Below are 144179 nucleotides of genomic sequence, written 5' to 3' on the forward strand. Positions count from 1 at the left end.
TCGGCGTCCTTAAAAGCGCCCGCTAAGGGAGAGAGCTTAATTCCGCAATTTGAATACAACCACATTCTACAAGCGTATCTAAACGTGAATACTAAAGCTAATATTAATAAAATAAGCATGAACCCAGTCAGTGCCGACGCCAATAATGGCAAGTTGTGAGAGACGAAGAACGCGCTTATCATCGACGAATCACTTATTTCACTGCAAACTGTCACATTTAAATTCAATGGCTTCTTTGCCGGGTTCATGTTCTCGTTCACACACCACAGGCTGTGAACGTCAATGATTTTCTCAACGTTCTGCGACACATACGTTAAAAAACCTTGCAAGTATTTACAATCACAGGACCAGTTGTTACTTCCGATATACAATGTTTGTAACTTTTTGTTATTGTCTAAATGCCACAGACCATAATTCACGAGTCTGTTTCCGTCCAGGCGCAAAACTTCTAGAGCTCCCAAAAGAGAAAAAGTTTCATTTGAAATGTACTCAATTAAATTACTTTGAAGATACAGTTCTTTTAAGTTGCTTAGCTTTGAAAACTCGAGACCCCGTAATTGTTTCAGTTTGTTGTTGTCTAAGTGTAGTATCCGTAGATCTCTGAGTCGACTGAAAGTATTGTTATTTATATTTATAATATTACTTGAATTGAGATACATAACTATAGCTTTGCGCATAGAATCGAAAACAGATTCGTTAAGTTCGCTATAAACATTACCATCTAAGTATATATGAGTCGCATCGACAGGAAAGTTATGAGGTATTGATTTCAATTGTTTAACAGAACAATCGACGACGCTCGTGCTTTTGGCCGAGTCGTGATAACATGAACAATTAATTGGGCACAGTGTTTTGCAGTCACAGTTATTGAAATCGCAACAATGACAACCGTCAGGGCAGTAGCTGTCGTATTTACACAAAAAGTCTTTGATATGAAGGGAACTGACCGGGAGATACTTCACGCCGCGTACGTAGGATTCCTTGCAGATTACATTCTCCAAGTCCATTACGCGCGGGTATTCTCGACTTGTAATGGAATTAATGAGCAAAAGCCATTTCATTGTGCAATCACAATGAAAGGGATTACCGCTAATGTAAAACTCGGGCAACGCACGTTCATCAACCACTCTTGAAACACGCAAACTATTTATATCTAAACTTTCGATTTCATTGGCATACATATCAACGCGAGTTAAATTTCTCTTTTCTAGGAATGTATCTGTCTCGATGCTCGAAATAAAATTATTGTTTATAAACAAGAGCTCCACGCTATTCGGAATAGACATCGGTGATAGAGTTACTAAACGATTATGACTCGCGTCTAATGTTTTGACATGTAGCTCGTTTTGGATTTTATAGTAATTACCAAGAATCTCTATGAAGTTTGCGTGAATGTCCAACCATTTCAAACTTCCCGGAACGAAGGCATAATCAAACCAAACTAAATGGTTCTCGGATAAATTTAGCCATAACAGTTTTGTCAATGCCACAAACACCCCGTTTATATCAGAAATGTAGTTACCATCCAAGCGCACGGCTTCCAATTGGGTATTCTTTTGAAAGGTTTCGGTCTCAATCGACTGTATTTTATTTTTCGCCAAATTGAGCACTTGCAGGCTCGGCAAGCCCCAGAACATGCCCGCAGTAAGGTTTCCTATTTGATTGTCAATTAAACGTAACCCGGTCAGCTGCAATAGATTTTGGAAAGAGTTGTTTGTGATCTCTGTCAATAAATTTTCTCCTAAGTCCAGCGATTTCAAGAACGGTAATTGCAAAATTGCCTCAGGGACTTTAGTCATCTTATTAGAACTTAAGTCTAACTCTTTTAAGTCGGAACAGTTTCTAAATGCATTCTCACTGATATACGATAACATGTTATTATTTAAATTTATTTTATTTAATATAAACAATCCATTGAACACGTGGTCTTCGATAGCTTGTAACTTGTTTTGACCTAAGTTCAACGTGTGCAGATTGAAAAGCGGTGAAAACGCATTGTCCTCTATAAACGCAACGGAGTTATTGTACAGATTCAAAATTTGTAAAAAGAACAAGTCTTTAAACATGTTGCGTGTGATCCGTGCGACCGCGTTATGGGACAGGTCGAGCACGATTAATCTTATTAGACCACCGAACGTTTCATCTTCTATGTGGTCGCTCCTCAATTTATTCGCCGAAAGATCTAAAACGAGCAATTGTTCCAACCGATTAAATATTCTCTTCGGCAAAGTTTCCAGTTCATTATTTTGGATATAAATTTCACGAATTTCTCTAGTATTATAAAACAATCCTTCTGGTAAATAACTTATGGCGTTATCGGAAAGGTTCACAACTTTCAAAGACAGTAAATCACTAAAAACTTCGCCCGGCAGTTCATTTATTTTATTATTCTGAAGGAATAACTGTGTCAGTCGTCGCAAATGCAAAATTTCTGAGTCGGCTGGCAACGACATGATGTCATTATGACTTAAATCTATAGTCTGCAATGTAGACCCACATTTGTGACCAAAACCGAGCTCGTCGACAAACTTGATTTTGTTGTGCGTTAAATTGAGTGCAATTATATTTTCCAATGCGCAAAACAGGTCTGACGGTATCTTTCTTATGTTGTTGTGGGCTAAGTCTAACGTGTGCAGCTCCCTCAGCCCATTGAAAGCTCCTAGTGATAGTTCCAGTTCTTTATTATTGCCCCACTCGTTGTTCATAGAGCGAATCTTCAAAGTTTTCAAACCTCGTAGACCTTCGAAGACGTTGCCCGGCAGCCGTAGTATTTTGCAGTTGGTTATGGATATCTCTGCCAAACCTTGCATTTTGCCGAAGTGATGATCTCGCAGTGAGCTCTCGAGCAGAGCCTGGTTGCAGCGGATCGCAAGCCGCTCCGCACCATCCGAGTGCATCGAACCGGCGACGTCCCTGTCCGACGACAGTGTTCGTACATTGCACTCCACCAATTCATTCTCACCGGACACACGGAAACATACATCTGCATCGTCAGGCGCTTCCGTAAGCGCCGCGCCCATCACTAAACAAAAGAATATCGCGTTAATTATCATTTTAAACGGCACTGTGTCCATATCATTTTTGTCACTTGTCAAAATAGAGTTTTTATGAATGAAACTCGAGTTCGTATGTCGCGCACGGTCATGTTCAGCTGTTGCGAACGCGTGTAGTACACGGAAACGATTCGATAACGAGTACGATTATGAAGCGTGTAGTAAATAGAGCAGAGTGTGTGGCGCGCAGCATGGCAACGCAGGCACGCGATCCCCCCGCGGTGGCGAGGCCGCGACTGCCGTACAATCAAATGCCATGAATGCGCGCCGCTTGGAGGGAACGGACCGCACCAGCATTTCTATTGCCGCATAATAAGTAACCCTCGTAGTTTTGACTTTTGTACAAAACGGAAACCGTTACGTGACATTTATATTTTTCGGAAACAAACCCTTTTAAAACAAAAAATACCTTTTTTGTTGTATTATTTTCAGTTTGAACCTATTCTTTTACTCTTATTACCATATCAAATTAAATTAACTACCAACGCATGTATTAAGTTACCCTGCCCACAACTTCTTAAAATTGAATAAAGAGGGGCTTTAATAAAGTAGAGTCAGTAGAGCCAGTTCAGATGGACGTGGAGAACTATGCCGAAAGTGTCTAAAACATTTTTTTTAGTCTTAACAGACTTTCGTACCGATATTCCTTATTTAAATAAAAAATGCTTGCTGATTTAGTAGAACCTTAATGCGTTTCCATATAAACGTACTTAATGAACTAAATAGATAAATACCAGTCAGTAAAAATCTTATGAACTTTTGCTATTATAACATAATTAGGTTTATCAAAGATATTAATTTTCTTTCTAGATTTTCACAATCATCATTTTTTTATGTCTAGACTAGCACAACAATATAAAATAAGAAACATATAGCGAAGACAGCATACCAATAGCAACTATTGCATTAAAGTTGTTCTCGAAGTTCGTTCAAGAGCAAGGCTGAGAGCTCACTGCCACAGGTTAAAAGCGAAAGAAGTTCACCGACATCCTTTTGGCACTCACTCAACGTTACACAGAGGACCAACACTAAAGTTAGCCCCTAACATATCGCCTCCTGGATTTTGGATATGGCATTACGTTCTATATGCAAACACTCGTACAATAGACACACCGCTGCGTATAAGATATCTTTTGCGAATTGATTAATGAATTTATTTCGTGTGGACACAAATCACATTACAGTTTATTTAAATGGTTACCCTCGTATTCATAAAAATATATGAAGTTATGAAAGGCTTATAAAGTGTTTTGTTTCTTTCACTCCTTAGCGAAATGAAAAAGAGAAAACATATAATAGTAGCTTTTTAACTAAAGTAGGTTTATAGTGTGTTTATGAATCGACCCTACATAATTTCGTATTGATTCTAAGTAAGTAAAATTGAATTAACTTCCCGTGGTATAGGAGTTACGTACAGTATAATACGTGCTCTCCAACTATCTCGATCTGTCGATTGATGGTCGACCGATCGTACATTGATATCGGTCCCTTTGGTAGAAAAAGAAAGACAAACACATAGTTACAGATATTTGTAATATCAGTCGTAAAAACTTATAAATTCGCTAATAAAATATGTGTTAAATGTAGAAGGTAAACCCTACTAACAATCCTATCCAACTTTTTCGGTGATTAGAATCCACGGCTACTTCTCAGACGTTCCTTACCTTCTTTAGTCTAAGTTTGAAGTAGAGTTTTCGTAAAGTGGACAGTAGATACACTACTCGTAGACTAAGTTGTCTCGCGGACAAGTCACTCTACCTAACAAAATTGTCGCACTCCTCGCTACAAAAAGCTTGTTGGAGTAAAAGAAAGGAAAGATATTATTTGCTTGTCGAGTTAAATATTTGAATGAAAAATTTTCGCAGTAATTCGACAACGTTTTTACGAAATAAAATACATACTTAATAAGTCTAATTCTTAAATAGTTATTACTGTGTATTACCGCAGTGGGACAGTAATCTATACTAATATTATAAAGCTGAAGAGTTTGTTTGTTTGTTTGTTTGTTTGTTTGTTTGTTTGAACGCGCTAATCTCAGGAACTACTGGTCCGATTTGAAAAATTATTTCAGTGTTAGATAGCCCATTTATCGAGGAAGGCTATAGGCTATATAACATCACGCTACGGTCATAAGGAGCGGAGTAGCAACGAAAAATGTTACAAAAACGGGGAAAATTATGATTCTCTTATGTGACGCAAGCGAAGTTGCGCGGGTCAGCTAGTGGCCTGATATTAATCTTATTAATTGTATTTAAATCAATGGTGAACATTCACAATTAACTGGAAAATAGAAGAGATTATGATGCAACATCCAATTATTTTTTTATCCCCAAATTTTCGCACGACCGGGATTTGCCTAGATCAAACGCGTTTTTAAAAAGAAAGTCCACGCAAACGTAGTTGCGGGCGTCAGCTAGTGCTTAATAATAAAATTCGACATCAACAATAGTCATATGTTTACACCTATGAAATTAACAAACGACAATTATGCATGTGGCCACAAAATTACGTACAAAATAGTTTAAGCTCTTTTAATTATATTGCATGTGTTGCGTATGATAATTGGCTTTTTGTATACATATAGTTAACCTATAGTTAATCGTGAAATTTTAGTATATTATCAGAAACGTATAGGTACGATTTGTGATTGTTTTGTTTACATTCAAGAATAGTTAAGTTTAGGAAGAAACTCAAAGAATGTTAAGAAAAAGTACTCTTAAAATGTAAAATTTAGATAAAATCAACATTATGTGAAGTTTCGTAAGTATAGAGTAATACTTAGGTTCTATGTAAGTGTAAAGTTGGTAAGCCAAATAAATGCACCTCGATGGAGATGACCTGGGTCCCTTCAAAAGATTTGAAAAACATATGGATCAACGCGTTACTCCTACTAACATTATCATAATAAAAAGCCAATAATAATTATTTGTAACGCCATAATAATATGTTGAAAATTTTAAAATATGGACAGAAGTAATAATTATACGTTTGCACCCTCATATTTTTGCCACAGACTCACCCCTGATGCAATCCCCTAGCCATCACCCTACCGGTAGTGACCACTTAAGAGTCGTACGAAACAGAACCGAGTAATTATCACGCTCACTAACAAGGGTAGAATAAGAAGAATAAACAGAAGACTAAATTTAATAAGAATAACGAAAGTGGCGAAAATCGTAAAATGCATGGTAGGTATTAGTTATAGGTACTTTTATTTATACATACGTGTCCGCCGATTTACCTGAACCGATTTGCGTGTGGCGGTAGTGGATAAACCACAGGAACTCCATGTCTCACTATATGGTCAACGGGACTAGTGGGATAGACCCTATGATTCTTATGTCCCACGATAATCAAGTAGTAACTAAAAACAATGTAGTAACTATTTCTCGTAAGTTTTACTTATTTAAGAAGAATTCGAGGAAAATAAAAAATTGCAAGTCCAACGACCAGTATTAATAACCTATCGTCCGGGAGGGATAGTAAGGGCTAGTGGCGAATAAAAATTTGAATGCATTTATTTGGTCTGCACAATAGCAGTTACACTGCACAATAGGATGCGTAGCGAGAGATGTGTTTGTAATAGAATACTATAGTTCAACAACTTGGTGGAGAGTCTTTATGCACTGGTCACGTCTGTGAACATCAACATAGAACATCAGTTACCCACAGGCTTATGAAGCTAACGCTAGTTGGTTTGGAAGTACATATATTTTTAAATATAATTTAGATAAATCGTGCCTGCCAAGGCTCTCTAGTGTTAGGTTGCCGGGCTATAACAACCTAGCCTAGTCCAGTGTGGCCTCTGCGGAAACGGCTTATTGAAGCGTTGTTTTTTTCATAACAATAATTTCTTGCATTTCATGAGCACAAGGGATGAATGCTAGAAAAGTCATTAGCTGGTGCTTCTGAAAAAATAGAGACTGTCTCGCAATCACTCGTGTAAATGCCGCCCGACTTTAAAGTTTTTATTAATTGATGTTTTTTGGCCTTCTAGACCGTTGTCGATGCTTAGCTAAAATACCAATTAGCGGTCACCAATTCATGTACGCACTAGAGATTTTATGATTACATTGATGATATTACATTGATCGGTTTCTGACCTCAACTGGCTATAAGCGCCTTTATTATTATAAATTAATTGTATTCTACAGGATCTGAATAAATTCAATGAAACCACAGTGAATTTTCTGTTATTTTATTCTATAGTAATCTAAATTTAATTACTATTTACAAAGTAACGGCGGAAATGACAAAAGGATCGTAGTCACATTTCTAGCCGAAACACATTACACTAATGACACAACATACTGAATATAGTCAAAGTTTTAAGTAAGGAGAAGACATTATACTTCGTACTTATTTTGCGAATAACTTCATCAGTTATAAATAAATAGCTATTACAATACACTGTTCTTATACGAAACTTCAATAATGCCTTCTCCTTTACTTTTCCAATTACTTTCTGCCGCTGTTTCTCAACCTATAGCTCGCGACCCCCTGAGTGGCAATTACAGAGACGTTTCAAGCCCTGCGAATATTTATGGGGTCCCACAAGGAAACAAAATGAGATTGCATAGGATATTTGCAAAATATGCTTCCCAGAGGTTCGTCGAAAAGCTTGAGAAACCATGTTTACGACATACTTAGCATAAATAGTACAATTTTTGAAGGTTAAAACACCTTATGTAGATTCAGAAACTACTTCTTACTGTGAGTCATAATCAAAAACATGAGTAAAAGCGATCACAAAGCAATCATACAACACCAAAATATATTTCAAAACTAAATAATGAGAAACAAATTCATAGTCACAATGATAAATATGTACACAATTGCTCCTAAATAACATATTTCTCTAAATAAATAAATCGAGTAGTGCTGTCACTGCATATTTGTCTAAGTATCGCAATCGCTGGGTAAATAATATTAAACCTACATTCGTCAAGCATAGCCACGTTTACACTATACAGTATCACAAATGATTAAATTACACAACTCTCTTAACGCTAAAAACATCGCCGGCAGCTGCCGACGACAATAACTATAATTGAACTAATTAATAACTGTCTGCGCTGTTATGTTCCGGAAATTCAGTCTTACAAAGTACGCTCTCAATAACAACTTTTAAAATGCTGTTCATGCCACCTACAGCACAGTTTAAATAACATTTCATTATTATTCATAACTTTGGCAAATGTAATACAAAACGCGATTGTTAATGATCTCGTTTGATGTATCTATGTATAAACTTCCCTATCTAGTTCAATAGCTTCAATAGACATTGTTGCAGTGATTAATATTGATATGAATTCAGTTTATAACAAGTTTTAGCTCAATAAAGTCATTATCTATGTCCTACACTGAGTAATAAAGCCCTTTTATAGTTACTATTTGTTAAGAGTTTAAAGTTTGTTCTTGTTTTATAGTTGATATTCACGAGTATTGAACAAGTTATGTGAAATTCTTGAAACTAACACATCATAGCTGTATCTATTTGCAACACAACTATTTCAAACATTTACATACATTATTCTAATTATTGCAGATATTTGTAAGAGCTACCAAGGCCACGATAACAGCTACTTGTATACATATTATTGCTTAAAAAATATAGATATCTGTCTCTTTGAACGTCAATATAAAATAACCAAAAATCCATCTGTAAGCATACAACTAGATAACTTTAAGCCGCAATTCTACTGAAGGAAGATATTGAGAAACCTGTTCATACATTTCAGTTCCAATTTACGAGTGCCCGGTTTTAATATTCCTCAAATCGTAAGTTTAACGATGTCAGGTAGTGGTCTACAGTATATCAAAGATATAAGCGCTGTATACAGGAAATCGTATCAATCCGTACAGGAAATTACGAAATCAGACGACCAATCAAATTATATCACATACGAAATTTGATCGGACATCTAACGAGCGTGCTATTACTTCTGATCAATGCTTATAAAGTACAATATCGTAAGTACATTTAATTGATCAGATGAACACCGGCTGACAATCGAGAACTAAACAGAGCTTCGAGCTTAATACATATAATATCACACGCAGTCCTCATTCTGCTTCGTAGTCACTGAAACATTTATCTCTAGATGATAAACTCGCTAAAACGTTATAGTTTACACTTTCACTGTCACTTAGCACCATCGGCGTCTTTTAGCTTTTCGCTGCATGTCACCGCCGGTGTAGAGCCGCGTCTATTTGTCGATCGCCTGTATGTGGTCGGGACGGTCGCCCCGCGCGTACTTCGACCACATCTTGTTGTACAACATTTCTAAGCCGGTGGCGTACGCTTTGCAGTCGAAGAGAGGACTCTCTGTTCGAGCCGTCCATACCTTCGCACGGATGGCTTTTAAACTGCAAAAAATTTGATCATTAGAGTTACGAGTGGGTCGCTATTAGATTGAAAACATATTATATGCCTTCATTAACAAAGCTGACTTCAATTCATTAGGTCCACCAGCTTTAAGCAATGTTATCATTATTCTACATAAATCTCAAATGTACTTACTATTCCCTATCAGTTCCTAGTCTTACAGCTATATCTTGATATTCCTGCCTCGTCCTCGCAATTAACTCAGGACAGCCGAGCGTGTTTAGCTGAGACGCCGCAACTCTATAACGAAACAATGAACAACATTAAAAATCAAGTAAATATAGGTTTACGGCCATGATTAGACCAAGTTAGTGAACAAAGAGTCTGTTCATCTCATACATAAAACAATGACGTCCCGTGAATATAAATAGTGCTAATATAAGCGAACCTTATTGCACTGGAAATATTCGTAGCTACATCTAATAATGAACTCTGTGTATAATTATACACATTCTAACATTTACATTACTTACACGCGATTCTATCCACATCCCAGACGATTCTATCCACTGTGTAAAGGCATATCTGTGGCACACGCCATACAATTACGATGACCTTCTAATTTACCAAATATTTCGTTTCTCTTGTTTCCATTTAATTAGTGGAAACGACGTCATTTATAATTTATCTTTAGGGCTCGGGGGTCGACTTATACTCAAAAAACCCTCACAGCTCAAATAACTCCTACTTTTATACCCAACTGTAAAATCTTCAATTGATCACACAATTTCAAGAAGGGGACTTACATTACTAACAAATACATGTGCTTTTTTCGAAGTTGTATAATGATTTATAATAATTACCTTGAAGCTAGCGTCTCTCCAGGCAGCGTGACAACAGGCGTGCCTGTCCACAGGATGTCCATACTGGTGGTGTGTCCGTTACAAAGAGGAGTGTCAAGGCACACGTCCGCTAACTGACCACGTCGAACGTGCTCTTCCTTAGCCGCCACGTTAGAGAAGATTATACGGCCAGGGGGAAGACCTGAGGACATTAAAGTAAATGTATGAAAACACTCGTCAACGAAAAATAATAAGAATGTTTACATTCAGTATCAATTGTTATAGCAGCAATTCTTAGGATAGCTTATAACTGATTCACCTATGTCGTTGATCCGACAGTTAGAAAAGCGAAAAAATGCAACGTAGTTTCTAATATTGTAAGTGATAAATGCGCTTTTTCATTTTATTTATGAATCAACACGCACTGAAGATTAATCTTAAAGTAAAACTCGCTAACGACGAATGAATTTTTTTTTATTGCCTTTGAGTCACAGCTTTATTTGTCAAAAGACATATTGCCTGTATTTACAGTAAGACATGATTATTATCTGTTTTATTTACCTAATTGTTGCGCCGTACTCTGTAGATTGGGTTCACCAACAGCCGGGAATCTCAGTAGCCACAGCACACTGTTTGGCACGTGCTTGAGAATGTACACCCACATGTGCAACGTCAGCGGGTCGATCTTGTACAACTGGTTGAAGTTACAGTACACCACCGCTTCGTCAGGTAAACCGTATTGCTGTCTCGTAGTGATCACGATGGACTGAGGAACCTCCTCGCCGGTAGCTGCTTTGTTGTTCGTCTGTGTTGTCGCCAGGCCGTTTTGCAGGATTACGCCGTTTACTGATGTCTGTAATTAGATAATAGTTATTAGCGAATACTTAACAATTTTATACTGTCCGTCAAATGATAATTATCATAGAAACTGTATAAGTACCTGTACTTGTCCGGAAGCAATCATTGTTTCAATGGGTGTAGTGGTCGGTAGTTCAGCAACTTTCAAAGAAATCTCTACTGGCCTCGCGGCTCTCACAACCTCTTTGATTTCTTTGATGTCCGTATTTTCAACGAGCGGTGACAAGTCAGTAGCATTGATGACCGCTACGTTATCCGCCACACTGCCCAAGTTATTATGAGATTTCACCTTGTCACTGAGAATCAGTCGCTCTTGCAAATGTGGGAACATTTGCTTGTGATCTCCAACGAAGTATGTATGCGGCATGTAAGCCAATTTCTCGCTGTACTGACTCGCCAATTCCACAGGCGATGTAACCGCATCAGTTACCAAATAATCCATATAACTAGCCCCGCTAGTGCCCGGGTATCCGAGCCACATAACCTGTACAGGAGCCGGTCGCAAAGCGAATATCTCATTCCTCGCGCCTTTGGTGTAACCGTTCATATTGACGAGAATGTGAATACCGTCACCGTAGATTTTATCGGCTGCTTTGCCGTTGCACGGCATCTGTGATAAGTCGATGAAATGTTCCGCCTCCCTGGCGATTTTAGAACGGAATGTTGTGCCGTCATCCGGGCTCAACGCATAACAGAATATTTCTACTTTAGTGCGATCATGCAGTCCCGGTACCGACTGCATCAAATGTGATGTTGGATGATTACCGAAGTCGCTGCTCACGTATCCGATACGGAGGCGACCCGACAAGTCTCGCGGGAATTTGTACGGAGGTTTATGTAGGACTTGAACCTTTTCGAGACATAAATTAGCATGTCGGGCTGCGATTGCCTTTCTAAAATCATGTGTAAGCGGATATAACATCGAGTGATGCGGGTGGACAGAGGGAAGCCTATTCTTCTCTAGTTGCTCGGCCACAATGCTGACGAGTTTCTTCATGCGCGCCTCGTAATCGGTCCAATCACACACGATTTGCAGGCAATGAGCCAAATTGCAGTACGCATCAGGGAAGTCCGGTTTCAATTTCAAAGCCGTTCTATACGACTGGATAGCTTCGGGAATATTTCCAGAATCCTTGTGGATGCTAGCAAGATTGCTGTGAGCGTCGGCAAACGCAGGATTAATCTGTATCGCTCGAGTGTAACATTGCAGTGCGCCCGCTACGTCCTGCATCTCTTTGAGGGTATTACCCATGTTACTGTACGCATCAGCGAAAGTTGGTTGAATTCGTATCGCCTCTTTGTAATGCATGAGAGCTTCATTTAGCTTGCCCTGTTGTTGTAGCACAGAAGCTAAATTGCTATGAGCCGCAGCAAATTCAGGGAACACTTCCAAAGCTTTCAAATACAAACGAGTAGCTTCCTCGATGTAGCCTTGTTCGCGCTTGATGTTCGCCAAGTTGTTGAGGGAGTCCGCGTGTGATGGACATAATCGTAAAGCCGTATTGTAGCATTCTTCGGCGTCCGCGACTTGTCCTTTCTCTTTAAGGGCGTTTGCTAAATTGCAATATGCGTCGGGGAAGTTCGGTTGCAATTCGATTGCCCGTCTATATGTGTCGATTGCCAAATCAATCAATCCTTGCTCATAGTAAACACACGCCAAGTTTCCATGAACAACGGCGTTGTTCGGTGATAAATTTAACGCGCGCAGATACGCTGCCACAGCCCTATTGGGAAGAAGAAATTATAATTTATTACTTCGGTTTATAATAATAGATACCATTTATTAAATCTTTTCAAACCAAAAATGTACAAAATGTATTATAATTCACTGACCTGTCAAAAATTCTCGCTTCTTTGAGTACATTTCCCAAATTAATGTAGGCGTCCAGGAAATTCGGATCTAGCGCGACCGCCTTCTCAAAGTGGTGAATAGCCAACCAGATTTCACTCTGTGCGTTAAACACGCATCCCAAGTTACTCCACGCGACCGCAAAGTCCGGCCTTGTTTCTATTGCCTTCAAGTAACATGCCTACACACACGAAAAGAACACATGATAAACACTGAATAAGATTGTGTTGCAGTATAATGATGTTCTGAAATGTCCGTTACGCCAATGTTCATAATTACACCTGAGCCACGAGCGATGCGGGGGGTTCGGTCACGTTCGGTGCAACCGCGATCTACGACCACGAACGTCCCACATCGATCGCAAACAATAAAAACGACGTTACGCAAATTGCTCCCTAGAGACACGACGCTACGCCGAATGCCACACACATCAGTAGGAAATGCAAACGAAAAACAAATGCAATCGTAGTGCATCTGCACCTCCAACGAAACCCAAAACAAGAGAAACCAAGCATAAGTGAAACGCTTCCACTTCCTAGCCGATGAGAGAGGATGACACGACAATGGTAAGTCAATTAGCACGAGTTGTATCCGATATTCCTGTTCATAGTTTATTTCTTGCAAACCTTTTCCACTTTACCTGCAGCAGGTTTGGTGTCATCGCGGCGGGAATGTGAGTTGCGTACCAACCGTAACCCAGCTAGATACAGCAGCGGTCACACCTACACTTGCCTTACCAGACAATACCTTGTGAAAATATAATAGAAATTAGTTGATTTTGAGTCATTTTTTTTCACCCGATCATCTTCTTAAACAATTTTATTGCAAATCAAATATTTATGATTGAGGATCATTGTCTCACGCTGTCATCGAGCAGAGTATTGCGACAGGCATGATGCGGATGACCAAATCATATAATACAAAAACATAACTCACTACGTCATTGCTAAATGATAACACTACTGACTCCTCAGATCCTCCATTGTAAAAGTATTCACTACAAGCACAAGGATTATAATGTAATCTAGATAACGTGAAGAAAACAGGATTTAGTTTATGCATAAATGTTTTAGTAGTACGACGTGAATTAGTATACTCTCGTATGCTGTTCAATACGCCACACAACATTAGGTAGTAAAGCGACGCCACAAGTTAACACAATCATACATTCAAAAGTTATGCCAGTAACAAATGTTGTGTGGAGAATTGATGTTCCTTACGCATAAGTGCTGTCACAAAATATTACACTAGTGGTCTCTAGCCCTGAAACTTTTACGTATACATTTGCGAATATCTACAAAATGTTGTTGAGTGTGCACTCCTGTTATGTCATAGACATTTCGTGGGTTAATATGATAAAAATATACAATGTTCGTGTATGCTACGTAAAAATATCTTCGCAGTTAGTAGTCATCAATCTAAAAAAGTGAAACAAACATAATCAAACAAAAAATCTCATTACAGTAGTCATATGAATAAAATATAATATTTTGTGACCGTGTTGAGACGTGGAAACAAGATTGAAATCGAAGGTTAATAGAAAAAACAAAGAGTTCGACGTCCAATCTCATTCTCACAAAGGTGTTAATGGTTCCAACGAAGTGTAACTTTTATGTTCGTTTACTTTAAAAATATAAATAAGAACAATTTGTTGAAACCATTACATGGAGTGTAATACGCAAACTGCAATTATGGAGGGGTATATACGCAATAGCAGAGTACGCTTGCAGAGCAGAGAGTACGCTAATTTGGTACGGCACAAAGGGAGCTTGTACAGAATCCTGTTAACTTCGAGCAAACCAGAAAGTAGAGGCGGAAATTATATTTACCTTTGCCTCGTCTAGCCGTCCAAGCGCTTTGAGCAAATTGCCCAAGTCACTCCTAACGCAGTAAAGGTCCTGAAACAAAAGGCTAGATTTAGAATTTATATTAACAAGAAAATTACTCAAAGGCCCAGCCTAGAGAGCTTTTCAGTTGAACATAGATCTATCTTATTTACTGGGGACAATATTGAAGAAAATTCTCTTTTGAAGTCTTGAGCCAAGGTTTCGGCCTGTCATCGTAATACTTATAGTCCAGTTTCTAGCGAAACAGAAATCTTAGTTACAAGCGAAAAACAAAGACCGATGGATTCAGTATTGTAAAACAAACATTAACATTTTACAGTTGTTATTGTGTACATTGTAAAGTATTAATGGATAACAAGAACGCGGAATTAAAACCAGCGTAACTCAATTATTTTTCCAGCTTATAATGATGTCATTGGTTCGCCGGTAGAAACCCTTTGTTGACGATAATTAATCGGGTCATTACAATGTCAATCAATGTAATCTCTATGTAGATTGTATGATACGATAATTTGATTAAATGAAGATAATTCTAAGTAATTGTCCACTTCAATCCATTAATACAATATACTGTTGTAGTTATAAGAGACTTAACTACGATAAAGGCAGACATTTGTGCAGACTCAATAAAACAAAGACGGAATTTGCAAAAGTTGAGAAAATTGGTACTTCCAAATCCCATAAATCTATGACGACAAACTTAACATTCCTAAAGCATTTGTTACCTAGACTATTTTAGAGCTAGAACCAGGGAGAATATTAAAATATAAATGCCCTCAAAAGCTCTACTGTAATGACTACACGTGGTTTATTGGCAGCCACCAAGTACCTACAATTTTATCCTCATAGCAATATAAAAGATATAAAATGTGAAACATTCGAGTTCTTTTTCCGTTTTCAACGAGTCTCAATTAGCATAACAGTCATGTCCACCGTATTTGTCACACACCCAAGACACGCTTTGTAAATTCAAATTGTGCAGTCCAAAAATGGACGCCATTTAAAACTTGCTACAGACTTACGCAAATATATTGTTATCTTGAGACGTGTACGTTAAATATAAGACAAACATTGACTCATTACGAGATATCTACGATAAGTTTTGAATCATAAAAAAATCATAATTTACATGAAGGTTTTACGTAACTAATAAGATTTCGAGACTGAACAAACTACTGCTAAAATAGTAAAAGGAAGCCGGCAAAAGAACTATTTAGAGTTATGGCTCGTTCATGCACCTAATTCCACGCCAAAATTGTGTGATTTTACTATCACTGTAACACATTTATTGTATGAAATATAGATATTTGAATCATGTTATGAACCTTTAGTAAATACACGATTGCGCTGTAATGTTAATTACGCATACCACCTACTTATTCATTAAACCACAATTACAGCACAGTATTTATTATAAAACATAACATGATATAACGAACAGTATGCTGAAAATTTACTATTATTATTTTCTACACATATTTTATACAATTTTCTATCAATTTCACTACTTGTCAAACGTCAATGCTTCAGGCAGTTATTAATAGAAAAACAAAGCACCTACATCAAACCGTTACATAAATCATAGGAAAGAAAATGAGTTTCACAGATTTCCTCGTACAAATCGTTTATTCTATTTGTGGTACATTTTCCGACGGTACGATTTTCAGTAGCAAGGTCGCAATGACCATGAACGATACAATAAGATATCACGTAATAAATGATATAAGATTACGTTGTGCTGAAGATTTATTGACTTGTCCGTGCAATCATTATTCATATTGAATCCAAAATACGTGACTATGTGAATTGATTCCCAAAAGTGACTCGACGCTTCGTTTCGTAAGGAATGAGAAACGCGTAAGCGCAAATAATTCGAGCTGGCCGCAATAAAAATTACTTCCTTGTATTTACTCTGGCATCTGCATCAATATACCTTTGTTGCGATTAGTTGCGTCTGATTGGCTTCCAGAAAAAATACAAAGAATTTAATAAAAACTCTGTTAATATGTGAAAACACACCGGTTAATTTGGTACAATAAATGCATTGAAGTATGACACAAGTGTGAAAGTCATAAAACATTTATTCAAAACATCCTTGTCTTGAAAATAGTGAGATCATCTTTCAAAGTATAACAAGCGACAATTCTACCGTTTGCAAAGGAAAACACATCATGGAATGTTACCGCCCCAGTATGTACCTATATCTCCATACATAAACGTAACAATAGATAATTGCTAACAACGAGGATATTAATCTTACTATATGATAATTCACGTCGAAGGCTATAAAAGTTTTATCTTTATCATTCGGTGCAAACATCGACGTTTATTTTCAGCTATAAACTCTAAACATTGGAGCAAGATTTTAATGATTGATACGTTCAATGTTTACTAACTCGAAATATCCTGTAACACGACATCGATGGCGACGATAAAACATTTAGAAATAGCTACCAGCATGTCGTACTACTCTATTGTTACCGATGAAACAAGTCTTTGAAACGGTAATAAGGTTTTATAACGTCTTTGCGAGAAGCAATATCGCTGTGCTCTTATTGAATTATTCTACTTAACTAATTTCAGTTCAAGGGAACGAAGTCAATGCTGGTATCAAAAAAATAACCCTTCACGGAGTATTTATAATAATGGCGTGTGAAAAAATACATTTTATCTTTACTTAGTAACAGAGTCTTAAAATGCGATTACAGAATATAATCCCACGTATTTAAATCAACTCGAGACAGCTAACAAGCCGACTCCTGCCGTCTTATTTGTGGCGCAAGCAGCTGCTAACGAAATCGTTATAAAAACGTACCCAGCTGCCCCTAACAAAATCTACCTGCGAAATTAAACTTGTTATGAATACCCAGTAAAAGTACATTTCTATATACCTGTCTTATTTTGTAAACCATTGTTAACCAACCGTAACGTAACGTTCGTATTGCGATACCATAACAAATGTAGCAGAATAAAATTATTACTTCTTCGCTTTCAAGTTTTTATGTTTCCTACATTAACGTGTGTGGTAACAAAATAACACGCCATTAATAACTCTAGGGCAATATTACCGTCGACTATGTTAAATATTTCAGCAGTAGACACGTGCAACGGCCAATAGTTATGAGTTAGCGATGGGAATTCATGATTGCGTGGTAGTGGTAATTAAAAACAAACTCACAACCCCGAAAAACTTACTATTTGTGAAACATTAAACGAATCGTACCACCCGGAGAGGTATAAAACAACCATGACCTTACATATTTCATTATAATAGTTTTAACTGACACCATATTTATTTGTTATTTCATAGTATATACAAAATATCAAGCGTTTTTCCCATAGAAATAGACTAAAGAACGCCACTTGATACAAGCCTAGGATAAGTATTTTATTCTATTCTGTTTTAAAATAAAGGAATATTTATTCTAAGTGTCTTAAACGTGTAATCAACCCGTTTCTCGTACAATCTATCTGTAAACTTCACTATCATTGCCACACCCAAATGCCCTTATAACCGTACCGAGGACGAACGTAAAAAGGTCAAATAAATTGCGGCGGGCCTCGGAGTTTGTAATTGTATCGCAACAACTTTGAAGAAGAACTCGACTTTAATACACTTCAATAAATTATGACAAACTTATTCGCAAGTCATGAACAATTATATATTATACCATAATGCAAATTACTGTGAATTATTTTCCTGTACTGCGATTAGACAATATACATAGATCGCTAGAACAAACAGCCGCAGTGTGGTATAAAACATGTGTAAACAATGCCACGGATCAATCAATAGCTTTTAACATGATTAAAATAAGACTTCAAAGCTCCTGCATGAGTAGTTTTTTTCCATTTAATAAAAATAGTGCTATAGCCCACATATGTGCCTGCAAACTTCTATCGGAAAATGCCCATGGTCTGAAGTTCAATATTATAATGTTGAATCAGCTGTTGTTTTTCTAATAGAATAATAGTGTTATGAGCGTGCTATAGCGGTATAAATGTAAACATGTTCCAATAGCATAGCCCTTATTGTTTATTCAGTGAAATATCGGAAAAATCCATTGGTTATTCGCCTATAAAAGCGCTCGGGGGACGTTTTATTTATATCCACATAACTTGTCATTCCCTTCCAGCAGGAATATATTTGCAGATTATTCATGAAGAGAAAAAACGAGGGCATTTTCTGCAATAAAGATTCATAAGGAGATCCATATAAATTAGACTTAAATCTGTATCTGACCTAGTTCAAACAAGCACCTACGCTATGGTTTATAGAAAAGAGATAAAGACAAGAGTAGGAATTTTCCAGATCAGATTTATTTACCCAATTAAATACAGGAAAAAGAACAAATGTAACAGTGTTTGCTCAATCGGTGTAAGTTTTTGACTATTAACTGTCATGTCATGGAATTCGTTCTTAATATTCGCAATGATTAAATAGTGATAGTACCTACATTTGTCGTGAACTGCAAGTATATGATTACGTATCCAGATATTGCGCACCTAAATTACGGGCAAACAAACACAAGCATTCGTTTTTGCTCCCTCAGGAAATTGCGCTGCTCAACACGTGTAACGTATTATCATTAGTTTGACAAACAAGTATGCCATAACACGATACCAACATGTACCCGTATTTGGGTGATTACTGGCAATAATCAATGCCAGTATCATGCAGTTAAATACGGAACAAAATTTATTGACTGTCGAATCTGCCAGGTTGCAAATTGAAAGTGCCAATAAACCTATTTAACTAATCACTTTTTGTTCTGTTTTGACACATGACAAAAAATGATTTAAGTGCTATGTTTAATAAATCAATGTCGTATAATATTATATTATGCACGAACGAACATGATGAGAATACATTTATGAGTAAGCACATATTGTATGGCTTGTTTTTGTTCGTAATAATTTACTGGTATTGCAATATATCATTATCTAATCGCCGTGGGGAGGACCTTATACTTAAGTCGTAATATTCTCCGGTTTGCCCAACTAACTACAGTTAATCGGACCAGAACGCCTATTTTTTAATAAAAGGAATTATCTGGTGAAACTTCTGCAACACAATGCATTGGAAATTCTGCGCTGTACCTTATTTTTACAGATAGTGACATTAAGAAGGATATAAGACGCGTAATGAAAAAAAATCTTTTTTTATCTGACACTATTCAGCTTGATATCCTGAAAACCGAACAGAGAATGTAGATCTGATTATAAAATATGGAGAAGAAGTGGAAACTTACAGGATTATATTGTAGAGCAGTGACATAAGCCTGCACCGCCTGCTCCATGTCACCGGCAGCTACCAAAGCGGCCGCCAGGTTGATGTACCCGTCGATGAAGTCAGGCTTTAGTCTCACAGCATGCCTGTAGTTCTCCAACGCCTCCTGAAGCTGCCCACGTTCCTTATACACGTTCCCCAGGTTGCTGTTGAAAATTCGTCTGTATAACATGATGTCCGCGAGAAAACAGAGTTCACTTTGCTGTGAAGTTGAAACAGAGCTGCGTATGCTACTGATAAAATATGATAAAATTAGTTTTGAGGTTATGTTCAAGTTATCATTGTGTTTGTGAGTAGTGTGATGGGCCTGGGTCTTCAAAGGTCAAGGCCTATCAATGGATTGTTAATAAAAAATAAGTGATAAAAGCTTTTTAATTTTTGTTTGTTGACTTCATATTACGAATGTGGCTTAAGAAGACAAAAAATGCAGTATAAGAATGTTTTAAAACCTAAAATACTTGTCATAACAGTGTAGTTAAAAATAAACAAAATGAGGTTACTACACTCGACAACTTCAAAATGGCCTAAATTTTAATGGGCTGTTGGTGCCAAAATGTTGTGTCAGTGCCACATCAAAATATTTTATTGGGTACATATTTATACACCAAAATAACCAGTGCTAATGCCTTTCTGAACATAAATAAAACATTCAATGTCAGTACGGTATTTCAGGAAGCATTCCTTTGATTTGCATTTGTTGTTCCTAAATATTTTTTTCACCTAGGAAACTGAAACTTCAGCTTTACTTGGGGCAAAAATCTTATATTTCTCTGTTAAGGACCAGCATAAAGGGTACTTTAATTCAAAAATGTAGTTCCCAAGTTTACAATAGCCTGTTTATAATGACCTAGCCCTTGAGTTTCAATGAGATAGCATTGAAACAAGTGAAGTTGTGTGTGTGCTAGTTCTGTATTTACAACCAGTTCCTGCCACATTCTTCATGAGTGTGAGAACAAGGTAAATGATATTTGAGCCATTTCAATGAATAGAACAAAGAAATATCTCAGGGTAAAACAAACAAAACAAAATTATCACAATAGAATAGACAGTTGAATATTGCAACAGTGGTTTATAAATTACACAGCTATATTTTATAAACATAATTTCGATTCTTTTTCCTGTAGACAAAACATGTTTGGAAATGTTAAGTTTACTGTGGTGAACCTAAACTCCACCTAAACTCCTTCTACTCTATGGTAGATGCCATATATTAATCATATAACGATTTGGCATTCTCTGTCAATAAATATATCAAACACGTAATGCTCGTATTTTATTAATACATAATATTGGCGACGAGGAAAAACTGAACCTAAATGGAAAAGCTACGTAAAAAACGGAGCACCCTACGTGGGATGCTCACCAGACTCGATACCTACATCGAGCAGAGGGCGACGATGTCTGACGAGGACATCACCGCTCGCTCCGCAGCCTTGAAGGACACCATAACAGCACTGCGAGAGTTACAAGAGAAGATAGAAAACAAAACCATAGATGATAACGATGAAACAGCGTATTTACACGAACAAAATTACGGCTACGAATTCGAAGAACTTCACACTATTTTAGTATCAAAACTTTTAACAAAAAAAACCATTATTCAAGGTCAGCGACAGGAAGACCAACATAGAATATACCAATACCATAAGATTATACCAAAAATACAATTTAATCCTTTACATGAATCAGAAACGTTCAATAACTTTAAAAAACGTCTGGAAGTGTACTTTAGACTTAATGAAATTACTGAGCCCCACATGAAGACAAATATTCTTCTGTCTACATTATCACCAGAACTCCATGAAAAATTATGTGATTTAATAGCACCAGACGAACCATTGAATAAGACATTTAACGAAATTACTGAAACACTTGACGACTACTTAGACCCAAAACCTAGCAAATGGGTTCTACAACATAAATTTATATCGAGAACTCAAAAATCGGATGAAACAGTAGCGCAATACGCCGCAGATTTAAAAAAGCTCACTACCAACTGCGAATTTAAATGTCAACACTGCCAGAAAAACATTTCAGAAAGCTTTTTATCTCTTCAACTCATAAGAGGATTGAAAGATAGCGACGCACGTACAAAAATTTTACAAGACCGAACAGTATGTACATTTAAACACCTGACACAGATTGCAACATCTATTGAAATGAGTAAAGCAGAAAATACATCAATGCTTCCGAATGAACGAAAGAACAACAAGTGACAATATCAATAAAATTTCCACTGATTCCTACAATAATTCAAAAAAATCTCCTTTTAGAGGAATCACACCAAGAGATTTAAAAGGGAAATGTTTCCGCTGTGGTTTAAATCACGAAACCAAGAAATGTAGCGCTATAAACATAACATGCTATAAATGCAAGAAGGTCGGACACTTAGCTAGTGTGTGTCTACAACGGCGCTCAGATGCGAAGCCCAGTAAGACTACACCGGATATAAATCAATTAAACGACTCAGCGATAAGCGATGATGATGAATGGAATGATATTAATGTTATATCTGGTGAAACATCCGAAAAATACATGATAACGGTACACATTGAACATGCTAAGATAAAAATGGAATTTGACACTGGAGCCACACTTACTTCTATGTCATTACGAGACTACAGAAAATTGAAAATCGGCAAAAGAATCTTTAAAACTAATATAAAACACAAAACATATACCGGCGAAGTAATCGAACCTGCAGGTGTTGCATACGTTCAATGCAGATGCCAAGGAAAAGAATTCCACGGTAAATTATACCTCATCAACAACAACGTTGACCCCGTTTTTGGCCGGAGTTGGATGAAAGAACTCGAAACTCTAAATTTAGCAGATATAAAAACTTTACAGCAATCAGAAAATCTAGAATTAGACCAGCTTTTGGAACTTTACAAGACATCAGTATTTCGATCCGACTTAGGCGAAATACCCAATTACAGAGGACACCTAAATCTACAAGAAAACACAAGACCAATTTTTATCAAACCACGTAGAATACCGTACGCTTTAAAAACCAAAGTGGATGAAGAGATCGAGCGACTATGCAAACAGGGTGTCATCACGAAAGTCGACCACTCTGATTGGGGTACTCCAGTGGTACCAGTTGTCAAACCGAATGGGAGTATCCGATTGTGCGCTGATTATAAAGTTACACTAAATAAAGTCATACAAGATGAACAATATCCAATACCTATGATAGAAGATATATTTGCAGAGATGAACGGAGGTAAACTATTCTGTACACTCGACATCACCCAGGCATATCTCAACATGACAATGGATGAAGAAAGCGCAATGCTACAAACACTAAGTACGCATCGAGGCACTTTTAAGGTGAACCGCCTAATGTTCGGCGTTAAGGTCGCGCCGAGCCTTTGGCAGAAATTTATGGATAAACTCCTTCAAGATCTCGAAGGTGTAAAATGTTTCTTTGATGACATCATCATTCAAGGCATCAACAAAGAACAATTACTACAGAGACTTAAGCTCGTGTTAGACAAACTAAAAGAAAGTAACCTACGAGTAAACAAAAATAAGTGCCACTTTTTCAAAACAAGCATCGACTATTTGGGACACACTATCGACAAAGAAGGTCTACACAAAAACAGAGAAAAGATTAACGCAATAATTAAAACAGAACGCCCAGTCAACACCGCAGAATTGAGGACATTTCTTGGAATGGCAAATTTTTACAACAAATTTATACCCAACCTATCATCGATCACGAATCCACTGAACAACTTACTCAAGAAAGAATCTAGTTTTCGATGGTCTACAGAATGCGAACAGAGCTTTATACACATTAAAAAAGAAATTCTAAGCGAAAGAGTACTTATACATTTTGATCCCAAGAGGCCCTTGGTTCTTGCAACAGACGCATCTCCACTGGGAATCGGAGCAGTACTGTCACATAGACTCCCAGATGGATCAGAAAGACCGATAGCATTCGCTTCCAGAACACTATCGGATAGCGAGAAGAAGTACAGCCAAATTGACAAAGAAGCTACTGCCATATACTGGGGATTGAAGAAGTTCTTTTATTATTGTTACGGTAGAAAATTTATCCTAGTGACAGACCATAAACCACTGACAATAATTTTCCACCCACATCAAACGTTACCAGCAATGAGTACAATGCGATTATTCCACTACGCTCATTTCTTATCTGGATTTGACTACAACATTGAATACAGAACTTCGCCTAACAACTCAAATGCAGATTACCTATCCAGGTTCCCAGTAGAAAACACAAAGGCAAACAAAATGGACCAGAATTACAGCTTTCAACTTCAACAAATACATACCATTGATGTCAACCCAAATATCATAGCGAAAGAGACAAGTATTGATTCCGATTATACACCATTAGTACTCGCATTACAAACTGGCCGATCACTTAAAACGCTCGGTTACAATGATAATGAATTTACTTTACAAGATGGATGTATACTAAGAGGAACGCGAGTCTTAATCCCAAAAACATTACGCGAACGAGTGCTGGACGAACTACACCTCGGTCACCCGGGCATTGTGAAAATGAAGCTACTGGCCCGCAGTTTTGTATACTGGAAAGGAATTGACAATGATATCGAAACAAAAGTTAAGTCCTGTAGAACATGTAGATTACAACAAAATGAACCAGAGAAAGCACCACTACACCACTGGGAACACCCAAAGGGCCCCTGGCAAAGGCTTCATATTGATTTTGCCGGACCTGTTTACGGATACTATCTTTTAATAGTTGTAGACGCATTTTCGAAATGGACAGAGATTATACCTACTAAATCAACGACAAGCTCTTGGTGCATCCAAAAATTGAAAGAACTATTTTGCACCTATGGAACACCTCTACTCCTTGTCTCAGACTATGGCCGACAATTCGTATCGGGAGAGTTCGAAAAATTTCTAAAAGACTGTATGATTTCGCACAAAACCTCTGCTCCATACCACCCTGCAACCAATGGACAAGCTGAACGATACGTACAAACAGTCAAGAGAATCTTACGAAGCTTAGAGGGAGAAAGGGGTAATCTTCAAGAGAAACTTGTTATGGTAAAAACTCGCCTCAGACGGACACCAAACTTGAATGGTCAGACACCTTATCAGTTAATGTTTGGAAGAGAAGTTCGAACAGCATTACACTGCATGTTTCTAAACACCCATAAGGAAACTACATCAAAACATCAAGAGATCAAGGTCAGACAGTTGGAAGTCGGCGAACGTGTACAGGCCCGTGACTACACGAGTGCTTCGCACCGTTGGCAGTTTGGTACTATCACAAGACGTCTAGGCCGACTTCATTACGAGATCCGCACCGACAACGGCGATGTCTGGCGCCGACACCTCAACCAGGTGTTGGCTGCATCTTATATTCAGAACAGCTAAGAGGTTAGGAGGGGAGAAATGTGGTGAACCTAAACTCCACCTAAACTCCTTCTACTCTATGGTAGATGCCATATATTAATCATATAACGATTTGGCATTCTCTGTCAATAAATATATCAAACACGTAATGCTCGTATTTTATTAATACATAATATTTACCTTAAAAAAAAACAGTGTTAATTTCACAATTCTAGAGATAACATTACTTGAGAACAGACCTTTATCATACCCTGCCCATACACAAATAAAAAATCTAAATGATTCATTATTGTCTATGTGTGTAGTTAGAGAAATTATGACAAAAGTTGAATCAATATTATAAATAGCAATCTATACTTGGTACTAATTATATTCAGGAATTGTCTAATAGATAAAGAGCTATCAAGATAACTTTATATCACTATAGTTATCAGTCAGAAGCATATTATTTAAATATTTATGTGAAGTGTTGATAGTAAGGCCCACAGTTGAATACCCAGGTGTTCTTTTAATGTTTACCTGTACTTTTTTGTAATACATGGCATTTGTGTGTGATACTGGCTATGCTTAAACATGTCAATATAATGAGTAATGAAATGTGAATGTATAGGAACTTCTTGTTTTCTTCATAAAGAAAATAGTGTGAGAAATTATTGTTCAGGGAATATAAATATAGTGACTATAGACTGTCATTTCTATCAATTATAATATAATATTTATGGGTCATAAATGTTGGTTGTGTTAAAACTAATTGGCAAATATTTTGTTGATAATAATCCTTGAACTTATCAATTACAATAAATTAAGTGATATACCTAATCAATGATTAACTAATACCAATTAGCAGTATTCATGGACAATACAATACATGACAACTAGGTATATTATATTTTTTTCAATATTATCGTAAGTTTATCATTACCGATTATAGTTATGTATATTTCTTATAAATGCACACTTTACTGGCAGAAAACATGAACAGACTTTCGGGAACATCTATAGCTCTTACAAGGAGCTATAAATTTAACCCATTACTGTCCCACTGCTGGGCAAGGGTCTCCTCCCGTAATGAGGGAGGGGTTAGGCCTTAAGTCCACCACGCTGGCCAAAGGGTTGGGGACAAGGAGCTATACAGTTTTTTTTCTTTTTTAAACTTCAGAGAAGGTTCGTCTAGGTTGGTTAGATAAACCACCCATATTAATCTTGTTAGTAAGCTAAAAGATCTTACCTGTAAGCCTCAGCCAACAATGGATTCTGTTTGATAGCCAATGTTGAGAAGTGTGCAGACTTGTCCAACCTCCTACATTGAAAGTGAATGGAGGACAGAAGGAGGAGCACACCAGTGTTTGTGCCATCTTGTCTCCATAACTGCATGCAGTGAAGTTCTGCACTCTCATAGTCACCAGCTTGGTACTCTCTGTGTGCCAACTCCAGAAGCCCTAAGAAAATACATGAGAAATTGTTATTTATAGGCATATCCAGAACCAACATTTTGTAAAAATGAATTAATCAATAATGGGTGTCTTCAGTAGAATGCTAGAATTTTATGAATCATGTATTGCACTAAATCCTAATCTGTTTAAAATTAGTTTTGATGGCATGTTACATAGAATCTATTTTAACTACTTCATTTTATGAAGTCTTTGTCTATTGGAGAACTAGTAGTTTAGATTAGATTATGAGTAATAAAAACATATTTTTATCTGTGTCAGATTAGATCATATGGTATGCAAATGCATCTAAACAGAATGTGAGTAGAATCATTTAGATATAAGCAATACGATAACATGCTAATCCGAGCAGAAATGCATTCATAACAAAATGTTTGCACTACTACGGCTGCATAACCTATCAAACTATTAATCAATCGTACTCGTAATTATATCGCTAATTATGTAAACAATAATATGAATTGAATAAACCACTGATTATTTTAATACGGCAGTGGTTAGAACTGGAATAATGCAGCTGTATTTTATGACGGATGATCCACATGAACGCAATCCTAACAAAGCTCTTGCAAGTCTATTGATATTCTTAGGAAAATTCCCAAGTCTACGGAAACTTTTGCTATAACATAAAACGTGTAATACATAAATGACAATAAAATACTCACCGACAGTAGATATTTGCTGAATATCAGTCATTTTCAGTATCACTGCATTAGCAGGAACACCAACACCAACAATTTGCTGAGCCTGTGGTTGTGTCGTGACAGATTGTGGCACGGCGACGTTTGCTTGCGATTGCATTTTAGTTATCATTGTTCAAAATATACACAAATTCTTGCACAGCACACTAGAGCACAGTTTTCCATTAAAATAATATAAGTCTTTATTCAGTAATTGCCATGAGGAAGAAATCACTGCGACGCCAAAAGCAATCTGCAATCCGCAAAGCAGTCAAAGCGCGACGCGAGGGATTGGGATAACGGAAACAAGTCAATTTTTTTAACAAACTCTTCTAACACCATAATAGATATTACATTGACTGTTTTTTTTTACCCGATTTTAATCTCTATTTGTAGTAAGCGAACGACGATAATAGCACCCATTTTAGACGGATGCATGCAGTAAGACATCATGCCAACGTAATTGTTTGTCTCTGGATTTTCATTACTCTAAAAATTATAAATAATTTTTGATGAAAGATATAACATAGATTGGTGTAATTTTTATATAATTAAATGCGTCTTTTAAAGCGCATAATATATTATAATACCGAGATAGCTTTAGTAAAACTGTTTTCTTTGTAAGAATTATTATTGAACCAACGACGTTTCCGGTAAGAGTGTGATGGCGGCAAATTTAAAATGGTAAGTTAGCATACCGAAACGAATAGAAATTAGATCTTATTCTACAACTGTGCATTTGCATTAAATGTATTAAATCAGTGTGATTTTATTATAGAAAGACATCATCATTGGCCTGTGTCCATCTATTGCAGATGATTCAGGTGGCGTCAGATAGAGGAATATTTGTTACAAAGTAACATCTTCTTTCGTGGCTAAGATCTATGCGGGAGTGACAGCCGTTACCGCAGTTTTGGCAGATGAAAGAGCCTGGGGTCGATGGAAAATATAGAAAGTAGGTTTTCTATAATAGTTTTAGTATGGTCTTTGGGCATCACTTTATAACGAGATTTTTATTCTTTTCGCCTACTATATACGGCCTATATTGTCAGATATAGGTCGTCAGGATTTATAATGCCTCCAAATCTGTGTGCATATGAAAACCTATGTAAGAGCTGAAGAGTTTGTTAATTTGAATGCGCTGACTTAAAGAAATACTGTTGACCAATCCATTTATGAAAGTAAGCTTTACGCTATCGCGTACCTACCAACCTAATATCCTAATATAAAATCGCGCTGTGAGTAATAGGAGTGGAGGACAAACTAAAGACACAGACCAAATCATGTTGAAGTTGGCACACATAAATAAGTTGATTTACAAATGTCACAAAGAAAACAATTAATAAATAAACACTTTTATTGGACGGAATAAATGCGTAATACAAATTGTATAAAGATGTCCTTAAATATAAAATCATAATCTTATGTTTTCTATTCTAAATAAGAGAGCAAATACGCCACTTCCGTTAGATCTTGAGGCACGGATTCATGATAGCACAAATATAATTCTCTGGGTTCTGGCTCGCTGAACACGCGCCTGTAAAAATAAAATAGTAAATGGTTATATTTCTGATTGAATATGTTCTTACTGTAATGTTTATGAAATCGAACGGTGTTAAAATGCTTAATACATAAGGGTTTTGTCTTGTTCACTCGTTAGCAAACCGAATGGGAGGAAACATACTTCAACAACATTTACAGCGCGTTCGTCCCAAAGGAAATGAGGATAGAGTCAATCCTATATAATATGAATGCGATACTTACCCAACAACCCAGAATTGATAAGGTTCCGTATTCTTCTTACTGACGCCGCATTGAGCCAAAATATCTAAAGGCACTTGAAACAACATTCCGTGTTCTTTAACTGCGACTAAAATCTTGTTTAATGGATTAGACGGTGCATGGTTTTTCTTAAATCTGTAACATATTTGTTCAAATGAATGAGAATTTATTCGCTAAACTTAGTGCATAATTAATGTTAATATGGCTAGTAACTAGCAAAGCAATTTACCTAATACTGTGTTGCAATAATTCGTGTATTTGTTTACAAGCCAATCTGAACGTTTTGATAATGTATGAGTAGAGAACATTATTAGCTTGCACCTCGATGTTTTTGACCGGCGCTATAAGTATTCCCTTTTCAGATTCCAATTGTACGAAATGGAACAAAACATTTTCGTCTCCCGCAGTTATCCTGAAAATGATAACGATTTTTCAACACATTTTATCATTAAAGTATCAAAAACATAAGGTGATTTCGTGCATGTATTGATTTAATCAGAGTTTTAAATATCAATTGTAACGTTTGCTAGATACAAGAACAAATCTCATTTGCAGTAGAATTTAACTCACCTTTGAACAGACACATGATTGATTTCGTTCAATAAAGATTTCCTGATGTCAGACATGTCAATACTCCCACTTGCTCTACTACCGTCCTGAAAACAAATGAGCATATTTGTAGTTTCTTTAACTATAAAGAGTATGCATTAAATTATATATTTCCTTGTTTCAGTAGGTACATGTATATTTGTATATGTATATTTTGATCGCCATCAGTCTCATGCATCGATTTGTCCAATATCATGGCCTGTCTTTGTAAGTTTGTTGTACATTTGAAACCATTAGAGCCTAGAAGTAAAATTTTAAAAAATATGGTTTCATTACTCGACTATCTATGCTTAAGTTTGTTCTTACCAGTTTGTCCCAATCAGAATCAGAGCCGGATGAATCTCGGCGGTTCCTTTGTTCTCTATCCGCTCGTCTTCCTTGAACACGGTCTTCACTTATTTCACTGTGAACATTTAACAAAATATCAAAAATTTAGGTATCTCTATCTATCTATCTATTGATAAAAAACTGGCTCTGAGATATTGAAACCTAATCTTGACTTTCCACTTTTAGGTTCCATTGACGGGAAAGAGATTTGTCCTCGTTCAAATTGAAAAGTATTTCTAAAATAACTTTGAATGCATTATTAAGTAAGCAACTTCAGAATAAGTGACTTCGTACTTTAGAATAAGTAAGTTTTATTTAGCATCTGTACTTTGTGCTTTGCCCTTTTTAGTGTTGTAAAGCATATATAACTTCCACTTCATATTTAATCACCTGTTACTCTTCAAGCTATTAGAGTCCTCTGAATAGCTAACATCTAAACTGGAATGTCTGTACTGTTTCGTCGAATTATAAGACTGTGTGTACAAGCTATGATGGCTGCCGTAGTTAGTTAGAGAGTTCATGTCACTCGTGCTGGACCCCACGTTGATCTGTTCTGACGAATTGTGACGACGCTTGTCAGTTTGCAGCTTCGATAACTTTAGTGTTGATGATTTGAGTGTTGCATCGGGTTTTAGCGCTGCAAAAATGAGGAAAATAATTAATTTGTCTTCGTCGAAGTTGATACATATTCTTCATTCCGATATTCTTGTAGTCTTTCAGTCCAGTAGGAAAGAAGGAGGAACTATCGCTTTGCCAAGTCTCATTTAAATGGGCTTATCAGGTTATTAAGTAACAATGTGGCTTACAAACTGACAGGATACTTGATTTCATATTAAAATAAGTAGACCGACATTTTCTAGCTACTAAAATTGTTAAGATAAATCATGAAAGAAGAAAAGAAAATTAAAGCTCACTTACAATTGATATCTCTTATTTTCCTTCCATACTTTGTGAGATATTCAGGTGAAGTTTCGACTTGTGGTTGGGTGTTAGAACAGAACCATGATGCCAAGTATTTGTTTAGTCCAACATCATACAGTAACTCTAGGCAGCTCTCGCACTCTTCCACGTAGAATGGCGACGGAGGAGTTATGCCAACAGCCTGAAGCGATATAAATATAATTTGAAATTCCCGAGTGTACATTAATATTTTCTAAAATAATTTAGCAAGATCAATAATTTATCTATTAGGTAATATAACAAATGTACAATTCATAACGTTTCGTACATAACACTGTTTTGAGTAGGACTCAGCTTTGGCAGATTGCATACAGATTATAATTGCAAAACTTACATCCTCGGTGCAGCCACCAGCTTCCATTAATGTTGACAATATAAAATGTCCTTTGCCAATCGTGAGCAAAAACCATCGACCATCTGGAATTCTATAAACAATCATATATACTATCTTTCTTAAGTAAAAAGAAATTCGTCGAAATAAAAACAAATTAAAGAACTTACTTGTACTCATTCCCGTCATTTTTATTCTGTTTCCTATGTTCATGAATAAAAACTTCTCTCCACATAACAAGCTTCTCTAATTCTTTTTCAGCACTCAGTTTGAGTACGCCATTAAGCCGCAAGTATGCATTTATTTCTTTTAAGTCTTCGTCTTGCAAATGAGAACTCAGCAGGTGGCCAGAATAATATAAGCACGAACCAATGACGGTGTACAATCTTTGGAAGTTTTCTACATCATCGGTCTGGAAAAAATATAGAAATATGTTTTTAAAATAAGCCTGACCACTAACTCATCCCTCGAAATAATCTTGGTGTCAATTATGTCTCAACAGGTGGTCAAAATAAGCCCCGTCACACATGCGATTCCGACGCAGCATGGAAGCGCAGGTTTATAGTGTTTGTTACAACTTGCGCAAGTGTATGCACTCGCAACTGGATTGAAAAATAATTACGTCTTTAATGGTATATATTATACTACGAAATTATCTTTATATTCCTCACCCATTCTCTATAATCAGCGGCTTCCAACTCCGTAATAGCGTCATCTACTTGCACCTTCACTTCCAAAGGCAATGTTACAGTGTGAGCAGCCAGCATGTCTTCAAAGTAAACCCCCACATTTCTGCTACTATCATCCGTTTTCACTTTATTAAACATCAGCATCACAAAAATACGAGAAAACAAACCATCCAACTTATCAACATTGTTTGGCTTCGTAAAACAAGTTTTTAAGGTTCCATACAAGAATTCCAGTAATCTTACAATATCAGTGATCACTTTTTTAGCAGCAAATAAATCCACCTCCTTATTTGGGAATGCTATTAAAAGCAAGTCATTATAATGTGATGTATATGTGACATTTATAAGGGTATTATTATGTAATACAGTGGAATTTGTTGGTTCACTTGTTCCTAAAGACTTAGGAGCGAGATGGTTCAATGTGACATATGCTCCTCTGGTGTTGTACAAAAAATTTTGATTATAAGGCCTGGGGAAACAGTACAGAACTCCTTTATCATCATTGCTGTTGTATTCTATGTCATTGCAACAGATGTATAAAACAGAGCACATGGAATCCTTTATTAACTGTGTTAAAGAGTTTTCTGGAGCCTTCTTAGCTTTCAACAGTCTTTCTACATCAATATTATGTTCCTCAGTTGGCACTTCAAATGTTAATCTCGGATTATTATGGTCCTCAACAACTCTTTGTAAAATACTGTTAATGTTATATGAGCTTACTTCTACACCATTAATTTTCTTTAAATAATATCCTTTCTTAACTTTATGTGAGTAAATAGGTCTGGCTTCAGTCAAAAACTCTGCCACCAGTAACGTTTTGCCATCTGCATGTGTTTCTAAACTGATGCCAAATAGTTTTTCTATAGGGCAGTTCTTTTCACTGGTGAAAATCATGTTTTTGCTGACCTGAAAATTTTAAGGGTCTCTGTGAGATACATTAAATAAAATATTAATAAAACATGCATATAAACATCCAGATTTGAAAAAACTGTATGTCCAAACAAGTTGAGGCTTCAAAGTATCAGGCTTATGACCATAGAGTTGCATTGAATTTTGTAACAGTCAAAAGGCACATGAGGAATAGCCAAAAAAATATTTTGAATAGATCTCCCATGCTCTAATCCTGCTTGCGTTGCTGAAACAGAACTTGGTTCTTATTCTCTGAGGAGAATTGTATCCAATAGTAAATATTGAATTTAAGTTCTAAGTACCTGCACAATAATATGTTTGTCATCAGAAGACATATGTCTGTTTGAGTGTAAGGCTTGTGATAACAGCCCATCACATTCTTTCTTGGTACCTGATTCAACATTTTTATTTTTGTGGGCTTTCAGTACTTTGAAGATCCTTCCTGGAAATGAATAAACAATGCATACATTTTAATATATGAAAGTTATAAACTTTCTAGGTATGTGGAGTATTATATTTTTTCGACACAAGCAGAGAACATGATATCCTTCTGAAGGTAATAAGCACTGCCCTGCTAAGCTACATCTAGCTACAGTGTGGGCACTAAAGTGTAACATACAGAAAGTGAATTTTGCATCTAATACATCATAACAGGCATATCGATTCAAATATAATAATTTTCCTTAACATACCTTTAGTGGATCTTCTAGTGGAAGTTCTTTTGAAATTATTTCTTAGTTTAAATGTTTCACAACTTTCAAGTAGTGGTGTCTTGTTCTGATCTACTGCTTCATTGGCAGTCTTTGACTTGATGTATACCAGTTCCCCATCCTCTCCTACATCAGAATCCCATTCAGGAACCGAACTATAAATGTGTATAAAAGTTTTTAATACTTATTTCTTGACTTGAAGTTAGTAAAGTCCATATTTTTTAATGTTTACCTTTCAGAATCTGAGTATTTAGAATCTCCTGAAGAATTTGTCCAATCGTTATCTGAATCACAGGGACTATCGTAACTTAGTTTACTTTCATAATTGTTCATTATTACATCGATCAAAAATATATAATTACTATTAAAATAATATTGAACAGTTATTCATCTTATCGCTGTATAATTGTAGCATGCAATTAATTAATAATATTATAAGAAAATTTGTTTGGATAAAGTATAGTTTGTTTTGTTTGAAGCAAATCTGAGGAATGTATGCGGGGAATGAAGGGGCTGTGAGGGATGCTTACACCCGAAGTTTGACAAGATTTGTCAAACTTTGATGTAAAAAATTTCGTCAGGAAACCCTCATCATTATTGTTCGACATTTAACATTTTTTGCCGCTGCTACCACAACAAGTATAGATGAGTTGATATGGAGCTTCACACATGACAACTGTAATTATACCTACATCCTGCCGATTCCTGCCCTGTATAGCTTTACAATCACAGACGCATACAAATTAGATTTTTCGTGTGTGGAATGTGTGCGTCTGCTGACAATTTTTAAAAGATAGAAGAAGGAAAGATGAGATGTATCGTAATTATTATTCAAACCCTTAAATCCAAACTTTTCTTACAAATTCTTCTTTCAGCCTTTTATGAAAATTCTTGTTATCCATGCGTCATGGCATAATAGCTGTCACATTCTCATCACCATTGATCAATATTATTGTTTTGTAATAAAATGGATTTATAGCTCTTTAATAATAACGCATGGATCAAAAATAAAAAAAATGAATATTTTTTTGTAGAAAACAACTTTTAGCTGGCATCGCACTTACCTGTGATGTGCAGTAATCCAACAATAAAACGGAATTTTAGCGCGCTGAACCAATGGACGATTGCACCGACGATAGTTGTAATAGTGGATTATTAAATTCTTCCAGCTACGTTATTTCAAAAACTTCAACTGACGAAAAAAATGACACTGAGTCCTCATCTCGTCCAGTCAGTCCCGAACGATACCCTGGTCGGGCGAAGAAAAAAGACTCGAATTATTTTGATCACATGACTCGGGCCACTGGCACGAATTTACCGAAGAAAACTGGTGCCAACCAAATTTGTCCAACCAATCAGTCTAAGACCATGATATCTACTGAGCCTTATTGTCATGTTAAAGTGGTAATGTAAAATCTACTAAGTACTAAAATACACCTACCTGCAACTAGATTTCCCGCAACAGTTTTCTTTACTTACGAAATAGCATAATAATAATATGCTTAAACTTAGGCAGGTTTGATTACGTTTTATATAGATTGTACAATTAATACCTGTACGTTAACTTTACCTTTGGTACATTTTCAGGACTCGATTATCAGGCTAAAAGACAGCACTAAAAAGCTATTGTATCTTTTGGAGGATATTCAATTAAAAACCAATACAAAGAACCTATGTAATGTGCAAGAACCACACTCAAGAGAAACACCTGCAGCGTCTAGACCAGTAGCAGCAAGAGGCGATGTCGTACGATTTAATTATATTTTGTTATTTCTATTTACCTGACTGCGCGAGATAGGCTCTAACTTATGATGGCCGATATAAGTGTAAATGTTTATTATAAGTGTGGGGAGGCTTCCCTAAATAGGCATTCTGTTTTGATCGTAGTGCATCAGGACTTAGACATCCCGATGCAAAAAGACCAGGCATTGGACAGCTCTCTTGTCGTCGAGTAGTGATTATCATCCTCCTCTACTCGTTTCTACCTCCTTATTAATTTGATGCAGGCCTATCTTTATTACAATTTTATAAACATTACTTTTTCAGGTTGATTCTGTAACAGATGTTTGTGCATACGCGTTAAGACGACTGGAATCACAAACAAAACTGCTAGAAACAATTCCTGTAGAGGTAAGCACCTACTGATTTGAACATAAGAACTAAGTTAGTACATAAGTTAAAAGCGTATCAACTATCACGCTGAACTCAGGGTACGTTTCTACTATTAAAATGCACAAAACATTTGGTTTTTAGGATGAGGATGATGATTGTTCCGTATTCAAACGACTAACAAGAAAATGCGTTTGTCTAAACCAGCAAGAATATAATGATTTTATAATACATTTTAATGAGGACACCAGATATTTTACTAGTACCGTTGGAGAGATTATTAAAAATTTGCGTATATTGAAGAAATTTCTGTACATGGGTGGAGACTACACCAAACACGCACTTATGTTTTTAAATGAGGTTTTGAGCTTTTTGACAGTTTTCTTTCATTTTACTAGTTTCTTACAAATTTACAATTGATTTCTTTAATTCACATCACATGTTTTCGCTAATTTGACTGACATACTATTTCCTACACCTACTCTTTTTTATATGGCAACATTATTTTAGGGTTTAGGGGATTCCTCTTTCGCCGAGAAAGTGGAGATTATACAAGGATGCGCACATGCTGATATGTGTAACGTTTTTGACGATTATTCTATAGTGATTAAATGCATTGCTTGGCCCTACAAATACGATACATACGGAGATACCGTGACGCAGGTGCGACGTCAATTGTTTCTAACGTAATAGCTCTCGATTCTTATTTACACAGCTTTGATACAAAATACAAAGTAATTTCAGGAGTTAACTGCGGCATATTTACACAAACTAGCACAACTAGAAGAGGGACGTCGTTATTTAAAATTTACGTCCAAAATAACTATTGATATAAAGAAAACTTTGAGGTCAAAGGGTGCCAAGTTGGATTATAACACCATTGAGGCATTAACCGCTACTTTAAATGAAATGGATCCATTAAATAAAACAGAAAACGTAACAGTTACGTACTACGGCAGGCCTAGCGACGAAGGTAAAAAAAAGAAGTTTTATTGCCACAGGAACAAATCTACCCAATACACCAGTCAATATGAAACTCCGCCTCGCATTTTTGACAATGTATTTCACAAATCTATTGATGTCCGTAAAATCAAACAAAAAAAGAGGCGTACGATTAAAATTGTCTTTACCGATTAATGGATATACACCCTAATGCAATCCGGATTTAGATGTATGTACAAAATTGAGAATCTTAGTTGGTTCAATGTTGAGGATTGCTACTACGATTACGCTCTTTTCAGGACTCGGGACTCAAGTTATGAAGGCGCTAATGAAATACAGAGAGTACATGACTTTGTGTGAAATTTTCACACATCTGGATGTTCTCAATAAATTGAGTAATGAAGACAAAGGCAAAACGGAGTTAATAACTTGTTTACGACCTCTGGTGGGGATGTTCAAAGAGATGCTTATGGAATATGACGACAGCGAAATGAACATAATAATAGCCAATATTCTAAATAACTTAGTAACTAAGACCTTGATACAACAGGCTGACTCTGATTTACCGAAAGTATTGACGATGGCAACTACTGCAACTGAGGTCATTTTCATCAGTTCTCTAGGATAATTTTGTTTAGAAATTAATTAGAACCTTATAATGTTCCCAAGTAAAACTATTCTTTCTCTTATTTTCAGACAATACGAACTAAAAACGAATGTGTTCAAAAACCATCACCAAAGAAATTGAATAAAAAGAATTTTGCAAAGTCTAAAAACTTTATAAATCATTCATCCCGCAAATTGGGATCCTCAAGACGAAAAGGTAAAATGGTTGTTTGACTGTATTTGTCAAGTTATCCTACTTCCTACACATATTATAAATGCGAAAGTTTGTGAGTATGTATGGAATATGGATGTTTGTTACAATTTCACGCAAATACTACTAAACCGATTACGATGGAATTTGGTATGTAGGTAGTTGAAGACCAAGAATAACATATAGGCTACTTTTTATCGTTACCTATAAATCTATACTAATATCATAAAGCTGAAGAGTTTGTTTGTTCGTTTGAACGCGCTAATCTCAGGAACTACTGGTCCGATTTGAAAAAATCTTTCAGTGTTAGATAGCCCATTTATCGAGGAAGGCTATAGGCTATATAACATCACGCTACGGTTATTACGAGCGGAGTAGCAACGAAAAATGTTACAAAAACGGGGAAAAATTTGACTCATTCTCTTAGGTGACGCAAGCGAAGTTGCGCGGGTCAGCTAGTCATTTATAAATCGTCATTTTTTTTTCAGTTACATCCGAAAGTCGCGTGTTAAATAAGCCCCAAAGGTTTAAAGGTAAGATCATAACTAGATCATTAGGTATCTTTTGCGCATTCGTTTGTTATTAAGATAAGTAAACATAATATTTTCTTTTCCAGAGAAACACCACATTATTATTGTACCATTGGAGAAAAAAAACACTACTCGTTTATAAAAATATAATACAAGTAACAAATATGTGAACGTCACAATAACCCACACAATAATAACAAAAATATAGAAAATTAAATTATGTATAAATTTATACTGAGTTTTATTTATAACATTATATATTATGTAAAATTATTGTATTCTTTCATGTAGACCTGTGTGAACAGGGTCAAGTCATAATATAAGAGGAATGATATTAGTTAAAAGCACATCTGGTTAGACTTGTTTCATATTGCTTTAAAGAAAGACCACTATTTATTGCCCACTTAATTAATTAATAAAATATAAACAAAAATTAGCATTATGCACAAACCTAATTTTTGATTATACCTAATTCTGTATCACAAAGCCCCATTGTTTACTTTATTATTGCCCATCACAAAAGGAAGCAGTTAATTATAGAGTTTAAACTCTACCACAGAGACAAGAACATTTAAGATAAAAATTTACTCATGCGTAATGACATACATTTTTGCATGCTTTCAAAGAAATTATTTCTGTGGTAACAGTTTTATAGCACAGCTCAGAGAAAGCAAGTCAGATAAAACTAAAGTATCTATGAGATCTATAAAATAACACAGTTTTTCTTTAACAGACTCACATTAATATCATTAGTCAAACTGATTGTCATCATATTGATGATGACTTCTACGCGATCTCTCATAATATGCTACTGAACGCTTATCTGATGGAACAGGGGCACTCTGCTTAAACAACATTGCCAACAAGATATAAAAACCACCAACAATTTTACTGAAAAAGTCTAGCAACCCAAGAAACATTGGTGTTGAGTTTTTAACCAAAATAGACATTTCTCTTATTAATGCTAGTATAAAGTTACCAAGGAAATTAACGAAGGCAGTGCTTCCAGTAAATATAGCAATAACAAATGCAAACAGGAATGTAAAAAACTCTTTGACATTAGTAATTGATAGAAAACTTTTTAATGTGCCAGTGATATCATTATAAGTCTCATTTAGAGATGCAGTACTGTTCTCCAATTTCTTCTCAGATGTGTTCTTGACTTTCTTCACAGCTCCGGTTAAGATTGGTTCTATCTCTATAAATGCATCTGAAATGTGTCTTAGACATTTGACTGTCACAATAACTTCCTCGTCTCTGAATTTCAAACTCTTTATTTGAAACCAGAAGGGGCCAAAGGGCTGATTATCTATTTCTGTCCAAAGGCACACACCTGCCGAATGATAGCCTAAAGCTTCCGTCTCTGTGATGCCAATCCAATGGCTCTTGGAAGTAATATTACTTAATTTATGCTGAGCTTCTAGCAAATCCTTTTTTAACTCTACCTCAGCAGCACTTACAAGAACGATATCACGGTATCCAATCTTTTTATTGGCTAGTCTTCTTTCGATGTAGCGCCCCAAAAATATTCTAGACTTCAACATCTCTTTCACATGATTCTTTATTTTAAACGTATCCGGATCTTCGTGCACGTCGAATTGTGAAGATACTGCAGATGCCACAGAAGAATTAAACGACGCACTTGGTTGCACAGCACTCATTGTTGAAAATAAAGTACTACACTAAATCTATTATCAAAAAATAAATAGAAAAATAACAACAATGCCAATTCACAAATTGTCACAAATTGATGAATGAACTTTGACATAAATCAGATGTTTCTGGTTTGAATAAGTAGTGTTCTGATGCATTTTATCTTCTCACACTTTCTTTTGTATTAGTATTCATATTGCTATCTCTCTCTAATGACACATCGTGACAATGTTTAATAACCGGAATACTCTGTCGCCAAACCGTTTTGCAATCGTTCAGAAACCTATCGTAGTTATTTGCCTTTTTTATTACAAAATATTTTGGGGTATTTCCAGTTTTACGAGATACTATCTGATGGTAGCGTTTAATGTGTTTGATGTTACTATTGAATTTTGTGAGTATGTTCATTAAAAGGGTATGCCAATAGTCAATTATAGTATAGCGTTCGCTATAAAAATACGCAAGAAGGTATAGCGACTTAGGTTTTTTAATATGGGTAGATGTGCAAAAGGATCATTAAATAAAACAATTTGGTTTATAAAATTTGTACAATTTAATTCAATTGATACTGACAATAATTTGAAAAGTAAGTATAGGGTACCACTTTAGGTAGTAAAATATGTTTCGAGTATTTACAAAACGTTTCCTAGCTAGTTTTTCAGACAATACATGAAATGTTTTCTCAGCATCTTTATGCTACTGAAATTATGCTTTAGAAGCTTAATAATGTTGCATTCCATCTTTTGGTACATTTATAACAAATGTAACAAACTCTCTCTATTAATTATAGTCTCTATACAAATCGAAACAAATTACACAAAGAAATTATTATTTTTAGGGCACTTTTTTATTACTTGATATTACTGAGTGTGTATTAATCTACATTAAGAAAATATGCACCTAATTATAAATTGTCATACATTTTATATAACTCAGCAAATGTACTAGCATTATTCAAAATACTCATACGATTATTTCCATTAAAACAATTAAAATAACTTACTTAATTAAATAACAAAACTTAACGTATCTACTAGCATCTTGTAAGCACAATATTAAATATTCCTTAAACAACTGTGAAAAGCTTATACTATAACGTTAAATAAACAGCAGCTCGGTGGATTTACATAAAATATGCTGCAAAAAATATTTACTTCTCTAATATACTTTATTAAGATTGGAGAGAAAAATGTTTCTTATATGACTACCTACTAAAATTTTCTATCAATGAAAATATATAATAAATATCGATCATGATATTTTCTACCTCCTTACTTAAACGGCACAAAAATTGGTGCCAAAATGTGATAGCTGAAGTAAAATTATCTGCTTTTGAACACCTGTCCTGTGATTTTTGCTTTCGTCATCTATTACTAGTTAAATAGATCAAAAAAGTTTGGCTTATAACCTATGTCCGGATTAAAATAAAATAATTGTAAATAGAAGACTTGTTGACACGACAATATTACAAATGGAAGAACTGAATACTATTTTATTGTAATCTATAATAATATTCAGATAATATATATTTCGTCTAGATAATTAATTAAAGCGGTTTAGGAAATATGCCACAGTAAGGCATTTTAAATACAACTTTATAACTTCAAAACATAATAATAATATGATTATCATATAAAACAATATTACATTGTCTGCATTGTTATATTGCTTTACAATATATAGCAGTGTTCTCTAATTCAATACATATATTCTCAAAGGATAGGAACAAAATTATAACAGATAACTTTTTAAAAACGTTAAGTAACACAGGAACTAGATTATTATTACAAAACTGTATGAAGTTTAATATAACACAGAGGAACAACTTAAGGCCTTCGTACAAAAGGCTACGCAAATCTTTGACACTCAACGATTCAAACGAGTACCGTCATCCAAAGTTCCAGTTGCGGGACGCATGATGGCAACGTGACTCTTGTACGAATCTCAGTGAATATGTATGGGGGTAAGCGCTTGAAGACTAACATCACTGAGTACCGAAGATTTAGGTGAATCTTGTGCACGGAGGACCTAACTAGTTCAAAAATATATACCAAATCAGACTACCACTTCATAATAGTCGTATTAAACTTTATAAGCATTTTACATGAGAAATATCAATTCTATCTACACTAAGAATAAGAAGACGAGATGATAATATATTTATTAATATAATTTAATAAGACGGAGTTAAACCTGCAATAAATACAAAGTGCTAAACACCTCTTACGACAGTAAACTCGTGGTACACGAGTGCTTAGCTCGATAGAAATCACAATTTCTCTAACTAGCAATAAGTACTAAAATGTACTCTTAATTTTTTTCTCCTAAGAAATATATAATACCACAGTAAATCTTTATCTGCACTTTTTACACATTCACAACCACATTTATAGAATCAGTAATAAATTTACTTCGTTGTGAACATAAGAATCTGCAGAAAACGCGCGGAGGCATTTAAATTAACACTGAACAGAAAATATAATAATATGACAATTAACTAAACATCTATCGCTCATTCGAGTTATGAAAAAGATGCATCAATACGTTTTATTAATTTTTAACTGATCAGATATCGATGATCTGTATAATTGTATGAAGTTGTTGACTTTTTTTTAAAAAAAGGTCTTTTCTTGTTGATTCAGTGATTTCATATTTTTTTTAACTCGAATAAGCTATAGTCCTGAGTCACAGAGCACCCTGTACAACATTAGGCCGCAAAACCCGAAACAACACAATAACAGAACGCAGTAATTCCTAATGGCACTTAAGAAACATACCGAACTATTCTAAACACAATAGTGTTCTCAATTCATTTGACACAGCCCAGGGAAGGACTCGAGTAATAAACTTAACTATTAAATATAATCGCAACTCATTCGCGCTTTATTAAACGAAAATACACATTTATAAGTCCACCTTTATAAGTTATAATACAATAATAACTGCGTAATAGCAGTGTAAATGTCCTACAATGAATGAGTTTCGTACTATTATCGATATACATGCATAAGACAATCACAGAATCTTGGAAGATCGCGTTAATGCGACTTAAACCTTCTTACATAAGGTACCTGTAGACCTGCGATTTATCAGTCGAACGATATGAGTACGAAACTTATTACACGATATTTACATTGAGATAATTTCAAATCCTTCTCCAATTCTGTAATAGCGTTACCCGCGACGGTTACTAAAGATATCGAAAGCGGCAGACAGCCGCGCTACTAACTAAATAATTATTTTACAATAAGGAAGCCGTGTACACTCGCTAGGAACTTATCAAAGTTATCTTGGAAACGAAGCTTGTGTGCCCTCAGACCGTCGAATAGAACACCGTTTGTGAGAACTCCGAATGCTTCTTCAAGCCTTGGAACATTCGCGGGGTCGTTGACCGCGAACGCTTCGATCAGCTGTCTCGCTAAGCCTTCTAATAAGGCTGGTTTTACACAAGTTAGTGAGTATATTGCCGCTCCCGCTGCAGGGATAGAATCGGGCGGTATTTCCATCTTAATTATAAGCATTAGGAGTAGCTCGGCAAGTGTCAGTAAGGACAGCGAGTATGGGTTATCGTCGCCTAATCTCCGCACTTTGTTGGAAAGGCCGACGATAGTGTCGCAACATAAGGTGGAGACGTCGCAAGATACGGCTGTGAGTCCTACGCGTAACGCTGTGATTACCATGTTGAAGTCATCCATGGGAAGATTGGTGAGCTGAAACATAAAAAGCACATTATCAATATAGGACTGGCAAACTACATCAATGGGTAACTAAACAAAATTTAATTTGTTGGCATTGTTTTTATTTGAACCTTAATTTTATAGACGTTTTTGACCCAAGTATTTTTCGGTGCACGCTTTTGTTCTGTCGCGCGCACGTAACATGTGTACGTATACACCGTAGCACAATTTTTATATAAAGAAATATGTAATTCTTTCTTCTAATAATCCAATACTCACTTGTCCCGCAGCGTCCAAATCCCTCAACATCCTATAAGCATGTTGTGCCAATGTAGGGAGCGCTAACAATGGCGGCGTAATAAGTGGTAGTAGTATACGCAAGCCACGTGCACATCGCTCGCCCACATCACGTTCGGCGCCCGACCGCGCAATACTGCAAATTACTTCCATTAACGCGCAAATATCCTGAAATAGAAAAGACTCATTAATTATATCAGTTCAATTTCGAATGCCCGAAAGTTGATGCCTAATGTCTGGAAGCTGATTCAACGAAAAAATCAACTATTTGGCAAGAGCAGTCAAATATATTTTAGTACGTAGTAGTAGTAGTTTAGTTCTGACTGTTTATTTTAATATAAATCCCAAACTAAGAATTAATGGCTGTCCTCATACCTCATATGCCTCCTCTTCAGCGTCCTGTGGAATACTTGATATCTTGCCTGAATTCCATCGCATGTAAACTTCGAATGTCGTATTACATATTTCAAGGAACCTAAAAATTACAAGAAGTTAAAGTACGATCCAAGAAAATTAATCTGCCGTGGTACTATATTAATTATTTACAAATTATCATTATAATTGGATCGACATAAAACAATTTAAATGAAACAAATGAACTTACTTATTAGCGTTCTGCGGTTGTACAGAATGCAACATTCTCTTAGCGCTTTTAGCGAGCAAGTTCAACGCTGGCAACACCACGCCCGGGTAGTTGTGGTATCTGAATATGATCCCCGGTATTTTATCTAAGGCACCTATTAACATCAGGAATTGTTCGTCCATTGTTCCAACCTGTAAAGAAATAATATAAATTTGAATTATAATGAACTACGATGAAAAATTAAAAAAAAAACCATTCTTCTGGGTCATGATCTTTCTGACTAGGGATCAAGAGCCTGGGTATTTTATAAGATTTTTTGTTAGTTTATATAACTCCGTAAGTCTGCTTACAATTGAAAAACAGAAATACAATACAGTAAGCAATACACATTTAAAATAATAGTAAGGAAGTTTTATTCCAGAGTAGAACAAATCTTCATGAAATACCTCGAGAACTCCTTCAGTGACGCCAATGAAACAATCGAGCGTATCGGCTAACATATTGCGAACTGGCTCCGTATCCGACTCCATGTTGATTATATTCATTAACTTCTCTTGTAACGCAGCTGTACTTGATAACAGGCGGTTTCTAACATCGCCTACAAAAATCAGAAGAATTCAAGAATATAAAAATAGTTTTCTGTGAGTTTGTCAAAGGAAAAATCCAGCATATATATTTCAAATTAGAAGAGTGTATGAAATAGGTAAGCCTACCTTCGGCATAAGTGGCTGCAATGGCGAATGCTCTATGCAATTCCTTCCTAAGTTCTCCTGGTAGATTGCAACCCGTCGCCTCCCATCGCAAGAGCGCTAGGAACTCTTCACAACTCGCCAAAGGATTTTGCCTAAAAAAGATCATATACAAAATAAATTCTTCTTCGAAGCTTTCGGGCTGCCTCCTGTGGGTAGGTAGTATGTGAGTTATTAAATTTTATTTTGTAACGTGTAAGCAAGCACGTGTCCGTTCATTGATGTATTTTTATACGTGTATTATTTTGTGAACGTGCATACACTTACCCGCAACGTGCAAAATGCCTCATAGTTTATGCCTAATAGTTTGTGAATGTCTCATAGTTTCACCACACAATTCCTGTTGCTGCAGGTCTCTTTAAAGTAGGAGTTGTTGTGTACAGAGCTGTACTTGTTGGGATTACGTACTTGTGTTGCGACTGCGCGAGCGTGGTGAGCAGCTGCAGCGCGTGCGTGGCGGCGGCGGGCTGCGCGGCGTGGTGCTGCAGCGCGGCGCCGGCGCGCGCCGCCAGCCGCGACACCACCCACGCCACGCCGCGCGACGAGCGACCGAACGCCGCCTCCAGGATGTGCGACATCTGGGTGAAACCACGTCAAAATGTATTTCAGTTACGAAAAGAAAGAGAAAATTGTAAAATTCCCCGTTCAAAGCTACTCGCCACCGTATTTCCTGGAGTTCTTATGCATTTTTTATGGACTCGCCACACACAGTCGAAGCCGATGAACGCCAAAGGCTACAAATCGTCACAAAAGGAAATAAGCCGATTACTGCCGATGTACGCAGATATATAAATTAGAAGTAACTTTTCATATCGAAACCACCACTTCATATAAAATATCACAGTGTATCTCATTACTTATGCTTTTTAATTTGAAGAGACCATCTAGAATAAAGTTTAATTCAAATTCGTATTTACCAAATCTATAAAAAAAAGCTTACATAAACCTAATTACCTGTTTAACAAATGCATAATTAGGTAACGGATTGGTAGGAAATAAGACTCCACTTACCTCCGAATACATAGACGGTTGCGGCATCAGATACGAGTTGGCCCATATCTTGAGTAGCCACGATATAGTCGCAGAAAGTTCTGGACTGAATACGTTCCCGAGGCCAGCCTCTAAAGCCGCACATTCCCATGCACTGATGCGGAAAATTTCACCCAACAACCTGGTAAAACAAAAATACATTATTACTACAAACATAAAAGAGATGGCTTATAGAAATGAGTGGAAGAAGAGAACATTTTGTGCTGACGTTGATCTGACTGATCATGATAATGATTACTATAAAAATCTCTATTGAAGGGTAAGTAAAGGTGAGGAAATCAATATAATATGTGTATTGTGTAGATTGAGTGCTGAAAAATGTTGTTGAGCATAATTAAATGTAGTTCAAGAATTGCAAGTCATAAACTTGTTTGTTAGTTCAATAAGTTTTTAGCAAACATTATAATAAATAATTAGCATTTAACAGCATTTAGTGACTATTGTTTAATTTGCATTAACACAGTTCTTGAAGGTTAAAAGTAAAGTAGCCCAACCCGCACTTGGGCCAGCGTGGTAGACTCAAGACCTAACCCCTCCCTCAGTAGGGGAGGAGACCCTTGCCCAGCAGTGGGACCGTAATGGGTTTATTTTATTTCAACTAACAACTGAAAAGAAAATCAATTTTTGTCCAACTCGAATGTAAATAAAATAACAGCGCAATATTAAAACTGCACTAAAGCAGCGCAGAAAGGACTATGCAAAAAATCGTCCCATCCATCAACAGATGCCAAACATATCTCATTAAATACATCTCGACATTATGATTATTTTTTACTATGGCGACATCACTGTAGGATATGGGGTTATCGTGCAATAAAAAAAAATATGTTATACTTATACAGTTTATTAAGTATTAAGAACTGAATTAAAAATGTACTATTTAACTAAAAAAAACTCGAGAGAGAACAGCCGTAAGACGTACTTTACCCTCCCTCCTTGCCACCATGCCACATCTTGAGGACTTTCCAGAACTGACTGATGATGATATAATTTTATTCGCCTTGGGGACCTACCATATAAAACTTGCAAAATCCTTCTGTGCGGAACATATTCGGAATGGAATTTATAATATTGAAATATTTCGAGAAAACCAGCTAACTGAACAGCCAAGGTATAATATTCGAGAAGATAATGTCTGGTTAATTAGAGGATGAATACAATCTCGACACGTTAGATCGCGCGTTTATTATTGTTACATATTAATAAACCGAAGTGTAACTGGCAGACGTGCTATTGAACAGTGGTATTGCACATTGCCGTACGCGCCCCTGTTAGGCATGTGACATGCCTAACAGGGGTGCGTACGGTTGGAAGTTGTGCCCATATAATATCAATTATATGGTTGGGAAAAGGTCGACATATCGACTTTAATCTACCAGCGGCAATGTTATCGACTATTATAATAGATGAATAATATAACGTTATTTTTGTCTGGATAATAGTTCTGTTGTTATTAAGTATCTACTTGCACAATTGTTTTTGTGTTATTAATAATTAAAATGTCTAGTTGAACAATTGCTTTTTGTAATTATCGTCTAAAATGTATTTTTTTATTTTAAAATAAAAATACTCTATTTTTGTCAAAAGTCTTTTTAAAAAAAAAACCCCGTCGAATTCCGAACTAAAAATTGGTACTGACTTTTCATGGGACGTAATAATGATATTGAAACTTGTCCCATGTCTGTTGATGGGATGGGACACTGCGCATACGTTTTTTTGCATGGTCCTTTTAATTACTAATTTATTAGAATTTCAAACAATTCGTAATTATATGAAATTGGTCTTCGGCACGCGAATTAGCTCATGGAAACTTGTTTCAAATAGTGATCGAATTCTTTCAGGCGTTTGACACGTAAGCATCGAATTTCACTGATTATTTTGTTATGCTCGTAATTAAGACAAATTCTATAAAAAAATATACTTAAATAGCATGAAATGAATGCAAAACGTCTCTGAATAAGGAGTTTTCTTCTTTTTCACGACTAGGCCACCACACCGATTTTGTTGAAATTTGAGGCATAAAATAGTTGGCCCGTATAAGATGGACTAGTTCTTTTTATCAACCTCTAAGAGGCTGCATAATTTCTGTTCTTATCGCTATGAGGATAAATGTGGAATTTATTGTTCATTTTGTTATTTTGCTATTTTAAGGCAATAAGGTACAGCACAAAAGATTTGATCCTATCGAACCACACAATGCATGTATGTCATTGTAAGATGCAGATGTCAGATAATCTAGACAAACACTAACAAAAGGATGAATGATGTATTTTCCTTGAAGTTTTTACATATCAAAGGTTTTGCGACATATTTAATAACAATAGACAGGAAACAAGATAACATTGTGTGGGAAAAACATTTATAATTCATATTTCTATTATGAAGACTTGTAGAAAGATTGCATCAATGTGTTATTTTTTTTTAAATCTAGCTCTAACCTATTTTGTCCTAAGCCAGTTGCTGAATATCATTTTAATCCTGCCTGCAATAATAAGGCATTTATCTGCGGTATTCTGAAATTGCTCATAGTTTCTATGTACATATGACGTATATTTTCATTTCATTTTGCTCTGTTTCTTTACAGTTTTTAGTCTGTGTAGGTGTGACTACGCCCCGCTTTTATTTGATATGTTTGATGGCAATATTGTTCAAGCTGCCAAAAGACCTCTTGCATGGCTTAACGACTGTTATCTTAATTGACAATAACAGGAACTAACTTTTGCGTGGCGTAAAGCTACACTGGTAATCGCTTTATAACTGAATACACAATTTGTCTGTAGATATGTATGGAACTAAAAGCGGTCTACTTACTTGAGTATAGGATCGACATTTTCAGTATTAGTACTCTCTCCAACCAGGAACCTCAGTGAAGCATCAACGTCGGCATCCTTTATGATGCTATAGTGAATGATCTCTGGAGGAATCATTACAATCTCACCTTCCGTACAATCTATGGCAAGAAAATGACCTGAAACCGACATTTGTTTAATGGAATTGAGCGTTTATTAAAAACGCAACTAAGAAATAAATGAATTTAATAATTAAAAGACAGCACTTCTAAAAATTCTGTTAAAAATAGTAGTAGTTCTATGATAAAGTAGGGTAAATAGTTGTAACATTGAAAAAGAGTTGGTTACCGGTTATCATCAATATCCAGTGTAGATCTTCAAACAAGCTGACCAATTGTTCTCCACCACTTACTGGCAGCTTTCCCATGTGCATCAAATGCAGTTGACCCTCCAACCTTATCAAACAAAATAATTCACAATTAAAAGGCGTGTGTAGCGAATATTTCGGCATCGTATACTGTTATTACGTCATGCAAAACTTTGTAAGGATGAGTGTCCGTTTGAGAATTTTTAGTTTCAAGAAAAAAATGGATGTGAATGGATTGTGTCAATGGATTTTCATGAAATTCACACACAGATCGTTCATAACCTGGATAAACACATTAAACACATTTAACCCGAGGTGGACGGATGGTTTCCAGGTAAAGTTTTTAGTTTACCTTTACAAAAAAATGAGTACCTACAAAGCATATTTTTTATAACTCTAGCCAAAAGATGGACTCTTGATTTGATGTAAGGATTTATTGAAATCTCATCAAGCATATTTAAAAGTAAAACATACGAACACTTACCGTTTACTCCTATCTTGTAACAGTGTAAAGAGTATATGGCAGCAATGCGCGGGCGCCTTTCTACCGATCGCACCAATAGTCAGTAGAATATTACTGTGTAATTTACGTTCATCTTCTTCTAATTCATCTTTGATGTCTTCTTCGCTGTTCTCTATACCTCTATTGACAAAAAAAGCAGATTATAGGCAGCTGTTATCTATAGTATATATCGAAAAACTTAAATAAACTTGTTATTATTAGCTTTCCCAAACTCCTAAACTTACAAAATGTAAATTCATTGTGCATTGTGACGTTAAGAAAGAGTGGGCGGTTACCACGTCTTCGTGTTGAGCGCCAAATGAGCTTGCAGTTTTTGAGGACTTTTTTAAGGACTTTTATTTTTTTTTGTACTTGCCCTGCTGATATTATCTATACTTCTATACTAATATTATAAAGCTGAAGAGTTTGTTTGTTTGTTTGAACGCGCTAATCTCAGGAACTACGGGTCCGATTTGAAAAATTCTTTCAGTGTTGGATAGTCCATTTATCAAGGAAGGCTTTAGGCTACATATCATCACGCTACGACCAATAGGAGCAGAGTACCACTGAAAAATGTTACAAAAACGGTAAAAATTTTGACCCATTCTCTCTTATGTGACGCAAGCGAAGTTGCGCGGGTCAGTTAGTAAATGAGAAAGTTTGTGTGGATGCATGTTTGTCGCTCTTTCACAAGATAAGGTAACTAGATAGTTTATAACAGGTAGTTAAATATTAACACACAGGATACTCTTCATCCTGTAAGATCTTTTTACACAGATGAAGTTGTGAGCAATACCCTTTAACTTGGTAACATAGCGACAAAAATTATGATACACTCATACAAATTTGAGAAAGCATCAAACCCTACCTAATTAGGAGCAAGCATAAACCACAAAACACCACACCATATTCCTGTATATTTCTCTTGCTTCATGCCCATACACCATTTTTTGTCTTAAACGCCAGTTGAACACAGCATCAGATTAGAAATGTTATAAAAATCTAATTTACCTTGTACCATCAGGTGGGGCCAGTCTACACTGTAGATAAGTATTGAATATCTCTATACATGGATTCATCAATGTCTCATTGGAGTAGCCTGCAGTCTCATGAACTAGTGTACTCCAACTGTGAAGGAATTTATTCAGGGATTCTCGCCATACTGTGTCGTCATTTACCTATAAAAAAATTGTGGATTCATTTCTTACAAGTCACTAAATGTGTAGAAAATGATAAAAATTTATAGATATATTTGCAAGATTCAATTATGCCTACGAAAAATCGTTTTAGTAAACTGTACTCACCACTTCTTCCATAACAGATCCCCTAATACAATGGCAAGTTAATGTCGTCAAATTTTGCAGAAAAGCTGGTGGAGTAGCAGATATCATAGCTGGTGAGAAGAACTCAATCAATCTTCTGTATATATCAGAGATTCCAAGCATCTCCCTCTCAACAGGCTGAATATACACCATCATATTCAAGAAACTATTTACATAATTCTCCAGGTACTGCTGTTTAGGATTATTAGCCGAAACCACTGCACCACTTAAACTGGCCAGTTGTACTAAACATGTGAGAGATGGACTAGCTAAATCAGGATTTGACCTGACATACATGTGAATCTCAAAAAATAATGCTAGAAGTTCAGGCTGCATTATTGTGTCCCTCCAATTCAAACTTAAACGTAATGCTGGTGCTGTATCACTCTCATAAATTGCTTCAAAAGCACCAATTAACCTCTTTGATAATAGAGGAGAAACATGACTCCAACACAGTACAGTCTCCACAATGGTCAGCAATTGTTTAGTCAATAATGCTTGCTCTCCTTCTGGCCGGTGACCAGATCTAATAATCTGTTCTAAAACTCCTACAGTAAATCTAAATATCCGTTTCAAGTCCAATGCTTCAAAGGACTTCTTTAAACGAAAGTGCACCTCCCATATCAAGCCTACATCAGCTGACTTCACTGTGATTGCATACTCTTGCATTATAGCCAATATGAGTGAGCATGCCAGCTTTTGCTGAGTAATTGTTGAACTAAGTATTATTTTCTCTAATTCACCAAGCAAAGCTTTCCTTTCTCTTCCACCATCATCAATGCTTCCTCTTTTGATTATGATAGCTATAGTCTGAAAAAGAATTTACATTTTAATCATAACCTGGCTATTGTTATATAACCTACATTTGAGTTCTGAAATTATTATTTTCAGTAAATACCTGTAAAAGTTTCTCCCTCAGGAATGGTGGAGCCTCTTTCCTTAGTAAATAAGTAAGTAAATACTCTCTCAAAGATGAGATATCACTTTCAGACAATAAGTTCCATTCCCTTATAAGTGCAGATTTAAGTAAGCCAGCAGCTTCAAACAGTACATAGTCTGAACTTGATTTCTCCAGTATCTCTCGACACAGTTGATAAGGATTCTTGGTACTTCGAAATTCAAGGAATACACTCTCTGCTTGGTGGCGCTGCTCTGATGACACCATATTAGGTGGTGCCTACATAAATAAACTTATTTTTATCTTTTATCTTATTTATATTGATTTTTCATACTTACTCAAAAATAAATTAGTAAACCAATAGATTTTGTTAGCAACTGTCTATGGGGTCTACTAAATTAATCAGAAACTATCTATTATATTATTAATACAGTTAAGGTATGAACATCCTATGTGCGGCCAAACAAATCTCTTTTAACTATTCAATGTGTAACTTTCATTCAATGTGTTATTTTTTAGTTTTTAAAGCCACAACTAAAATTGGAGAGAAATAATGTGAAAAATCAATTTCACATGCAGGATCATAAATAATGTGTCATTCATTTTTAATATACCATTCTTTTAGATCTGTAGAAATGGAATAAAGGGAAAATTCAATAACAATAAACATTGTTCTAAATATTTAACATGATAATGACAAAAATATTTTAATTAATGTATAAAATACTATCAAGTTTAATTGGTTCAAAATTACAATAATAACAATTAACATATTTTATATTTAAGTGAAACTGCTCACCATCAGCATCTGAGCTGCCGCCTCCAATGTTTGTATAGCAGAATTATCCATTGTAACACTTTATTGTTAACGTAAAATAAACAGAAAAGATGAATGAGAACTAATACATAAACGAATCAGGAAATGTATAATCGAGTAAAACTGTTGAAAAGTCATTTAATTATCGAGAAAAATAGTCAAAATATTACGAATCTATTTCGTAAATTTTACATGTCAACCATTTAACAATGACAGCCACAGATAATATAGAAATTATATCAACATTCTATGATAGCAAATTAACTGTTGCAAAATAAGAATCTATGCCAATGGCCTAAAGTCGTAATTTCAATAAAGTTTTGTTGTAAAGCGCCACCTGAAATGATTCTTGCTTTCCCTTTGTGATTTGACATTGGTAAATTAATGTTTCTACACGAAATAATATTTGCAAAGCACAAGAAAATTATCTTTTTTATAAGTTTGGAAAATGTTTGTTTTACAAATTAAAAGATGTTTCGTTCACTTTTATGAATGTTTAACATCAGCCATTTCTTTTCGTGCAGTGCCTGCAGTACTGATCTGATAAAAAATCAAGGCGTTAAGAAAATTGGTCAAATTCAAATTCAAAAATTCAAAACTTTTTAAATTTGAATTTGAAAATTGGACCAGGTATTATTATTACTACGTTACTAATGCGGATGTGCCTATATCATCACGCTAGTAGTGATTCGGTTTAGATAATACACATGCGGTATCGAAAAGAAAAGTAAGCAAAAAGCTGAACAGAAAGTATTTAGTATAGTTATATCGATATTGACCTGGGAGTACCTCGTTTGCACTTACTGGGTTAGGACAACAATCCTTTGTATACATTCACTAGCTGACCCGCGCAACTTCGCTTGCGTCACATAAGAGAGAATAAATCCCAATTTTCTCCGTTTTTGTAACACTTTTTACTCATACTCTGCTCCTATTGGTCGTAGCGTGATGATAATATAGCCTATAGCCTTCCTCGATAAATGGGCTATCTAACAGTGAAAGAATTTTTCAAATCGGACCAGTAGTTCCTGAGATTAGCGCGTTCAAACAAACAAACTCTTCAGCTTTATAATATTAGTATTAGTATTAGTATAGATTATATCTACCTTCCTGCCTCCTAAATACGTGACATGTAGTAGTAAAAAGTAAAATTAACGCATTGTTGCGTAGCATACCAGCCCTTGTGTTTAGGGTTCCGTACCCAGAAAGTACCTATAATACATTAGAATACCCTCTTCTGGTTCCACTATCAGCCTGTCCGTGACCACAGGTTGTTTTATTCGAGCTATAGGCGCAGGCGCACATGACACAGTACCTAGCGAAAGAGATAGCGACGGCGACGGCCATAAAATCAGTCGACATGCGTCGAACTTATTAAGCGAAGTGAATTCGATTCCTGCGCTGAGAAAATAAGTGTCTAGTTTAGTTTTTTAGGGGCTTTACCTCGAAAAAATGTTGTTCATGAAATTACGGCAATCATTTTGTGTTGTGTAGACTTAGAGGCGTTAATGTATGTGACTGTTATCACGAGGTCTCGATGGTTGGACTCTGGGTCTCACGAAGTAGGTAGTAGGTACTATTGGGTTTTTCTAGTTTCTACTAGACTAGACTATTCTCTATAGAAACTCAGAGTTTGGCAACGTGCCCGGTATATGGTAAAAGGCTCGTCGCCGTATCACAACATTGCTGCGACTCGTAATATTCGTCTCTGCTTACATCTTCGGATTTAAAGGCGTGATGTCGTGAAATACAAAAAAATAAGTAACAATAGACGTAACTGGTACACTTCTCTATAGTGTCGAGGTGGATATATTCTCATTCAGTGTAGGTATAGGCCACTAGTCCGATTACCGACTTATGTACCTATATAACTACATAGGTAGATAGGTACCTACTTGGTTAGTTTTTTTTTCAAAGATCAAGACAAGAATAATAGGAGTAAGTAGTAATTTGAAAATCTCAAATAGTATGAACTTTGTACCAGTAGGTATCGACATATTATATTATCAGTGTCGCCGAACAACCTTTAGAAAGCAAACTGAACATAGACCCAGCGTACAGGACAATCGTGGGGCCCCTTAGCGAGAGAACCTAGGCGTATCACGGGCCATAAGTATAAGTAATGCTACTAAAAGGCTGTATCTAATAATAAGGACATTCTTAGTAGAAAATTACCTTGAACTAACTTACTTTACCACGCCCATTGAAGTAAATCGATAACAGAAAATTGTTGAGGACATTTAGCTCAATAATAATACGTAGACAGGTAAAGAAAAATTCAAATAAAATGCAAATATTTATTGTAGTTCTTAACGATAGTAAATTTAACTGCTATCTGCTTTCCAAGGTCCTCGTCCTTACAAAAAAATTGCAGTAGTTATTCTATTGATATGATAATCACTGCTGTTTTTTAATTTAAAAAACCGTGTTAGTCATTAATCATGAGACACCGATAGATGGTAATGATGTTTTATGAGAAGTTTACGAATAAATCTATGTCAAGATCGAGTATACCTATGTCAACAAAGGTCAAAGAAAGGTCACGTTACCTTCCAACGTGCTTACGTATACTATATATAACATCCTATCTAACGTGATAAACTCTATAATTTTGAATACATCTCGTAAGTGGAACATCGCAGTGATTCCCAACCTTTTCATAGACTTAATCAAAATTATTTCGACTATCTTCGCAACTAAACCCCAAGTCGGCCATAGAAAACAAGTTGGAAACCACTGGTCTATAGCTTATTTATGATAATTATATTCAAACATTCTGTGTACCCAAGGCATTGGTACCTATAAAATAATACTGGTTTGTCAACTTTTGAGATAAATGTTTACTCTTTACTGTTTATTTCCTCTTCAATAATACGCAATCGTTTTTCCAGCAAATTCTTGTCAAGTCTATGCATACATAAAAATTGACCATTAAGAAATAATACTGGTATATCATGTCTATACAGTCTCAGCCATCTTACATTTTCCTTTTGGGTGATATCTACTTTTTTAATTACAAGCCTATTTTTGTAAGGTTCTAATTCTTCCATGACTATATCACACAGGCCACAGGGGTCTTTAGTGTAAAATGTTAACACTGGTGGTCCATGTGAATCTTGAGATCTGAAAATAGCCAACCAAAGGGAAAATTAATAACAATGAATTATTAATAAAAAGTATTTTATTGATTTTTAATCATTCATTTATAGCCATAAATACAACCATAACATTTTCCATAAAATTTTTATTTACAGGGTAAAAAACTATTCTTGAAGTATACATATTACAAAAACCTAAAATTCTTAAAGCTATAGCGAACACATAAAATATAATATATCATTCTTAACAGCAAATAATTCCTATAATCCAAGGCACAGAAAGAAAAAATTACAGTGGTCAAAATTTGTTTGAAACTTACAATTTTTCAATCATGATAGATGAGGCACCACCACCACCATTACAAATAGACGCTACACCCTTCTCTCCTTTTTTCAGAGCATGGCATAAGTGAACAACAATTCTTGCACCTGACATACCAATAGGATGACCAAGACTAACAGCTCCACCATGGACATTGACTTTAGAAGAATCAAGTTCCAACAGTTTCTGGTTAGCTACAGCAACCACACTGAAGGCCTCATTGATCTCCCATAATGCTACATCATCCTTCTTCACCCCAGTTTGTTTAAGAAGTTTTGGGATAGCTACAGCTGGCGCAATGGGGAAGTCAATTGGATCACATTCACCATCAGCAAACCCAACCACTTTAGCAATGGGTGTGACACCTAATCTTTGGGCAGCCTCAGCTGTCATAAGGATCATGGCAGCAGCACCGTCATTCAAAGTTGAGGCATTACCAGCTGTCACTGTGCCATTATCTCTTTGGAAAACAGTAGCTAGTTTAGTAAACTTCTCAAAGTTCACTCTCTTGTATTCCTCATCCTCAGAGAACATGACTGGTGCAGCACCTCTCTTCTGCGGTACAGGGACTGGTACTAGCTCATCAGCAAAGGCCTTAGCTTCATATGCTGCAGCACTTCTCTTGTAACTAGATATGGCAAAGTCATCTTGCTGTTGCCTAGAGATTTCTAATTTCTTTGCGGTGTTCTCAGCACAGTTACCCATGTGGAATTTGTTGTAGACGTCAGTCAGGCCATCAAATACAATACCATCAATCAGTTGCATGCCGCCATAAGAAGTTTCACCTCTCTTCAAATAGAAAGGCACATTTGACATAGATTCCATTCCTCCAGCTAATATTACATCGTGAGCGCCTGTTTGCAAGCCTTGTGCAGCTAACATGATTGACTTCATGCCTGAAGCACATACTTTGTTTACTGTTGTGCAAATTGTGCTTTTTGGTAAACCAGCAAATATTACAGCTTGTCTTGCAGGTGCCTGGCCCATACTGGCTGAGCAAACATTACCAATGTATACCTAAAATTGAAATAAATTAATTTATTACAACATCACACTTAAGTAATAATACATAATAGTTATCAAAATCAGTTTTGTTATCAGTCAAATGTTTTTTCTAGTGATAATCATTAAGCTTGTCAAAAACATGACAAATGAGTAGATTTTTAACTTCGTTTTTCATACATGACGTGAATATCACCTTTTTACGACATTCCTATGAGTTTATAACTGTTCATGGTCAATTTATAACTGTAAATCAATGGTAAACATAAGAGAAAGTAGGCAGAATCAATTAACCTCTTTAATTTCCTCCTTAGGAATGCCGGCTCTTTCGACTGCTCCTTTGATGGCAACGGCTCCAAGTTCCGATGCTGATAAAGGAGCCAAGCTCCCCCTGAAGGATCCCATGGGGGTGCGCACCGCTGATGCTATAACCACCTCGTTCAGAGAAACTTTCGAAGAATACGCCGCCATCGCTCTAAAAAGCTGTTGATTTTGTTACGATTAATAAACTTCAGTGAAATTGAATTTATTTTTCGTATTTTTTAGTAAAAACGCAATATTGTTAGTGCCTACTGTCTAGTAAGGCATTCCGTCTACGACTGCCGAATGCCGATACGAAAAATAAACTTTCGATAGGAAGACCAACCTTATTTGTGGGGCGCATATTGATGGCAATTATTCTACTTCCTTTTAAGAATAACATGATTTATTCTTTTTATCCTATTATGAGTATTCACCACGAAAAGCCAGTGACGAACTGATTTAAAATGATAATGCTTATCGCTTACAATTATAAAAAAACATTTACATAAACTTTATCTACAAAGATATCACAGCTTATTTTCAAGTTCAATATTTATGTATCATGCAATAAGGTTGAAAATTGTTTTAGAACACTTAGGTGATATTTTGTGAAGAAAGATACTTTGACCCGACGATTGTTCAACTCAGAAACCTAATACATAATAATGAAAGCAATTCAAAAATAACATTAACAGCGTATAATCGTGTGTCACTAACTATTTTACTCGACTATTGTAGCAATTTTAAAAAGAATAACAAAAGTACATAATAAGGGAGAAAACTACGTACTACAAAAAAAGAAATGTAACGAAAATTATTACAATTTGGTTATTTTACTTTCGTGTTTTGTCCAAGCTTATAAACGAACATGCCATGCGCCGTTAGAAAGGGATAGAAGATGTATCTTGGCAGGAAATGCACCAATCAGAGCTTAAGTCAAAAAAATTAACACCAGCTTGTTTTTTTATTGGTTCGACGATTGTCAAAAAAGACAATTCATAAACCAATTACAAGAGTAGAATGACATGTAGAGAAGTATATTGTCCATTGTAATCAAGAGTAGTCGATTAAGTATCGAAATTCCAAAAATGTTTGTAATTATGGACTTATGTTGATGTTTTTGACGGGTTTACAAATACATTATCTCTCGAAATACTCACTCTCTACTGAGCATGTTGAATTTTTCAAACTCAGTATAAACACTCATTGTCATTTTAGATAAAATATTGCAAATAAATCATTAAATTAATAGTAGCATCTGCCTGATCCTAGAATATTTTTTTTAATTTTAAATGTCAGAGCCAAGACTTGCTACATGCTAATTGAATCAAGTGTTAGTAGTATTGAAAGTATAACAAATAAGACGATCTAATTTGATTTGAGAACTCTGACTATCTACTAAGAACTGAGCTCTATAAAAATCGACTAAAAGAGCGTAGAGAGTTTAGTCATTCCAAAATACACTACCTACTTCAATTTCATTTTAAGTGCAGCTCTAGTGCGTACCTGCCTTGGTACAAGCTACCTGCCTTTACTGTAATTTACTGTATTACTCTTGTTTTAGCACAAAAAGAAATCACATGAAAGTAATTTTCAGTTTATATAATAAATTATAATTCGCATGGTAACAGTTTATCTAACGTGTGTGATAAGATAATCATGTTTTTGAAGCAGACAGCTGACGACTGATGGGCTGAAGTGTAGCTAGAACTCAGGAAATCAGGTTAGTCTGTTATATTTATTTACTTTACTATAATCAATAATCTAATTAACCTTATTTATTGTGCTACATATATTCAATAAAATTGTTTTGATAGCTATATTACTCGTCTAATGCCTTTGCAAGGCTGTTTTAGGTTGACACCTTAGTGCAGCTTCATGTTAGGAATAAGAATTTCTCAACAACACACACTAGATTTCAACACAAGTGGTTTTACTTGTTAAAGTACGTGTTTAAATTGGTATATAACTAGTTAGAACTACAGTATTAGATTAGAACTTTAATGAGGTCTTTAGTTTAACTGCTCATGTAATTAAAAAGTGTTAGAAAATCTTTGACGAAATACTCCTAGATTGTTGTCATAGAGTTCTTAAAACCTACTTTTAGAGCATGTGTACTGTTTAATTTAAAAAAATACCGTATGATTTTATACTTTTTGTGAAATGTATGTTTGGTTAAGTACCTCTGCTTGGTTTAATATAGTGTAATAAAGTATTGTTTATCACACCTTAAGGCGATACTCTCTCTAGGCCCATAAAATTAAATTACATTCTACACCTACTACTTTGTTAAAATTTAACATTAAAGAAAAACTCTTAACAGTACACAGCTCTATTTTACACCTTCACAATGTTGTGTAAAACCTGGCATTGTTATTGCTTGTATCAATAATCTTAACTATGATATCAAATGTAAATAAAACTCGAAAACAACAATCCTACACAAAAACTAGTTAAGCTACAAGTGGGCTGTAAACATAATTTCATAAACAAACAAACCTATTTAGTCTATGAATACAATAACAAGTAATTATTATGAATTATAGTGACATCATGAATCCAAACACTGAGATCACCGTGATTGTCTGTCCTTATCTCTCATTATGAAATCTATTTCTAATAAATTCATTGAGAATATTGATAAAGTAATTTTATCTCTGTCTTGTGTAAGGCATACATGCAGTGTAATTTTATCTTTACTGAGATATGAGATGTTACAAGTTATTTAAAATGCTATAATTGTTAAAGTAATTATCATTTGTTATAGTGTCATTAGTTTTCATTGATTATTACCTTTGCAGGCTTTGTTTACTGTTTGTTGAGACTTGTTTTGTATTGTATAATAGTGTTTCAGATTAGTCAATATGTTTGTGTAATAGTGACTTTGTTCACTGTTAAGTCATTTAAGATCTGGAAACTTGTGTGTGTGTAATTTTTTTATATAGATTTGATTCAATATATGGACACTGACCAGTTTCATAAAACTGTTTACTTTAGAAATCAGGGAAACTAGTATTCAATAAATTTATTGAATGTCTATTTTGGTGTGAGTTAATCCTTCATCTTATCATTAGTGGAATTTGCCCATTTTTTTTGCTTAAACTGAGAGTAATAAAATACAAGCTAGTGCTATACATTATGCTGTTTATATGATCATAAGTGTTATCTATCTGTAACACAAAGTAATCCAGTGAATCATGTCAGTGTACAATGTTATAACCATTTACTCAACACTCTTCACATTACCGTGCTAACATTAAGCCACATTTGACGCACTACCACATACAGTAATTAAGCTTATTAGCAAGTTAATTCATATGTAAATACGAACAACATTCTGCAGTGTCCAGCGTAACCATGTACAAGCTGTGGAAAATTGTCACTTTAAAATGTGCCTTTTTATGTTAATTTAATATTTTTTGTGGTCAAAAACAATATGCTTAGTTTCGTCCTTGTTGCAGGGTCAACAAAACGCGCGGGCTATGACTTAGGCCATGCGATAAAAATGGAAGTAGTTAATATAGGCGAAGGTCGGTACGAACAAAGTGAGAATGTACCGGGAAGCAGTGCCGACAGCGACGCGTCCAGCAGCGTCTTCGAAAGTAACGACAGTGATCATTACAGTGAAGACTTGGATAAAACATCGGAAGATGGTGACTTGAAAGAAGACTTACAAAAAACAATACCGGAATGCTACAAATCCGACTCAAACTTCTCATCACATACAAGCGACATCACAATCGACGAAGAATTTCAGGCGACGGCTCTTTGCCAGTTTATGGATATATTGAATGATTTAGATGAAGTTTTAGATAAATCACTATTAGCGTGTCTCGACGATGGCACCAAAAACTTCGACAGCGATGAAGAGGATCTCATTTGTAAGATTAAAGAATGCATCGGCGAAACTCACGATGAAACAGAACTTTCCGAAGCGCAGAGTTCAATGGATGACAATACTCAAGTAATTACTTGTTCTAATGCGCAACCTTCGGCGCCAGCCATTGAAGAAATAGACATCACACAACATGTAGCCGAAAGGTCAAATCTCACAAGCCTTGGCCGCTCAAAAAGTTTTTCGGAGTTGTCAGATAATGACCGACAAGCTTTAGTGTCATCTTTGGAGAGAGCGAGTACTACAAACGATAATTTACGAAACTCAATGAGGAGATTAGATCCCATAGTTCTACCAGCAATAACTGCTGAGTCGTTTTGTGAACCTTTAACACTACCAGTAATACTTTTTCTTGAGCATAATATTAATATGCGGCCAACGAGTGCACCTATACAGTTGCAAGTGACGGCTGCGAATCTTAGTAGTGATGGTGCGTCGGGACCGCTTATTGTTGGGCGTCGAGCTTTACTAATGAACCGAACACTTTCCCTCCCATCTCCGGGAGAAAGTGACGTCACAGCTGGAGATTGGACTGGCCGCAACACGGCCAGAAGCACTGCTAGGAGCACGAGTGCATCGAGTTCTTCTACGGAATCTCTGAATGTTGCTCCTACAACACAGAATGCTACAAGTGCCACGGATGAGAGGTATTTTTTTTTATTTGAATCAAACCACGCACCTACAGTCACCTTAAGCATTAAGCAACCTTCGCGATTTCGTTAGCCTATTACTCAAGTCATTCTTAAAAATGAGGTCATAGGATGTTATTTAATGATTCACGAATTATATCACTTATATTTCGTTATAAAAATCTGATAAGGCCGTTACTAATCGAGTTATTTTTCAGAATTGAAGAGACTGAAGAACCTCCTTTTGGAGTTTGGCCACATCGTATGAGTGCCATGTTGGCGTGCCTCAGTTGTACCGTGGGAATATTTAATATATCTAGGTTTGCCATATTCAGTGTTCACTTTGGAGGTAATTTAACTACATTACGTAATTCATTTGATTTACCTAATTTCCTCGTATCTTCATAATGGATCTCTTTTTATTGTTGCAGCGAGCTTCATAGTACAGTTTTTTATACTGTCGTTGTTAATTGGAATACCGCTGTTTACTTTGCATTTATGTTTGGGCCAAGTGTTGGAGTCTGGGCCTGTGGATATGTGGCGTATATCACCTATATTTCAAGGTGTCGGCGTCTCGTTGCTCATAACCCAAGCTGTGATCGGCATGTACAGTATAATAGGCCTATCATGGATATTCGTTTACTTTAGAGACTCTTTTATAACGTCGAACGACAAGTACAAATGGGCCTTACCACATGAGTTCAATTTGGAAGGTGAGTAAATTCAAGGAACTATAAAGTGGTTCATTGTTTGTTGCAATGTCAACAAATTCGGTGATATAAATCGGACAAAGCGGAAACGTTATTGAAGGCCATCAATTTAGACGATAATTACTTTTCCGCGGCTACAGAACGAGGAACTGTACGCAGTTTATTGAGAAAGTGCTTGTAATCAGAATTCTTCGGAAGAGTTTTGGTCACACGCACGCCTACTAAACTTGAGATTTCTATTGTATTAATATAATTAAGTTTTGTTGTTATGCTCTGCCAGAAAAACGTCTATTTTACGTGACTAGAGTGTAACTGTAGGATATTTCTTGTGTGTTGACGCCTGATTACGAAATTTTCTTAGAACATACATACAACATTTCCATATTAAAATTTCTGGTATTGTTAGGGCTGTCTGCTTATTAATCACGTAATTAACATACATTTTAATTATTTTCAGACAGTCTAATGAAAAATGAAACGTACAAGATACAAGAAACGTTACCGCAATACTTTCACGGGGAAATTTTACAGAGAAACTTGGGGTCCAATAATTCATACTTTGGTACTATAAAGTTTCAAGTAGCGTTCAATCTGGCCGTAGTGTGGATGATCGTGTTCGTCGCGCTCAGCAAAGGATTGAGGTCTTATGGCAAGGTAATAAACATTAGAGGCGGTCGTTCAAAACTACGTGAATGAGAGTGGCCTAATTTGTATGGAATTTCGCGTGGAAGTTGTGTGAAACTAATTTGTATAGAGTAATTCGTATTTTTATTATATGCGTATGTAAACTATTGCATAATTTTTGGTTTGTTTTTTTTGAAAATAATACTTCAATTAAAAGTAAAATCGCACGCACGTAATAAATGGTCTAAAGACAATCACACTATAGTTCAGACCTCTAGAAATTAACGCATTGGAAAATATCTCACTCTATACTATAAACTATGTCTTTGCTTAGTTTTATAGAAGCCCTTTCAGAAGTACATGTCTAAAAGATGATCAAACATCCATGCATACTTAGGTTTACGATTAGTCTAGTTCATTTTCTAGTTTATTTAATAAATTGTTTAAATGTAGTAACTTGAACTGTTATCGTTTTGAGTCATTACGTATGAGACTCTTTAATTGCTACAATTAAGATAGCTTTTTGCATTAAAAGACTATGAGAACAGCATTAATGTAGAAAATAACCTATTTTCGCTTACGTTCTACGTCATAACGACAAAATTATTACTCTAATGAAGTTTATTATAAAATTTTCTATCACTCTAATATCGACAAATTTAGTATGAAAAATTGTTTATTTTTATTTATTGATTGATTTACCTTATTTCGCTAGAACTATTCAAATAATTTTAAATGTTAAACAGTCGCTAGTTGAAAGTACCTACAGACTAGAAATTCACTTTATTGGTGCTGAAAAAATCGGTCCTTATTCGGTTCCATTTTATAATAATATATTTTTCTTTTTCCAGGCCGTTTACATGCTGATATTTCTACCAATCTGTGGAACCCTGATATTATGTACCAAACTGCTCACACTGATACCTTACGACTCTGTCGTTAATATATTCTCCGAGACTGAATGGAGCGAATTCTTTATTAATAGTAATGTAAGTACAACTAATGACTGCATTCTCGATTACGTCAATTTAAAATGTGTTATTGCTTTATTTTTTGGCTTTGAATGCGAGAATGGTTTGTGGCATTTTGAATACTTTGATTAATATTGAAAACCTTCGGATTATAACGTTTTTAGTTAGCTAAAATTTTCATATAAGTACTTTGCACTTTTTTTTTTACTGGTATTTAATGTAAGTCCCCAACCCGCACTAGGCCAGCGTGGTGGACTCAAGGCCTAACCCCTCCCTCATTTCGGGAGGAGACCCTTGCCCAGCAATTGGAAATGGGTTAAATTTATTTATTTATTTAATGTCGAGTACTTTTTGAACATACATATTTGATAACGGAAACTCATTAAGTACAAATAGACTTTAACTATTTGAATGTCATAAAAATATCCGTTTCGCGTGAGAATTTAAATAGTTTCAAGTGGCCTGGCCATCACCTTAACCATTGCGCCACAAGCGACTATTGTCATTGCGTTTTTATCTATATTGTTCTATTTTTACACAACTGTGACAATAACAAAAAGCCTACATAGATAATAATCATAATATAATGTTGTTCACAGAGTTGGGCCGCCGCAGCTCAAGAAACATTTCTAACTTGGGGCCTCCTAGGAGCCTGTATAATGCAGCTAACTTCACACAAGAACTCGAAAAACAAGACTAACGTCATGTTGCAGAAGGAAAGCGCTTGTATTGTTGCGTTTACGTTCGCTGTTTTATTACTTGGATCGTTCTTGGCTAATACTTGCGTGCAGATATTGAAGAACTATGGGTATACCTATATACCGGGAAGCTTTGGTAAGTGTGCGTTAAATAATTCTCCTAAATTCCTCTTTAATTTCTCCCTCCTTCCCCTCTGGTGTTCAAATCAAAGCTTGCTTCTTGAAAGTTTACTTACAAACGAGAGTGACAGGATTCGTACTCATTGCGACTTGCGGTTCTAAGCGCAAGCAGTTATCCCGTCGCACGCCACATACGCGGATCAGGCAGGCACTCGTGGGGTTTTAGTGGGTATGACCGCCCTTCTGGCGGGAGAGTCCCACATAACCCTGGGCTCCACCCAGGGCGCAGGGTATGTGTAACGCATTTTCCCACAAAAAAAAAAGGATTCGTACTCATTGACATTATTGACTGCAGTCGTTAAAGACATAGTATACTTTTTCGTCATATCGTGTTGAATGTGCTATAGGTGGGAGATATTGTCTGTGTAAAAGTATTCGTGTGCTATTTAATCCCTACGGCATAACTTAACTCTTTTTATTGTTATAAAACTAAAAAACTTAGCTTAAAAACAAAATGCAGTTTATTGACTTGAAAATAAAAAGAGGTTGTATTGCGCAAAATATTTTGACATTATGAATTAGTAAGGCATGACATTTTATAGAAGAATCTTTATATAACTTTTAATTGATGTCAAATATTATTTTGTTATTTGAGTCAAGTAGTTTAGTGAGTAAAGCAAAGCTGTAAGCGTTCAGTTATTATTTCATTGTCTTTATCGCTGTGATAGTTCACACACTAAGAAATGTGGGTGATGAGAAAATTGGGCTTAGAATACATTTTGAAATTGTTGTTGTTTTATCTGATCTGTATTTTTAAGTTGATTAGAATGTCTTTATTACTCTTTATACATAACTGGTAGTTGTTTTAATTAGGTAGTTGTAAAATCAAGCAATTTCTACCATAATTATTCCTATTATTTATGTTATTGCATGTAATTACTTTGGGAATTTCTAGTTTACTCAGAAAGCACTAATGGCTCATAGAAATCGACGCAGTGACTACTATTGTTAGGAAATCTAGACAACACTGGAGTTAAACAATGCCTCTTTTTTAATAATTTTACTTTTAAAAAATCGTCTTAATCTTTCGTGCGCCTGTTCGTTCGTTGGATTTAATTTATGTTGAACGTACACATGGGTATATGTAATGCGGGTAAGAGTCAAGTGAACTTCTTTTATCACGAACCTTTGAACCAACCGTTGAAGCAGTCGATATTGAAAGGATTTAGTACCCTATAGTTATGGCAAGACCTCTTTTCTGTCCTACTTCCAGGACTAATAATTATTATGCAGACAGGACAATTTTATACATAAAAACTTATTTTGTTCACAGAAACGGTTAAATCAACTCAATTTCTCTGGCCCATGTCGGAGCCGATGCCGGGCAACGTAGTCTCTACGCCTGTTCGATACATGGGGCACTACGGGAGCTTAGTGGGAGTAACAGTATGGCGCAGTGGCACTACCGCGCGGACCATCAGCGGCTGGCAACCGTTGCAGCTCGCCACGCAACTTGTACCAGCTACTTTAGCTGTGTTACCTGCTAATATGGTGAGTAGTAGTATAATTATTTTAATTAATTTATTAGGATATTTAGTTATAGTAGTAGGCTATCAATCGGTTTCATCACCTCTGGATAAGTATCGGCTAGCTAACAATTAGACATTTGAAAAAGAAAATACGTTTAAAAATCATACGTTCGTTGTCCTATCAATACGCTATTCGAAAATTATACGTTAATTGTGAAACTCACTCTGTTGAAATGTTGAGTGGAGGAAGCCTTGAGCTTCCAGTTAGAGCCGAATTTAACTGAGCAGTAACGATGTATGGTTTAGATTTATAGCTGAACTCGTAACTAATGTTTATTACTACAATTCAGAATCCTTGAAAAGAAAACCAATATTTTACAAGCGGTAGTATATTTAACAAGCAGTTTAAAAGCAAACCTAACTACTAAATTCCCTTGTTTCAGCTCTCCCCCGCCTGGGCAGTAATATTCTACTTCATCCTCATAATGTTCGGTATAGCACAACAGCTGGCTATCTGGCACTGCGTCATCACAGGCATAATGGCTATCAATGCAGAAGCACTCAAGGTCTGGGAGACTACTATAACGTTCCTCAGCTGTGTGTTCGGACTGGCCATGGGATTACTACTTAGTACTGATGTAAGTAAATTTGATATTATATTTGATGGGGTTGTTAATATAGTTCTTGTAAGCCTAATCCTATGTTAACGACGAGCGCTACGACATGCTATGATTGCGCTTCATCAAAGGAACTATTATGAGAAATAATGATACTTCAGGATTCAGTGCATTATTATTTTTAACCACTTTTTTGTCTTTTTAAAAACAAAAAAAAAATGCTGGGCAAGCGTCTCGTCGTGGAATGAATGTGGGGCTAGGTCCAGAGTCCCGTCCCCACTATTGTGATATTAATTAATTCAACGAACAATATAAGTAATAGTGTAGTGTTGTAGGCCCGATTTTGGTCAATTCGTCAAAAAAAAAACATATAAAGATAACAGAACTGCTATTATAATTTGAGCTCCAATTTAAAAAAGAATACTATGCGAGTAAACAAATGTGTCAAAAACATAATTTATGTTGTAGTTGTTAAATAAATGACCATTCATAAAAACAAAACAAAAGTAAATTAATAAAATTGTACTAGATTTACAAGGTGACCTTGAAGCTGGCATCGTTTTACTTCCACACGTAATAATTATAGGATTAGTTACGTTAGCCACTAGAATAAAATATTAATACGAAGAATCAACGACTCACAACACACAGTATAAAACAAAGTCGCTTTGCACTGTCTGTCCCTCTGCTTAGGTCTATAAAACTACGCAACGGATTTTGATGCAGTTTTTTAAGAGATAGAGTGATTCAAGAGGAAGGTTGTATGTGTAAAAGTTGTAAAGGCTTTTTGTAAAATGTATTTTAAGCCGGACAAAGCCGGAGCGGGCCTCTAGTAATAAATAATCAAGTTGTGAGAAAACCACAGCTTGGTAAACAAGTGCTCTTTATAATAAAATAAATAAAGATAATTATTTGTTTATGAAATGGTTACGTGTTCGTGTGCACTGTGTGCAGTGTGCATGAAATATAAATAACCGGTGTCCGCAAAATTAAGTATAAAGTTTCGCGAGGAAATTCTCATCCGATTAAATATTGCGTATATTATTAGTATAGAATATTATCTTTTAGCTAAGAAACAGAAACTTACTATTTGAATTTGCTATACTAAACTACCTATATTAATAATGTAAGAGAAATTGACGGTAACATTTTTGAATAATGGTTTTACCTTCGAGTTGGATTCGATTATCAATATTTCAACTGTTTCAATTTCATTATAGGAAAAGGAATTTTCATTTCGTCACGTCTTTTGTTGTTAAACGTCCTTCCCAAGTTCCCACTCGGTATAGACTATCAGCTGTGATGTAAAAGCCCAAAGAAGGTTACTATATATATATAGTATATACTATAATAACGCATGAATTTCAACTTGGCTTTGTTTCAATATAAATACAGTAGGCAAGTATTAAGTTGTTAGTTAGACATTGAGGAATTTTCAAATAACAATTGACTCGCTAATAAACAAAGCTATGAACATCAACTAGTATAAACATTGTTCTATTATATTAGCAGAATAATGGTGAAACCAATTGCTTAGTTATACGTAATTAGAACTTATTCAACCATCATAATGTATGGAATAAACATATTTAATGTTATTCATACGCAAGTGATGTAACTCATTTGTTAGTGCTCTAGAATGTTTTGTGAATAGATAATCTCATTTTCTCTCGACAAAAGAACCTTGTGATATTTTATTGGCTAGATTAAGATTAATCTTGCATTCGACTGAATTGCTGGTAATCAACGTTAATCCTACTTTTTCGTTCGTATGAGGTTAGTCAAACAATTCATAAAGTAATACGAAAATGTATACGTCCTACTTATCGTCTTTAATCTTTTACTCAGACACGTTTGCGAATTCTCGAAAGCAGTTTCTTTTAGTTAGAAATTGGTGATAAGTATAAGTACTTATTACCCTCCTAGCAACGTAAAACAAGGTAATCTTTATTAAAAAAACCTGTTTCCTTTTTCGGTATAAAGCCAGCCTACCAATAATCACCAAAATCTATTGAGCTCATTATCTGTAAACGGTTGATAAATCAAGGTATTTTCTCATATATCAATATGGTGCCGACTACCGATGATCGTAACAACGTTACCTATAAATTCATATTCAACTATACTGTTCTCTTATTTCGTTACCCAAAATTGCGTCATACATTCAACATACCAATTTACTTTCTACATAGCAATCTTAATTCACCGATAACCATTTATCAAACAATATTATTTTACTTCCAGGCCGGTATCCGCATAGTCCACTTCATAGACTACGTATGGGTGGGTTCGTGGTGGCAGTGCGTGGTGCAGGTGGCGCTGGCGTGCGGCGTTTTCGTGGTGCGGGGGCGGCCGTACTCGCCCGACGTGGTCGTCGCTGCGCTGTACTCTTCACGAACTAGACTGTCGGCGACATTAGCTGCGTTACTCAGTTTCACTTGGACTGTTGTACTCCCTGTTTTGTTATGTGTAAGTTAATGTGTACCATAAAAAAATCATTTACCTTAAAAAAGTTTTAAGTGCTATCATCAGTAGTTCCCATTAAAAGTTTAAAATTCCTTTTGGCGTACCTATTTTTTTCTCTAATTAAAATGACACAGTCTGCTAATATTGGTTATTGTCGATGGCTATCTTTGATTAGTCTTTGTTAAAATATAGGTAATAGGAATAAGTTTGATAAAACATATATTTTCTTTTCAGGCAATATGTGTAATGGACTTCAGAGTTGGACAACAACGGCAACTGTACAGCTGGAGAAAACCTGTTGGGTAAGTCAATAATCCACATTTAGCAAATCTAAAGTAACTATTTTTGATCCTACAAATAACAGATCTATGTTGAAATCTAAGGCGTGATAACAAATCCTCCATAAAGGTATAGTTAATATACTACCGCTAAACCTGTATTTCCTACAATGTCTATAGTACTATTCATTATTTTTTTGGTGTTTGTATTTCAGTTACTGGCCAGTGTGGAGTCGCCAAGTGGCTGTGTTGATGCAACAAGGCGCCTTACTGATTGTGCCCATCGCAGCTTTCATACAGACGTGGCGATACATGAATAAAGGACCTCCGGATATACTAGATGTAAGATATTTGTTATTTACTTTATTTGTTATTAATATTTCATAAAATGCTCGTCGTAGATAAAATGATTAATATTTTTAATATATTAATGCTGCAAGGATTTCGGGACTAATGATTGTATCGAAGAACTGGTAAGATATTTTTATGCTCCTGTTAGACCAAGTTTACCAAAAAAAGCCATTAAAAATCGTATGTTATCACAACCAGTAGTGCTGTTAGAAAGTCACCCTTCAATGAGCCAGACTATTTGATTATACATCTATACTAATATTATAAAGCTGAAGAGTTTGTTTGTTTGTTTGTTTGTTTGAACGCGCTAATCTCAGGAACTAACTGGTCCGATTTGAAAAATTCTCTCAGTGTTAGATAGCCCATTTATCGAGGAAGGCTATAGGCTATATATCATCACGCTACGACCAATAGGAGCAGAGTACCAGTAAAAAATGTTACTAAAACGGGAAAAAAATTCACCAATTCTCTCTTATGTGACGCAAGCGAAGTTGCGCGGGTCAGCTAGTTCTAAATATATGTGTATAAGTTGTCAAGTACACTCATCGTTAGGACACTTCACATATTGATATGATATTTAACAAACTGATACCAACATTCCTCAAGGGCTCAGAACATTACTTAGGCATTCAGTAAGACATTGTACATTGAAGCATACAATGTATTTTGTAGTGGCAAAGTAATTACATTTTATATTAAATTATGAATCTTTGTGTTATGAAAAGTGTGAGTTAATATTCTAGTTTTTTGTTTTGTTTTACTGTTATTGTGTTAAGAAGTTGATATATGGCAACAAAGAATATGTTGTACGATATGGTATGTTAGTTTATTTATTACTAGCTGACCCGCGCAACTTCGCTTGCGTCACATAAAGAGAATGAAAATTTTCCCCGTTTTTGTAACATTTTTTACTGGTGCTCTGCTCCTATTGGTCGTAGCGTGATGATATATAGCCTATAGCCTTCCTCGATAAATGGGCTATCTAACACTGAAAGAATTTTTCAAATCGGGCCAGTAGTTCCTGAGATTAGCGCGTTCAAACAAACAAACAAACAAACAAACAAACAAACAAACAAACAAACTCTTCAGCTTTATAATATTAGTATAGATTTGATAAATGGAAACACTTATGAATACCTTTTAAAATGATATTATTTTTTTCTTATATTCGAACGTTTTTATGTATTAAATTGTGAAATACTAAAACACCCTGAAATTCAATAATATGTACACAAATTAAGGCCTATACTCCCACACTACTATTCAGTTGTTGACGTTGTCGTCATTGTAATGCATGTCTGTAGCGTTTTTGTCTTATGAATATGGTGAAATATTAACATCGAGACATGCAGATATGATTATTTTAAATACTTGCAAAGTTAGTTTCATATACTCATATAGTTCATTTGATCCATTCTTGAAATATTATTTTTGTACTCAACAGCGTATCCAAAACCTGTACCGTCCGCGCATGGGCCCGGGGCTGGAGGCGGGGCGGGCGCCGGTGCCGGCCCCCCGCGCCGCGCCGCCGCCCGACCCGCCGCCCAAGTACACGCCGCCGCCCTCGTACTCCACGGCCACCGGCGCACGACTGCTCAACACTATACGGAGGAGCTTCCGCACACTGCGAAGGTATGTTATACCGCCATGTCATACTATACTGCCTCAAGCCGCCGCCCGACCCGCCGCCCAAGTACACGCCGCCGCCCTCGTACTCCACGGCCACCGGCGCACGACTGCTCAACACTATACGGAGGAGCTTCCGCACACTGCGAAGGTATGTTATACCGCCATGTCATACTATACTGCCTCAAGCCGCCGCCCGACCCGCCGCCCAAGTACACGCCGCCGCCCTCGTACTCCACGGCCACCGGCGCACGACTGCTCAACACTATACGGAGGAGCTTCCGCACACTGCGAAGGTATGTTATACCGCCATGTCATACTATACTGCCTCAAGCCGCCGCCCGACCCGCCGCCCAAGTACACGCCGCCGCCCTCGTACTCCACGGCCACCGGCGCACGACTGCTCAACACTATACGGAGGAGCTTCCGCACACTGCGAAGGTATGTTATACCGCCATGTCATACTATACTGCCTCAAGCCGCCGCCCGACCCGCCGCCCAAGTACACGCCGCCGCCCTCGTACTCCACGGCCACCGGCGCACGACTGCTCAACACTATACGGAGGAGCTTCCGCACACTGCGAAGGTATGTTATACCGCCATGTCATACTATACTGCCTCAAGCCGCCGCCCGACCCGCCGCCCAAGTACACGCCGCCGCCCTCGTACTCCACGGCCACCGGCGCACGACTGCTCAACACTATACGGAGGAGCTTCCGCACACTGCGAAGGTATGTTATACCGCCATGTCATACTATACTGCCTCAAGCCGCCGCCCGACCCGCCGCCCAAGTACACGCCGCCGCCCTCGTACTCCACGGCCACCGGCGCACGACTGCTCAACACTATACGGAGGAGCTTCCGCACACTGCGAAGGTATGTTATACCGCCATGTCATACTATACTGCCTCAAGCCGCCGCCCGACCCGCCGCCCAAGTACACGCCGCCGCCCTCGTACTCCACGGCCACCGGCGCACGACTGCTCAACACTATACGGAGGAGCTTCCGCACACTGCGAAGGTATGTTATACCGCCATGTCATACTATACTGCCTCAAGCCGCCGCCCGACCCGCCGCCCAAGTACACGCCGCCGCCCTCGTACTCCACGGCCACCGGCGCACGACTGCTCAACACTATACGGAGGAGCTTCCGCACACTGCGAAGGTATGTTATACCGCCATGTCATACTATACTGCCTCAAGCCGCCGCCCGACCCGCCGCCCAAGTACACGCCGCCGCCCTCGTACTCCACGGCCACCGGCGCACGACTGCTCAACACTATACGGAGGAGCTTCCGCACACTGCGAAGGTATGTTATACCGCCATGTCATACTATACTGCCTCAAGCCGCCGCCCGACCCGCCGCCCAAGTACACGCCGCCGCCCTCGTACTCCACGGCCACCGGCGCACGACTGCTCAACACTATACGGAGGAGCTTCCGCACACTGCGAAGGTATGTTATACCGCCATGTCATACTATACTGCCTCAAGCCGCCGCCCGACCCGCCGCCCAAGTACACGCCGCCGCCCTCGTACTCCACGGCCACCGGCGCACGACTGCTCAACACTATACGGAGGAGCTTCCGCACACTGCGAAGGTATGTTATACCGCCATGTCATACTATACTGCCTCAAGCCGCCGCCCGACCCGCCGCCCAAGTACACGCCGCCGCCCTCGTACTCCACGGCCACCGGCGCACGACTGCTCAACACTATACGGAGGAGCTTCCGCACACTGCGAAGGTATGTTATACCGCCATGTCATACTATACTGCCTCAAGCCGCCGCCCGACCCGCCGCCCAAGTACACGCCGCCGCCCTCGTACTCCACGGCCACCGGCGCACGACTGCTCAACACTATACGGAGGAGCTTCCGCACACTGCGAAGGTATGTTATACCGCCATGTCATACTATACTGCCTCAAGCCGCCGCCCGACCCGCCGCCCAAGTACACGCCGCCGCCCTCGTACTCCACGGCCACCGGCGCACGACTGCTCAACACTATACGGAGGAGCTTCCGCACACTGCGAAGGTATGCTATACCGCCATGTCATACTATACTGCCTCAAGCCGCCGCCCGACCCGCCGCCCAAGTACACGCCGCCGCCCTCGTACTCCACGGCCACCGGCGCACGACTGCTCAACACTATACGGAGGAGCTTCCGCACACTGCGAAGGTATGTTATACCGCCATGTCATACTATACTGCCTCAAGCCGCCGCCCGACCCGCCGCCCAAGTACACGCCGCCGCCCTCGTACTCCACGGCCACCGGCGCACGACTGCTCAACACTATACGGAGGAGCTTCCGCACACTGCGAAGGTATGTTATACCGCCATGTCATACTATACTGCCTCAAGCCGCCGCCCGACCCGCCGCCCAAGTACACGCCGCCGCCCTCGTACTCCACGGCCACCGGCGCACGACTGCTCAACACTATACGGAGGAGCTTCCGCACACTGCGAAGGTATGTTATACCGCCATGTCATACTATACTGCCTCAAGCCGCCGCCCGACCCGCCGCCCAAGTACACGCCGCCGCCCTCGTACTCCACGGCCACCGGCGCACGACTGCTCAACACTATACGGAGGAGCTTCCGCACACTGCGAAGGTATGTTATACCGCCATGTCATACTATACTGCCTCAAGCCGCCGCCCGACCCGCCGCCCAAGTACACGCCGCCGCCCTCGTACTCCACGGCCACCGGCGCACGACTGCTCAACACTATACGGAGGAGCTTCCGCACACTGCGAAGGTATGTTATACCGCCATGTCATACTATACTGCCTCAAGCCGCCGCCCGACCCGCCGCCCAAGTACACGCCGCCGCCCTCGTACTCCACGGCCACCGGCGCACGACTGCTCAACACTATACGGAGGAGCTTCCGCACACTGCGAAGGTATGCTATACCGCCATGTCATACTATACTGCCTCAAGCCGCCGCCCGACCCGCCGCCCAAGTACACGCCGCCGCCCTCGTACTCCACGGCCACCGGCGCACGACTGCTCAACACTATACGGAGGAGCTTCCGCACACTGCGAAGGTATGTTATACCGCCATGTCATACTATACTGCCTCAAGCCGCCGCCCGACCCGCCGCCCAAGTACACGCCGCCGCCCTCGTACTCCACGGCCACCGGCGCACGACTGCTCAACACTATACGGAGGAGCTTCCGCACACTGCGAAGGTATGTTATACCGCCATGTCATACTATACTGCCTCAAGCCGCCGCCCGACCCGCCGCCCAAGTACACGCCGCCGCCCTCGTACTCCACGGCCACCGGCGCACGACTGCTCAACACTATACGGAGGAGCTTCCGCACACTGCGAAGGTATGTTATACCGCCATGTCATACTATACTGCCTCAAGCCGCCGCCCGACCCGCCGCCCAAGTACACGCCGCCGCCCTCGTACTCCACGGCCACCGGCGCACGACTGCTCAACACTATACGGAGGAGCTTCCGCACACTGCGAAGGTATGTTATACCGCCATGTCATACTATACTGCCTCAAGCCGCCGCCCGACCCGCCGCCCAAGTACACGCCGCCGCCCTCGTACTCCACGGCCACCGGCGCACGACTGCTCAACACTATACGGAGGAGCTTCCGCACACTGCGAAGGTATGTTATACCGCCATGTCATACTATACTGCCTCAAGCCGCCGCCCGACCCGCCGCCCAAGTACACGCCGCCGCCCTCGTACTCCACGGCCACCGGCGCACGACTGCTCAACACTATACGGAGGAGCTTCCGCACACTGCGAAGGTATGTTATACCGCCATGTCATACTATACTGCCTCAAGCCGCCGCCCGACCCGCCGCCCAAGTACACGCCGCCGCCCTCGTACTCCACGGCCACCGGCGCACGACTGCTCAACACTATACGGAGGAGCTTCCGCACACTGCGAAGGTATGTTATACCGCCATGTCATACTATACTGCCTCAAGCCGCCGCCCGACCCGCCGCCCAAGTACACGCCGCCGCCCTCGTACTCCACGGCCACCGGCGCACGACTGCTCAACACTATACGGAGGAGCTTCCGCACACTGCGAAGGTATGTTATACCGCCATGTCATACTATACTGCCTCAAGCCGCCGCCCGACCCGCCGCCCAAGTACACGCCGCCGCCCTCGTACTCCACGGCCACCGGCGCACGACTGCTCAACACTATACGGAGGAGCTTCCGCACACTGCGAAGGTATGTTATACCGCCATGTCATACTATACTGCCTCAAGCCGCCGCCCGACCCGCCGCCCAAGTACACGCCGCCGCCCTCGTACTCCACGGCCACCGGCGCACGACTGCTCAACACTATACGGAGGAGCTTCCGCACACTGCGAAGGTATGTTATACCGCCATGTCATACTATACTGCCTCAAGCCGCCGCCCGACCCGCCGCCCAAGTACACGCCGCCGCCCTCGTACTCCACGGCCACCGGCGCACGACTGCTCAACACTATACGGAGAAGTTTCCGCACACTGCGAAGGTATGGTACACATTATACTGCCTTATGGTTTAAAAGGTGTGATACTATGTGTGTGACAAAATACAACGAAATCGTTACTTTTAGGAAACCCGTTTTAGTGATAGGTTACCTATTGATACTAGAAAAAGTGGATTGTAAGATATGTAATAACTGACTAGCTTGTAACTTAAAACTGTTTTTTTTTTATATTGGAGTACCTATTAGATATTTTACAAATTCATCGTCATTTGGCAGTATTCGATTGTAAATTTTGTATGTATGTATTAAACCGGTCCTACTGATGGCAAAGACAACGTGTTATTGTTGCCTTTTAATTTTTATTCATATGTTCTCGATATTACCTTAAAGTCTGGTATGGTATATGGCAATAGGCTTGCCCCCTATTAAATGGCCATAATTAGAGACTCATTACATAACACCTTATAACTAATGATATCAATAGCAACTTAAGATACTCAAGATAACATTCCCGGAAAATAATTATGTAGACATAACACTTGAATTAATTATATAATGTCGATACAAATTTTAAGTGTTTCAGTATGACTAACTAATTGTAACTAATACGATAGAGACTCAGGCTCTTATCTCATTCGTCACGTTGCCTTTACGTATTCAAGTACATAGTTTCTATGCGTCTTATAGTTACCTTATCTATGCTGTCCGACCGTTTCCAATCTGATCATGATCTGTAGGTGTGATTATGTGGAATTTAATGTATAGAAAAATCCATTGGCTAGGCTATTGGTTTTTTATGATGTATGTTAGATTATATTATTGTCAATAGTAGTCTGGAGTCTGGTAACATGCCTGGTATAATGGCAATAGGCTCACCTCCGTTACATGGGATGTACAATGTACATTGCTGCAAACGCGGGTGTATTTTCTTACACCTGCGGGTATAACAAGCGTGATATTATGTATTTATGTTTGTTGATTATTAAAGAACCCACTAAACTTGCTTACAGAATCACAACAGCACGTACAGAGCAGTCACCGGCAGAAGATACAACGCAACTGCCAGTCACAGTCAGCGAAACAGTTGAACGAGACGCACTCGTCTCCCTCGAGTCTCAACCACCTGAGTACAGCGGAGTATTCGCCGCACCCTCCATCACCATCACAGATGAAACAGACTCAAGAACCACAAGACCCAGGTCATCGACCTCAAGAAACTCACTATCACTAACAAGAGACTACCTCCGAAGATCGTTCGTCAGGAAGAGCGACTCGGCCAAGAGCATTAGGTCGAGTTTACGCAGAAGTTTCAAGTACGGCGGTGCCTTAACCAGTAGTCACGAACATTTGGTGCGCGGCGCGGAACCCATGTCCAGTACTGTCGCCATGTCGGCCGTCAGAACTGCGCATGACTCACACAGCCGCGCCTCCGTCATATAATCCCCCTAACCGCCTTAGACATCACGAATTATTTTTACTAAAATCCCTTATATGCATAGTTCGGTAGAATCGCGATATTAATACGTATAAACGTGTACATCCCCGTAACCAAGATAAAAGGGTGAATGTGTCATTTACAATGTTTCTAATAGTTGATTTTTTTAGTACTTGGCGCGAGTGTACGCGGCCGTTTGTTATTAATTCGTGGTTAACCTCTTTACTCGTAGACGCTGCATAATAATATCTGTCTCTTTCCTTCGTTGGACTTTCGGCCCATGAATGAAAGAGACGTTACGAGTTTAACAGTAAGGGGGTCAATGTTTAGTTCGCATAGACTCGTAATTATATTGTTAGTATTTAGTTGAAGGTAGCATAATAGGTAGTTATAACCAAGAGGAATCTCAGTTAATCCACTATTTTTTTAAAACATTGTTAATCCTTTATTTTGTGTAAGCACAATAAATGAGCCATTTAGCTAGGTTTATAAGGTATAGGAGTACTTAAATTGTATACTTAAATTGATAATAACCTCAGAGCTTAGAAGAAAATGTGTTTAACATTTGGAAAATGTGAAAACTATTGTTAGCAGTTATTTTTAAAAGACAATGTGAATCAATCAGACTAGAAATGTGTTCCCGTTAAATTATTATGAGCGTGTTTTTTCTAAATTATGGAATGATGTTGGCAATGAGTGTTTAGTGTTGTATTCCTTAGTGTGATAAGCTGTAATCGACGGCATATAGAGTATATTGTGTGAAAACCCCATTTTTATTATAAAAATGTATATTTTAAAATTCGATACTCGTATATCGATAAAGGTTGCAATTTTTTATATTCCATTTTATGGAATTAGGTGAAATCGTTACTTATAATATGGAATATTGATGTTTGTGGTAATTATATTGGCAATAGAAACTTATAAGATTGTGTTACAAAATATCGGTAGAGCTTTCCAATGTTGTTGTATAAGGACTTAAAGCACCATTTATCGAAGTCAAATTTTGATGTCAGCTCGAATATAAATTGTAACCATTGTATAACTAACAAACTCGAATCGTAATCCTGACCCTATAAATTATATAGGGACCGTCTTTCCGTTTTTTGAACGACAAACTTATCCGCGCTTACCAATGTATGTATATTTTCTTAAAACCGAATGTTACTTAAACCTAAATTACTTTCAAGTTTTACCGATATTTTTAACAAGTACAAAAATGTTATATTGTGGAGTTTCGATTCCAGCAAAGAAAGGAATCAAAGCAATAGTTATAGTGAAACAGTGAACCGTGTTGAATGTGTCAAGTACAATGAATTTAGTGCGTTAAGCGAATCGGTTGTTCGATTAGTTTTTAGGTGATTTTAACAGCTGCTTATTTAGTTCCTTACGTGCATTTATGTGAAACCGGCTACTCACTATTAAAAAGTTATATTGATTGTTTAATCTATTTTTGTATAATTTGCCAAAGTCAACACTTAAATGCCTCTGTATGATGCAAAGGTTTTGTGTTCTTAATTTTGCAACGTCATTATAATTTACTGTCCCTTTTATAGAGGCACATGTATATTTAGCAAAAGACAAGACTTATTAGTTGTACTTAGAACTAAAGTTTAAATTCAAACCATTTAGTTTCTTGTCATCACAAAATTGTATTCTTATAGTTAAATAGAGATCCAAATGCGATCTCCATAGAGGTTGTGAACAGACTATAATAAAACAGTATTAATTTGGTGTTCTACTGCTAGTGTGTAGCTGGCCCAATGCATTTTATTTGTGTTCTCCAAAATTTTTATTTTTAGTTCTAGTCACACCATGCTTCCACCTTTTAAAATGTAAACTCTTTGGTATAAAACATCACATTTTAAAACATATTTATTATAATTGCACGTTTTTATTGCACTTCTATTATAATTTTACTTTTTTATTTTGATTTTTCGTGTTCTTTTACATTCCACATTGTTGCAATGTTTATATGTATATTAGGTAATAAAACATTTTTACACTACCATGAATTTGTTGTTTAATTTTGATCTCGTATTTATAGAACTCCTCGTAGGCAGCCATAGTATACATTCAGCTAGTTTTACCCGCCCTCGAAATCTCTTTTCATAGGCCCACACAATACCATTTAGTACACTTTAAAAATAAATGTTCAGTGTTAATAAACAGTTTGAAATCTAGCTTAGCATAGAATAGCATCTCTACTACTGTATAGCATGACAGTCTATGTTGAACACTATATTGCAATGGTTCCCCACACTATTATTAAAAAATCAGTGTAACCCGTTATTAAATTGCAATTGTAACGTTATTAAATTGCGTAATTGTTACTGCTTCAAAAATGCGACTAAACAAGTAGGTGTAGGTCGAGGTTTAGCGGCAAATAAGGAAGTTGATTCAGCACTTGATGGTCAAGGCCCAGAAGACAACGACCGATTACATAATTGTACATAATAGCTTATCTGAGATTTAGACGGTCGGAAAGGTCAGGCGACTCCGCAAGACGTGACAAACATAAGTTAATACGTAATCATATAGTTATGATTAAAATAAGTAATTAACATAGTTATGTATGGGTTACGGCGGTTATGCTTGGTCAGAATTGTACATCGGTGGATCTTGGAGGCATGAACAAGCACGATAAGTCGCCCCACACCAAAATTCTGGTTCATAGTTTTAGAAGCTGTTTTACTATTCGAGTATCATTTATGCAGCGTATTAATTTATTTATTAAGTGGGTACCCTATTTGATATTTACATTTACCTAAAGTAAGTACCTACAGTCCAATAATGACGCGCTGTGAACATGATGGATTGATTGGCACATAAACGACGAATAAAAGTAAATAAGTTTGTAGTCAATTGTTAAGAATGACTGGCAATATTTTTATCAGATAATTTGTTATTTTTAGTCATAAATTATTACAATAATAAATTAAATAATAGTAAATTAAATGCTCATTAGGCTGTTGGAGAGTGATAAAATCGTGTTATACTTGTGGCGCAGTGGTTAAAGTTATCACCTCGTTACCATCGGACCTAGTGGGTGACGTCGTTGATTCGCGACTCCCTCTAGGCTATAGTACTTATTATTCTGTGCTCTAGGCTCGAGCAAATATCTGAAACATCAATAAGATGATGTGCTTAAGACCATTTGTAAGTTTGGCAAGTACTTATACTTTGAACTTCGAAGTATACTTGCCAAACTTACAAATGCCCTAAGCTTCGAAGTTCGAAGCTTGAAGTTATAAATGTGAGCGATGTTAAGTTGTTCGAACCTGTTCGAGTGAGATTTTCAAAGCGACAATAGCTTCTACTCCTTTGATTTATTGTTATTGTGCTAAATATGTAGGTCCATTACTATGTCATTTTAGCACACATGGTATTATCAGTACCATATCTTAGATAAGGCCATCTAACCTGGACATATAAAATAATGGGTACATAATCGAAATCATATGTTTACGTATACATGCGACTGACAGTTTGAGGCTTTTATCTGAACCCGCCATAGCTCGGGCTTTAGTTATTTGTATTGAGTACCATACAGAATATAAATATGTCAATGCTATGCTAATAAGCCTAACATTGATCGACGATAAGCAGATTTGTATAGTATAATCTATTGTCCTACAAATTACAATCAAAATGAGCAAAGATAGGTACCTAGTAGGTACATAGGTACCAAGGTTATTTTGTAGAATTTAAGGTATGCTAGTTAACAACAGAATGCTATTTGTGTTGTACCTACTTATAATATTTTATTGTTGCTATAAAGAAAAACGTAACTGAAAGTTATATTTTCCTTAACAGATTAATTAAGTGATTTATAAGGTGAGTGGCATAACGTATGAGTTCCTTACATCTTGTTGATAAAAGGTAGAACTAAAGCGACTAGAAACTTATTAGTCATTGTAATCATTCTTGGACATGAAAATCATCGAATTCCATTCACAGCTAGCGAACTGAAAATATCTAAGCATAATCACTAACGGAATTAAACCGCCGTAACTTAACGTTTTTTTATAAAGACTCGTGATCACAGTGTTTTTTTACGTTTATTATCGTGTTATCGCAAATACGACGCATGTTTGTGTTTGCATTTTATTTAACTTGTTGATATTTACTAAGATGACTGGCTAATATGGATTATCACTGCAAACAATAATATGGGTAAACCTTTGTTACATGTCAACACAAATGAGCTTGCACTATTGTAAAACTTTGTTTACAATTTTAGGTTAAATTTCTAACAAAACTGGATGCCTTGCTTTCCAGGGTTCGATTCCCAGAAGAGATCGAACAGTGATCTCTTCTGTTGTTCTCAAAAGCTATAGTGACTACACATATTAACATATACCTACAATGAACATATCGACGGTCCCTACGTACAAAAAGACATGTCAAAAACCGAGGTTTACAGGAGAGCATAATTTGTATTCAAACCGCTTTAGAAATAATTCTATGTTCAATTATAAATATTTTATTTCTATAATGTCTTATGAGATTTAGGAACTTTAGAATGGTATATATACATATTTATTTATTTTATATTTTCCTGGAAAAATTGATGGGTGACTGTTTCTACGGTGATATTAAAATAAAAGCATGTCAGACAAGTATAAGATATCTTTTTATACGCAGGAAAGAAGAAAACAGTATCTGAAATAGAATTTAAATTAAATGTTTTATGAAAACGTATATTTATGTTATTGTTTTCAAACGAATACATTAAACTTCTTTAGATCGCCACCCATGGATATAAATACTTATACATCAACGTAGACATATCACTTTATACGCGGCTTCATTAGGATATAAATATATCTCTCGTAAAGTATACAAAGACATGTCCATAACTAAAATTTATCAGGTTTGTGTTTTATTAATTAAAGAAGGATTATAATAATCTGAGCATCATTTATTGTTAAGTATCAATTTTCTTACACCTTAACAATAGGATTTATTCAGACTGATTCATCTTATTACTCTCAAACTTTGTTTAATAGTTCGTCTTAATAACAGGAAAAGTTTAAACTTAACAACTTTCATTGTCAGTATCCTATGCCTCAGTGCTATGCTTAAGGTTTCTATAGAAGTCATTATTTTATTAGGAATACCTAATCAGTGTATAACATAAACCTATCAGGTCTATATATTTCACATCAGTGTAGTAGTATTAGTTCTTGTTCCTTCTTTTTCCTCCCTCTAGTCAATTTCAAATTATTACTATAGTTTAGTTTACTATAGTACTTAAATTCAATCATGTCTGGATTATTACCTTCTTTAACTTCTCTTATCTTATTCTAAGAAATGTTCTATGAATTTGTATCTTTAATCCAATTTTTAGTAACTAGCAAAGCTTTAAAATCCAGCACTTTGTCTGGTTCACTTCTACGACTCTATAGGGTGGGCTATTCTATTTTGCCCAGCGAACTAGTGTGTACCATTCACCTGTCGTGTAAATGAGTTTTTTTTTGCTGTTTGCTCTATTAAACCGTTTACACTATCTGCGTCGTTCTGAGTGTGTCCGCTTTCCAGGAATCTGTGGCACACATTTACCTTAAATGCTTACCTACATACAAATATATAAATAACTATAAATAAAAAGGTAAAATACCCCCGGTTTACACAATTTTTGTTTTTTATAGATTGCCTAGTTAGGTTAAGCCATTCGAATATTTCCACCATCAACTTTCTCATCATACAAAGCTATTTGAGACCCCATCCGAGTAAATTTTCTCTCCTTCCCTCACTTTCAAACCCCAACAACTTTTTAACGGCTCAAACGATTTTCATCAAACATGTCTAAGAAAACTCGCACATAAGTAACCTTTAATACAAAAAAAAGTAAATTGAAATCACTGCATCCGTTTGGGAGTTATGATGCCACAGACAAACAGACAGACACACATACAGACAGACAGATAGACACGTCAAACTTATAACACCCCTCTTTTTGCGTCGGGGGTTAAAAAGACAATGCAATTGAGATTCTGACTAGCACAGTCGTCTGACCAGAATCTAAAATCTTTTACGCCATTTTTAACCTTATTGTTAACGAAAGAAAACAAACAACTAGCCACTTCATTGGCGCCACGTTTAACAACTGTCTCATCCCACATGTAACATGTAGGTTTCTGTAACCCAGATTAAAAAGCTGTAAAATTATAATCCGATGTTTTTTTGTAAGACACTAATAATAATAAGTACACTAATTTCGGCGTGTACAGTGTTATTTTTTGGAAATCAAATATCGCTGTGCAAATATCAGAAGGATTCGATTCGTTAAATATTTCACTGCGCGGACAAGAATCGACATGACTTGTTCGGGAATGGAGAATGTTACTAGGTATGCCAAATCGCTTGAAATTTTGACCCAGTAAAGCCTGTACATGTACATGAAAACTAGTTTTTGTTTTAGTCAAAAATACCAAGTAGTTTTGATTTTACAAGCATTCAAAGTTTCAAAAAATATCGAGTCCCGCTAACAGCGTGACGTCATAGTACACCATGCCGCGCGGGCCGCGTCCCGCTTAATATCAAGTCTACAGCCGTAGATGTAATAGCTTATGCAGTATTTTGTTGTGTTTTCGTCTGCTTATTACATTTAAAGTGTAATAATAGTAAATATTATTAAAAAAGACTATGTGAGCCAGACTTAGCGTAATGTACAATGACGTCACACCGATTCGCGCGGATACAACTTGTTTTACTTATAAATCGGAAACTAATTGACGTATCAAAGTAATTTTTTCACTAGTATTTTTTATTTTTAACAGAGAATATGGAGAGCTAATAATCCAAATTTGTTAACATTCTCCATTGCCGTGAATGAAGTTAAGTCTGACAAGACCGCACTCGCACCGAGTAGCGCGCATTTTAAAACTCCGTATAAAACGATAACTACAGATATCCGCATCTACGACACTTATTCGTTGTAATTACGATACATATTCTCATATACGACTTGTAGTTTAAGTAAAATACAACATATTTAAGAAAAATAAATATATAGGTAGGTATGTGTATAAAGACAATCTAAAGCCATAAATGCAATAAAAAAAAATTGCCCCTTTTGACATGTCTTTATGTACGTAGGGGCCGTCGATATAGTAGCATTAACAACCCAGCATTTAGTAAAATTACCGGTAAGTAAGTTGAAATTAGTATTTATTACAAAAAAACCTAAAGTAAAAATGTGATAAGTACTAAATAGGCATGCTTGATGAAAAGTAGTACCTAGTTTAATTTTCTAAAAGTAATCTGAATAGGTATCGTTTGTTCTTCAGTTATAGATAACAATCATTTTTTGTGATAATCTCAAGATTTACTACTGTTCATTCATGATTTATAGGACTTGTTTAGATATATAGAATAGGTAGTAAAGATTTATACCTCCTTGACAGCCGATCATGTGACGATGACTTCCGTGATTTGTATAACAGCTCAGACACAATGTCAATAAAAAACTACAGATTTATTGGTATCAATATTAATATAATACTCCGCTAATGCAAGTGGAGTGCTATTTTAAATCATCTAAAAACATGAAAGCTTAAGTATCTGTGTGAATTATTTATTGTGTGCTTATCTCCTAGTATTTATTTAAACAAGATTAATTAACCAGTAGTAACTTCTCTGTCAGCTCCCATGAAAAAACAACACCAAATAAGTAAAAGCACAAAATGGAAAACGAACCTGCAACACTCGTTACTAGAATAACGACGTAGCAGCCACACACACTGTACAGTTATTAATCACAATATTCTTTCATTACCTAATAAGAAAATGACTAGATAAAGTAATGTCCAAAGAGACTTGTCTACCTAATGGTGTTATTTTGTTGGCAATGTTAACTGATAATAATAGATCTTCGTAATTTAAATTGTTAAACAATTTGTATAATTCATACACACAATACCCTTATTATGTATTCACGTCTAGTCGTAAACTCTCGGCTAGACTTCACATACTTATTAACAAGTTAAACAAGAAACAGGTTTCCTATATACCGCCTTCATTAGGAATTTGTAAGTCACCGTGACTTGCAGAAATCTTATGAGACGTAATATCTGAAAGGTAAGCTTAGGCAACGCTAAAAAATTGTAAACTATTTTTATTGCAGGAAAAATACAGTAAAAAAGATCTAAGAGGTTTTTAACGATATGGATTAGAAAAAGGTGACATACCTATATACTAAATTGACTACCTCAGTGGCGCAGTGGTTAAGGTCACCACTGCGCCGGGAGGTCGTGGGTTCGATTCCTAAGAGCAATTGTTAGTGCGGGAGTTGTCTTTTTAAATAAAAATTAATAATAATTATAAATAAAAAAAACAATAAATTATAGCTTGTTGTTCTGGTACACAGTAATGAAGGTAAGTTAAGAGCTTAAATTCAATCCAAGCATATTTTTACGTGACAATTCGATTTATTAAAAGGTAGTTGCTGGCTAATAGCATGGCAATGAGTAATGATTGATAAAACATAGGATACGCAATGCGTACTTAGTTTCTTCCATATAGGTATTACAATGAAAGGATTCAAAGATGTACCAAATCGTGTAAGCACATGATCTGAATGTAGGTCTCTTATGTTTATGACTGAAAATATAAACAAATACTATATAGGAGTAGGTTATCGTGACTTAAGAAAGGAGTAGGTAGGTTCATAACTTTTATTTTTATCGCTTTTCAAACAACTTTTTATGTCTTATCTGAATTATTTATTGTGATTTTGCAAGTCATTCTGAGTTAACAAGCCAGACATTACATAATGACATTAAAGTTCACATACCTATATTTTATTAATTACCTTCGCAGATAGATATTTTCGTCTCTTAACTCCCGCGTAATAACCACTGCGCCAAGAGGACATGGGTTCGATTCCTATACAGGCAGACACGATGCCTGTTTAATTTACAAATAGATGTGTTTCGGGTATATATTATTCGTAAAAAAATGCTTGATATTTAATGACATACCTATTATAGAGTAGACACAGATTTTTTAATTGAGTAAGAATAGAAAATATGAAACATTTAAATACATATATAATAAGTATTTACACACCTAATACACAACACAACACATGTATTACTTTACACCTTTTTTCCATTTCACGCATTTGTTTTAGACACCCTGTGCTATTTACTAGGCACACTTAATATCAAATTCTGTTTTTATCAACGGCAACGAAACAATTATTATTTTAATATTTTCTGTATTATAAGGGTAGTCTAGACCTTCTTATCTTATCTTTAAGTCACCGTTTACTCTTTAAATAAAGTAAATAAAGAAATTGTAGGTACTCCGTAAACCATACACTTTCCCATTGTTGAAATGTTGTTAAAAATCGCTACGAAACGTTCCTGCTACACACTAACCACAAGAAACTAATAAATGAAGATACTGAACTTCACAACTTTTAAATCAATAAACTAATTTCCGTGTTATTTCCATAGAGCGACTCATGTTAACTAAGAACAAGTGCGAACTCCACCAACGTCTTGAGTATTATACCACTGATGATGTTATTCTCCGATCCACTTCGTGCTGTAAGCAGCAGCAATATAATTAAATATTACATAGGTACTGCACCTTGCAAGAAAGATACTGTGAGAATGAGATGAGACGACGATGGTGACGAAGGCATCACCTGCCACAGGGACTACAAATTAATGAATCTCTCTTTCTCAGAAATCATTACTTTCAATTAAAAAAATCGGTGTTTTTTGGATTGAAAGTAATTTCAATTTTCAACTTGTTTCAACTTCTTTGCTTAGAAGAAATATGCGACTTCAAAATATTTTTCGAATTATTTTATTATTACTGTGAATCTATTTCGGAGAATTTGGCTTCAAACCAGGATCGCCATTGAACTAAATACAAATTCCGTCCTTACAAAAAAGGTGTCTGGTTGTCAGGTATCTTAAAGATTCTTCTTAATTAGGTAAATAAATGTTTCTACCTACTGCAAGTCATCGGAAAAAATGATAAGATAACATAAAATGATTGACAACGCCGCTAATAATGATGTCACGGAATATCAGATCAGATTCGGTCCATGCTCTTTTTCGTAAGATCACAATGATTTGCAGAATTTGTTATCCCGATTTACAAATATTTTTATTACGTAGGTAATTCATTCACTTTCAGCCTCGTGACATTGCAAATTCTTATTTATTTTTATATTTTTATCTTATGTTGTTATGTTAAGGTCAAAGATGACACTGAGAAAAGTCACGAGGAATCCTTACATGACTTTGTAAATAGACCTTAAAGAATTTTGCCCCTCAACAGTACTAGGCGTAGGCTAACTTTGCGAAAATTAAAGGTCCTCCCATTGTCCTCCCAAGCCTAGAGAGAGCCTTGTTATATAATACTTAACTGAAAAATGGTTAAGCAAAAAAAAAAAATCCTGGAAGAGTCCAAATTAAACAGATAAGTAGTTAAAGCCTGTTTTCTATTGATAAATTAAATAAGTGGTTAAAGCATGAATACGTATAGCGAAATAAGGGGAATTTATTGAAAAAAAAGTAGACACATTTTTTATAGTCAATATTTAGTTACTATGTAAACTTAATAAGATTTTCATTCACGTTACAGGAAATCGATTTACATAGGTAGATTATTAAGGGCTACATCGTAGATTCTCCCGATAACGTACGGTAGATAGATAGTAAATCGATATGATTTGAATTGATTGACACTCGTGTATTTGTTATCAGAACTTAAGTACCGCCTGGGTCCTAAATTAGATCAGATTATCAACAACAAAACGTACTTATCGACTGTTTGACTAGGAAACATGATTAGGAGATTTTTACAGAGTTTATGTTACTATGTTCAGCTTTACTAGTCATCTATTTATTCCCCCAGGGAATTCGGTAACTATGTCCGATATTATAAAGATATAAAATTATGATAATTTCCATAATTAGAATTGATATTAGTCTTAATGATATAATTAACAGTTATATTGTAGTAATCACTTCTAATCCAAAATATACATCTGTTTATAAGATAATAGAAACTTCAAGAAAAACAATGCATTAAGCATTTTACAAATTGCTACTCCATGTATGTTAGAAGATTGAATTGACCAATACACGCCCTAGATATCTGAAATTGTCTGCTATCCCATCGACTACACTACACAGTACCTGCACGTGCAACTGCAATCAAATCAAGTAAAAACTTACTTGTTTGATTTGATTCCTTCCTTGAGTCCATGTCAGTAGGTCCTTCTATAAAATGCATACTTAAACTTTATTTACTAATAACCGTTAACCGCGTGAGCGGCAAGCCGCGTGGCTAACCGCTTTTACAGTTTAAGTCGACATGAGTTAACCGGCGGTTCCATATTAACCTGTAACCGCGCGGCTAGTTTGTTAAGGGGCTAAGTATTTGCAAAATGCGTGTTCGTGAAATGCTATCTTCGAAGAAAATTATATGGAAAAACATATTTTCTATAATCTTATTTCGTTTTAAACAAATAAAAGTGAGATGTCAAAAGATCGGAATCTACCCACAGGATGTAGACTAATGAATAGTCATCTGACTTTGCATTTTTTAGTTCAAGAGAGTCAGGTGTCAAAAATGAAGCTGTTTATAGAATACGAGTAGGTATCCTGGATAAGATAAGATGACTTATCTTTCAAGAGTTTACGATGAGATGATGAGTTGCAGAAATTATTTTGTTGAATGGAAAATATTGATAGGTATCGTTAAGGAAAACATCGTGATGCAACCACATGCCTGAAAGATCTGTAACAAAGTTCTTGAAAGAAAGCAAAGTCTAGACTCTCCCTTTCCGGGCGAAGATCCTTTACCAGCAGTGGGACAGTAAATAAATTAAAATTTATTAATTATCCGCATGAACTGTTGAAGATTTAGTGTCGAAAATAAAAATATTCGCAACATTTTGTTAGAAATATTCCCTAAATTACTATTTCCTTATTGGCACTGACACTTTAGAAAGTAAATTTTGGCTCTCACTTTCCTTAGCACTAAGAATAGCACACCATATCACCATGAGTGGGATAGTTGGCAGACTGTTCCTTACTCTATACAAAGTAAGTACGACTGAATTCGTAAATGTACAATATTAAACACGGTATGTACCCCGGGTTGATAGGTAGGGGAACCTGTTGTACCTTGGCACTATGTGTACCTAGGCCACTGGGCTCGTTTTCATATATTCGCGCGATACTAAATTCTACTGTTTATGGTATTCGATACGTCACTACAGACTATTCAATGTGTAGTTAGTCGCATACCGCTATTAATCCGGTGTTTGGTGTTATCGACGCTGAAACTTTTTTGTGTGAAAAAGTAAGTATTTCTAATATATTTTGAAGTCTAATAGTTTTAAAAGTTTTCTAATAATCACTTAACTGTTATATGCTATCGGTTCTTTGATTTTACAAGTCTCAACACAATAAAAAACTTACGAGATACTTAACTCTAAACTATATAAAATCCACCGTTTTAGTGAAGTTGGAGTAGTGTTGTACCTCGGTCACTGCCGATCAGCTGTACCTTGGCCAGTGGCCAAGGTACAACCTGGATGTTGTACTTTGGCCAGGAGAATATTTTATTAAATTATTTCACATTTACGTAATAATATTCCTAATTAAATATCTTTATTATTTCAGAAATCGATGCAAAAATCACTAAAAAACTGGAAATGGCCTGAAAAAGAGGATTTAAATCTGTACCCGATGAGTGACATTGTTGAAAAAATTAAAACCCCGCAAAAAGTTAACAAGAACAGAGAAATTTATTATGTTCCAGAGATACAGAAGTACCTACTAGGATTTCTACTAAATGCTTAAGGCTGAATAATATATCTACATTATTGATAGTGTTTTTATAATAGCTAGTCCAAATGACTGATTAAAATTTAAGAGAGAAATAATAATTTATATATACTTAGGTAAAGATAATTGTTTCAATATTTTGTTTTCCATTTGCTATGCTATATAGGTATATTGATTTGCTATATTATATTATTATGTGATATCGTCGCTGCGCCTGCCAAGTTCCACATGTGTCTTTTGTGAGATTTTGGAAAACTTTTTCTTTTATTAGGGACACAAGATTCATTTTTTTTAACATTAAAATACACATATGGAGTTTGGCAGGCGCAGCGATGTGATGTAACGAAACGGTGGCAAAAAGTTAGTTGTTTTTGTTTAAATATTTTGTTTGAAAAGCATAAAAATAGCTATGAATATTATTTTAATTTTGATCATTTCTAAATGTTGATCATTTGAGAATTTTTAAAATGTTTGTTAAATACTGTATACTGTAATAATACTGTGTACTGTAATAAATCAAATAAAATGATTTTAGTTAACAAAACTTGATAATTTGCTTAAATTACCCCCAAATTTCAATGTGTCCTAGGTACAACGTACTACTGGCCTAGGTACATAGGGTATGTTGTACCTTGGCCACATTTCCCATTTTTTTCTAAATTTAAAAATATTATGTAAGTATTAAATATACATTTCTGATATTTTTTTGGTGAGTACCCAAATAATTGACATTTCAAAATATGCAAATATGATTTGTGTGCTGCACGTCAAATCACAATAAAAAATATATTTCTAAAAAACCGGCCTAGGTACAACAGGTTCCCTTACTCATATAATCCGAAAGTTGCAACAGCTTATCGGCATGAATATATATGTATAATATATCTTCCAGGATTCGCCCTACCTGACTAGATATTCAAAAGGATACAAAGGAAGTTAAGTTCAGTCCACATAAAAGACTAAGAAACAGGATTCATCGATCGCCAACGCCAACTCCATAGGAAAGCAGAGAAAAATAATAGAAAATGGAAATTACAACGAAAAGTAAATTAATCAAACAGTTCAATCAACGTAAATAAACATTCACCACGTGTACAGACCTGTGCCATCAATCGTAGGCGGCTTTGTTTTAATAATGGCTCGAGTGGACCCATTTCGTTGATTGCTTGAGCGGCCTTCATAACAAAATTAACATGGCTGGTCATTATCTATGTGGATCGAATAACTTAGGTCTGCAATAACAATACCCTTTATCGTTAAAACCTAAATAACATAACAGTGAGAGGTAGCGAACTGGATTATGTTTTCCTTATTTTTTCGGGCTGCAATTTTTGTAAGCTAGCAAACGATGCCACTAACTCGATCATTCTGATGGTAGTGAAATGCCATGACATATTTTGACAAAGATAATTGTGTCCTGATACTCTTATAGCAAACTTATATGTACTTTAGTTTTCAGGAATTATTACGATAATCTACATCATTATGATGCTTAGGTATTTAATGTTAACCTAACACGTCAACATAAAAGTATGATCATAACTTTACCTAAGTAGTTATGTTATTGAGATCCAATATTATTATGTTGTCAGCTAACTGTCAAATCGACAAGGGGTGTGTAGAAGTGCCAATATTTACACTCTTCGTCATTAACCTATAAAGATATTTACTCAATCAACTACAAATTATAACCCTTTAATAACTTTAAAAGCTTTAAGATACGAAGAACGATAAGTCGTTGATCAATCAATTTCATTAATGATTGAAGTCATTAATCACTTGGATAGAAATAGACAGTGTTCTTAATTATCTCGAAGACAGGTCATAGGTCACGCATGAACAATGTAACTTATGTTTACTTTGAGAAATTACTCACTTAATATTAATTGTTACTTGGTAAAAAGAAAGATTTGCTCTGAATCTTTGAAACTAGGTTTCTTCTTCATCAACCGTAGATTGATAAGGATCACCAGTACTACTCATGTGTCTCTCGTTGTCCCCTAGGCATATCTAAATAGCATTATGTAACTAGGTGTTTTACAAACAAAAGTAGGGACCAAGTAGAAATAACTTATTTTTCTAAAATGTACTGTTTAAGTATTAAAAGTCCCCGCGTCAGGGAAGTAAAGAACATTTTTGAAAGTACTTTGTCCTTTGTAACAGGCGTAAACACGTGGAAATAATACTTTAATGGACTTCTCCCATTTTATTTTTACACCTACTACCAGAAATTAGCACTGTCCTTAATTGTGCCTACCGTCGTCATTGTCGTAAACAACCATAAAACATTGTTGTGTCACCATCAGTGTTTTATACCTGTAATAGCATAGTGTATAATGAAGTTCTTTCAGCGTAAAAATCGTTAATGGCTGCTAAATTGCTTCATTACGTGTTAACATGCATATAGTGGTAAATACAACTATAACCCCCGATTTCTGAGTAAGTACATTTAGCGGTAGTTTATCTATTCAAAAGTGTTTTTTTTTGTATGAGTTTTAACGCTATTGAATAGATAAACTGCCGCTAAATGTAACTCAGAAACCGGGGATACATAATCCAGGTATTACAGATTTGATGTTTTGCCCATAAACCCTGGATTTAATTACGTAGAGAGAAAATAAATGAATATGCAAAAATATTATTCGTCCACACTCTCGATAAATTTTCCGAAAACTGAAACATGAAAACTCGTTTTGATTATTCCCGAACAGTCAGAAGGGATTTCGATATATTATCCAGGTTGACCATAAACAATATTTATGACAAAAATAATTAACTATACTGAGAGACCGATACCGTATAAAGTTACCGCAGGAAGTTTTTTTCGGGGTAATTTCTGGAAGAGTCGTCAAGGTTGATCAAACAGTGTTTTGGTTTAATAGGTATCTCTATTCCGCTTTCTAATGAGCTGTGGAAAAGGACAGAATAAAAGCAATTAGTGAAACACAGTTATATGGCTTTTATATGAGACTTGGAGTAAACATTGTTTGGTCGTTTATACCGTAACTTTGTACGCGGGTACGAGAAATTAGGAAAAAAAAATGTTCGTAATGGGAGCGTGCGTTCACAAAGATTATTTCCTTCATTATAATAAAGTTGGGTAAGATATCCAATTAGTTTTCAGTTTATGTTCGGGCTTCGCTATTTCTGAATAAGTATGGATTAATTATCGGTTATTCGGCTGCTTATTTCAAACATTTTTTTGCTGTCACTTTACCTATCGGTTAGGTTATCCGATATTTATCAATTGACCGTGAAACTAGCTCATTATATTTTTGGTTTATATTGGTATATGTGAAGATCATAGAGGGCCATTTTCAGCGAATTCTCAGTAAATTAATTACTATATATATAATTCCTGAAACTGACTAGTAGGTATAGGTCATGACAGAGCATGTTATTTGTATAAATTCCAGTTTGGGAAAATCAAGAATTTCTATGCGCACAGCTTTGCGGGAGTAATAAGTAAAATACTTAGGTAGTCAGGAACAAAATAAAAAGGAAAAAATGGAAATTAGTACCAAGAAAATAAGCTGTGACTCAATGATAGGTACATCAGACGTAGGTTTAATATACTTAAGTAATTATTAATTGTATATTTTTTCCACTTCATAATATGCAAGGGAAGATTTATAACTAGGTATCTGCGATCTGAGTATTAAAAAATATGTAAGAATATTATTTTCGCTCGTTTGAAAATACATATTAACGTTTACCTATTATCTAGAGAAATTTATATAAAATTGGCAAGCATTAATCATATTTCAGTTAAAAAATAATATAAATTAATGAAATAAGAATCAGTAAAAAAAGATCATTAAGTGGCATTTTTCAGGACGTTGAGTCTTAACATGTAAAATATCTCTTGATAAGTACTAATTAAAATTTCAGCTGAATAAGCGTGTGAATTCCAGGATTTTTTTATTCATAATCAATTTTATACAGTTTATTGGTAAGTAGGTACGATGAAATAAATCAGAATATCGTTTCTTAATAAATTTATACCTGTGTTTATCCCTTAAACTTCCTCATTTAAACGGGAATGCTGAACCTGGTTTTACTTTTACATTCATAAAAAATCCTGGAGATCGAATTGAGTAATAAAGTTACGGGTCGAGGGGGGGACCAGCATCGTACGAGGGGGTGAGGGGCGCGCGGAACATAGCTGCCGGTATATAACGTGCGCTCACGATAACGTCCTTCATACCGAGATCAACTAGTTTGAGTGTACCACGTCTGTTCAGTGTTACTTGTGTAATTTCCGATAAAAGTAAGTACAGTGCATATTAAAATTAATAATTTCTACATTCCATTCAATTTGTACGGAAAATATTTAGTGTTTATTCAATTGTTCAACTATTAAGTAATGAAAGTAAAGCGGTTCATATTTCGCGGCGTATTGTTTTTCATGTGTAGGAAGCCAACGATCTTTATCCATTAGCGGCAGTTAGCGGCAATTGTTTTGATTACTCAATCTTCAAATAAGTCCTAAAGTGACTTCTTATTAACGTGTAAACCAATTCGTAATTTGTGAAGTGAATTAAGTGAGAATTATCACAAAATAATATCTTCGTTAATCCAGTAACTGAATTTCTCAAAACCGAAAACCGGTGGACGACCGGTGGTTAAGAATTGGGTAAACTAAAAAACAGTAAAAAATAGTTTTCGTAACGACGAAATAATTATCTAAATAATCTCAAAGCGTGCACGTGCAAACACTTACTTATAGATAATTATAATTCAAGACGATCCATACATTGTAAGTCTAGTTACCAACCGGCTGATCATGAGTTATCCACTTCACTTGTCGCAACTAATTGAGTTTAAATTACCTCATAAGAAAAGCAACTTATCTTGCATGATGTTCATCGGCGAGACACACAGTAACCGGTAACCGGCCAATGAGATTGTATTCAACAGGGTCAAACTTTACGAAGGGTTATCGTTTATCGCTATGCATCTGTGCCGCATATTACCCTGATCTCACTTGATTTTTTCAATCGTCTAGTCTTATTTAAACTATCATAGCTAGGAAGAACTAGTTTACTGTTTATTTATAGCATAAATAACATTGGATCGATTGCGTTCAAGTACACTGACAGTGACCAATTTATTTGAATAGTCTTGTTTTGTTACTATTGTGGTAGCCAATAGTCGTTGGTGTCCAATAAAAATGGATGCGAATTTTAAACTAAGCTCATCCTGGCAATTTAGAAGATTTCAGTAGTCGAATTCCGAATACAAAAACTAACAAATAAAAAAAAGAAGCAACAATGGTCACTTAACTAAACTTGATGAAGATTTGTTCGTTTGCATTGATGATGTAATTGTAACTGAATGAAATAAATGTGTTCAATTATCTAGCTATGTTCTGTGTCTGGCCTCTGTTGACACTATACGGTTGAGTGAATTCACACGTGTTTGTTAATCTGTGATTACATACATAGATCAGTGTTTACGTTTGCGCATAGGTAGGGTTATGTTTAACAATTTGTTGACATCGAGAATTTTTTATTATCTTTAAAGAAAACTTATCAAATAAGGCTATTAAATATTTTAAGTTTTAAATTAATTGTACTTTTTTATTTCACAGAATAAAGATGGCACCTTCAAATATTTCGCTTAATGAAGTAGTCATAGTGTCTGCTGTGCGCACTCCCCTTGGATCCTTCAGGGGCAAGCTGGCACCTCTCTCAGCTTCCGAACTCGGAGCTATCGCGATCAAAGCGGCCGTTGAGAAGGCTGGCATTCCGAAAGATGAGATTAAAGAGGTAATTATTACTTATCTTCTTTGTGGACCTATTTTTTTATTATTTCTGTATTTTAAATTTATATAGATAAATCAAAATCATTTCTAATTACGTTTTCTTTTTATTTTAGGCTTACATTGGTAACACCTGCTCCGCCGGAATCGGTCAGGCCCCTGCCAGACAAGCCTGCATCTTTGCTGGTCTCCCCGAAAGCACTGTGTGCACGACCATCAACAAAGTATGCTCCTCTGGCATGAAGGCCGTTATGTGCGCCGCTCAGGGCCTGCAGACCGGCGCCGAAGACGTCATGGTAGCAGGAGGAATGGAGTCCCTCTCCAACGTACCTTTCTACTTGAAGAGAGGAGACATCACCTACGGTGGTATGCCACTCGTTGATGGTGTTCTCCGTGACGGCTTCATGGATTACTTCAACAACATCCACATGGGCGACTGCGCCGAAAACACCGCTAAGAAACACAACATCAGCAGAGCCGATCAGGACGACCATGCCATGACCAGCTACAGGAGAGCCGCTGCCGCGTATGCCAACGGAAAATTCGTCAATGAATTGGTACCAGTCACTGTACCCCAGAAGAAAGGTGACCCCATTGTAGTTACCGAAGATGAGGAATACAAGAGGGTCGACTACGAAAAGTTGGTCAGACTTCCCCCCGCGTTCCAGGACAAGAATGGATCGGTGACCGCTGGTAACTCCTCACCACTGGGTGATGGAGCTGCTGCTCTGGTGTTGATGACCCGCCAAGCTGCCGAAAGATTGAACGTTAAGCCTTTGGCCCGCATCATTGACTTCGTAGATGCTGAGCGTGATCCTATTGACTTCACCATTGCCCCAGCTATTACTATTCCTAAACTCTTGGCGAAGACTGGCGTAGATAAGGAGGAAATCGCTGTATGGGAAATCAACGAGGCTTTCAGTGCTGTCGCTGTCGCCAACCAGAGGCTTCTTGGTTTGGACCCGGCTAAGATCAACATTGATGGAGGCTCCGTGAGTCTTACCAACCCGATCGGTATGACTGGTGCCAGGATCATCGTGCACTTGGTCCATGCTCTGAAGACCGGAGAGAAGGGTGTAGCATCCGTCTGCAATGGAGGAGGCGGTGCCTCAGCCATATTGATCGAGAAATTGTAAATACCACCTTAAGCTGACCATATCTTCGTGTTAATTGTTGTTGTTTAGAAATGCTTTGTTGTCACCGAGTGAGTGTTATTTTAATATTTAACTGTTAAGTGTCGTTTTATGTACCTAATCGAATAATCTATTATTTCTTGTAAATAAGATAATGCAGCTGTCATGCATTTAAATGTAAATTATTAAAAGTTATGTAAGAAATCCTTGATTTTTATTTATTGCGGTATTCAACTTGCCCGCTTCTTTTGCATGATGTTAATAAACACACTTCAAGTAAATCTACTACAATCATCTATGTGAATAAGTACATCGTGAGTATCGTGACATCAGCATTGCAACGATACTTTGCAGTATTGCAATTTTCACTTATGGGTTTAAATTACATAGCACTGTACATTACATTAGCATTGTAATTGTCTGGCGCTATCAGGTTTCGAACAAACATAGACGTACATCAGAGCATTTGAACTTACTTCCGTCAGAGAACAAAGTCAAATCATTTCGATATAAATCCGCTAATTCATTTGTGTTGTGATAAGTGCTCAACATAAAGTCATAATAGGTACTGGTTGTTAATGACTTAATAAAAATCACATGACCGGATTTATTAGGTCTCTGAACTTCTTTAGATATTTTTATTTGATAAGGCTATTTTTATCCTATCATATATAAAAAGTAGGTATAGGTATTGTGTTTATCTAAGATTGATTGGTAGCTATCAGGCCTGCGTAATCCAATAGCTGATAAACGGTCTTAGATTGTACCTATGACTCAATTCCGCTTCAAATCAAATTCCATAATAATCTTCGAAGTAGTTTTGATCTTTAAATTCCTTTCGGTAACGAAAGCAGCTCTTTAAAATCACCCACCCATCCATGATTTTACTTCAGTCACAGTCCTTAACCACGCGACGGTATTTCAGTCCATAACTCCCTCTCAATTATGTAATATTGTAATCTATTAGTTATTGCCAAGTTTTGATTATTTTTGTATTTACAGATGCGGAAACAGATATTGAATACAAAGCGACATACTACATGTTACGAGCATGCCGTGAACAATTGCTGAATAACAATTTTTTGTGCTTACCGGTGTTATGTACACATAGCACATTTCAAATATCAATGTCAATGCCAAATTAACATGCTAGTGAGTTACGTAATTGTCTTACTAAATAAATCTTAGCTGCAACATAACATAACAAAGCGCCTAATATGATACTATAACATTTATGTAGTATTAAGTAGGTAAGTACGTATATAAGTACCAGGGTTGCCAGGTGGCCGGGATATCCGGGATTATCCTCATTATCCCGTAACATTTTACTTTGAAAATGGATCTGGCAACCCTAATAAGTACTTACTACTACACAAATTAAATAAGGTAATAGTAGAAGTACCGAAACTAATATTTACTTCAATAAAACATTTACAATGGGCCAGAATGCACTACGCAGTTTAGTAATTTTCAAATGTAAGTACGCCATGAGAACTGCGCAGTACCTAGGTACACACTGTTTATTTCCAACAGCAAATTCAGAAAATTGCCTTGAAATTTGGACTGCCACCATGGCGCAGTGGTTTAGGTCGCCACGCCGATACATTTGCGTCAGGAGGTCGTGGATTCCATTCCCACACGGAGCAATTTATTGTGAGATCCACAAATAATTGTTTCGGGTCTAGTTGTGCTTAGTGTCCGTTGTTTGTATGTTTGTAAAACTCCCCGCGACACAAGAGCAATTCTTAGTGCGGGTGTTGTCTTTTTAAAACTAAATAAATAAATTTCAAACTATAGCTTTATGTCAAATCACATAATAACTAATAATAATATGATGAATCCTTATCCCTTTCTAGAACTAAAACCGGGACTTCTGAACCCTTCGCACAGGGGCAGCAAGAAATCCATAATTAGTTATGGGTTTCTGTGAGGAAGATTAACATCATCAACAGGGCAACGTATTATTTCAAGGCCTCTAATAAATCAATAAATATGTGATAATTTATTTAAATCAACAATGGTTATTTAACTTTAATTTGACCCATAAAATATGCAGATTCATCTACCACGTGCTAACCAAACATGTTTGTGACATCATCTTACAAAATTGAGTGATAAGAGATAACATTGTATTTGTACCTACCAATTAAGGTCAAGAAAACGGTGGCGCGATGACTAGAATAGACTGGTTGAATTAGAAAATACAAACAATATTTGTTAAGTACCTACATACTTTTTATACCTACCTACCATCAGTCTACTAATAAACCGATTTAATAGATAAATACATGCATCACATAAATAGGTAGCAACCTATTAAAGTCCTTACAAATCAAAATGATAACTTAAATCTGTTGTTACCATTTGTATCAATAAAAGTTATTTATAAAAATATTTTTTAATCGCCAATATGAAAGTCATCATCAAGCTTAACAAAAATATGACTAACATGGCTTTATGTATATTTGGTAACTGATCTTGTGACTTGGTTGGTCATTGCCCGAGAGCTGTTATCATTGTTTTCATAGTAGACATCGTGTGTGTTCATTTTTTGCTGAGCGCACCATGAGATGGCTTATTTTTCAGAACGATTAACTAATGATAATTCTATTTTAAGCAAAAGAGATAAAATAATGAGTGACGGATTATAGATAGGCAGAAGGATGTATGATTCGATTCGATTCTCAAGTCCCTGGATTTGAAAATACAGATACTCATATCCACTTTAGAAATGGTGAGAACAAAAATCGAAATGAAGGCCCATAAGAGGAGTTTTGGGTAAACTGACATACTTATGTAGGATAGGTTAGGTTAGAAGGCTGATTGACAAAACAGAAGGAAGATGGGGAAGGGAATAGGAGGAAGGCTTGAGTAGGAAATATTTAAATCGGAATAAATCTTAAATTAGAGTTTTCTCAACTAATCTTATGGGAGATAGAGATCTATAACATTTAGCAGGAATAGCACTCCGAACAAATATGATCTTAATTAATTTACAAAAAAATACTAGGTAAGTATATATCTTTTGAGATATATAGTATGTCTCAAAAATGTATTTATGTTAATTTAATACGACACAGTCCAATAAGTACAGTAAATACCTAAAAAACAAGAATAGAGTCGGTCTTCTTTTTTAAAGTCGGTTGAAATTATAGCATTGAGTTTAATATTTAGTAGTTTTTTTGTGCTAGACTGGCAACATTATTTCATTCAAAATTCAAATCGCTCGTAACGTACTTTCGAAATCCGCTGAATTCGGCTGTCAGTTGATTTGATTTCTATGTCTTTTGTTGAATAAATATTCGTTTCTCATGTATTTATGAATGAGAAAACATTAGTTTTTAATTGGCAGTGTTTAATTTCGTAAGAATAGTTGTTTAGTCCGTGTTTTTGTGAAAGTATGGCACAATTCAACTACTTGAATGAAATAAATAACGTAGCCAAAACAATGGATGGGCCTTTATCCCGGGGTCCTCCGCAACGTTGGGCAAAGAAAACTGCGAACGAGAATATAAATCCTGGTTTGAGTGCATCATTCAAGAACCATTCGAATGTGAACATTAGTGCTTGTAACTTGTCGATGCAAAAGTTGTCTGTCTCCGCGAATCAAAGTTGTAATAACAGTGTACTCTCTAGTAATAAGACTCCGACGCGAAATGACAACAAGAAAGGCAAGAAGACGCCTTCTAAAAACAAATCTCCAGGTAATAGATCACTAAAACGTGTCATTACACTAAAAACATCTCATTTTCATTAACCGCTTTATCTATCATTATTGCTTGAAAAATCATCTCTCATTGTTGTGACTTTGATGTTTCCAAAGTGTATAGACGAAGAAAAGTTATCCCTCTCAAACTTGCAGGTCGCTCGACAACTCCTACTCCCAACAAAGCTTCGAAGACTCCCAACAAGGCTGACAGGTTCATTCCATCAAGGAGTAACTCCAACTATGACTTGTGCCACTATATGGTGAGAATAAATAAGTATTTCTTAATGTCTTATTGTAAACAATAAGAATATGTTTAAGTTTAGGTAATATTTGATTGTAAAGAAGGCTTTTCATTTACAAGAAAATAGTCGATTTTAAGTTTGAAGTTGACAAAATCATGTGCATTTTATTTTTAAGTGTGTGGTTATAATTTGGTATTAATTTTCTATAAAATTCATTAAAATGTACTCAATTTCTTTCACATTACATAGCTAATACCTACTTGTGCAGGATATCATTGCAATAGTTACAAGTTTTGCCGGATTATAGTAAAATGTGCTTTATTCACAAACATCATTGTGAATAGGGACTACCTGTGAGGAAAAAAAAGGATCAATTCTTACTGTATGATTGTAGAAGATACTAGAACATGTTTTCTTACAGCTGTTATTGATTTCTTTTGAATATTCTAAGTATATTCAAGTATTCAAAGTAAAACTATTTTAATATTTATAAAGTTTTTGATGAGATCAGTATTTGAGTAATTTTGTAACAACCCATACAAATAGAGTTCTAAGCAATTTTACTCTACTCAACAGTATGATACTTATATCATAAAAATCATTTGGCATATATAGTGTTCTAGGATACTTTCAAAAAAAATTCGAAACAAATAATTTACAGCTGAGCCGTGATGAAGACAAGAATGAAGAAGTGGCAGCTCAGACGGCAGCTGGGGAGGCTATTGGTAGAGCTCTCACTGACACGGAGCCTGGCCGCTTGCTGCAGTACACTTGTAAAGCACCTGCTGCTCCTGAAGGCTATCAGAACAGACTCAGGGTTGTGTATTCACAGGTATATACGCTTGCCATTAACTCACATTATGCTCTACTAATATAAACCTATGGATTTCTGGTACTATTTATAACGTATTATACTTCAATAGAAGACAGGCATAAGATAAAATTGATATACCTGACTTATGTCGTTTTTCTTTTGTGTAAGTGTTTTTTTCTCACTAGTCTTTGATGTTGTGACTTTTAAAATGTGATAACCGACATAGATTTGGGTGCCTTTAAGATGCTATTGTTGCTAATATGATTGTTTTTAATACAATTCTTATACAGATCATTATGTCTATCCAAGTCCCTTATTTTATTTTCAGGGGACTAAATTATTTACTTTTAATTTCCTGCTTTCTGTTTCCTATAACATTCTTCTACGAAAATCGTAACTTAGTTTTGCGCAAGTCTCACATTATCATTATTGAGAATACACTTTTTTATTAATTTAGGTGTCTTCAATAATCTGTGGCTTATATTGCAGGCTAAGGTTCCGTCATCAGTCAAGAACACGACAAGATACATCCCACAAGCTCCAGACAGAATTCTGGATGCACCAGACATTTTGGATGATTATTGTAAGTATTCCTACAAGTAGTTGATGCTACAAACTGTAATAACATAACTTATGTTTGTGTTTCCAGACTTCACTGATTTTTACACAACTGATTATGATTTCTTACCAAGTTTTTAGGCAATCTGGCTGTGACTATATCAATAAATTAATTAATGTATAATGCAATCCAAATCAATGCAATCTATGTAATATTGATTGAATTTTACTTTTCATCTAGATCTGAATCTAGTCGACTGGAGCGCGTCAAACATCTTAGCTGTAGCATTAGGCAGCTCTGTATACCTGTGGAATGCAGGCACTGGTCAGATAGAACAACTTTGTACATTAGAAGGGTCTGAAACTGTGTGCTCGGTGCAATGGGTGCAAGGCGGCGGCTCGCACTTGGCTGTTGGCACTTCGTCTGCTACTGTCGAACTGTGGGACTGTGAGAAGATCAAGAGGTTGAGGGTATGTATAATATTCTTTTTGATTTGAATGCATGTGCACTTTTTCAGAGTTCAATCGGTTTTGATCTCTCTCCTGTCGCCTTTGTTATTAAATTAGGATTAAGTAATAGTTGCTTGGGATGGTATGTTTTCTCTTAATCCAATTTATTCTCATCAAACACGCGGAACTACAACTTAAATAGTTGTCACACAAGCTTCCGTCGGAATATCTTAAACCGATCTTTAAGAGTTTGCGCCAGAAAGAGAAAGAGGTTGTCAATAATGTTGTGGTCCAGGTGATGGACGGGCACACGGGGCGCGTGGGGTCGCTGGCGTGGAACATGTACATCGTGAGCAGCGGCGCGCGGGACGGGAACATCGTGCACCACGACGTGCGCCAGCGGGACCACGCCGTCGCCACCATACATGCGCATACGCAGGAGGTACGTACCTTACTACTACTATTGTGTATAATGATCCTGAATTGACTACTACGACTGTAATATTTAGATACCAAGTACCTCTCTATCTATGGGTTAGTATTACTACTGGTATTAGATTCTTTACAAAATTGATTAAAATAGTGCTTTATAGTCCCGATGTAGTACATACTCCGGATGTACTCATAATACGTAAGATCAGACAGAAGATTATTATGTTCTTTTGTCTTTAGATTTGCGGATTAAAATGGTCACCAGATGGCAAATGTCTTGCATCGGGCGGCAATGACAACTTGCTGAATATTTGGCCTATCGCACAAGGACAGCACTACTCGCAAACTCAACATCTATATTCTTTCAAGTAAGATCTCTTCCTAAACTTATTTATTGCCTCTTACTTTCTTCTAGAAATGCTTATATACATCAGTTCAACCGCTTTTGCGTAATTGAGTAACAAGCGCTTCAAACACCCAAACATGACTGATTATTTATTCGTGCGACAATAATCTATAATAACATTTTCACCATAGGAAAGTCAGTAAATAAAGCAAACGTTTGTTTTTAGTCAACATCTAGCTGCAGTAAAAGGTCTGGCATGGTGTCCGTGGAGCGCTGGTATATTGGCGTCCGGCGGCGGTACTGCAGATAGAACTATTCGCATCTGGAACATTAAGACTGGAACTAATCTCAACACTGTTGATACTAAGTCTCAGGTAATTAACACGTTGTTGATTTTAAATCGATAAAAAAGAGCAAAAGCGCCCTGCCTTTTACTCAGGAGGAAGGGGTTTCTGGTTTGAAATGGAAGCTAATCTATGTGGCCCGTCCAAGTGTCTGTACAAGAACCAAAAAACTGCGACCCAGTTTCATCACAACTAACTATAAAATACATAATCTCAGCTTAAATAGACATCAAAATTAATAATATTCTTAATTTTCTAGGTGTGCTCAATAGTATGGAGCACGCACTACAAGGAGTTGATCTCAGGGCACGGCTACGCGAACAATCAGCTGGTGATATGGAAGTACCCGCTCATGACGCGCGTGGCCGAGCTCAACGGACACATGGCGCGAGTGTTGCACCTCGCACTGTCGCCAGATGGCACCACCGTGCTTTCCGCCGGCGCTGATGAAACACTCAGGTACACACACTTAAAACTTCGACGTTTAACGCATACTTATTTTATTTGACGATCCAGTTTTCTTCAAATTGTTGTATTTGTTTTCAGGCTCTGGAAGTGCTTTATGCTGGACCCATCAAAGAAGAAAGAACCGACTGACTCGAAGGCGGCTAAATCGTTACTCAATCTCAACTCGTTGATTAGATAACTAGTCTAACTCTTAGTTAAGAGGTAATACAATAACTGACTGATATTGTGATTTACAATTAGTTTAATTTGCAACAAGTATTTGTTGTCTAGTATATGTTGACTTTGTTTAAATTTTTCGTATTTCTTGTGATTTTATTGACTTACATTCGTATTGCGTGTTTATAAACTGAAAATGTATCCATTTTTACTCTATGAATTTATTAATACTACGAATAACACTTTGTTGGCGGGTGGTACTGTATTTTTGTAACATGTTTTGGTTTTCGACAATTCAAGAGAAGTTGAGGTCGTAAAATGTGTACGACGTTCTAATTCATTCTAGATCTACTTCTTTTTTTCCTTTCTTAAATACTTGACTTACTATTATCCTTCAGATTCTTTAGTAAAACATTTCATTACCTCGGCTTCCTTGTTTAAGGACTGTACAAACTTAAGATTGTTTAACTGTACCGTTTGTATGACTTTAAGTATGCGTTAAGATGTTTTTAATTATGTAATTTTTACAATAAGAAAATAAAGATTTACATTCCCAAAATATGAATTTCTTTTCGGTTATACAAAGGTATTCTTGCCTCGTGGCTCAAAGTTCAGGGTAATGAATAAATAAGCAGAATTTATATGGTTTTATATTTATTAAAAGTAACATATTTTCCAAAAATATTTTTCTTATTACAAAATCAATCATTACAATAAAATTTTCGATGTAGTATATTTGAGTACATTGTTATTGCATTACATTTATCAATTATGCTGATTTTGATTTAACACATTCAAATTGCTGCATCGTTTCCGAATAACTAATTGAGCATCATAAAATTCTGTAAATAAAAGTTATTTTTTTCATACTTTGCCTACTTAATCGGACTTTCACAGCCTACGTAACGGTTAAGTTTCAGAGGCTACAGAAAACTTATTGAAATTAAAATTGTGAATTCTTTAAAAAAAACTTCTATATTATTATCATACAGAAATAAAATTTCTCTGGGTTGCAAAAAATAACCGAAGGAAAAAGCATTTTCTGTACATGCGTTTAAAATACAAAAAAAATGTGAATTGACTTAAGTAATAACATTTTCTATGAATATTTGTGACCATAACGTGAGGTTTACCAACATAATTATTCAAATACTTAATTCATGAAACAGAAATAGTTGTATTCTGCACAAAACATAATAACATTGGTATCAATCTGAAATTGATAAAAATAATTGCTTTCTATATATCATACAAGACATGATAAAATATTGCTCAGTCGCTCTTTTTGAGTCTATACAAGGCCGCCTCACAACTTCGGAAAATATACTTTTCATCAATTTTAATTATAACTGAAATTATTAACTAATGCTATTCAAAGCATCCAAATTTATACGACAACAGAAATATATTTTGCAGTTTGTTATGTGTCGGCCTTATAGATGCAGCAAATTATCACATTACCTAATTATCACCACTGGCAATACTTATTATAATAAGTACCCTTTTCTCCGCTTCGTACTCCATCTAATAGAATTCATAATAATAATATACGAATCTATTTATTGCATTGACTTTACGCTTATTTCAACATACAACACAATCAAATATTTACTATACATAATATATATCTATAATATTGCATGTCACAGTTTTCATGTATTAAAAAGTTGTTCGATAATAACTAGCATGAACTATAAATCTTATGAATAAGCACCATAATATTACTTTATAGAATAATTAAAATATATTTAAAATGGATATAGTGACGATTTCTGTGTATATCATAAAATGCTGTATAGCAACCATTGGTTTCAGAAATCTCATTTGCACAGATTAAAATTTACTGTATAATAATTGTATGGGTAATTGCCCAGTATTGTATATGTACTTAATTGATTTTTATAATAATCGCACCAACATTGTCTAAACGTGTTTTCAAATTACATTATTAATTGAAAGATGGCACGTTTTCTATCAATAGACGTACTAACTAAACGAGCCCCGATTTTTAAAGCATTAGTCAAATTCAGAATATAAAATTAATCACATAAAGGACCGTTTGTAGGTACATCTTAATTTAGTAGTAGCAACATCAAAAAATAAGAAATAAAAAACATATCACCTAAACTTACAAAAATTTGTTCTAAGAAAAGAATCAACAACCGTGTTGTCTTTTACGTATGAAAAGATCTAAGAGCCAAGTTATACTAAAATGGCGGTTATAATAAAATAATTTAACATTTTCACTAACGGATATCGTCCAACTCACTCGTAAAGCATGCCAGGACTGGTGGGATTTTAATCTCATACTTAAAACATAATATACTAACGTAACAGTAACTTGTTCATGTGTGCATCGTTGTATGCAATAATATCCATTTGATGTTATTTCATAACACGAGAGGAAATGCTTTGTGGACTAGAGAATAAGAAATCTCTTACGCTATCCTAGTTTTAGTATGTACTTGTCATTTATTATAGTATCGTTAGGTCTAAAACAGAGATTGTATTGTCTTAAATAACAATATTATAAAACATAGAAGAGCTAGTCGATTTGTAAAAGAATTGGCACCAGACAGTCACTTATAATCTCAACCTGGTTAAAAATACAACTGGATAAGTTTTCATATAAATGAGATCTGAAAACAAACCTTAATTGATCTATTTTATTGTTAGCACCTATTCGTAATATTGGCACACTTATACAATTTTCGAACCAAAGTTCTTTGACACTTTCTACGCACCAAAGTTGTCCCTTATCCAGTTGTTTCACATAAAATCTGAGGCATGCCCAGTAGTCTCCTCTAGCTCTGTCCCTAAGGTGGCAACAGGGAATTTTCTTCTCAGTTACCCAGAGAAGAGAGGTACTCTAAACAAGTCGGAGTGAACAAGAGACTTGAGAAGATCAGCATCTTAAAGTTACCATTTGTCCCCTTTGGCACGAATTGGAAAGGGGAAGGCTGCGAAAATTTGGTATCTGAGTGACAAGTGGGAAGAAAATTCCCAATTGTCAACTACCTGAGTGCTACAGGGGACTACTGGGAATAAACCAAATCAGGCGTAAGCTCACAATTGAGTTTAAGAAATGCAGAAATATTGGTTATTGACTTAAAAATAACTATTGAGCCACTTACAGTGTGAGAGAGTAGAATAAACTACGTCGTATAATAATAAATGCATCGAAGGCAGTGTTCATATTCGTTGAGCGTTCGTAAAAATAGTGTCTTTACTTGATATGTTATAGAATAAGTACGTACTTAACTTCCGAGTATTCTGGCTTACGTATTGTTTAGCTGTGTTATTTTATACACAACCGTGATATAAGTAGAGGTGTTAATTAGTGTTAATAGTTCACAAGGTATCAGACAATCGATATTCACGCAGTAATGGAGATGTAACAGATTTTAACTGGCCGTTCTGACAAATGTTATGAAAAAAATGCATTGTATATTTCAGTCTATATACTTATTAAGAGTTTTTCAGTCTATTGATATTTAGTTTGTAGTTTTGGCAATACGTTGTCGTTAATCATCGATTAAAATTATTAACCGACAAATTGTCTGAATATTTGATATCTACTTATTCTCCGTATCTGTTACATCTCTACGCTATAAATGCCAATACAAACGAGATTTTACTCACTAAAACTTACACCCAATTAAGATATTTGTGCGTATTCGTTACTTTAATAGGCGGATAGACCTTTAAACACTAGCACAGTCCGAACCTTGTAAACTATAAAATTGTATCTCCAGTGCAAAAACGAACAATCAATCAATATTATATCACTTAAGACTTTTTTTCTTTAAGCTTAACTGATGTTCAGTGGAAAAAAGTCGTAAGGTAACGAGAAAATACTACTACTTATGTTTGTTTTACACTGAAGATGGGATTGTATGGATATTATTGCATATAACGTGTAAAATGCTGGAAGCAGTGTGCTATGTGTTAGCCTTCATAACGTTCATTATGTGTATGTGGCCAGGATTGTCTACTGTGACGAAACATGAGAATTTGTCGTCGTGACACAACCGCTTCGCGTTCATACCTGACAGTTTGATGCAGGCTAGGATTTCTCTTCTTTTTGAGCCTTGTTTGCAGCTGAAAATAAAGCAAATATTATTTACTAGCTGACCCGCGCAACTTCGCTTGCGTCACATAAGAGAGAATGGGTCAAAATTTTCCCCGTTTTTGTAACATTTTTCACTGGTACTCTGTTCCTATTGGTAGTAGCGTGATGATATATAGCCTATAACCTTCCTCGATAAATGGACTATCTAACACTGAAAGAATTTTTCAAATCGGACCAGTAGTTCCTGAGATTAGCGCGTTCAAACAAACAAACAATCAAACAAACAAACAAACTCTTCAGCTTTATAATATTAGTATTATTTATAATATGAATGCTCGTGAAATACAAAAGTATCATGTATATACTGACCCAGCGTGATGCTACTAAAAACAATAGAAAAAAGGTTTAAGAAAAACAAGTGCCCCGAATGATCACCACAGAGGTGAGCTTGCTAATTCTGGCAGTTTCCTTACTTGATATTATGAAATGCATAAGGAATGTATTAAAATATATTACATACCATTTCCCCTTCCATATAACTTTCCAGCAATGCTGCGGTAAGTAAAAACCGTCTCCAAAGAACATATTACAGTTAGACCTCGTGTTATTTTCACTGTTGGCATTCGGCGTCTCGGCTCTCACTTCCATTGGACTAGCGATGGGCGATAGAACGTTGTAGCCGGGCCTGTGGATATATGAGTTAAGCACTAATTACTTTATTTTAAAGATCATGACCCGTTTTAAGGTTCTCGATTATAAACTGCGTAGTAGCTAAACATAAAAATTATGTGTAAATCTTGAATGATTGGCTTTCCATTGAAAAAGCGAAATTGTTCATCACAAAAAAAAATATCAATTTGGATTGATGAATAATAAAATCATTTTAACACTGTTAAAATAAAATATAAAAAGGGAGTTCTTTATTACGCTACTATTATATCAAATTAACAAATTCATTTAATTATAACAATTTAATATGAATCAAAACCTTACCTTTTAGCGATCCTATAAGCCCTCGTCTTCATAAGGTAAGTGATATTCCACCAAACAATCTCCGTTGCCATGGTAACGAGGACCAATGGCGGCTGGTCTTCATCATCGTCTAGCGGTAACTGAGGTGGTGACAAAGCGGGGTTCGGCGACATTTGTATCAAAGAATTGCGGTTAGATCTCTCAGGAACGGGTGAAAATGAACACGAGTGCACTTTCGACTTGTGGTGCTTTAGAAGGCTTAGCTGGATTTTCCGTCGTACGTTCCATACCTAAAAAGAAAAAAAAATATTTCTTCATAAAACTGTTTAATGTCACAAAAGCGCATTTTGGCCCGCTGATCTCCTAAAGTATTTATTTTAACAAACTTGTAGCTTCCCAAGCGTGAATTTGGCATCACGCATTCTTCTCATGCATAATGCGGTTTTCTTATTATATTAGTAGAACCAAAAATCAAACGAGGTTTTTGGCGTTTAAACCCCCGATCAAAATAAATGATTAGTTACCGCATTTAACACATAAAAGACCAAATCTAAGATTTAAAAGATTATTATACAATATAATTCTTACCACAACATTCCCAGAGTCTAGTCCCATAGCAAGTATATTGCCATCCGCAGTGAGATCACATGAAATTATCACATTGTTGAGTTTATACTCTTGTATTGTTTGCAGCTCCAGGCCTCCTTCCTCGTTCAATTTCAGTTCGAACGTCTAAAAAAAATTAAAACAAAAATTACATACTTTAATAATAATCAATATTTTTACAAGATATTGATAAAGGTATAAATTTTAAAACAACGTTTTAGTTAAAAATTAAATCTATATTTGCATATAACATAAGGTAATTGGGCACCCATCTAATACGTAAAATTGGTGAACACTTATGAAATGTTTTGTTCGTCAGTCATTAGTCCCGGTTAAACGTTGTTATCACAAAAACGCCTGTAAACCGCATTTGATGGAAACGGTAAGCGAAACCTGTGCAGCACATATGGTATCTTTCGGAAACAAATACCCGTTATTTACCTCACACTCTCAAATAAAGCGTAATCATTGATATTATAATTACCTGGAATCCTTTATTATTTCTATCGCAAATAACCAACACATTATTTTGGAAGGACGCAGCACTGATGTGTACATCTGGTTGTCTCCCGACTAGTATTGTAGACACATTCAAATTCTTATCCCACAGTTTGATAGTAGCATTATCTTCTACGGTGATAATGCCTAAGTCTTGAATCCAGAAACATTCGACCAAACTGCTTCCTTTGCAAAGACTTTTGTTCTCGCCGTTCTTGAATAAACGTTCTTTGGAATTGATGCTTGTGTCACTGCTTGAACTTGAAAGCTTTTCCGTCCGAATTGGTTTTCTTTTAACACCTAGAAACAAAGTTGTTAACGATTAAAAATCGGGTTTGTATTCACCTCAACAATGTCTACTATTAGGTCGGGGAAAAAGTATTTTCGCATTATAGTATGTATGAACTTGTGATAAAAACTCTTTGGCTTCAAGAATCAGAAATTAGTATATGGTTCATTAGGTTTCTTTCAGTGAGCTCGTGAGGTACCCAAATATCGAGCTGTTTTGTGTAGAGAAAAGATTTTATTACAAGTTAATACATACTATAATGCGAAAAGACTTTTCCCCCGACCTAATATAAAATTAATCTCAAATAATTAATTATTGTTACATACAGGGTTAGTTACTTACAATAAGGAGCTTAGCTTAAGTGTGCAGTGATTAACATAAGTGCTTGCATTATTTAACTCTAACATACACATGCTTAAGCTGGTTCATACTCACGCTTACGTGCCGCGCGGAATCTGAGTACAAGCGAAAATTTCCTAAAAAATCTTCTAATGCATTCAGTTTCTTAATTTCAATATCCTTCATTTCGTAAACTTTGTAAAAAGTATTTAAAATACACAGTTATATGTATATTTTTGAGCACTCGTATAGCAAGCTGATAATCGCAGCCCGTAAGCGTTGTTATAATTGCCAGCTTTCACTCAACGACTCGAGGTCCATGCATACCTTGTCTACAGGCATAAACATCATACACACAAAAAACTCACCCTGCAAGTCATTAAGAATTTCCTGCGACCCAAGATTATTATTACCTCTCTTCATCATCGCAGTTTTCCACATACCCGTATCTAAGCATAGCTGGTAGGCCATCAAACATCGGTTCTCTCCCGCAACGATCAATAGATTCGTATGAACGAACTTCAAGAATTGCACTTTACTATAAATATCCATAATGGTAACTGTTTCTTTAGTACGGATGGTGTATTTCTTCACTGCGCCTGATTTCAGTCCATATATAATGTATTGGTTGCACGGCGCGATTTTCACTCTCGTTATATATTCGTCAGATTTTTCTGTGATTTCGGTTAACACTTTTTGGCCGCGCATCACCTGAAAAGTAAAATAACAATGATCTTATATAGATGTAACGTTTTTTTTCCGCAATTTAAATAATATTAGCATCGAAACACTTCAAACAGATATCGTCAACCTTAAAACTGTCGATATTTTTTTGTACTGACCACATTATCCCGATATTTTTCATGATATAACATCACATGACAGTTATAAGCTTCCCAAAACTTTGTTCCTCTTTAAAAATGACTTATGGTATAATCAGAACTCCAGACACGCGTTGACATAGCTCATACATACCTGGATATTATTCTTATCATCAATCACAGCGAGCAAAGGCTGCGCGACATTATCGTTGTTATTACAAATGCCTTTCAAGTTCAATGGTTTGAGTGTATGTCTGTCCAAGCTGAGGGTGTTTTTCAGTATCTTCTTAGTTTCCTTATGGTTGGCAAAAGATTGATGTCGCCGGGGAGTGTTGCCAGCACTCTCTGTAGCTGTCGGTGTGGAGTTCGGAGTTTGAGGCGTGGAGGGATTCACGAAACTCACGTCGAAGTTCGTTGTTAGGCGGACTCGTCTAAAAAGAATGTGTTTTATTAGACTTTTGGTTTGTGTTATGTAGAGTAATTTTACGGACCGAATATCCCTGCCGGGAAGGCAGAATTTTTAAAGAGTTTTAACGTTAAAGCTAGCAAATAACAATACGTTTTTATAATTAAAAATATATGGAACATTAACACACAATATGGAGCATTTTATGAGTGCGAACCAGTGGCGAAGGCTTCATACAACTCGATTCCTACCGGCTTCCCTTTCTGGACAGACTCAATATTAGTGTTAAATTAATAGTTTACTATTGCCAAATAATACACAATTAATAAATAATCACCAATATTTAAAACGTAATCTTTAACTAGAATCATTAATCTAATCGAAATAGTACGAAAACGCCTACCCTTTAAAAATTACGCTCCGCTAAAAACGCAACGTGAAGTAATAATAATGAAATAAGCCGGAGGCGCTGATCGGGAATCGCGTACAATAAAAACTATGGCGACGATGTCGCTTACGACCTTTTGGATCGCGCTTTACACCGCGCTGCATAGTGGCGAGCAAGCCGGAGGAAGAGCGGGTTGCCTCGCGCTACAGCGCTCGCGCCGCGGCGAACACATGATCTTACGCATTCTGTCGCGGCGCGAGCCGCGTGCAAGAGCGAGATGGCGAAATATAAGCTAAGCATCCTGCATAAGTATGAGCCGAACATTCTTAGTTTGACATTAGGTTATGTTTGTTTACTGTTTACATTTTTCGCGCGCTCTATAACAAATTAGAATATTTGTGTTTATTACAACATTATTCCTTAGTAAATGTGTTTGTGCATAACTGTGAATGTATCAGTGTATTAAACAGTAATTGTTTTGCATGTATCCATTGGAGTACATATTCATTTTGTCAGATTTATAGGTTAAACTCATTTCTAAAAAAGTGTTCTGCGTTTTTCCGTAATGATTTGGTATTTTATTGTTGATAAATACATTCTAAATTGCTTGTATAATATGTTATTAAACAACCAGTGCGAGACAATCATCAATGATTCGAAATACGTTATCAAAATATGTGCTGTTGTGTTACCTACGTGTTACTACTGAAGTCAGAGTAACTAAATACAAAACAAGCATGATTAGGTAGCATGGTAAGTACCTATGTATTATTAGACTGTAGAGAGAGAAATAAGAGACTGTAGTCGAATGTAGATAATACTCTCATATTGTTATTATGCAGTAATACGCTCTTTTTACGTCGGCATTCTTACGATGTCTATATGTAGGTACTATTCCTAGACATTGACTTATAGCTCCGGCTTGCCTTGCATAAATATTGACCCTTCGCCACTGGTGCGAACATTTTAGAACAAAGCTCATATCAATATTTACTTCGTTATTTATTGAGATAAATGAAGTTTATACTAACCCACTCTTCTGTGCTGTTTGTGCGATGTAAGAAGCGTCTAGATACCACACTTTAGCGTTATCTTCGATACATCCCGTACCAGTTAGAAGCACATCAGATCCCGGTTCGAATTCATCATTCATCATCAATTCACTGACCGCCATTGATACAACATTGCTGGATTAAAAAACAACATAAGGTAAAAAATAGAAGTAAAAATAAAGAGTACCATAGAGAAACTAGAAGAAAATCGTAGTTACGCTTACGGCTCGCATGAATATTAAGCGTTCGAGCAATTGACCTACTATGAGAGTTGAGATAGTGGGCCTAGGAAGAGCTTCACTAAAAATGACAATGTGTAAAAAATCATTTTCAATTATCATTTTCTATACGAACAAAACGCGTAATTCTTTCTTCTATACGAACAAATACGAAAAATCGTTGTACTGTTTGCATCCCTAAACGTAACATTTAGTTAAATACGGTCACACTGTAATACATTTTAACAGTTGAAAGTTGCGCCGAACAATTGCGATTAATAAGCGTCTCTACTAAAAACTAGTAGTATACTTTTTAAAAGCAACTTACCCTCGTCTATTCTCCAAATCAAAAGACCTAGTATAAGTCTTAAGGTCGACGCAAACAACGCGACTATCGTTAGTCGACACGAACAACAAAGTGCCGCTCTTATTCACCGCAATTGATAAAAACGACATATTTTCTTTCACTTCCTCACTCGCGATCACTCTCTTGTATCTACATTTGTTTGAATTCACCGAGCTTAAAGAGATTTTCACCTCGTATTCCATTACCTCGTTAGATTTTAGTGTTATTATTTTATCGCTACCTGGAAAGTAAAACATATTTTCTGTAAATAATATTTCTATTCATGACTATATTATAGGCAGCTTATACTTATTTGTATATAGAAGAGATTTGATCTAAAGGCTTGCTCAGAAAAGGGTCCTTTGTGCACAGATATAAATCCTTGAATAACGAATAAAATTAATGAAAGATGTGGTTTTTTTTAATGCGTTAGGTGCATTATTCAATATAGCTGTTGGGAAGAACAATATACATCGAGAACTACTCTTCTTTGCGAAGGGCTTTTGTCACAATACGCTAACAGTGAAATACTACTAGATATCACGCATACCTGTTTATGATAGCTCTTACATATGGCACTTTATTTAAAAAAATGAAAAAAAAATCATATGAGTACTTACCAGGAACTGTAATCATATCTAAAACAGGACCAGTCTCTTCAAAAGTGATCACTTTCTCCTTAGTTTTAAGTTCGATCATTTCTACCCGCCTATGGCTATTAGACTTTGTCGCAACGATGACATACCGATCATGATTGCAAGGCACACAAGACAGAATCTCCGTATCTCGATCAAATTTATCAATCATAGCGATGATTTTATCACTAACGTTGGGTAAAGGATTCCATAGAACGATAATTTTGTCCGTATGCATGATCAAGAATTGCTCACTGTTAGTCCATCGGCAATTCAAATATGGTCCTAGTTTGGGACTAATCGTTTCTGTTTCAGCGAAATGACTGTTGTATACGTCTTCTGATTCTGTAACATAATTGTGTTCGATGAATGTTGCGTATTATTACTTCTTTGTTATACGTGTTTCGCTTTCAAATATAGTCGAGTTAATGTTAAGACGACTTACAAATTATTACTGTAAAAGATTAACTTGCATTAACAGACACAAAGCGAATCTAAAATGAGAAGATGACGGCTGTAAAAAAGGCATTAATATAATAGTATTTATCTATATCTTCATATGGGTCCATATGACATGAACGTTCGATTAAACAATGTACTTCGATTAAAATCTAGAAGTAAAGGGAACATACCTTCTTCAATAATATCTCCATCGTCGTACAGCAAGTCGTCGACATACCACAGCTTGAGTGAGCCGTCATAGAACAAAGCGACTACTATTTGAGGGTTGGTCGAACAGGCTACGCCAATCCAAGTGATCGGTGACCCGGGACCGCGGAGCTCCTTGCGTAGCTTGTTTGTTGGGATGTGGAAGAACTGAAAAGTACCAGACTATTAGCTTTATGGCTTATGGATAAGTGTTGGATATCCTATCCGATGCAAAAAGTGACAGCAATGAAGAATTAAAGTGGAATTTAAAAAAAATATATTGGAATTTAATCACATTAACTTTTAGTGCGTACTACCGCGTCTTCGGAGACCTGTGTTTTATCGTTTTTACATATTTTTTATAGCTGCTCCACAGCTCCACTATTATTAGTCATAAAGTTGTGTTATACATACTAATGAGCTACTCAACACAAATTCACTTTCCAAGTTGAATCAGTAGTTTTTGAGATATGCGCTTTCAAACAAACGAACAAACATAGATTCAGCATTATATTATGTACGTATGTACGTATAAGGTCGAAAGTGTAGGTCTAGCTTACCTTAATAACACCGGAGTTAGTACCGACTAGTACAAAGTCGCCGAGGAAACACACAGCACGTAACTTTTCCTTCACGTCGATAGTGGAGTGTTTGATCTCTTCTACGTTTTGTTCATGTCTGTAAGAATAAGTATTAGTTGTTTAATATGATACTATGGAGACTAATGGATAACGTACGAGACCACATTATCCGTTTTAACTCAATATATTGCTGTAATTATTTGATCATATACAAAACCAAATAAGTGCAAATTTTTTTGATTATCTACCAGATGGACTGAACGAAAAATATAATTAAGTCAATACACATATTCTTGTGATACCCTCGACTTCTCGTTTCGTACGATGTAAAAAGGCTGACATGCATGGAGATATATAGGATAGCATGGAGGGTACGAAAAAATCACGATCCCTTGAGGGTTAAAGATAAAATAAAAGTAATTATTATACTCACAAGAAATCAAAGTAAAGTTCATTCTTATTGCAGTTCTCCTGAGCGATATGGTTCGCTTTACTGTACAGTATGCCTTTAGATTCGTTCTGCAGAATACTTTGGACGATGTTGGTGCAAGGATAATAGTGTAAGTCAGCTCCGTGGGTACTTAGGAACGATCTAATGCTTAGCAGCAGGTCCGAGTCCAATTTCTGAAATAAAAATCGTATTTCAGTAAACTTTTATATCATATATTCATAATATAACGCCTGTTATACCCAAAGGTGTAGACACCATTATTCTATTCGCCATTAACAACATAAATTCCATGTTGCCGGGCACGTAATCAAACCCCGATTTGCTATTGAAAATATTCTAATATAATAGATGAGAGAAGACCAATAGCACTTTGCTTACAGAAATACAGATTTATAATAGGGGAACAGCAACTAATATATTAAAAGTATTAAAATAAAACTTACATCAGTACAAATAAATTTCTCATACTTCTGTAGATCAGCCATCACATCAGCTGAGCCGGTCAATCGCACTTTGTTCCCCAAAAACTTCAAATCTAAGAACAATTTATTGAACAAACCCCAGGAATCATTCACATTATCAGTGTTCTTAATATGATAGCCGAGGTAGAAGGCGATATAACCATCATCAACAATCTCAACGGGAGCACTTGTATTATTATAGTTATAACTGTTGAGGAATTCTGTATGAATTTTCTTGCTATCGTCATCTCCCGTATTTCTTAGATAATTCATTATCAAATCATGAACCTCATATAAGTAGTCTTTCTGTTCACGATCGTATGTTTGTATGATGAGTGATTTTCTCCGCAGTTGTGTCATGATAGCTTCTACTTCAGCTAAGTCTTTGTTCCACAGTTTTCTAAGGACTTTTGGTGATACCTTCACATTGTCCGGCAAGATCTTCAGCCTTTTGTACAATGGACGGATGTTCTCGCTTAGCGTGTTTATACATACTTCTATAGTTTTCATTTGGTTGTTGGTTTGAGGTCTTGGCCACCTGTGGGGTAAAAAAATACTTGTTCTTATGTTCTAAGAAATGATAGATATAAAGTAAAAAAAACAAGTCAGAGGTACGTCAGCAAACGTCAATGATTTTCGTATGCTGTTAAATATAGGAAAAACCTAAACATCTATAACTTCTATAAGACATAAGTATTTGTATTTAGTAGACCTTGTTCTCAGGTAAATAAAGTTCCAATAAATTTCTTTAAAATACAATACCGAATATATAGGTACTCTGAATGTTAAAAAAGTTATACTTACGAAAATAAACTTTCTTTTTTCTCAAACTTTTTAACATAATAATTCCAGTGTTTTGGATCGTCTAGCAATCGCTCTTTGTTCTCGCCTAGCTGGGCTCCGATCAATCTTATAAGGAACGGTATTCCTTTACAAATTTCGTGAAGTTTGTTCGCTTGTCTCGGTAACTTTGATACGTCCACGTCGAGGAACGAGGCAAAGATTTGTAGAGATTCCTTTTCTTCAAAACAGTTTTGTATCTGTAAGCAAGATAAGCAAAATTATTAATAATAAGAAAGCTAAGTAATTCACTTTAGGCATTCGTTAGATCCCTGGCGTAAAAGAGGCTTATGCCCTGCAACGGTCTAAAAAATATTAAGTGCAATGCATCACTTTTGTAATATTTTTGTACAGGAAATGAAAATTATTAACATACTGTTCCGTTAGATATTTAAAATATAGTGACCAAATTCGTCATGTGGTTTTCCTGTTTCCACAATGCATCATACCGTACAGAGTTTTCAGTCTTTCGTCGTATTTTATAACTCGTATGTTTAAATATATATTTTTGTTTTCTTTTTATTATATACTGAGAATTTCCTTTGTGTAAACTAAAGACTCACGCATAGTGTCAAGGCTTCAAAAACGCGGTAAAAACAAAATAACGAAATTAAAACTTATGTCTTTACTTGTGTTTGAAGCTAAATCTTTCAAAGCCTTTTTAAAAAGGCGTTCTATAAGGCAACACCTAAAAGTGCAATAAACTTTATAAGCTTAGAACGTTGCTCGTTATAAAATAATGATTGTATTTAGAGCCGGCAGCTGTCAGTCTATCGTTGCCCAAACCTAGAGACTTGAAGCGTGGGTGTCAATGATGTAACAAGTAATATTGATTGATGTATGTAAAATAATGTTTATCGTAATTTGGAAATTTAATTTCAACTTATTAGATCAAAATTTTCTAAACATATTACTGTCCTACTGCTGAGCGCTTCATTAAGTCTACTACAGAAGCTAAATGCGGTTTGATTTCGCATACCTTAGATGACTGTGTAAATTGGGTTCAGGCATACAATACAAGACACAAAATGTTTTTTTTCTATCCTATGGTAACGTCTTAATATTGACCCTAATAGTCATTGTGTTTGTATAAAGCTAATGTTAATATGACCCGGCTACCATCCATACCGTAAATATTATATTTATCAAAAACAATTTACGGTCACTTGATGCATTGCTATAAATTGTGTCTCCTTGCTATTCGAATTAACATTGTGACGTCAGATTGGTCGGCCATTTCGGCGCGTCATCGGCACCAGCTATTTTTACCTTCGGCTAACATGTTTTAGACTATTTCGTTTATGTTTTGTTTATCTCACATGAGCATATAAAAGAAGGAAACTATTTCATTTAGAAATAATTGACCGCATGTCTCTAACTTTGCCCTTGAAGCGAATATGACTTTATTGTTTACCTTATTTCTAGTCACCCCCAATTGCACTGAAGAAAACTTGAACTTTCTTTGTTTGAAAAGTATATTACTTACCTCAATAATTTGTGGGCTATAATTAGCTAGCACCTCAGTATCTCTCGTAGTGACCAAGATCTTGCATCCAATATCGAAGGCGTTGAGACATTTTCGATCACACACTTCATCGAGCACAAGGAGGCATTCGTTCAAAGGTTGTTCGGCAAATTGGCTCTTCAGTCTGTCCTTCAGATCGCTCAAGGTCCATTCACATGTCGAAGACGACTGACTGTCGCCGTTAGAACCAATACTTGACATTGAAATAGAATTGTTCATGAAGGGATTTTGTACGTATATAGATGAAGCTTTACGTAACAATCTGGAAATTAAACAGCGATTAGGTATAATAAGAACGGGTTATTTTCACCTTGAGCAAGTGGGGATTTTGTAAACATGTCACTACGATGTACGTAGTTACAATTAATGTATAACCTTGATTTTTCTTAGCAGGAAAATTGCATTGTTAAGTGTAATTAAGATATTAATTTTAGATCAAAAGTACGTTTCTTCAATATTTGTGAATGTTAAGTTTTAGTTGTGACCAAGTTTTGAAACAGTATTCCAATTTAAGTAACACATAACATAAATTTCATGCTATTCATAATATGAATAGCATTAAATTTCACCTTGTTATGGCAACAAAAATACTTTTAACCACCATAACAAATTATACATTATGTATAATAAATAATACCAAAATAAACAAAATCAGCAGAAATTTTATCATTTTACCCGGTATTATTAAAACGGGTGGTTTCAATAGATTAAGCACCGTTAATAACTCAGCCTGTACTTTGAGTCATCATTTAACAGAATTCATGATTACGTCAATCACGTCTAAATGACCGCTGAGCTATCAATTACAGTTTTGGAAGCCTAGGCAAAACTGTAGTATTTGTGAATATTAAAGAAAGATAGAGAATAATATGTAAGGACTTTCGTGGCTTACTCAGATCGGGAACTCATACTATAGTAGAGAAATCGGCCTCGACAATCAGTTCTTTTTTGTATTGCAGTCGCAACCTGTCGAATGCCAATATGGATTGATTGGATAGAGCGTTCGGTGATCTTCTAACAAGAGGTATTTTACCTTCGCAATTATGTATTTTCTAAATTGTATCCGAAGTTATAGGAAACGTATTGTCTCAATTCCGAATACTTCAATGATATTTAACCAGGCAGCGTGAATTGATTCAATTAACCTATTTTAGCGGGTGGTGTATGATTTCAAATTAACTTCTACGTCTCATAATTGACATGTATCTTGGACGTTGAATGATATTCAGTACATTTTTGCTGAAATACACTAATAATTGACGGTTGAGGTAAGGAACAAATTATGTTGAATAAAACTCTCCACTCGAAATAGTCATCAGATTGTGAAGTCGTGCAAGTGTCAAAATGATTTCCCTCAAAACGAAATCCGTTCCCTATCCTGTATCGGGTTACCTTACTCTCATTCCCTGCATCAACCGAAGGTAGACTGGGTAAAATTGCCGTCTGCATTGTGGCTGCCTTGAACATCGAGTGTGTATGGAATTTAAATAGATTAAATTTGAAATCATAGACCTAGATTGACGTTGATCCTTCATTACCTTTCGTTATACTCAATTCAATATACCTAGCCATGATTTCTAAACTTACTTAAGCCTAGTGTGACAGTGAAAACCAAAAAAAATGATAACTTACTTGCTCTGCATCGCAATATAATCGTCATCAGTCTTGCAGTTGCTAAAGTTGAGCCACAGCACTACGTTGTTGAAGCTCTTAATGATGAGATCAGGGTTGTGACGCAATGCACTGAGGACTACACACGTACTGCCACAGCCTAACATGCCGTGGACAGCTACTATATTGTGCCTTTTCATGTTTCTTAGGACATCTGCTAATTTTTGTTCCTGTAAAGCAATATGTTTTTAAAGCTTAAAATATCTTTGACACATACAATCTTTTTCTTTTACAGCCTGGGCAAAACAAAAGAGGATCTGTTAGTTAGGCTTGGCAGCAACTTGAATTTATGATTGTGAATAAAAAATATACTAAAATGTGCCTAATTTTCAACAAGAATGTTGTAATGAAATTAGCAATGGTAACATGCGTGTTCGCGTTTATTCTCGAATTTTATCATATAATAAACATGCAAAGCGAAAGTTTAAAAGTTATGGAGGACTGCTGCCGAAAACGACTTCAGTTTCTTAGTAAAACAGTATAAATAAACTATATATTACAGAAGTGAAATACTAAAACGTATTATCAAATAAAGATGTAACTAAATAAGCCTGCTGTAAAATACCTACGATGAAACGAATAGAGGGCACATTTTAATTGTCTTTATTTTAAAAGCGTCGAGCCGAAAAAGGATATGAATGAGTAATACATCATAGTTTGAAAGAACGAGTATGTTTACGTAAGCTACCGTAGCATTACCATGTTTCCTTATTAATAACGCTAATTGACTTATATTGACTTTGAATGAGTAAGCTCACTATCTGCTATCGGCTTCCGAATTGACTTTCGAACTTGCAACTGTATTTTAGTCACTGCTCCCTAAATAAGGAGTCAAGGAAAGGCTTTAGATATGAGTAATATTTACATGGAATTAATGAATAAACTGTAACGTTGCTTTTACCGTGACTTGGTCCAAATTCAAAACTTTTATTCAAATGTGAAAATCTTATAAAATCAAAATTATTCATAGATTATTGAATTTGATCTAAAATTTTGTAAAAAAAATATTTAATAAGAATTTTAAAGAAACCCAAAACTCTTCTGAAAATGTAAATAATGTATCGCGATAAATAACCTATAGTTTACTCATTCATAATAGGCCAGTGTGGGAGACAAATGACAATAGTACTATGGCCGAAAAACAGCAGTCAAACAGCAATCGGTTATTAATAAACAGCCTACGCTTGCGGCTTCCATTTACGCATATTTATCTGGTAAGTACTACTCAACATTTTTGGAATTATAAAGCCGATCTCCATGATGGTAACAAAATGCCACGATACGTTGAGTAGACGCATCCTCACTTAATTCAAAAGTTTTCTTTATAACCGCGCACTCCACAAAAAAAGAAAACAATGTGATATTTTGTATATATGTTACTGTAAAAGCCCGAACTCTGGCAAATCCTAAGATTTTCCGGTAAAACCTAAGATTTACCAACTCTCAATGGTAAAAGTCCGAACAAGCCGGAGTTTAAAATCTGTGTTACGGTATATAAAAAAATCCTCCTTCATAACTATGTTTATAACTATTTCACGGTATAATTATATACTGTGACATAGTTATAAAGAAGGAGTTTTGGGCACAGCGACATGGGTAGGTTAGGTTAGAAGGCTAAGGTGGGAGCGAGCGAAGCGAAGCTCCCACCTTAGCCTTCGTGGTTATTTTTTTTTAACCACTCAGTAGGAGGAGCCCCGCGAAGCGGGGCTCCGGCGACATCTCGACATCATCAAGTGAATATAGGTAAAAGTTCGAAATAAAATAATTATTCGGACTTTTACCATTGCGAGTTGGTAAATCTTAGGTTATACCGGAAAATCTTAGGATTTACCACCGTTCGGGCTTTTACAGTAACATATATAAAAGAAACCTTAAAAGTTATAAAAGACCATGTGATATTTGGTAAAGAGTAAGTAAACCTTAAGAGTTTTATAAGAGGGAAAATGACAATAGGTGACAAGTACTTACCACAGCTGTTCGTCTAACATGGTGACTAGGTAATCTTGGCACATCCCCCTTGCTCAGACTGTCCTCAAAACTGTCGTTGATCGCCATATCACTGTCGTTATCAACTGCTAGTTTCTCCCAAAGCCAATTGTAGTCTTTGTACAAGCAATCGACAAACGCTTGGTATGCATCATTACTACCACTCAGAACTTTGTCCAACAAGAATCTAGTTTTCTCAGTTCTACTTGTCTGTAATAAAAATAGTTTATTTTAATAAAAAAATATGTCTGTTTACTTTCACCCATATTAACATTACGCCATATAAAACAGCAGGTATGAATAAGTGCGATATAATAACTTATTCAAAAGGTATACTTAATTTTAATGATAGAAAATATATGAAAAAACTATAATATTTCACTCGATAAGCTAACCGGCACTTATTCGGAAGTGCTTAACCGGATTATGAATTATATTGCGCCTGTTAAAGTTTAGACACACTTGACGAAAAAATATTTTTTATGATGTAACTTTTATGATTTAATCACAAATAACTTCGAGATGGTTTATTTTTCCTTATGACTCATACATTACTGTCTATAACTATTCGTATCAATTAGATCCAAATTCAATGATAAAAATATATTGGTTTCAATGGTCTGCTACACAGATAAACGTCTCATTACATACCATATTACTCATTGAGGTATATTCGACACCTACACAAGGATTACCTTAAAATTGAACAGTAAAAACACTGGTTACACTGATATCTATACTATAGTATTATAAAGCTGAAGATTTTGTTTGTTTTAACGCGCTAATCTCAGGAATTACTGGTCCAATTTGAACAATTCTTTCAGTGTTAGATAGCCCATTTATCCAGGAAGGCTATAGGCTATATAACATCACGCTAGGGCTATTCGGAGCAGAATACTAGTAAGAAATGTTACAGAAACGGGAAAAATATGACCCATTCTCTCTTATGTGACGCAAGCGAAGCAGCGCGGGTCAGCTAGTTATAAATAACAGTGATTCTTAAATAATGAGCCTTGAATTAGATATAAGCAAGAATCAATATTGTTAAAATTGTGTAGGTACAACACAGGATATTTAACGTGAATGTATTCCCAAAGATAATAATGTCTACGTCATATTTCAATGCTTAATTGTGTTTTATTAAATATCAGTTATTATTTCCTTTTGAACCCTTATCAACTCGTTATCCGTGGAATGAAATTGGAACATATATTTTTACTATATCATATAGGTATCAAACCCGAGTAAGTTATTCCCCCTGGAATAACTTACTGAGAACAAATGGAATAATTGAAACCCGGGGCTAAACAAAATTGTTACGGAAACATAGATTTAAGAATGGAGAATCGAAGAAGTGGGGGAGATGGAACAAGGACTATTTCGTATAGTACTGGTTATCATTGATCAATAAGATAGCAGGATAATTGCAAGAGGAATTTTGTGGCCGGAAACGTTAATGCGCAAGCGCATCGCACTAACAGGAAAGAATGTACCGGACAGAGTGAATGTGGTACATTTTTTACCACCAACTGATTGATTACTACAGCTATTGTTTTCGTTTTGATAAAATAACCTTAAATACTGATGAACATAGTAGACGTTTTTAAAAGGAATTCATCATCTAAGCTGAAATGTCTATCTCAATAAAACTTTAAATGTTCATAAACTTACCAATTTCAAGATGTAATCGAGATCTTCAATAGATATGGCGCATTTGGTGACCAGCTCATCGAGAACGTGATTGACATCTAGATCGTCTACGATGTCCTGCTGGTAGCGCCGCAGCCGCTGCTTCTTACTTTGATCCATCTAGCCGGTTTATCAATCATCTAAAAGCAAATATTACCTTAGTTTTTCATTACTATATGAGAGAACACTGAGTTTGCTAAAATTCACTAATCACTATTAAAAACTTAACAAAATATACCTTTGCAGCTTAAAATAAATATAACATATATAAATACTTTCAATTATTATTTATAACAACTAACTGTAACTACATGCACTGTACTTATATAGATAAAATATGAAATACATGAAACTACAGACGTGTTTGTGGTTCCGAATCGAGATATAGACTGAGCATATTCGGAAGAGATCCACTCATTTTAAATCATCTTGAGCCTGTCCTCGCGACCTTGTGTATTGGATTCGTCAACACAAACGTAAGTAAACACGTCGTAACATATACATAATCGTTGTTATGTACCTACTTAGAATTTTGCTTCACCACAGTTGGTCGTTGACCCGTGGCGGCACAGACGATTTAATATACCTACATAGTTATATAGGCACTGCCAAGGTCAATACCGAAATATAGTAAAACTAAATAGTCACGAAAATTGGTATATGTCATGAAAGACTTGCCTCGTACATGCGAATATAACAAAATCTAAAATTGGACCGATATATTTTATTGCTATTTTATAAAGGTAGACTCTACTACTCTTTCAGTTTAGCGTCCACAAACCTTTCAGCGTAAAAAATGCTGTCTAAAATGTTAGAATGAATTGAAATTGAAACTATTAGACAGTGTACGTGTGTATGACCTCCCCGTGTCCGATGTTTCGTTGTAAATTAAAATCGTTCGGTAAATTTACAAAGAATGTCCGGTAATTCACTACTGTAATAATAAACGCAACGCTCCTGAACGGAGAAAAGACTCACGAACTAACATAAAGTGTAAGTAAAGCTCGGTAGAGTTACTCTACTCTCTATTCAACTTATAGCTGCAGTTGGTGACATAAAAACCGATAAAAAAATGATTATTCACACACTATTAAAGTTCGTATTTTCGTGTATTTATGGCTAAAAAAATACTGTTAAGTTAAGCTGGGAGCTATGTGGTTTCGGTGACCACTTTCTCTTTCAAATTAATTGTATGAATAAAGGCGGAACGAAAAAACCTTAAAATCAACAAGTCTTATTTGCGGTCCACGTCGGAAAAGTTTGGACTACGAAAGTAATCAACGATAGGTTAAAAAAAAATACTTCAGCTACAAAAATGTCCAATCAATGAATAATCTACGCAGTTATGCAGTTCCGCGAGTCACTGACCTACCTCACAACTTACAACGTAAACATTAGCCAAACTGTAGACGATTTATTTTATGGTTTTTACGAGCCCGGATTTAGAAATACCTACGACGCATATGCAGACAGACTAGTTTTGTGTACCCTTAAGCCACGTATACATCAAGCATCAAGGCACTAAATAGATTGTCTGCCACTTGTATCTTTTCATAAGGACAGTATTAATAGTAAACTTACTATACTGTCCTTATATGGCCTGAACTAACCAGTTCAGGCCATTTTTTCATATATGACAACCTGGACCAACGAGACAAAGTCTGCAGAGCGTCTGAAATGGAGCAAGGCGCCAGAATCAGCTCTGACAGACTGCCACAGAGTCCATACCAAAGTTTCTTAATCAGATAGTGATCGACAACGACAAGTCTGAGTATGTTCTACAAGGAGCTCCAAATCGTCTGCCTTTCCAGTCGTTCATTCATGTCATTATCACCGGGTGAAGGTGCATATATGCAGCCATCCTTTATCCTATAACTGCTTTTGTCCATTCCTATTTTTACGTCTACCAAGGAATTGATAACTGTCGATTTGGTACCAAAAAGTTACCGTGTGTGGTGCTGTAGTGTGACCGCGGCACTACTTTTTTTATCATAGGTACGCAACAGAATGCAGTTTCTAACAAAAAATATAGGTACAACACCGTCTCGATCTTCGTTAAAGAATGTGGTTTTGATAATAATTATCATGTAGGTCCACATCTAATGGAGAATGTTAACAAATTTAGATTATTAGCTCTCCATATTCTCTGTTAAAAATAAAAAATACTAGTGAAAGAATTACTTTGATACGTCAATTAGTTTCCGATTTATAAGTAAAACAAGTTGTAACCGCGCGAGTCGGTGTGACGTCATTCTACATTACGCTAAGTCTGGCTCACATAGTCTTTTTTAATAATATTTACTATTATTACACTTTAAATGTAATAAGCAGACGAAAACACAACAAAATACTGCATAAGCTATTACATCTACGGCTGGAGACTTGATATTAAGCGGGACGCGGCCCGCGCGGCATGGTGTACTATGACGTCACACTGTTAGCGGGACTCGATATTTTTTGAAACTTTGAATGCTTGTAAAATCAAAACTACTTGGTATTTTTGACTGAAACAAAAACTAGTTTGCATGTACATGTACAGGCTTTACTAAGTCAAAATTTCAAGCGATTTGGCATACCTAGTAACATTCTCCATTCTCAGAAAACTTGAGCAGGTACCTAGGTACTTAATCTCTTTTACCGTTAGTTATTTCGCGTTTGTAAAGTGTAAAGTAGTGTAGAGTGTATGAATCTGTATGATGACTCGTCAAATCAAGGACTCAATAGTAATTATTTCTTTCCAACAACAACGATTTCGTTTGCTTTTGTATGTTTTTTCTTGTAATTACAGCGAATCTATAGGCAGCTAGATACATAACCTACCCATCTATATGTTATGATCATAATATGGCACGTATGAATTGTACAGCTTTTAATTAATCAATATAAAGAAATCAAAGCGATGATGACCGCAATGGCATCAATTTTTTCAGGGACTGTCCAAAGTACATATTAGTCATCAGCGTCTGTAACTTGAGAGCCTGCACATAGCAGAACACACAAAACTACTACACTTCTAGGTACCTACTCATGTCTGAATATACCTAGTCCTACATGAGCGCTTGTCCCGGTAGATAAGAATAATAATAATATCAGCTAAGACCATTAAAATATCAGACACAAACATGACGTAATAGGCTTAGTTTTAAACATTAAACTTAGCTTTATCTAAAAACATAGATACATTTCGACAATATATCTATGTACCTTGGTATTTAAAAATACTTGATTTACAAGAAAAGGAGATCGGCAGATTTCGTACAGCTTAAAGTTTGTGTTGTTTCGTAACAGAATTTGTACCACTTATTAAGGGGACTAAGTCACTTATTTTTATTTGGGAGTATTATTTTTAGAAGTCCGGATTAATTAGAAAGTATTTGTTTATTTAAATAATAATTTTTGGTCCATGGCTTATATTTGTTGACAACTAAAGAAAAAGAAAATCTCATGAGACGTCACTTTTCGTCTGACGTCTACGCATCCACCAATTTGCTGTTGTTTTGAATTGTGGTTTTGACAGCATCTGAGCAATTTAGCGAACTATCGGGGCTTCTAAAAATGGACATAACTTTTACCTCCCAACTTTTAAAAATATAAGAATTTTAAAATAAGCTTGTCTATCATATGAGCTACCAATTAAAACAAAAAGTAAACCTAAACATGACATTTTATAAGCTGTACGAATTCTTCATATAAACCTGCCGTTCGCCTTTACAAGAAATGAGTTTTTTTTTTGCCTTTGCGTATCACATTATATCTTGGTCCGTTGTTTTGCCTTGAACTTGCTATTGCAAACTTTCACTCGCATGAATAACTGCATATTTTAACTAAAACGCGTCGATGCTAATTCTATTCATATTGAATAACATTATAACATAACAGTAACTCAACTTAAAACATCATAATATTATCTCATATAATTATAAAAATAACACTGCTGGTTCAAAATGCAATTACACACTAGACAATCAGCAAGTTACTAAAAAGAAAACTTCAGGTACCTTATTTGCGAAGTTTTGTGACAAAAGGCACAAACGAGAAGATAATTTTTGCAATACATACCAAAATCAGTTGACATTATCTCGCTAAATAGGCCAATTCTTCAGCTATTGCCAAATTAACACTATCATGTTATGATTCTTTGTTTTGTGGACATGTTGAAATGAAAATGAAAATAGGTACTTTTTTACACTTTACATAATTATTATGATTTTTGTCTTTAATGAATTAAGTACAATGCTATTACATAATTTCACTACCATAATATTCTCATATTTTGAATTAAATAATGGTCACGTTACACACAAACGCCTCTGAAGTTTCAGCTTTATGTAGATATAGTAAGTAAGAGTGCAAGTAAAAACCCTTAACTCGCACAAGATATGATGACAAAGGCAAGCTCTTAATAATTGCGTTCATTAAATGTGGTCTAGTATTTTAATATCAAAGACGGGATATCCGAAGTAGGTTAGTGCAAAAATCTGTTGACGCTTGGAAAATACGTTCTAATAAGTATGATAGTCTTTACAATGTTAAGATCAATATAAAAGACAACAAGTTTTCTTTAGGATTCCCTCTAAATAATCATAACATGTTAATGATTTCCACTATGATTTCATTTAGTAAAATAAAATGTGTCATAGAGGCACGAGGCAAATCATATTATTATGACGTATTAACAAACTAATCGAAAGGTTAAGGAAGACAAGGCATAGATAAGAATGATTCATCTATATATCTACATAAAATATATGCAAAAATTGAAATTGTGTTCGAACTTTTCCGGAGTAATTTTGGCCGAAGTCAAGGAGGCCGTTGTTTATATAAATTTATCCTCACAAACAAATTCTAAAATATGAAACTAATAATAATTTTTCAAGTGGGTTACGGGTAGAAAAAATGCCTCTGCGACCAAGTAAATGTTAGTAAGTATGTTATAGGCAGATACCTAAAAAACTTGCAGCAACAGAATGTGCTCTAGAAAGACATACACTGCGAATACAGATCACGTTGGCGATGTTTTGAAAAAAGGTCAGGTGCGTAGTAGGTTCTCTTAACCAGTGGTCCTGTATGATAAGATGTATGGATGTGAATGAGGCAAGGGAAGCTTGTAAGGATCATACCAAATGGCGTTCTTTGACCTTTGCCTACCCCTATGAGAAAAAAGCGTGATATTAGGAATGTACGCTTGTACGGAATATAACTACCTATACAAAATCTAAACCGGAAAATCAAGACGTAGCTGTAGGCTTAATTAAATTAATCACTCGTGTGGTCAAATACATTATACAATTACTAATCAAATTTATTCTAACAGGTAATATTACCTATGTGGATTCATCACTGCCAATTGAAAACCCTGAACGTAATGGTAACCAAAGAAAAAGTTTTTTTTTAAGTAACTGGTTTTTTGCTTGTAAATTATATCGTAAAAACTACGTCATAGTTGGTCAGTAAGTTCGAGTATACCATAGAGTCTGCAACAGGCTAATCGTAGCAAAACTATGACAGTAGAATAGAATTGATAGTGCATACCTAGCTAGCACTACATTATTGCGACACCCAGAACAGCATAAAATATCCGTAAATTGTCGGAAGAATGAATGTTATTATGCCACGTTATACATAACTACCTACCTATATTTGAGGAGGATTGAGAAGGAAGAGAAGTCTGAGACTGGACTAACTACTTCTGACGTAAATTTTTTTAAAAGCCGAACTTTACGATCCGATCATTTGACGTCATGAGGAAAGCTTAGCAACTATCTGAATGACGTATAAAACGTTTTTTTTGGGGTACAATCCGTTTAATTTTGCATGTAAGTAGACGTCTGTAGAACAAGGTTACAGGTTTATTCAAATTAATAAATATTGTAATTCAGCATTTCCTATACCAGTCTCATAATGCATTAGCAAATGAGTGAGGTGTCTTCAACTGTCATTTACTCAGATTACTGGAACAATAGGGCACTAGGTATTTCGATGCCAAGGTCGACAGACCTGTTATCTAGTGACACTATTCGTTCGTCAAATTAATGTCAGTTCAACGGAAATTGGTCAAGTAGACTGATAACAAACACTTATGGCTATCTATTCGTAGGCTAGGTTGGCTGCTGACTCATATAGCATGCGACGCAAAACAATTGCATTTCTGATTTACCTATCATTTGCAGCTTTTGTTAAAACGCTATGAGAAATAATTACTCCATTTAATTCGTATTGGGTGTATTGTAAGTCTTTTCCATTATAGATGTTGGAATCGATCACGAATATCAGAAAATCTGGAATGTTTACGCATCCCCTCGAAAAAGCATGGGAAGAGATTTCCCGGGTCCTCACGCGAAAAACTTTTTAAGGTCTACATGTTCTTAACGTCTCGAGCGATAGTTATTAGACAAGGAGAATGCACGAAAACTGCGGTAAAAAGGTGGAAGCCGACAAAAAATCGATGACGAATATATTTATTTGATTAGTTTGACTGGACTATTTATAAAAGATATTAGTCAGTGAAGTCTTTGTAGAAGATTTAATTACCACATTTACCTTAACAACGGTGTCATAGGCGACGGTTAACGCGTGGATATGTGATAATATATGTATATTATGTATATGAATCAGCCTGTTAAATCTTTGCAACCGTAAGTTCCGGTTTTTTACAATGTCATAATCCTTAAAGCAATAGGTTCCTCAAAATTTTTTTTCGGAACTTACATACCACTATGTGTCTAACTTAAACTTTCACAAAGATAGATATTCTTCTAATACACACTCACGGCTAGTAACAAGAAATGAGCAGAAAGGTCGTAAAAAACCATTTACGAAATGTATTACATACCAAATAAGTCAGTGAAAATTCCAAACTGTAAAATAACAGTACTAGGAACTTAGTCGTAAACATAAATCATTGTTCAATCCTAAATCTTTTACTACAGTTAGTCACTTAATTGTATCAGGTAGTTTAACAAAGCATGGAAAACCCGTCATCCATATGCTACTGCGGTAAGCAGTCTTTCAATGCAATGACTAACTGATGAGAAAATAGATTGCATCAAACATTTTTCTGTGTTAACATGGGAAACACCCAAAAGGAAAGGCTTGGCTAATAGTCTTTTAAAGTGCAACTTACTTTTAACTTGTAAATGATGTAACTTGGTCCATGTTAAAAGATTGTAGGTGTTTTCAGTCTAGGATTTAAGGTACTAATTTGGGATAAAGTTATGTTACATGAAAAGTTTTAGAGATGCTCAATAAATTACTTCTTCAATTATAATTATTGTAAGTAATTAAGAAGTTTAAAAAGTAAAGAGGTTCAAGGAAACATCCAGCATGCATGTTTCTTATATAAGGAATTTATGAACCAAATATCTTTTATTAAGTTTGTAATTATCATGGATGCCTAAACTGTAATTGTATTCAACAGTTAACAGAGCAGACATGCCTAATGCATGCTTTGAGTTTATTAGAGAATTTTAGTATTTAAAATGGATAAGGAAATAAAGTTCAGAAAACTTTTCTTAAATATGTGTGGTGTCCGCATTTATGTGCTTACCAAACACATCAGAAATCATCAACTTTATGGTGTAGGTACACACTTGTTGTATATTTGCAAGAGAGAATACACCAATTTCTCAAGATCCTAACAATACTTTGTTAGGTAGGTACATTGGATTTTATCATTTGGACAGTTGAGCAAGAACCAACCATAATATTCTATACAGCTTATTATTATAGAGTGTGTGAACATATGAGCTTGTGTATTTGTAAAGGGTAATCCCCGGAACAGATTTATACATATCTACTCTCACAAAAAGAATATTATATAAAATAATTACTAAATCCATAAATATCAAATAGGTATGTAGAACTTTTGTTTTTGATGTAAACATAGTTTACTCAGTGGTCCAAGCACTGAGCCTCTAGCTTGTATCGCAGGGACTGAATATGGAATTTTATATAATCTGTTTAAAAATTGCAGCTCAAAGTTTCTTAATAGTTTAATGACCAAAATATAGAGTTACTACATAAATTTTGTATTAAAATGTCAACTAAAAATACAATAATCAAACTTATCAAAAAATATTGAATTTGGATAAACTTTTACCTGGACGTATTCATAGATAGATGGCCAGATGCAACAAAAGACCAAATGGACTAGAAATCCAATGAAGAGGACTTTACTCAACAATGAGACACAGATATAGGCTAATCAAAAACAAATTATAATATATTGTGAGCTGTATTATTGGACAATAGGCTTGAAAAACAAGATAAGACCATAGAAATCAGTAACATGTTTTTTCTTGTGTAGACAAGAATCAACAAGATTTATTTATTTATATTACAAAGCACTATTTACTTTGCCAAGAAATCAGCTTTTTTACTATAGAAGGAAACTAAGAATACTGTTATAGCAACTAATGAACAGCAAACAAAAAGCTCTCGACTGATTACAAACTTATGATAAAAGCTTTATGTGAAATGAGTATGACTCAACTTCATAAAGTTTAGTTTTTATTTGCTTTTAAAAAAAAGTTGATTTCAGTCAGCAATTCTACATTTAAATTAAATGTTGCGAAATATTGATACAATATGATGTTGATCACTGCTATGATGCACAATGATATTGTTATGTGGCAACCAGTGTGTAATAAGAATGCTGCTAGGTCAATCAACTATTGAATAGCGTATTACACATCAATATTTCGTGATACAGCTGCTAATTGAAACCGTAACTAAAAATCACTGGTAATATGCACTCAAGGAGTAAAAAAACAACACAAACTGTTGCATTATTAGAGTTGAGAGAATAATTTATTGTGTAAAAACAATGACGATATTGCTTTCCCAGCCTTTTAGTTATTAAAACCATAAGTTTCAACTAATAAAATTAACTTTATAATGTTTAAAATTTCAACATGATAGAACGATCTAACGTAAAATTAGCCAAAAAACAAACCGTTCAAAACTTAAAATAAAAAGTTCTTACTTACCACTTAAATCTCCAACAAGTATCCATAATTCAAAACAGGTTTTAATTTAACTTATAATGTGATGGTGAAAATAACACGAAACTATCAAAAACTTGTTGAACACTAGATTCAAAACAACAAAGCAAACAAAGTGAATGCAACTGCAATGTACAGAACTCGCGATGTCGATGGTTTAGTGATGGGCACTGCACAGTGTATCTTAAGTATCGGATATATCCCAATCGCGGTTGATGGGAATGGTATCACTATCACGTTATGATACTTTTTTTCAGCATGAATATATTTTATAAATCTAGTATATTAATTACTAATTGTATCTAGTATATTAAGTACATAACATGTACGTGTTTATGATGGATACACTTTGCTCAGTTACTCATGATTTTAATTCATTTTAGTGAGTTTAAATTTTAAGAAATGTTTTCATTTTTTGATAAGGACAAGCAACACTGGTTTAAGATAATAAAATAATAAAATAGAATTAGCATTGCCATCCAACGTGGCAATGCTGCCAGCATTCTGGGTACGTTACCAGTCGACGATGGTGAGGAGAAATTCTACGACGCGTGACGCACTCCTTTTGTATCCATATTTTATATTGTAAATATATTGTATAATTGTAAGTATGTAAATATTTTGTTTTCTTAAATTATTTCTAGTTTAGTTTAGTTTTTAAAAGTTACTTATAGTTAAGTTTTATTGTAATAAATTTATGTTTTATTATAAATAATAAAATGTATGAAAAAGATCACATTATACGTGTATGATAAATATTACAATAATATTGCGTGATGTTTTTACACAACATAATAATAAAAAAAACACTAAGCCATGTAACCAGACATTCAATGATATTGCAAAATATTCTTGTAGTTGTCGATTACATTGTGCAACACGCCGTATATTGCAATATTATTGTTTGCTTAGCCAACTATTGTGAACACTGCGTTGAACTATTTTTGTATTGCGTATACATTTGCGGATAGCAATGTTGTTATTCAAATGTAGTACATCACTAACATAGATTTGTCAAAATGTAAGTTACATATGGCATATTCAACATTACGTTCCATCTTTGTATTTTCATTGAATCTAAGTGAGATAGACCAATTAACAATGCTCAAAATTATGTTTGTCGTAAAATGAAATGTCAAATGCAAGTTGCAGTGGTTTGAAAGGGTGACCAGTGTAAATAATAAAACGGCTACTCTAGAAAAAATGGTTATGCCCTTACATTTTTCAAATCAAATATGTCTTCTAATAATAATCCAATAAAAAATATAAGAACAAATCAGCCCAAGTTTCAATCTAAATCTCTGTAACATCATCTTGAATATACAGATAACCTCGCCATCTATTGAATCACTTTGGTACTAGCAGAATATAAAAGTTTTGTTAGTTCCAATATCTTTCGATACGTGGCGACAGATACAAAGTGTTTTTTAATTATTTTTATTTTTTGTCATATTAATTTGTTTTGTTTCATGCTCCCGTGCAATATTTAAATTAACGCTTGAATTTATTGAAATTAGTTGAAGTTTGCAACTACACGTTTGAGGCAGTGGTTGACGTGGTCACCTCGCCGCAATAACCGTAGCGCCGCGTGTGGTGGGTTCGAATCCCACCCAGGATAAATCTATGTGTGATGAGCACTAGTATTTGTTCTGACCCCGGCTGTTATTGTATTTATATATAAGTATGTATTAGGCATTATAAGTATGTTTTTAGTTATTTGGTTACCATTGTCCATAGTACAAGCTCTGCTTAGTTTGGAATCAAATGACCGTGTGTGAATTGTCCAATGCTATTTAATATTATATTAAGTAGGTAGCTACTTTGATTTTGATAAACAATTTCTCATTATACCTTTTATTATAATATAAAAACCTTTAAATAATACAAGTATCGCGACTCAGTTTTTCGTCCTTAAAAATAAGCAAGTATCGATGTAATACCAAGGTTATTAAAAAGTAGGTTAGTTATTAAGTAGTAGTTTATATTAACGTGTAGAACATTTAATTTGATGCAATTTTTAAAACATCGTGACTGTTCATTAATTAAAATGTATTATTAAAAGCTATAGGTACCTAAATCTACAACATAAATTAGAGTAAAACCTTCAAGTCGCGAATATTCATACCTACCACGTGCAATCAGGTAAGCCGTAGAGCAGATGCGTGCAACAAAAGCTCTCCGTAGAACACAAACAAACTATTCTTCTGAGGTCGGATCAAGGCCGCTCACAACACTCATGAATGGCGGTGTGCGGCCAACTTTTAATAAGATTTATTGTAACTGATCTTGTTGTGACAATGACAATAGTGTGATTCTTGGCGGTAAATAGCCATCTTTGTGTGGTCTCGGAGTTTATTGTACAGCCTTAACCAAAAGTCAAAACTTGCAAACACCTGGCGATAAAAAAAAAGATATTAAGTAACGATTTCTCATTTTTTTGCATTCATGTATCGCTGGTTGTTGGTTTCCAAACTTATTTGATTGTAGACGTATTTTGTTACTTTTATTCGGGGTCAGAATTTGTCCTCACGTGGACATTTTATCCGCATTCCAACTGAAAAACCCAAAGCCATTGATCAAGAACCATTGAACCATTACCCTCACTAAAGTGGATATAACAATTTGGTAAGTTGGTTAAAGGTAAGTTTATTACTATTCTATACTTAGTTTTTATTTGTACAAATTATTACATTAACTGAATCTTGTAGAAAGTTATTAATGTCCAAAACTGCATTTTATTTACTAAAGTTAACTTAAAGTTGACCGTTTTCAGTCTGTCCAACGTTTACCCACTTATCAGCAGTCGTGTAGATTAATAATTTAGAGACAGCAATTATAAAAAGCCAAATCCATAATCCATTCCATTTTGTTACTAAAACAAAAAAATAAACAATCATTTATGAAACACTTCCCATATCTCACTGTCAAAATAAAAAACGAAAGAAACATAAGAATATTTACATTTAGCGTATTGTTATTGCACATCAGTTAAATAATGGCCGCGATCACCATAATCTTTATCTAAGGAGCTTTATTTTGGACAGCTTTAAAACTGATGGGTTACTATAACAACTCACAAATGCACCGTAGCCCCGATAGCGGTGAAACCCAAGTGAGTTATGGTAATGCGTCGAGAGATACCTTTGGTCTCCACGGACGATGGACTTGCATTCGAAATGTAGAAACACTTTAATCTTAACGACATATAAACATAAAGATGTCCACTACCACGTCACTAAAAGGCGATTGTTGTTAAATTTAATGGCACATAAAATAAAATAGTAATCGTGAGTCACTCACTAATTATTGACGGATAAACTGTTTGGTGTTAGGTCTTGTTAGTTTAATGTAAACGAGAGCAATCCTTTTGGAAAGCAGTGAGAACCAACGGTGTAAACTCTACCCTGCTGAGAACATCCATCAGACCGGCTTTTTAGACGCCTTGTACTATTAATATTAATCCAAAAATATATAAAAAATATTTAAATTTGCGCTCTCTGCTTGTTTATTTCAAATTTTTGAAGGAATACCAAAGCGGTCTTGGTTAGAACTTTACAGGACTTAAAGGTTTCCTGCGAGCAAAAGAGTCGGGTGCTCTTACTTCCTCAAAGAGCGGTCATCAAAATCATAGACTATGTTAATGAGAAACCCTATCAATGTTTTATTTGCATCGCCTCTTGTGACAATCTCGACACAAATAAATTAGTTAGACGGTTTAATATGGTAATGAGCCAATTAACATTAGTTTCAGAATGGGTTATAATTACAGGAATTGTCTAATTATGTTTGAATTTATCGTTGACAGTATAATTTCCTATACTCATCGTTTCGGATGGGACCGCTCGTTAAACAGTTGTGTAAAACGATTTTGACGTGACGATTGGAGAGTAAACGACTCTGATTATGGGAACTTTCTTAGCTAAGTATGTGACGTATATTGGCCGACTTTATAATCGGTTCAATCAAACTGTTTCAACGTTTACTTTGAAGTATTGAAACTACTTAATTAATAGTACGAGTTTTGAAGTAAAAGGCTGTTGAACCACGGTTGACACTTAACCATCTACTTATTTGGCTGATTGAGGGAGTAGGAACTCTGTTTTTTTTAATAACGGAAATTACCGCACTAAGAATTGCTCTTGTGCCGCGGGGACTTTTATAAACATACAAACAACGGACACAAAGTACAGCCAGAAGAACTATTTGTGAATCGCACATATAAGTAATTGTCCCGTTTGGGAATCGAACCCATGAACACAATTATAGCGGCGTGGTGACCAACTTAATCACTGCACCACGGAGGCCGTCGATTGTTCTTCAAGTATCTAAAGATAAAGTAAAATACCACTAAGAACAGGAGGCCAACAATTTATGCCTCTAATATGCAAGAGGTTTACACGTGTTTAGTTGTGTTAAAATATTAAATTAACGTCTTCCTGTGGGCGTAAGCAGATAAGATAATAACATCATTTGAAATTCGGGATAGTCTTCTCTCGTATATTTGAAACATCTACCTACGTAGCTTCGAGTGTTTGGACCTTTTACCAAAGGGATAAGACCATTAGGTAAGTACCTACATGCTTTTCTAACATCTAAAAGAAATCACATTAAACTAATGGACATAAAAATAGTCGATTTCGGAGCAAATATAACTATCCTATAGAACACTGGCATCGGTGAATGCTTACACCGAAATTCTTTTGCGAACAAAGATAATGATCAAGTTACAGTTATGTTTATACCAATATTGGCAATAGATGCAATTAATTAGCAAAGTATTTACTATGTTAATTCATCAATCTAAAACGATCAATTGTTAAAGCCCACTGAAGTGGCTTCTACTTACAACACTATCGAGTAATTACAATAGCACCTTAATTACTCTGTTTGCTACTACATCTAGTTTCAATTAGCTAATGCACTAATAACGATTATTTGTCGAATGCGTTGACTCATTCAGGTACAAATACAATGAAACTGGTTCATATTTCTTACAAAACGAGCACAACGGTACTACAATACAGTTAAACAAAGGTAATGGCAGCATTAGGTTTAGGAATCCAACATTAGCCTTATAAGGGGACTGTACAAAGGTAAGATCTATAAATTGTCTTCATAAATATATCTGGTAATGTAGAGACGACGGTGTGACAACAATGACCACGTTGAGGTAAACATCACAGTTCAATAGTCCGCGCACGTCCATGATTGGTCATTTCAGTATATCTATGTTAGACGCAAAGCGAATCCAGAATGAATTACGGGAATTGTTTACAACTCGATACACGCGGATTTGGTCAAATATTTCTATAGAAACGTGAAACGCCTGTTGTTATTTTAATAGCAATTGTCTGTTCAACTTATCTCTCGCTGTGAATAGATGCGTCTCTCAATAAACGATTCGAGATGCCTTTTTAAATAAAGTTTAAAAATAAGTAAATGAGAATGATGCAGTTTTCTACTGGATTCCTTTGTTAATTAAGTACTTTAATAATAATATATACTTAGAGATTCTAAATTGAAAATTAGCTAATAAATAAAACTTATAATCCATGTAACCATATTTTGTAGTGTGATTAATGAATGATCTCTAGTTTAGACACAGTAAATAGAGTTAATCGGTAAATATATGTGAATGTGCCAAATACAGATGGTTAATCTAAAAATATTAGTAAATATTGTAAACATATAAATGATTGATAGTGTTTGTGGGTGTTCCGTACTGTATTTACGACATAACGAAGTTTTATTTCATTGCCGTAATTTATCATTACGCATTGATGTCATTGTACATCAGCCATTAACTGGGCTTAAACGATTTAATTTTCGACTTTCCCTCAAAACATTGATGGTACCTAATCACGACCCACGGACAAGATAATCCTAAAATTTATTGGCCATAACAACAGGCACTGTCGTCAATCGAATTGATATTGTGGTCATACAGTTTTATAAACAGTTTGGTGCTAATGAAATCACATTGAATTGCTATAAATTAGAGGCGACAATGTTCGAGCTTGGGGTGACCACAATAATGCCTGTTTACAATACGCCGTATTTGGGTTAAATAGTTGGTCACAAAAGTAAGACCACCCTTAATGTTTGGGTGCCTTGTGGTCCACAATAGAGTCGGGAGCAAGATGTTTGGACTGTTACAACGAATGAACGACTGTAATTTATTGGAGCATGTTTGAATAAATAGACTTTAAGGTCACGTTCAAGTTTTGTAAAACAAAATTGGAACAAAGTAACTTGTTATTACTAAACTTCGATACCACGAGACGAAGCTCAAATTACTGGTATTATGACCTTATTTTAGCAAGCAACTGTAATTTGGTAATCATAATGAATTTATTTTGGAGAGCTCATTCTTGTTCCGTGAAAGCGTCCCGTAATAATATTGGGTATTTTGTAAAAATAACTTCATCTTCCGCGGTATAATTAAAGAATTATTTTGATAATGTCGTGGTTATTCTCACGAGCTTCCATTTGGTTCATGACGTGTCTAAAATTCTTGCAGACAAAGGGTCGGTAGGGCAGCCAGGAGCGTAGGTAGCTTCGGCCGCGCGGCCTTCCGTCAATATCGTGGACAGCGGGACGCCATTGTCACTGCGTCCATTGTACGCGCTGACGCTGCGAAGCACAGACCAAAAATCATTAATTTTGTATCACAAAGCAAGAACCCACAAATCGAAGGCCTGTAAAAAAATTAGGGCCCATTCAGGAGCGGTCACTGACACACGATGGGATGCGCACTCGTGTTGCGTGGTGGATATTTCGATTTGAGTTTTAATTATACTACCTATTTTATACGACGATGCAGCCGACAAAGACGCTGATAGGGAGTGGTTCTGATATTGAAACTTGTGGGCTATGGATAATAACAATTCTTTTCATTGCATACCTCGAGATTCCAAAAAAATGTCTTCATATCTGTCCAATATTAATATTGTACTCGACTTAGTCACGCCCGCTCGTGTTCGTATTCAATAAGAAAAAGTGCACTACTCTTTTCAAGGATATTTGGGAATCATAGTCATAGAGGTAGTAGAATCATGGAGGTGTTTCAATATGCGGGCATATTGAAACACCTCCAGAAGTTACTGGATTCTTGGTATCTGTCATTATCCTAAAATTGGGAATCTAATATTGCAACTTTAAAAAATGTCTCTACATTCTGCCCAAAATTATCCGACTTTCATTACAAAGTTTCGAACGCAAAATGTCTTTCTAGCTCTCAGTTACTATCTATACTAATATTATAAAGCTGAAGAGTTTGTTTGTTTGTTTGAACGCACTTATCTCAGGAACTACTGGTCCGATTTGAAAAATTCTTTGAGTGTTAGATAGCCCATTTATCGAGGAAGGCTATAGGCTATATATCATCAGGCTACGACCAATAGGAGCAGAGTACCAGTAAAAAACTTATGTGACGCAAGCGAAGTTGCGCGGGTCAGCTAGTTAGAAATACAGATCACCACTAAATCAAAAGTTAGTTCAAAATAGTACGTAGGCCAAGTGTAGTAGGAATAAGCAGAGTCTTTGTTTCCATTATAATTTACAAGCTTAGAGTGGATGCTTGTAAAACATAACGCGGCTTTTGTTAGTCTTTGAAGAAAAGCACGAACGCCAGTAAGCTCCAGTTTAAACCGCAGTTTAAATAGGAAATGGATACATATTGTTACATATTATATAAATAAATCACCAGGGTTTTGTGATTAATGTCACCGTAAAACATAAAGATTCATATTTAGTGCAGTCGCGCTTGTACAAGAACGTTCCGTGACAAACGTAACCGGATTAACTAGAACTATAAAATACGTTAAAAAATAAAACATTTCAGCTTACTGTTTACAGATCGCGTCTATAATTATTTATTAAAATCCCAACATAAATTAAATTTTGTGTCACTTTGTGAGGAAAGGTTTGGAGTTCCGTAAGTGATCTGCAAAACCATACATTTTATTAATTTTGCTGATATTTCTTTCAAGTTATCGCAGATATTAGAGTTGTGATACGAAAATACAAGATTGTATGGAAAATAATGATGTAGACTACTGTTAATTACAAGACTGCATTGCATGGATTGTAGTATACTTTTATACCCACAACAAATAACCCAATAGCGCAAAGATCTATGGTAAAGCTAGTAATAGTAGAGTTCGACCTTCGTTACGTGCATTAAAAGTTTTAATTAAAATCTACGGAACCCAGTCAAATAGGCACCCTTATTCATTGCATTTGTATCACCAAAACATCTAAACAAACCATTCAACTATCAATGACGTATGGCGTAACAAATGCGATTAAAACCGCTGTAGTCCCAACACAGATGTTCAGGGGAACTAAAGAGCACGTTAAAAAACTTTCTTTGTGCCGACGAATTTCGCTTTATCCAGTAAACAGGAATCCGCGACCCTCCCCACAAAATAATGCTAATCATAATGGCATTACATTCATTCGTCGGATTTCGTCAAGTATTCCGAGATAGGACTCGAATTCTCATTTTTTTTTCTCCTCCGTTGTGCGTTTCTCATTATAAAACATTAATGTAATCGGCGGCTACGATTGTGCTCTCAATCAGAAATGTAAATTCATTAATTTTGTACATTTCTTTAAATGATGTCGCTCTTTAAATTCAATATTAATATTAAAACTTCGACAAATAGTATTAAATTATCTTTCGTATGACTGCACTGAGTACTGAAACAGTAAGCGTATAGATATTTATACAACTTTTCGGACCATTACACAACCGATGCTTTACTTGCGAAATCTTATCTCAAAATTATTATAACTGCTCATTTTATTTCCGATACAAAACAACGTGATTTGATAAAAATCCCGCACATTTGGTCACAGCTTGCGAATAAAGCGACAACAATGTAACCTTAATGCGGACTTTACAAACCATTAGCACAACTGATACAAAATATTTTGACGTTTACTACCACCAAATATGTATGGGTCTTTGGGGAATGTGGCCATTAGATCCCTGGAAACACACTAACAAAGTGAATAGCAGACAGCTAGGAAGATCGATTCGATTTATGCGTTTTTTGCGAAATCACACAATGGACCCTATTTATTGACAGATAATGGAAGCCAGAAACCATAGGGAACAGTTGGCGGGAATCGATTCAACTTGTAATGTGGTTAGTTATGGTGATCAAAATCACATGTTCATTTTATCTCACATCATTAGGATAATGTGCTATGTCTTTTCCTCACACGAATAAATCAGGGAGTGCCATCAAACACCTGTTCAATAGACATTTTTTGTACAAAAATTGACACTAAAGTCAACATGAAAGAGTTGTCGCCGT

General features: G+C 35.9%; 11 protein-coding genes across 16 annotated transcripts in view; 4 read left to right on the forward strand and 7 right to left on the reverse strand.

The window, feature by feature from the left end:
• LOC142975898 (toll-like receptor 7) overlaps positions 1-3289 on the reverse strand; it is a 4326-nt gene extending 1037 nt beyond the window's left edge. Inside the window, exon 1 of the mRNA XM_076119033.1 lies at positions 1-3289. This exon is cut by the window's left edge and continues 1037 nt beyond it. Coding sequence (XP_075975148.1) covers positions 1-3074 — 3074 coding nt within the window. The 5' untranslated portion in view covers positions 3075-3289.
• A 3946-nt stretch (positions 3290-7235) lies between these two features.
• On the reverse strand, positions 7236-27946 carry sxc (O-linked N-acetylglucosamine (GlcNAc) transferase sxc). 2 transcript variants are annotated; one of them, XM_076119491.1, is made up of 10 exons: positions 27548-27946; positions 26660-26870; positions 20030-20213; positions 14760-14828; positions 12915-13111; positions 11164-12805; positions 10785-11076; positions 10245-10425; positions 9577-9681; positions 7236-9422 (listed from the first exon to the last, which is right to left on the reverse strand). In XM_076119491.1, the coding sequence occupies exons 1-10, from the start codon at positions 27693-27695 to the stop codon at positions 9263-9265; spliced, it is 3189 nt and encodes a 1062-aa protein (XP_075975606.1). In that variant the 5' UTR covers positions 27696-27946; the 3' UTR covers positions 7236-9262. The 2 variants fall into 2 exon arrangements, with proteins under 2 accessions (XP_075975606.1, XP_075975607.1); XM_076119492.1 differs by lacking the exons at positions 20030-20213; positions 26660-26870; positions 27548-27946 and adding an exon at positions 13571-13677.
• A 959-nt stretch (positions 27947-28905) lies between these two features.
• Positions 28906-34422, reverse strand: in (inturned planar cell polarity protein). The gene is made up of 13 exons (XM_076119428.1): positions 34112-34422; positions 33862-34034; positions 33472-33611; positions 32243-33166; positions 31742-31983; positions 31575-31665; positions 31199-31382; positions 30671-30917; positions 30260-30356; positions 29915-30000; positions 29574-29756; positions 29327-29479; positions 28906-29099 (listed from the first exon to the last, which is right to left on the reverse strand). The coding sequence occupies exons 1-13, from the start codon at positions 34210-34212 to the stop codon at positions 28994-28996; spliced, it is 2727 nt and encodes a 908-aa protein (XP_075975543.1). The 5' UTR covers positions 34213-34422; the 3' UTR covers positions 28906-28993.
• A 621-nt stretch (positions 34423-35043) lies between these two features.
• On the forward strand, positions 35044-38472 carry LOC142976162 (uncharacterized). Its single transcript, XM_076119417.1, has 10 exons — positions 35044-35283; positions 35467-35625; positions 35926-36009; positions 36133-36348; positions 36499-36651; positions 36733-36961; positions 37230-37531; positions 37627-37753; positions 38236-38280; positions 38364-38472. The coding sequence occupies exons 1-10, from the start codon at positions 35170-35172 to the stop codon at positions 38417-38419; spliced, it is 1485 nt and encodes a 494-aa protein (XP_075975532.1). The 5' UTR covers positions 35044-35169; the 3' UTR covers positions 38420-38472.
• On the reverse strand, positions 38407-40026 carry LOC142976163 (uncharacterized). Its single transcript, XM_076119418.1, has one exon. The coding sequence runs from the start codon at positions 39936-39938 to the stop codon at positions 39027-39029; it is 912 nt and encodes a 303-aa protein (XP_075975533.1). The 5' UTR covers positions 39939-40026; the 3' UTR covers positions 38407-39026.
• A 445-nt stretch (positions 40027-40471) lies between these two features.
• Positions 40472-53183, reverse strand: LOC142976059 (exportin-4-like). The gene is made up of 15 exons (XM_076119265.1): positions 52964-53183; positions 52165-52443; positions 51249-52076; positions 50956-51122; positions 49927-50085; positions 49424-49530; positions 49098-49254; positions 46248-46407; positions 45645-45814; positions 45201-45331; positions 44934-45085; positions 44509-44678; positions 44280-44379; positions 43887-44072; positions 40472-43640 (listed from the first exon to the last, which is right to left on the reverse strand). Exons 1-15 carry the CDS (start codon positions 53012-53014, stop codon positions 43167-43169), a joined length of 3291 nt encoding a protein of 1096 aa, XP_075975380.1. The 5' UTR covers positions 53015-53183; the 3' UTR covers positions 40472-43166.
• Positions 53184-55264: 2081 nt separating this feature from the next.
• Positions 55265-58404, reverse strand: LOC142975892 (acetyl-CoA acetyltransferase, mitochondrial-like). 2 transcript variants are annotated; one of them, XM_076119022.1, is made up of 4 exons: positions 58050-58404; positions 57698-57886; positions 56400-57418; positions 55265-56104 (listed from the first exon to the last, which is right to left on the reverse strand). In XM_076119022.1, the coding sequence occupies exons 1-4, from the start codon at positions 58104-58106 to the stop codon at positions 55822-55824; spliced, it is 1548 nt and encodes a 515-aa protein (XP_075975137.1). In that variant the 5' UTR covers positions 58107-58404; the 3' UTR covers positions 55265-55821. The 2 variants fall into 2 exon arrangements, with proteins under 2 accessions (XP_075975137.1, XP_075975138.1); XM_076119023.1 differs by lacking the exon at positions 55265-56104 and having other exon boundaries at positions 56145-57418; positions 58050-58339.
• A 2766-nt stretch (positions 58405-61170) lies between these two features.
• Positions 61171-80129, forward strand: bdg (sodium-dependent transporter bedraggled). The gene is made up of 13 exons (XM_076119001.1): positions 61171-62248; positions 62449-62579; positions 62662-62943; positions 63398-63594; positions 64416-64553; positions 65135-65369; positions 66687-66904; positions 67326-67520; positions 69744-69968; positions 70200-70267; positions 70459-70585; positions 72039-72226; positions 77690-80129. The coding sequence occupies exons 1-13, from the start codon at positions 61212-61214 to the stop codon at positions 78117-78119; spliced, it is 3471 nt and encodes a 1156-aa protein (XP_075975116.1). The 5' UTR covers positions 61171-61211; the 3' UTR covers positions 78120-80129.
• A 14955-nt stretch (positions 80130-95084) lies between these two features.
• LOC142975924 (acetyl-CoA acetyltransferase, mitochondrial-like) lies at positions 95085-98042 on the forward strand. The gene is made up of 3 exons (XM_076119077.1): positions 95085-95211; positions 96535-96712; positions 96822-98042. Exons 2-3 carry the CDS (start codon positions 96542-96544, stop codon positions 97839-97841), a joined length of 1191 nt encoding a protein of 396 aa, XP_075975192.1. The 5' UTR covers positions 95085-95211; positions 96535-96541; the 3' UTR covers positions 97842-98042.
• A 3013-nt stretch (positions 98043-101055) lies between these two features.
• Positions 101056-105926, forward strand: fzy (cell division cycle 20 protein fzy). 2 transcript variants are annotated; one of them, XM_076118898.1, is made up of 10 exons: positions 101056-101542; positions 101731-101807; positions 102451-102621; positions 103093-103186; positions 103403-103632; positions 103907-104053; positions 104284-104411; positions 104616-104763; positions 104993-105192; positions 105280-105926. In XM_076118898.1, the coding sequence occupies exons 1-10, from the start codon at positions 101239-101241 to the stop codon at positions 105377-105379; spliced, it is 1599 nt and encodes a 532-aa protein (XP_075975013.1). In that variant the 5' UTR covers positions 101056-101238; the 3' UTR covers positions 105380-105926. The 2 variants fall into 2 exon arrangements, with proteins under 2 accessions (XP_075975013.1, XP_075975012.1); XM_076118897.1 differs by having other exon boundaries at positions 101057-101542; positions 101701-101807.
• Positions 105927-105979: 53 nt separating this feature from the next.
• Dark (Death-associated APAF1-related killer) lies at positions 105980-134977 on the reverse strand. Of its 3 annotated transcripts, none has more exons than XM_076118896.1 (20): positions 134839-134977; positions 125834-125991; positions 124145-124372; positions 122138-122346; positions 120467-120767; positions 118945-119180; positions 118123-118678; positions 117662-117852; positions 117208-117325; positions 116632-116815; positions 115985-116344; positions 115347-115605; positions 114780-114935; positions 113109-113385; positions 112577-112844; positions 111492-111805; positions 110990-111133; positions 110423-110691; positions 109950-110114; positions 105980-109458 (listed from the first exon to the last, which is right to left on the reverse strand). In XM_076118896.1, the coding sequence occupies exons 2-20, from the start codon at positions 125969-125971 to the stop codon at positions 109299-109301; spliced, it is 4533 nt and encodes a 1510-aa protein (XP_075975011.1). In that variant the 5' UTR covers positions 125972-125991; positions 134839-134977; the 3' UTR covers positions 105980-109298. The 3 variants fall into 3 exon arrangements, with proteins under 3 accessions (XP_075975011.1, XP_075975009.1, XP_075975010.1); XM_076118894.1 differs by having other exon boundaries at positions 112502-112844; XM_076118895.1 differs by lacking the exon at positions 134839-134977 and adding an exon at positions 126090-126307 and having other exon boundaries at positions 112502-112844.
• Positions 134978-144179: the final 9202 nt, after the last annotated feature.

This window comes from Anticarsia gemmatalis, chromosome 10, assembly GCF_050436995.1.
Source record: "Anticarsia gemmatalis isolate Benzon Research Colony breed Stoneville strain chromosome 10, ilAntGemm2 primary, whole genome shotgun sequence".
Lineage (NCBI taxonomy): Eukaryota > Metazoa > Arthropoda > Insecta > Lepidoptera > Erebidae > Anticarsia > Anticarsia gemmatalis.

What these genes read in the sequence shown, in the direction of transcription:
- Dark (XM_076118894.1), bottom strand. Translation starts at nt 125,971, where the DNA reads ATGGATCAAAGTAAGAAGCAGCGGCTGCGGCGCTACCAGCAGGACATC. An exon ending in CTAACTCCGGTGTTATTAAG is followed by an intron (nt 116,816 to 117,207) that starts GTAAGCTAGACC and finishes GGTACTTTTCAG; the next exon opens with TTCTTCCACATCCCAACAAA. An exon ending in GATTTGGAGAATAGACGAGG is followed by an intron (nt 114,936 to 115,346) that starts GTAAGTTGCTTT and finishes TTTTTAATCCAG; the next exon opens with CAATGTTGTATCAATGGCGG.
- in (XM_076119428.1), bottom strand. Translation starts at nt 34,212, where the DNA reads ATGAACAATTATGAAAGTAAACTAAGTTACGATAGTCCCTGTGATTCA. An exon ending in GAAAATAAGAGATATCAATT is followed by an intron (nt 30,918 to 31,198) that starts GTAAGTGAGCTT and finishes TCATTTTTGCAG; the next exon opens with CGCTAAAACCCGATGCAACA. An exon ending in ATTCTGATTGGGACAAACTG is followed by an intron (nt 30,001 to 30,259) that starts GTAAGAACAAAC and finishes ATTTGTTTTCAG; the next exon opens with GACGGTAGTAGAGCAAGTGG.
- LOC142975924 (XM_076119077.1), top strand. Translation starts at nt 96,542, where the DNA reads ATGGCACCTTCAAATATTTCGCTTAATGAAGTAGTCATAGTGTCTGCT. An exon ending in CGAAAGATGAGATTAAAGAG is followed by an intron (nt 96,713 to 96,821) that starts GTAATTATTACT and finishes TTTTTATTTTAG; the next exon opens with GCTTACATTGGTAACACCTG.
- fzy (XM_076118897.1), top strand. Translation starts at nt 101,239, where the DNA reads ATGGCACAATTCAACTACTTGAATGAAATAAATAACGTAGCCAAAACA. An exon ending in TCAGGGTTGTGTATTCACAG is followed by an intron (nt 102,622 to 103,092) that starts GTATATACGCTT and finishes CTTATATTGCAG; the next exon opens with GCTAAGGTTCCGTCATCAGT. An exon ending in GGCGCTGATGAAACACTCAG is followed by an intron (nt 105,193 to 105,279) that starts GTACACACACTT and finishes ATTTGTTTTCAG; the next exon opens with GCTCTGGAAGTGCTTTATGC.
- LOC142976163 (XM_076119418.1), bottom strand. Translation starts at nt 39,938, where the DNA reads ATGAGTGCTGTGCAACCAAGTGCGTCGTTTAATTCTTCTGTGGCATCT.
- LOC142975892 (XM_076119022.1), bottom strand. Translation starts at nt 58,106, where the DNA reads ATGTTATTCTTAAAAGGAAGTAGAATAATTGCCATCAATATGCGCCCC. An exon ending in ATATGCGCCCCACAAATAAG is followed by an intron (nt 57,887 to 58,049) that starts GTTGGTCTTCCT and finishes CAAAATCAACAG; the next exon opens with CTTTTTAGAGCGATGGCGGC. An exon ending in CTAAGGAGGAAATTAAAGAG is followed by an intron (nt 57,419 to 57,697) that starts GTTAATTGATTC and finishes TTTCAATTTTAG; the next exon opens with GTATACATTGGTAATGTTTG.
- LOC142976059 (XM_076119265.1), bottom strand. Translation starts at nt 53,014, where the DNA reads ATGGATAATTCTGCTATACAAACATTGGAGGCGGCAGCTCAGATGCTG. An exon ending in GATCTGTTATGGAAGAAGTG is followed by an intron (nt 51,123 to 51,248) that starts GTGAGTACAGTT and finishes ATTTTTTTATAG; the next exon opens with GTAAATGACGACACAGTATG. An exon ending in GCCCCACCTGATGGTACAAG is followed by an intron (nt 50,086 to 50,955) that starts GTAAATTAGATT and finishes TTTTGTCAATAG; the next exon opens with AGGTATAGAGAACAGCGAAG.
- sxc (XM_076119491.1), bottom strand. Translation starts at nt 27,695, where the DNA reads ATGATAACTAAAATGCAATCGCAAGCAAACGTCGCCGTGCCACAATCT. An exon ending in TTGTTGGCTGAGGCTTACAG is followed by an intron (nt 20,214 to 26,659) that starts GTAAGATCTTTT and finishes AATTTTCAACAG; the next exon opens with CAACCTGGGGAACGTGTATA. An exon ending in GACGGCTAGACGAGGCAAAG is followed by an intron (nt 13,112 to 14,759) that starts GTAAATATAATT and finishes TCGTGTGTGTAG; the next exon opens with GCATGTTACTTGAAGGCAAT.
- LOC142976162 (XM_076119417.1), top strand. Translation starts at nt 35,170, where the DNA reads ATGACTCGGGCCACTGGCACGAATTTACCGAAGAAAACTGGTGCCAAC. An exon ending in TAGCAGCAAGAGGCGATGTC is followed by an intron (nt 35,626 to 35,925) that starts GTACGATTTAAT and finishes TTACTTTTTCAG; the next exon opens with GTTGATTCTGTAACAGATGT. An exon ending in TAGAAACAATTCCTGTAGAG is followed by an intron (nt 36,010 to 36,132) that starts GTAAGCACCTAC and finishes TTTGGTTTTTAG; the next exon opens with GATGAGGATGATGATTGTTC.
- bdg (XM_076119001.1), top strand. Translation starts at nt 61,212, where the DNA reads ATGGAAGTAGTTAATATAGGCGAAGGTCGGTACGAACAAAGTGAGAAT. An exon ending in AATTCTTTATTAATAGTAAT is followed by an intron (nt 64,554 to 65,134) that starts GTAAGTACAACT and finishes TGTTGTTCACAG; the next exon opens with AGTTGGGCCGCCGCAGCTCA. An exon ending in AGCTGGAGAAAACCTGTTGG is followed by an intron (nt 70,268 to 70,458) that starts GTAAGTCAATAA and finishes TTTGTATTTCAG; the next exon opens with TTACTGGCCAGTGTGGAGTC.